General features: G+C 44.2%; 3 protein-coding genes across 4 annotated transcripts; 2 read left to right on the top strand and 1 right to left on the bottom strand.

The window, feature by feature from the left end:
• Positions 1 to 9,885: 9,885 nt before the first annotated feature.
• Positions 9,886 to 42,582, bottom strand: ST13 (ST13 Hsp70 interacting protein). 2 transcript variants are annotated; one of them, XM_073327136.2, is made up of 12 exons: positions 42,255 to 42,582; positions 37,774 to 37,828; positions 36,311 to 36,380; positions 36,115 to 36,185; positions 35,457 to 35,523; positions 33,984 to 34,068; positions 28,607 to 28,717; positions 26,074 to 26,176; positions 17,247 to 17,363; positions 16,289 to 16,340; positions 14,931 to 15,031; positions 9,886 to 11,728 (listed from the first exon to the last, which is right to left on the bottom strand). In XM_073327136.2, the coding sequence occupies exons 1-12, from the start codon at positions 42,362 to 42,364 to the stop codon at positions 11,600 to 11,602; spliced, it is 1,071 nt and encodes a 356-aa protein (XP_073183237.1). In that variant the 5' UTR covers positions 42,365 to 42,582; the 3' UTR covers positions 9,886 to 11,599. The 2 variants fall into 2 exon arrangements, with proteins under 2 accessions (XP_073183237.1, XP_073183238.1); XM_073327137.1 differs by lacking the exons at positions 37,774 to 37,828; positions 42,255 to 42,582 and adding an exon at positions 37,358 to 37,540.
• On the top strand, positions 42,521 to 71,013 carry XPNPEP3 (X-prolyl aminopeptidase 3). Its single transcript, XM_073327135.2, has 10 exons — positions 42,521 to 43,026; positions 46,576 to 46,692; positions 49,908 to 50,315; positions 53,442 to 53,644; positions 54,206 to 54,268; positions 57,170 to 57,283; positions 61,038 to 61,123; positions 61,863 to 62,046; positions 67,084 to 67,204; positions 67,881 to 71,013. Exons 1-10 carry the CDS (start codon positions 42,966 to 42,968, stop codon positions 68,045 to 68,047), a joined length of 1,524 nt encoding a protein of 507 aa, XP_073183236.1. The 5' UTR covers positions 42,521 to 42,965; the 3' UTR covers positions 68,048 to 71,013.
• Positions 71,014 to 102,436: 31,423 nt separating this feature from the next.
• On the top strand, positions 102,437 to 116,337 carry RBX1 (ring-box 1). The gene is made up of 5 exons (XM_073327138.2): positions 102,437 to 102,565; positions 105,266 to 105,344; positions 112,905 to 112,975; positions 114,654 to 114,739; positions 116,159 to 116,337. The coding sequence occupies exons 1-5, from the start codon at positions 102,452 to 102,454 to the stop codon at positions 116,169 to 116,171; spliced, it is 363 nt and encodes a 120-aa protein (XP_073183239.1). The 5' UTR covers positions 102,437 to 102,451; the 3' UTR covers positions 116,172 to 116,337.
• The last annotated feature ends 7,956 nt before the right edge of the window (positions 116,338 to 124,293 follow it).

Here is a 124,293-nt window from a genome sequence, read left to right on the forward strand (position 1 = left end):
GCAAGGGGAGGGACACATCGCCCCCCCCCTCACTGCGATACCCCCCAGCAGGGAAGAGCAGCAGCCATTTTGGGGACCAGCTCGCCTACAGTTGCTATAAATCGCTTGTGCTCAGCTCTTGACTGCCCACCGAGCAAGGCTCCCCCCACTTAGCTCACTCTGACAGGGCTGCTCTCAAGCAGCCAGATACACAAACTATGCTCAAAACAAATGTTCCTACCTTCTGAGCCATGCTGCCCCAGGTAGGGGTGCAACCTGCCCCAGAATTGCACCCCCAAAATGTTACCAACTCTCAATTTTATGATCTGCCACAATATTAAGTGATTCTTAAAAGCCCTGTACTTGGAAGCTCATAGTTAGGTGGTATCTCAAGCTTTCATTTTCATTCTCATGGTGGCAGAGAAGAGCTTGAAAATGTGATCCAGGTGTGCCTTACTAGCTCAAAAAACAGAAGGCAAATAATCCAACATTTTTTATTTAATAATCATAAGGGGGGAGAGAGTAAAGCCTATTCATTTGGGAGAAGGGGTAGACTCATGATTTTTAAGCAGTTGGATTTAGCAATGCTGAAAAACCTGCTTCCCTGCAAGATCTAGAATTAGCTTGACCAGATTTACGTCAAAGAACAGGCCACTTGTTGGAGAGAGAGGAAGGAGCTAGATTATAGGTCCCTGTATAGGAGAGTGTTGTGATATCAGTAAATGGGGAAGAAAGGGGAGGAAAGAATGCCAACTGCAGGTGTTCAAGAATGATGAGTCAGGCCCAAAACATAAGATTAAAAAACAGGAGATGTAGGATGTCTTATTTTGCTTTCTGTTTTTTGAAAATTTAGGATGGATGTAGTTCAGCTTTTCTCTGCAACCAGGAGGACTAGATTTTTTTTTAGATGAAACCTCAGCTTTCATTTAATCACAAGCCTCCAGGAGCTGGAGTTTTAAGAGAAGCAACAAATGAGTTGGCATCACCAACTGGGTGCCTATTCCTCCTTACTTTCAAGCCAGCCAATATTCCTTTTTGCCCATGATCACCTTCCCCCTTTAGAACAAGTTAAGTACAGGGTGTGGTGAGAGAAAATGGCATTTATGCCTCTGTATTTGCTTTTGTGCTTTATCCCAGTCCCAACACCTTTTCCATATTTTCTAGGCTGTATTTGCAAGCCTTTTTTTTTTATTAAGCAAACAAGTATTTCCTGGTTCAAGTCCTACATTATTTCTTACTCTTCTAGTTTTGGCTCTTCCTCTTGTTGCCTTCCTCCTTTATCTGCACTGTCTAGTCTTAAATTCCTCTTTACATCTTTCACACTTCCTTTTGTCTATTCCTCCCCCTTTCTCTCATACTCCCTTTCCCATTCCCTCCTTATCTTGCTCACTCTTGCTGTTGTTTTTCCATCCGAGAGCAATCTCCTTTTTGTCCTCCTTACCTTGCCATTATCCAACACTCACCTTGGCAAGACAAAAAAGAGAAGCTTAGTCACCGGCCCAGGCTGCAACAGACACAAATTACAAACAGAGCATCTGTAGACTTACCATTTGCAACAGCAGCTAGAGACAGAACAAATAATATTTCAAATACATTACTATATTTATTTGGTGAGAGTCAGCTTGCTTGAGGACTTGTGCAGTGCAGGGTTCAAAGGGAGAGCTTGGAGGAGACATGGCAGCAGGACTGCACTATTGAACAGGCAATTTAGGAGGTAGTTCTTGAGGCTTTCATGCCTTTATCTGTTCCACTAGCTAGCAACTTCCTCAGATAAACAGATCCTGTAAGATCGGAGGAGAGGGAATAAAAAAAATAGGACAAAATATTTCTTGAAGATTCAGCTAAGTTGCTTGTACATTTCTATTATCTCATGACCACCAACACTCCTCCAGGTTACATGGTCGCTCACTATTCTGCAATTGACTTGAAGTTTCTCCCTGACAATCAGTCTTTCCCCTCTTCTGCCAAGGAAAGGTCATTAAGGAACTTTAATAAAAGTTCATTACCTTACTTTTGTATGACATTGCTTCTATTTTTATTTCCCCATTTCTTTTTAGTCCGTATTCACTCTTCCCATCTTCCACTTTCATTCTCTCATGTGAATAACTCTCTTCCGCACCCACTCAATTTTCTTTCCATTTTTGTAGTTCTTAGCACTTTAACCAAACCTCCAAAATTCCCCTGGCTTGAGGGCTCATCAGAACGCTGCTGCTATTCCACTTAGAACTGGGTCCTGGGTCATCCTTTAAACAAGAATAGAAAAGAAAACCAAAACACATTCACAAAACAACAACTTCCTGCACCACCCAACTCTCCAGGCTGTATATCCAAAAATAATCTTTACATTATCTTCTGACAAGGTGGTTTAATCAAACAGTCAACCAAGATTTCCTCTGTTGGCAGGGTGATACCATAATCCCAACCCTCCTTTGTCTGGAGGAATAAAGAGAGAGATCCAATCTGTCCACAGCCTATGATTGTTCCTGACTGGAAAGAAGCTCTACTCTTTCTGAGTCCGCTGCACTCCTAAACATTTTATAACCTCCCTGCTCATGAGGTACAGCTGCTGGATGCAGCATCTAGCCATCTAATAGACCACAGGTGTTAGCTCCAATCCCTAAGTCTGACTCCTCAGGCAGTCCCAATAAGAAGGGCTTTTCTTAGCCCAGTAAAGAGGTTTAAATCCTCTTAGGGTTAAGTTATAGAAAGAATGGGCTTCACAAAACGACTTAGACACCATGATGCTCAGCATTACAACACCTAACTTTTAGGAACCTAGAAAAATCACAGGAACAACACTTTGTGTGTATGTAAAAAGATCTTCTACACTTTCCACAGTATGCATCCGATGAAGTGAGCTGTAGCTCACGAAAGCTTATGCTTAAATAAATTGGTTAGTCTCTAAGGTGCCACAAGTACTCCTTTTCTTTTTAGGAACAACACTGTGATCCACAAAACTGAGTTAGGAGCCTAAGCTTCCTATGTGAAAGGGGAGAGATAGGTGCCTAAGAATATGATCCACAAAAGCAAGCACTTTTGGCAGGGAGATGCCTAAACTAGCCAGTGGGAGATGCCAAAGAAAGGGGTATGTGCTAAGCCCCACCACTCTCTCAGAGATAGGAACCTGAGTCCAGGCTGCAGAGAGGAAACATGGCTCTGCTTAGCATTCCACCTACAGTGCCCACCTTAATGTTTTTATCCTAGTGGTTAGAGTACTTGCCTGGGATGTGGGAGACAGAGGTTCAATTCCCCTTTCTCTGCCAGACCTGTCAAAAGGGTATAAACAGGGCCCACCTACCTCTCAGCACGGTGCTTTAACCACTGAGGCTTTGTCTACACGATAAAGTTTTGTCAGCAAAAGCTGCCTTTTGCCGACAAAACAGGGAGGGGGTACAAACTACAAAGCTACTTTTGGTGGCAAAACTCTGCTGTTTTGCTGACAAAATAAAACCACTTCAACGAGAGGCATAAAACTTCTTGTGGCAAAGTTAGTGACAAAGCATCAGTGTAGACACTGCTGTTTGTTTTGTCGACCTCCAATGGATCCAAAAAGGATCCATTCCCAATCCAACCTAGATCTGGTATTTAACTTAATGATTTGAATAAGGAGGTAAACAGTGAAGTAGTAACAGTCACAGAGGGAGGATAGCTCAGTGGTTTGACCATTGGCCTGCTAAACCCAGGGTTGTGAGTTCAATCCTTGAGGGGGCTATTTAGGGATCTGGGGCAAAAATAATTGGGCATGAGTCCTGCTTTGAGCAGGGGATTGGACTAGATGATCTCCTGAGGTGCCTTCCAACTCTGATATTTCATGATTCTAACTGGCTTCTACCAGTATCCCACAATGCCTGTCATGACCACTATGCTCACAGTTTTGATCTCCACTGCCCTGTAGGCTTTCGCCCCTCCCCTTTCAAAGTTCTGAGAAGTACAAGACAGCTGAGAGTGCTGCTCTGCTCCAGGAACAAAGAGCAAATCATTAATCTGGAATGCTCCTTTTCTACTCTGTTCTAGGAACACAGTGGCCTGCTGGGGCAGGACGACAAGACTGCTGTGCTGCTTTGACATTCCTCAGCACAGAGAGCTCACAGAGCTGCTCAGGATGCTGCTCCCCGAACTTGGAAGGAATTGCAGTACCGCAGGCAGAGCAGGCTGATTGGGAAAGACTGCTGTGCTGAGCAGAGCTGGGGGCTGACATGGGGAGGGGGTGTCCCCCTCCCTCTCTTTCAAGATAGGTCGGTCAGCCTACTGTCTCCCCCGCGCCAGACACACCACTCGCCTCTTCCTCCCCCCACATACCTCGGTTGAAAAAGCAGCTGACAATCTACTAGGATGCCCCTGGAATGATGGATTGAGAAACCTGCAACATCAGATGCTGTACCTGCCCCTTGAGAAATTGCAAATCCTTCCCAAAGCACCCTGCGGCCAGTTGCACAGTGAGGCAGCTACCCACAGTGCACTGCTCTGTGTCGATGCAAGAGTTGCTAGTGTGGATGCACTCTGCTGACATAAGGAGCTAGTGTGGACATGCGACAGCGATTTTAATTAAAGTGCTTTTATTAAAGTGGCATAACTTTTGCTGACAAAACTTTGTAGTGTAGTGATTTAAGGGATATTCTGATGTAGGACTCCCTCAATCTCTCCTGTTAAAGCTTATCCACAATTAGGGTTGCCAGGTATCCAGTTTTCGACCAGAACACCCGGTTGAAAGGCGACCCTGGCGACTCCGGTCAGCACTGCTGACTGGACTGTTAAAAGTTCAGATGGCGGCACAGCAGGGCTAAGGCGGGTTGGCTAAGACTGTGAATCACAGACAATGGGAGCTGTGGGGGTGGTGCCAGTGCATGGAGCCCCTGGCCGCTCCTCCGCCTAGGAGCCAGAGAGACATGTCACCACTTCCTGGGAGCTGTCTGAGGTCAGCGCTGCCCAGAGCCCGCACCCCTCACCTCCTCCTGCACCCCAACCCTCTGCCCCAGCCCTGAGCTCCCTCCCACACCCAAACTCCCTCCCAGAGCCTACACCCCAACCCCCTGCCTCGGGTGACCATATTTCCCAAAGGGAAAATGGGTCACCATGTGGGACTAGCCCTCACCCCCCTCATCTTCCCCCCATGCGGGGATGGTCAGAGACGCTTGTCTGAGCTCTCCCTCCCCTCACCCTGCAAGGCTGGGGTCGCTGCTTGCCCAAGCCCAGCATACCCCCCCACGTGCAAGACTGGGGCTGGCATCACTGCTCACTCGAGTTCTGCCTGCCCCCCACCCGAGCTCTGTCTTTGCTCCCTGCATGGGGCTGCCATCGCGGCTCACCCCTTGCACTCGATTTTTTTGACAGAAGTAGGCATTTGTCCCGTTTGTTCTTGCTAACTGATCAAGTTGGCAAGAGCAACCAGGACAAATGCCCACTCTTGCCAAAAAATTCCAGAGGGCCAGAACACTGCTTAAAAAAGGGACTGTCCTCGCCAAAACAGGACATATGGTCACCCTACCCCTGCCCCAGCCTGGAGCCCTCTCCACACCCCAAACTCTTCATTTCTGGCCCCACCCTGGAGCCTGCACCCCCAGCTCAGAGCCCATAGCCCTTCCCACGCCCCAACTCTCTGCCCCAGGTTGGAACCTCCTCCCACACCCCAAGCCCCTTGGCCCCAGCCTGGAGCCTCTTCCTGCACCCCAAGCCCCTCATCCCTGGCCTCACCCCAGAGCCTACACCACCAGCTGGAGCACTCACCCTCCTGCACTCCAACCCCCTGGCCCAGCCCAGTGTAAGTAAGCAAGTGAGGGTGGGTGAGGGACAGCAAGGGACAAAGGGAGGGGGGATGGAGTGAGTGGGGGCAAGGTTTTGGAGAAAGGGCAGGGTGGGGCCTCAGGAAAGGGGTGGGGCAGGGGGCGGGGCAAGGGTGTTCAGTTTTCTGTAATTAGAAAGTTGGCAACCCTACATGAGAAGTTTCCTCTGCTGACACACCTGACAGACTGTTTGGAGCTCCTATACCATGAGAAGTTTTCTTGCATCATAACCCAGAAGTGGAGTAAAATTCAGGCTGGTATAAACAAGATGCTGAACTAGAATGCAGCAGTGTAGCACCTCCCCAGATGTGTCTTTGTAACCCAAATCCCTTCCCCCCATGGCAGCTGGACCTGTATTTCCAGGAGAATTTATAGATATGCTCAGGACTTAATATCACCACAGACCATGCAGTGGACTTGGTTCTAAACCAGTCTAAATGTTGACTGCCTCTAAAAATGCTATCTTGCTTGAGAAAAAGCATGGTTATATGTGACTCCACAACTATGCTTGTCCCATTCCTGCAAGCTCTTGCTTTGAAGTACTGTAATAATCCCTGTTTTGTACACATGCAGCACTATACACCACTATAAGTCACCGCTTGCATGTTTAAAACATTTTCTCCCCTGCTTGGAATCTGTCTTGGACAGCATGTGCATGAGGGGAAGAGCGGAACAGGGCAATTCTTTTGTCCTCAAGTGAAGCAATAATATGCATTGTATAAAAAGCCTAGTCTCCAGCACGCAACATGTCTCACTCCAGAAAGAGATTGGTCCCACAAAGGTAAGGACAGCCCCCTTTTCTCATATTTCCTCACCCATAACACTGATGAGTCACTTCTTTACTCAACAGAGTTGATGCTGATTCCTCTGCTGTATCCTCCCCCATATGTTCTTCTACCTCCTCCCTGAAGAGGGCCTGAGAGGGCTGGATAAGGTTAGACAGGCTATACCTAGAAGTTGTGAGCATCTGCTCCACCCTCAGCTGAGATTAGCTCCAGTTCCTCTGGCTTAGCCCTTGACCACCCATGTACATTGCCCAGGACCCTTGAGATATGAAGGGGTATTCAGGAGCTCTATGTTTGAGGTACTGTTAATCTCCTGGTCCAGCTCCTCATAGAACAGTGATGTTCTAGGGGAGTTACCAGAGCAAGAGTTGTAGTCCTTTGCCCAGTAGTACAGGCTCTTCAGAGGTTTTATCTTTCCCTGGCAGAGGTCTAATGTAGTGGATCCCCTTGTCAGCTAGCTTCCTAGACATATCACTTATTGCTGGCCCCAGACCCAAAATCTTAGGTCTTGGTGGCCTCACGCCACAGGCTCACGAAAACATTGATAGGTTTCAGAGTAACAGCCGTGTTAGTCTGTATTCGCAAAAAGAAAAGGAGTACTTGTGGCACCTTAGAGACTAACCAATTTATTTGAGCATAAGCTTTCGTAAGCTACAGCTCACTTCATCGGATGCATACAGTGGAAAGTGTAGAAGATCTTTTTATACACACAAAGCATGAAAAAATACCTCCCCCCACCCCACTCTCCTGCTGGTAATAGCTTATCTAAAGTGATCACTCTCCTTACAATGTGTATGATAATCAAGGTGGGCCATTTCCAGCACAAATCCAGGGTTTAACAAGAACCTCTGAGGAAGGAGGGGGGGAGTTGGAAAACAAGGGGAAATAGGCTACCTTGCATAATGACTTAGCCACTCCCAGTCTCTATTCAAGCCTACGTTAATTGTATCCAATTTGCAAATGAATTCCAATTCAGCAGTCTCTCGCTGGAGTCTGGATTTGAAGTTTTTCTGTTGTAATATCGCAACTTTCATGTCTGTAATCGTGTGACCAGAGAGATTGAAGTGTTCTCCAACTGGTTTATGAATAATTCTTGACATCTGATTTGTGTCCATTTATTCTTTTATGTAGAGACTGTCCAGTTTGATCAATGTACATGGCAGAGGGGCATTGCTGGCACATGATGGCATATATCACATTGGTGGATGTGCAGGTGAACGAGCCTCTGATAGTGTGGCTGATGTTATTAGGCCCTGTGATGGTGTCCCCTGAATAGATTTGTGCTGGAAATGGCCGACCTTGATTATCATACACATTGTAAGGAGAGTGGTCACTTTAGATAAGCTATTACCAGCAGGAGAGTGGGGTGAGGGGAGGTATTTTTTCATGCTTTGTGTGTATAAAAAGATCTTCTACACTTTCCACAGTATGCATCCGATGAAGTGAGCTGTAGCTCACGAAAGCTTATGCTCAAATAAATTGGTTAGTCTCTAAGGTGCCACAAGTACTCCTTTTCTTTTTGTGAAAACATTGATGTCAGCCTCAGGCCAGCTAGTCACCCAGTGGGAGTATATGCTCCCAGAATAACAGGTAGATTATTTTAACCAAGGTAATTTAAAACACTGATTTTAATCATTATTTAAATCAGCAAACAGGAACCTTGATTTAAATATTTGATTTTAATCTTGTTTTGCATTTGTACTTATTTCCCTTAAGGAAAGTTGATTCTCATGGTATCCATTAAAATGTTGTTTGCAAGTATAGCTTTCACACTAACTTTGGTATTTCTTTTGACTGACCTACACGTACATTGCATATATCTATACATATTTAAGCAATTATATAGTTTAACATGCATTTATCCGGATTTTTAATTTATATTTAGTATGTTAGAAAATGGTGAATGATGCATTTCTTATTTACTAGATTATTTTTTCACTCATGATTTGCATTAAGTTGCATCTGGATGGAAACAGAAATTAAATTAAAATTCACAAAGACAGCATTTTAAAATTGTTTATTATTTAAAACTTATTAAATAAAGGAAGCAACTGTGATTAGCTAGTTCAATTAATTGCTTCTGGTCATCCTATCCTTCAAGATTTTAGAACTAGTAGATCTCATCCGCCTCTATTTTTATTCACAAATTGAGAGAAGAAAACAAGCTTTCCTGGTTTTTCAACTCCCAACTAGTTTCTTAACTTGGAATGCGTTAGTCACTGACTTAAACTAGTTGAATAAAATGAAACGAAGGAAATATTGTGTGTCTGCAGAAGAGGCTACTGCTGTCAAATGTTGTTTTAGCACTTCAACAAGTTCTGGTTCCAGGTGCTTAGCACAGTGACTTCCACTAGTTCAGTAGTTTGACTTTCAAAGAAAGATCAGAAGCTACATGTACTCTTAATATTAACTTAAATATAATACATTCAGGCTCTAACATAGGTTGTCATAATTTCAAAGAGGTTTATCTTAAAAACAAAAGAATATAATTTAAATCAATCAGGTTTAAATAAAAAAAGTTTAAGTGAATTTTTATCCACACTGCCAGATGTACTTGTTCAGATCAGATAGCCATAAGAGTACTATATAAATATTACTAGTACAGAAAACTGCATGCTGAGGTGGGGTCTGAACACTATTTATACTGTCTGGAAGAAACTTCCAGTCCAAAACCAGGGAGTAGGTAGGTAGACAGACAAAGGCCCCGGGGACTTTTGAGAAGATAACTCTGGGGTAGAGGGCAGGAAGGGAGGGAGACTGTACTTAAGTGACAGGTTTCAGAGTAGCAGCCGTGTTAGTCTGTATTCGCAAAAAGAAAAGGAGGACTTGTGGCACCTTAGAGACTAACCAATTTATTTGAGCATAAGCTTTTGTGAGCTACACCTCACTTCATCAGATGCATGCAGTGGAAAATAAGAGTAATTTTTCCACTGCATGCATCTGATGAAGTAAGCTGTAACTCACGAAAGCTTATGCTCAAATAAATTTGTTAGTCTCTAAGGTGCCACAAGTACTCCTTTTCTTTGTACTTAAGTGGACTCTATATGCATTCACACAGCATAGTAGGTTGAGCATCAGCAGCACCCGAGTTCAACCTATACTCCCTAGCTTGATTGATTTAAAGGCACCATCACTCAAGCCAGAAATTTTTGTATATGGACAGGAGTTCGGTTAGGGGCAACACTTGAGCTATAATTTGAGTTAACTTTGCAGAGAAGACAAGCTCTTAGTGAAGCATTTAGTCCAGGCTGTATGCAGTTTAATCGTGAACTGTGTGCTTACGTTAGCGTTCCCACTTAATGAACAAGTTTTCAGTTACAAAGCCAAACCAAGAAACTTAATTTTTCAAAACCATATTTTTATTTTTTTAAAAGGCAACTAGAAGTATTTCAGAACTATATTTCTTAAGCAAAAAAGAATTCACATCTCTTTCCATTTTGCAAGGTTATTAGTATGAGAAATAAAGCATTTGGGGGGTGTGTGTGTGAGTGTGAGATTTTTGCATCTGTTGTTGAGTTCCTAAACAAGTCCAGATTTAATTAAAAACAGTGATATCCATTATGGCTTAAGACACAGAATTACAAGATCACTGGACAGAAAGGCTTTCAGAAGACCCAAAAGTGACCAAAAGCTAGTTATGATAAACTTTCCAACATGAGCAGGAGGCAATGTTTAGTAAAGACAAAAAACAAATGGAAGCAGCAAGAACATACCAGCAAAGACACACTGTTCAAAGGATACCCATGCTGTAAATTTACAAAGTATGTGCCATCTGTGCCAACTAATCCACCTTCTCATATTGATCCCAAATCCCAAGAACCATGAATTGAACTGAAGTGTTGACCACTGGGACAGCATCATATTAAAAAAGAAAGTTAAAGATGGAAGACTGGGGTGTGCGATAGTAGGAAAGGACTCGACTGCTCTGACTGAACTGACAAGAGGACAGAGACAAAAGTTGAAAACTTTGGCCACGAGATTTCATCTGTAAGCATATTAGGACTCAGACTCCCTCAGAACCCAGAGTTGCTCTATTGTGGGATTTATTCTGCCTTTAACTGATAGTAATAGAATTTACACACCATGTTCAGGATAGCTTGCCCACTTAAGGGGACAGAGGTGATGGTAGGGACAAGTTTCCTTCCTTCCAATTTTCAAATGGATGAAGCCTGGCAAGAGTTGCCTCATCAGAAAGAGTACAACTAGTTAAAGACCAGCCAATCAGGGAAGATGCACTCCCTTATCCACCTGGACAGAGATAATACAACAGTATTACAAAAATATGTTGGACGAGAATATAGCAAGTAACTTACCTAACCTCAGTGGTATTTGCAATAAAATGTGTTTCATGCCAGAATGAGCAAAGGATAGCCACAGAGCAGGGGACAATCCTAAGTTTTAAACAGTGTTGGCAGTACTGCCAGAAGTTCCAGTGTATAAGTAGTTAGCATATTGGTGACCCTTATTGGTTTTGCTCTAATCACCATCTAAAGTCAGCCACATGTCAAACTGTAAAGCAAATAAAAGGGTGTGTAACAGAACCTGTGGACACCTCCTTCATCCAGTTAATACTTTAAAATAACTGTCCTCACCATACCCTCTCCTACAATTAGACCAATCTTCCTGTCCCAGATGGATAACACAGGATCCTGGTGTTACAATTCCTGCTTCTTTACTTGCTGGGAAGTGAAAGCCAGGATGACAGTTTGATTTAAAACGGCTTTTTTTGTTAAATCAGACTACCTATAGAAAGATTACAATCTATTATAAGCCTTAATTCAAAGGAAACAGTATTTAATATTTGTAACAAATGGTTGCAACTCTTGGGTAGAGAGGGAGGATTGAAAGTGTATGTTACTGAGTATAATTTGAGTAACTAAACCAATCTTTGCAAAAAGTTTGATGCATGGGGGCAAGAGGCGGACTCTCTTTAGAGCACCCGAGTGCTCTTCATGAGAAGATGAGAGGTACAATGGTTTGTGTTATTGCAACACCTGCATTTGTTAAGTAATCAATTCTTTTTTCCATACATTTGTGATTTTATTAAAAGGGAATTTATGGTTGACTTCCAAATTTGGCTGACAGTTTGCTGATGAGGTTCATGACCTTGGGGTTGTTCTGGTACTTGGACATGTTTGCTGGGTTCTGGGCAACATCTTGGAATGCGACCATAACTTCGGGATCCTGCAACAGCAGAGGAAAGATGTTATTGTAGCTTTACTCTAATACAAAAAGCCATAAAACATTTCAAGTAAATATAGCACTAGACTGACTGCTCTGGAGATAAGGAGTCACACCACCTTTGGCTTTAAAGTCTATCTAGTTGGGTCTTGGATGAGAGACCTCTAAAGAAAAATCCAGGTAATACAGGACGTGAAGCTGGCAATTCTTTAGGTAGAATGTGAGTCAGTACTAAGCTCATCTCACAACAAGGTTCAAGAGGTACCATATTTTGGATGAGATGAAACTGAGTCTGACTTGAAGATATTACAGACACCATGTCACTTGACATGGGTAAGGATGTCAAGTTTGACAGTATTTGAATTTTGGTGACTATGTTCTGACTGAATGTTCCCTCTGCAGTTTTATTTAGGTATACAGAACTTTCACTTTCTTTGCTGAAAAGTTCTTTAAGTATGCTATTAGACAAAATAAAACTCTTAGAAGTGGGAAAAGCAAAACTCTTCCATGCACATTAAGATTACAAATACCATGCTCGAGCTTACGTAAAGTATATACTTTATAAAGGCACTGGTGCAGTACAAGAATCACTCTGGAGGCCTCAATGAAGTCAGCACAGGAGCAGATTTTGGACCTTAACCTTGCATAGGAAGTGAAAGCCATCTATTTTAATGTCCTAAAGACTCAGGTACTCTGGGGTGTAAAACCCAGAGCACAAGGAGTTTGAAATAAATATGCAATCTAATGTCTTCATATTCCAAGGAGTTTGGGGTTAAAACACCCATATGAAGATAGCAAAGTTGGACAAAGTCTGTCTTCTTTCTCAGCCTATTCAAGAGCTGTGCAGACTTTCCCAGGGCACATTCCCCCATCTCTCCCCCAACTTCCACCTGGTAGGGCATCAATGTGGAAGTGTGATTTAAAACTTATGAGAAGTTTCATACTGCAATGATTCGAAACAGAACTTTCATATGCTAAATAGATTTTAGACCAAACAGTTCTATTCTGAGGTCTATTTGCATGCTCAGTTTGACATTTCAAAGTCTGCCTCAGATTTTTCCCTTACAGCTATAGGGATTTCCCTCAGATTTTCACTTTTGGGCTGAGATTGAGCACCGATTGTATCAGCCCAAGAACAAAGAGAAAGTTATGAAAAAGAGAGAGGGAATTTTATTAGAAGGTACTTTGCTATTTTAACTAGTGTGTTTACTGCTGAAAAACAAGATTTTTATCTACACCAATTTTAGCTTCACTGCTTAGCATGGAGTCATAACTAAGATATGTACATTTTTCTGTACTGAGTGCAACACCTTTGACATTTGCACTATTGGTCTAAGTGGCTCTTTTCACATTTAACTCTATGGTGGGCTTCTGAATGATCTTATTGAGCATCTGGGCAGGCACATATTACAGTATGTGGCTATCAGTGCTATGGTTGGAAAGACATTTCCATGATAAACTTCTTATACTTCAGCCATATCTGCACTAGACAACTGAACTGTTCTTAACTGAACTAGTGAGAACACCAGCTTAAATTCAAAAGCAGGAAGTGACAATGCCCAGATAGAGACAGTTAAATACAAGAAAATAGAAATGTGATAGCCACTCAAATATAGCTTCAGAAAAAACAAACATTAGGCAAGCCATTTTCCTCCCTTTCCCTCAACACCCATCTCAGCTGATTCTTTCAGAGACTAAAAGCTCAACAGATGTTGGCTAAATAAAGTTTATTAGAAACAATTTCAACAGGTTGAAACAGTAGATAAAAGGAAGGCTAACGCAGGCCTTGAAAAGATGAACACAGTAACAAGTTTGTGGTTTTGATTTTGTGTGTGTGAGTAAGGCTAATATCACTCATTACAGGACAACTTCAATGGAGACAACCCTAAACAGGACTGGACTTTAGGGGCTATTGAAGTTTATGACTTAACAGGAAACAGCTTCTATAAACATGGAAGACTAAACTCCTATCTAGGTGTCAATATTAAGTATTACCATTTGCTAAATGTATGCAGAGCCAGTCATTCCAGCTACTTTGCAAGTCACCTATACATTAGAGAAAGGCAGCCAAAGGCCTGCCATGTGGTAGTACTCAAAAGCCTAGGAATCTTTTCCCATTAACTTGCAGAGAATGACTTAAAAAATCAGCACGTGAAAGAAGACCATCACCAATAACTAAGGACATCAGGGCAAAGTTTTGACCTAAAAAAATTTCTTCCAGTATTATTCATAGACGTCCTGGAAGCCAATACTGCAGATCACACCTGTTCAGGTAAAGATTTGCTCCCAGGTATTGTGATCATGAAAATTAAAGATGTCTGCATGGGCCAAAGGCATTGTACACATTTCCCAAGCTTAAGGCATTCCAAACAATGATTTCTTGCTATGCTTTTGATTAGCATAGAAGGCTTCAAAAAGCTATGAAAAGCTGTTTCAGTAGGTCAGTGTGCCCAGGGTACTAAGTATTTCACGTCTGAAAGCCATCTGGGACTAATACCCAATTTACTTGTTTAAATAAAAAGATCAATAAGACACCTTTATACCTGCCCATGTCAACTTGTCAGAGTGTCTCAGTTTTGTTTCAGCCCCACCCATAATTTTTCTTCAACAACTGCCAACAGATTTACCCTAGGGCCAGCTAGTGGGATGCTTCTCTGAACTCCAACACCATAACTGGTTTAACAGGTATGGAATATTCTTAGCATGGGAAAAATGGGCTTTCATATATGGTAATATGGAATTTGCCAGATCAGTTCATCCAGCCCAGTGTTCTGCCTTTCAACAAGATTTATCCATACACATTCAAGAGACAACAAGCCTTCTCATTCACAACTGGGTCAGATCTAGTAAAAGTAGTGTAATGAGAGTCCCACAAAACCATGCAAGAGAGGGAGAAAATAGTTCCAAAAAGCTAGAGTGCATGCTGTACTGTACAATTCTAGGTTTGTCTAGAATATCTTGGTGCAATGGAAGGTCAGGAGTATTAACTAACCACAACCAGCTAGACAAATAGCCTACAAAGTCATCCCAGAGTGATGCCACCCACATTTTTAGAGTTTCATTAACTGCTTGTCATTTGTCTTAAGGGGGGAAAAAAAGCTCCCAACTTGGATAAGAAAGATTTTTCCTCTCCCTGTAAGTGAGAAGAGAACATATGTTGTGTCCTCATTGTGCATGTTTATGTTTTATGACTACAAGTCCTCACCTGCATGGCTGCAAGAACCTCTGGGTCGCTGAGAATTTCATTGAGACCAGGCATCCCTGCCATGCCTGGCATACCTCCAGGCATACCTCCCGGAAACCCACCTGCAAATAGAAAAAGACAAGAATACAGAAAGGAAAAAAGTTCAGTCATCTATATATAAGCACATGCACATAGCCCAGGACAGCCCCTGTCTTTTACCAGACCCGGTCAGGAAGGTGAACAAACAGGTCTTCCACAAGGCTACTGTTGTTCCCCCAACTAGAAAGTAGGGGGTTCATCACCTTCTCTTCCTGTGAATATATGCATCTCATTTCATCCACATTTTTGGAATCTAAGGCAATAAGAGGCTCATAACAATGGCTGCAGTTATTTCGGGTTTACTCACCAAACCAGGTATAGCCTATCAGCTCAAATTCAGTAGCATAAAAAGGGTTTAAGTGTCTGAGGCAGAAGTAATATGGGGCAGGAAGTCAGCAGTGAGACACCTCATGAACAAAGCACACTCAGTAGAAATCTTAGGCTGAATGCTTAGTCATATATTAACAAAATAAGCAAAGTGCCATAAGAGATGCCAATTTTGGACACTAAACCAGAATACATCATGTGTGTTGTGCTGAGCATGGGGTGGGGTTCCTGCCTATTCATCAATTTCCTAGCAGAACTGATTCGAAGCCAGCATGCACTTAGTGTACCCCACCTCCAGGAAAGTCTTCTCATGTACTGACACAGAAGTCCCAATTTCTCCCCAATACTCATTGCAAACAAAATATAGTGCCAAGAGCATGCAACTATTATTGAAGGTTTATTATATTCCAATGCTGGGAAAGAGATGGCTTCTCTCTGAATAGTACAGAAATTATGTCTTATTAAATGAATTCTACTACTCAATGAACCACAGCTCTCTCCCAGCACATATTTCCCAGTATTCAGTCTGAATTTCCCTTCACCAAGTCTCCTCATATTACTCTTCAAGAGAGCCCTCCAGGCCACCCTGGACAACTCCTTTCCTTCCTAAAAGTATTTTTACAGAGTTCTATTCCCCACTTCTAGCTGGCTAAGCAATACATTATATTCATATTCTTCTCATACACAACTCTCTTCAACCCAACGATCTTCACTGTTGAGCTCTGAATACTCTCACATTTATTTACTACACACCATGAGTCACTCAGTAGTTCGTAGAAAGAGTACCTCTCTCCTTCATCCCTCCAAAAACTAAAGTCTTCTCAAGTTCCTGATCTCACAGCCTTGTCCTTTCACTGAAGGGTATCGAGAATAAATGAAAGCTTTGGCCCTGCCTCACATGAAGAAGCCAACCTCCTTCTGTGCCCGATTAGGATTCCCCAAAAATGAGGTACCTGGAAAACCACCAAACTGAGCTCCTCCTGCCTGTCGCCGGGTTTCTTCCTCCTGCAAATGAAAGCACATCATTCCAGAAAGAGCAATGAAATGGCAGACAACCTCCTACTACCTAAATGGCCTTTTGTGAAAAAATGTCAGCTAAATTCGAGACACTTAAGAGCTGGGATAGTCAACAGGCAGACCGCAGGCCAAATCCATACTGCCAGATGCTTTTGAACGGACCACAAAATCTTTTATTTACTTATTATTGTAGGGCTTTGTTTTTTCTGTTTTTTAATTATTATTTAAACTTTTCTCTGGAGTCTGGACCCTGACTATACCTTGACCAAGAAATTTTGAACTAGCCAAAAAAATAATTGGACTACCTCTGCTTAAGAGACTAGTGATGAGGGCCCACATACAACAGAACTGAGAGGAAAACCAGATGGCAAGGTGGAGAGGAGGGTACGTGAGAAACTAGGAAAAAAAAAAAGGGGGGGGGGAGAGGGAGTTAAAAATTAGAATCATGTTCAGCAAAAAACCTTTGTGCTGAGATCCTACTTACTGCTGCTCAGCCGTGGATACGGGCAACTCATATGCTTCAGTTACTGTTAAAAGTTGAATTTTTAAGAAAACCCTTGCCCTGCTGCATGGCCAAAAAGGAAAGTGAAAAGTTACACGGTGGTAGAACTGGTAACTCTCATTCCAGATTCAATAGAATCCGAGGATGCACAATCCACCTCTGATTTCATTGTCTCAGCTAGTCAAGTAACCAAGACACAGCACCTAGCACAATTGGGTCCTCGTCCATGATTAAGACTCCTAGGTGTTATCGTACTACAAATACTAAAACTCCATTTTAAAAAAATATTCATGGAAGGGGTTACATACAATAGAATTTCTACCAAAAAGGTTAACCTTGCATCACTCCCAAGATTATGCAACACTTTTTAAAAAAAAAAATCAAAAGCTCACCCTCTGTGCTCTCTCATGTTCCTCTCGGGCCTTCTTTACTCTCTCCAGCCTTTCCTTGATTTCTTTTTCTTCACGCTTTCGTTCATACTTCCTGCGATGTTCAGCAATCTTCTGAGCCTGAGGCAGGAAGAAACAGTGAGTATTCTTGTGCATTTCCAATAGAGCCATCATAATATGGAAGTTTTCCTTTGAGATACAGCATAAATTTAGCCACTGAACTAGTTTCAGTGAGTTTTTAAAACAAGTGTTGACGACTTCATCATGTAGCATTAATTGACTTTAGAGATTACATCTATCACATAGCCCTTACAAATACTGTCAGCAGTACTGGGGCCTAACAACATGGCTAGGCTAGTCAAAATATGCACTTCCCCAACATACTCCCTTTCTACATGAAGCTCTGGGATTTACCAGTCCCCCTATCATATCATCCACATCATAGAGCTCCCCAACCCAATACCCTTTGGCCAGCAAGAACAGGCAGAGAAAAGCCTGGCCTCTTCCACAGACAGTCAATACCAGTTGTTTGCCATACAAACAGGGAGCTTCCACAAGAACAATACGAAGAACATTTTTGTTGCTTCCAAAACCACCACCACTGTGCATGCAAAATTTGATCATTAGGGCAAAAGGTCACTTCCTGATTCTACTTTTGTAAAACGTTGGGCTTTTTGTCTTCTAGAGTGTCTTTATACGTAAAACACTTACATGAAGTTCCTTATTAAACCAGAGCTTCCCTGAACTCAAGCAGGGAAGGAGAGGTGGAAAAGAAGTTGCTTCTCACAAGCGGCTTGTTCTCCAAATATATTGCCTCTACAGAGTCCCACTGCGGAAGACTAGCTAGCAGTGATCTCCTTAAGGAAGGGAGACAAGTGAGGAGCCCTACAAGTGGAAAAGTAATTGAAGCACTGCCCTCCTGAAACCAGGTTCCTGTTTTAAGTCACTGAACTCCACATAACAACCCTGCAGATTTCAGATAATGGCATGTATCTATAATTTGCCTGAGGCGGTCATTCCTCTGGCTAAAAGCTCACACCCTGAGACTCAGGCACAAGAACACTACCTAGTACATACATGACTGCATATACTCTTATCCTTTTATAGAGAGCCCTTGAATTGAGATGGCTTAAACCTTATATTTCTCTCGAGGCCACACATGGTCAGCCTTTCTACACAGCTTAGTCCTATATAGTAAACATTCCCTCAGAATCCAGAGTACACAGCCTTACCTCTCCAGGGGTTTCTGGGGCTTTGACAAATACAGAGGCAGTAATATATTGATGTGGAATATGAGAATAAGTGTTTGCTGTTGAGGTCTGCCATTCCTAGATTCTCCTGCCATGGTAAGGACCATGAAAAACAAGGGGTAAGTTTTCAGCAGAACTTAAGTCTCATTTTCAGAAATGACAGACGCTTCGCCCTGGTCTACACAACGAGTTTAAATAAAATTTAACAGCATTAGATTTAACCCTCACCTGTCCACACAGTGAAGCCATTTTTGTTGACTTGAAGTACTCTTAAAATCGATTTCTGTACTCCTCCCTGACGAGGGGATTAGCGCTGAAATCGACATCCCTGGGTCTAATTTGGGGTAGTGTGGACACAATTCAACAGCATTGGCCTCCGGGAGCTATCCCAGAGTGCTCCATTGGGACTGCTCTGGACAGCACTTTCAACTCAGATGCACTAGCCAGGAACACAGGAAAAGCACTGGGAACTTTTGAATTTCATTTCCTGTTTCACCAGCATGGTGAGGTCATCAGCACAGGTGACCATACACAAAAGAGCTCCAGCATGGACCAAACGGGAGGTACTGGATCTGATCGCTGTATGGGGAGACGAATCCATGCTATCAGAAATCTGTTCCAAAAGATGAAATGCCAAAATATTTGAAAAAAAATCTCCAAGGGTATGAAGGGCAGAGGCTATAACAGGGACCCGTAGCAGTGCTGTGTGAAACTTAAGGAGCTCAGGCAAGCCTACCAAAAATCCAAAGAGGCAAACGGCCGCTCCGAGTCAGACCCCCGGACATGCCACTTCTATGATGAGCTGCATGCAATTCTAGGTTGTGCCCCTACTACTACCCCACCCCTGTACGTGGACTCCTGAAAAGGGGGGGGGGAGGAGGAGGAGAGGTTGTCTCATGCAACAGGGATGAGGATTTTGGGGACGAGGAAGATGAGGAGGAGGATGAAACCGTTCTCCCCGACAACCAGGAACTGTTTATCACCCTGGAGCCAATACCCTCCCAAGGCAGGTTCCTGGATCTTGAAGATGGAGAAGGCACCTCTGGTGAGTGCACCTTTGTAAATATAATACATGATTTAAAAGGAAGCGTGTTTAATGATTAATTTGCCCTGAAGACTTGGGATGCATTCGTGGCTAGTACAGCTACTGGAAAAGTCTTAATGTGTCTGGGGATGGAGCGGAAATCCTCCAGGGACATCTCAGCGAAGCTCTCCTGGAGGTACTCCCAAAGCCTTTGCAAAAGGTTTTGGGGAGGGCAGCCTCATTGCGTCCTCCATTGTAGGGCACTTTACCACGCCAGGCCAGTAGCACGTAGTCTGAAATCCTTGCATAAGAAAGCATGGCAGCGTATGGTCCTGGAGTTTGCTGGCATTCAAGCAACATCCGTTCTTTATCTCTGTGTTATGCTCAGGAGAGTGATATCATTCATGGTCACCTGGTTGAAATAGGGGAATTTTATTAAGGTGACATTCAGAGGTGGCCATTCCCACTGGGCTGTTTGCCTGTGCCTGAAAAGAAATCATCCCCGCTGTTAGCCATGCGGTGGGGGGAGAGGTGAAGCGATCATCCCAGAAAATTGGTGGGGGGAGGAAGAGAAGCGACCTTGTACTGAAAGCACACGTGCTATGTAATGTTAACAGCTTGGTTCACCATGAAAGAGTCTTCCCATTGTTCTCTAAAATGTGTCTTTTTAAATACTACTCTCCTTTTTTCCCCTCCCACAGTTGCAAATGTTTCAACGCTCCCCCACCATCTCTAGCCCAGAGGCTAGTGCAGATAAAGCGGCGAAAAAAACGCACTCGTGATGAAATGTTCTGAGCTCATGCAGTCCTCCCGCACTGAAAGAGCTCAGCAGAATGCATGGAGGCAAACAATGTCAGAGTCCAAGAAAGCACAAAATGAATGCGAGGACAGGAGGGATGCCTGAGAGGAGAGGTGGGGGGGGGATCAAGATGATAGGTGGCGGCAGCGTGATGAGAGGAAGCAGGTTGCAATGCTGAGGCTACTGGAGGATCAAACGGATATGCTCCGGCATATGGCTGAGCTGCAGGAAAGGCAGCAGGAGCACAGACTGCTGCTGCAGCCCCTGTGTAACCAACCACCCTCCTCCCCAAATTTCATGGCCTCCTCACCCAACCACTCCACCCCAGAGGGCTGCCCAAGCAACAGAAGGTTGGCATTCAATAAGTTCTGAAGTGCAGTGTGGCCTTGTCCTTCCCTCCTCCACCACCCCACCCAGGCTACCTTGGCAGTTATCCCCCTATTTGTGTGACGAATTAATAAAGAATGCATGAATTTGAAACAATGACTTTATTGCCTCTGCAAGCAGTGATCGAAGGCGGGAGGTCTGTTGGCTTACAGGGAAGTAGAGTGAACCAAAGGGGTGGGTTTTCATCAAGGAGAAACAAAACAGAACTGTCACACCGTAGCCTGGCCAGTCATGAAACTGGTTTTCAAAGCTTCTCTGGTGCACAGCGCACCCTGTTGTGCTCTTCTAACCACCCTAGTGTCTGGCTGCACGTAATCAGTGGCCAGGCGATTTGCCTCAACCTCCCACGCCGCCATAAACGTCTCCCCCTTACTCTCACAAATACTGTGGAGCACACAGCAAGCAGTAACAACAATGGGAATATTGGTTTCGCTACGGTCTGAGTCAGTAAACTGCGCCAGCGTGCTTTTAAATGTCCAAATGCACATTCTACCACCATTTTGCACTTGCTCAGCCTATAGCTGAACAGCTCCTGACTACTGTCCAGGCTGCCTGTGTACGGCTTCATGAGCCATGGCATTAAGGGGTAGGCTGGGTCCCCAAGGATAACTATAGACATTTCAACATACCCAACAGTTATTTTCTGGTCTGGAAAGTAAGTCCCTTCCTGCAGCTTTTGAAACAGACCAGAGTTCCTGAAGATGCGAGCGTCATGTACCTTTCCCGGCCATCCCACGTTGATGTTGATGAAACGTCCCTTGTAATCCATCAGTGCTTGCAGCACCACTGAAAAGTACCCCTTTTGGTTCATGTACTGGCTGCCAAGGTGGTCCGGTCCCAATATAGGGATATGCGTTCCGTCTATCGCCCCACCACAGTTAGGGAATCTCATTGCAGCAAAGCCATCCACTATGACCTGCACATTTCCCAGAGTCACTACCCTTGATAGCAGCAGTTCAGTGATTGCGTTGGCTACTTGGATCACAGCAGCCCCCCACAGTAGATTTGCCAACTCCAAATTGATTCCTGACTGGTAGCTGTCTGGCATTGCAAGCTTCCAGAGGGCTAAAGCCACTCGCTTGTGAACTGTGAGGGCTGCTCTCATCTTGATATTCCTGCGCTTTAGGGCAGGGGAAAGCAAGTCAAAGTTCCATGAAAGTGCCCTTATGCATACGAAAGTTTTGCAGCCACTGGGAATCGTCCTCTACTTGCAACACTATGCAGTCCCACCAGTCTGTGCTTGTTTCCCGGGCCCAGAATTGGCATTCCACGGCATGAGCCTGCCCCATTGCCACCAGGATGTCCAAATTGCCAGTGCCCGTACTTTGAGAGAGGCATGTGTTTATGTCCTCATCACTCTTGTCACTGCGCTGTCGTCGCCTCCTCGCCTGCTTTTGCAGGTTCTGGTTCTGACCCTGATCATACTACAGGATAATGCGCGAGGTGTTTACAATGCTCATAACTGCTGCGATGATCTGAGCGGGCTCCATGCTTGCCGTGGTATGACGTCTGCAGGAAAGCAGAGTTGCAGCGGAAGCGGGAGCCCATGACAGCCAAACATGGAGAAATTTGCTACTGAGACAATAGCAGCACAGCAGAGTTGCAGCAGAAGTGGTGGATGACGACGGTTAGCACCGTGCATGTTTCCCGAGGAAGAACACACGTACCCGGGAGCCTATGACAGACAACATGGAGAAATTTGCTATCAAGACAAGAGCAGGAGAGCAGAGTTGCAGCGGCAGCAGTGGTTCAATGACAACGGTTAGCAGTCCTACTGCACCATCTGCTGAAAGCAGTATGGCGTCCACACGGAAAAAAGGCGCGAAACGATTGTCTGCCATTGCTTTCACGGAGGGAGGGACGACTGACGACATGTACCCAAAACCACCCGCGACAATGTTTTTGCCTCATCAGGCATTGGAAGCTTAACCCAGAATTCCAATGGGCAGAAGAGACTGTGGGATACCTACCCATAGTACTGTGGCCGTACTCCGGAGACTTAATGTGCTTAGTAGGGACACACAATCAACTGTATAAAATCGCTTCCTAAAAAAAAAAAAAAAAAAAACCTACCTAATTTCGTAGCGTAGACATACCCTTAGAGCCTAAATCTTGCACCTTCAGCCAGAAGTATTACTGAATGCAAGAATCCATGGCTCAAAAGGGCCTTTTCATGAATCTAGCAAATAGAGTCTAAAAAATCAATAGGATTTTAGATGAGAACGTACACATTCGTAAAATGTTTTGAAGTCTCAGGATTGACAGATGTTGTGGTCTCTTTCACAGAGACATAGTAAGCAGATCACCAGCCATGCTGCTGAGTAAAGGAATCTGAGATCCAGAAGCATAACCCTGTTTCTCTGCTGGGTGAAGGAACACTTGACTCATGAGAAGAATGAATGGACAGGCTGGAAGCTCTGAGAAATAGGTTTGCCATGTCCTGAATGACATGATTAAGACTACTTTCTCTCAATATGGTAAATGAGAGAAGACAAAGCAGCTTTCCCTTAACTCCCAGTGTAAAAGAAAGACATTCATTAAGCACTGTGGCTCCTTGCCTGCTCAAGCAAAACTTCAGACACTTATTGTACTGATTTGTAGCAAAGAAATCCATATCTGGATGAGTCCACAAGGCAGATAACAAGATGAGCCACCAAGACTTTGAGTCGCCACTGGTAATGATCAGCATCAGATGTACGCTTAAAAATGTAGCCTATAACCTAATAGGATAGAGCAGACAGGTTCTCTTCATTTTGGATGCTCAATTCCTACAGAAAGGCTGCCTCCTGATGGAGGCAACGACTTCCACTTTCTCAAAGTAATATATCATAACTAAGGCTGCAAGTCTTTCACAGAGGTCACAGATTCTGTGACCTTCTGGTACTTCTGCAGTGGCCAGTGTGGCTGACCCTATGGTTGCCCAAGCAGTTGGGGTGGCCCCAGGCATCTGGTCCCAGGGGCCGCCAGAGCAACAGCAGTCCTGGGTTCTGCCTGGACCAGCAGCAGCAGGACCCTGGGCTGCTGACATCCTCACTCATGGAGTAGCAGTGGCAGGACCCTGCCCCTCCTTCCCAAGCAGCAGCAGCACCCCAAAGCCCCCCAAGATTTAGTCAGGAGTATTTATAGTACAAGTCATGGACAGGTCACAGGCCGTGATTTTTTGTTTATTGTCCATGACCTATCCATGACTTGTATTAAAAATATCTGTGATTCAATCGAAGCCTCAATCATAACCATGTTAACTGTAGGAATCTACATTAATTACCCTTCAATCTGTGGAAGGATAGATTTATGATAGAGTCTGATGGCTCCTAATTCAAGGAAGAGCATGTGAAGTTTTATTCCTGAGGCTTCCACACACCATGATTAAGTTTGAAGAGTGCTTTTAAGATCTCTACTGAGACGAGTCAACCAAGACTATTATCTGATTAATCATCCAATTAAAACCTTGAAGATTGCTGTGGGTAAATACTGCCAAAGAGTGAGTACTGGACTTTCTGAAGTGGAAACACTCACGTCCAACTGTGATTGTTTGGTTTTTACACCAGATTCAGCCACCCTTGCAAGGGTTGTACACCTGAAGCCTTGCAAAGTTGGAGACAAAAGTGCAGTAGACATCAGGCTCACTCAGATAATTTCACTGGGCCTTCTAATCTAGACTTTGCTACCTCCATTCTCTGGATGAATTCTTGGACCATTTCCCTAGGCAGTCAAGCTAGAGCTCACAGAAGGTCCCCTCAGATTCTGCAGGAAGACTAGCCCTTGAGCTGTAGCCAAGACATATTCAGTTTACTGTATAGATAAGAAGCAGCAAGGCACAGCATGGTAACTCTTGCCTTGCAGGAAAGACTGATCTTTTAGCAGACAGTCATCCAGGTATGGATATACCTAAGGCCCCCCCATACAGATTAACTGTGAACACTGCCAAGCATTTGGTGAATACCTTTAGGGGTGCTGCCAGTCCAAAGAGAAGAACCTTATATTAGTTGTTGCCGAAGATACTTCCTGTGCTTTTGCCTTATCAAGGTGTGGAAGGAGAAGTCTTCAGAAGTAGGGTTTCATACCAGTCTTGAAGATTGAGAGGATTATACTCCCCACAAGAGACAGATAGAATTTTGTTTTCCTTAGGTAATTTCTTCAATTTGCAGAGGTCTAGAACAGAGCCTTTCCCAGTATGGTTGCCAAGACCTCCTTTTGCAGCAGTTTCTGAGAAGAATGCTTGCAAAAAATAAATGGAGTTGAGATATGGTATGGCTTGTAACTGGAAGGAATACCCGTTTATGGGATCTAGGACCCACTGATCCTCTTGCATACGCAGATTCTGAAGCAGAGATTTCAGGAACTTTTTGGATAAAGCCTTGTAGATATTCCAGCATTTGGCAGTGTCCCTCTCTGAGGCATTTCACGTCTATCTGAAGCAAGAAACAGCGTGTGCCGAGTCAGAGGAACCTACCCTACAGGCTTCCTAAGTGGCTCCATGACCTTAAGCAAGACCCACGGCAACTAAAATGTAACACTTGATCCTGGTCCATACCTATTAAAACAGCACATGAACTATTTACCACTATGTAAAAATAACAAAGGAGAAAGGGATAGAGTGGTCACAGAACCAACCTAACACGTGAATGAAAAGAAACAGAGGAACCATTAGACAAGATATTTATACCATCAATTTATGCAATGTCTAACTTGGAGAAATATTACACACCTTCCAACTGTTAACTACTGCTCAGAAATGGCTCACTGATCACATGACTCAGCATGGAATGTCTGCAGCGGTATTCTGCAGAGGCAAATTCATAAAGGAGAATGATATCTGCTTTTAAGGAAAACATATGCTGCCCCCCAGTGGTAGAATAGTGGAAGAAATTTACTATAGAAATCATAGGCTGAGAGAACATTGCTGCTGAATATTCACACTAGTGAGAGGAGTCCATGGTGTCTCTGAGCCTTAGGAACTTTCTGGAAAGCAGGATCCACTGCAGCTATCTGAGTGTCCTCCTCTATTCTGAATACTCAGAGCTGGGGTTACAAAGGGATGCAGGACTCCAACTGTCTCAGCTCTTTCTGCTAAACTCAGATAACTCCAAAGAACAAGAGGGAAAGTGACAGGTAATTATGAATATGCAGAAGCACCACACTCAAAGATCCAGTTACCCACAACTGGAAATGGAAAGAAAAATCAAGGCATTTAAACCACAGAGTTGTTTTAGAACCTCATCTCTGAATGTTTGATACTGCAAGAGCACTTATGTAGCCCCAAAGGAAAATGTCTGCAACCTTCAGAAGCTTCCAGAAGTCTAACAAGCAAGAGTAGGCAGAAGCCACCATGAAGAAGCCAATTTATTCCATTATCCCACCCTCACTTACTCTTGGCTGCACCTCCTTCAGCATGGCACTAGCCTCATCATCATAATCCAGTTTACATGCCAACGCAAGGTCATGTGCCGCCTCCTCCCAGTGACCGAGGAGTCTGGAATCGAAGACACCAATATGGGGTTAGTAGTGCTTGCTCATCTCATCCTTCAATTCGCAACAGACAAGGTGGTAGTCAATGTCCCTTTACATGGATCCACATGAACCTTGTATAAGTGGACACACAAATGCACACCTGAATGGTCACAGAAAAGTCAAGACTTGGTGATAATTACTGTAGATCATGGAAAAAGAGCCCCAGGAGCATGAAACACTTAGGGGATACTTCCCTGCTGCTTTATACTCCTACAACACAACTGCCACTTTTGCTTCAAGAGAAGCCAAATGGGTGCTGTGAAGCCAATTAGTGCCATTTCTCTGAACAGCAGAAAAGAAGTTGCTGTTGTGAAAAACAAGGTACTCCCTACCCAAAGTGGCAAGGTATTGTATAGTCAATTAAAATTTTTAAGTAAATAGTATCTATTGTCAAAGAGTTTGTTGCTTCCATAGGCTGAGCTGTACACCCGGCTAGGCCCTTGTCCGCCCACTCTGGTCAGAACACCTTGTTGATTTTGGTGGAAGTCAGAAATCCAGAAAAGCTTGCTTTTCTAGTTTTCACCAAAATCAGTATGGTTCTGATCAAAGCGGGGAGGGAGCCGAACGGGCCTAGCTTGAGGGGCTTTCAGCAACCTGATTTCCACTAAACTCAGGCCCACATAGTGTCCATTTGGTGGTGCAGGCAGAAGCAGCTCCCTAGCACCCTAACCACTATTTTCTAACCCTAAGGTCACTGCCTCACCACTATATCATGAGTAACCAAATGGTTATTTTAGTAGAAGTTAGGCTTTTTCAATTTTCCCCAAAATCAATACGGTTCTGCGCATTGATACACAGAGAATTTCCTACAATTTTGGAATTGTTCAGATGCAGTTTTCAAAAGTTATCACATTACATACTGACAGAAAGAGGACAGAGAAGTGCCATTAGTTTGAGTTCAGAGCCTTGAGCCTCGTTTTGCTTGGCCAATTATATTAAGGATAACACCACCCGACTCTTACACAGCACTTTTTGCCTATAGATCTTAACGTGCTACACAAAGATGGCAAATATCCCCATTTTATGGATCGTGAAAATGGAACTGAGATGCAATAACTTAACCAGCAGGCTAGTGGCACAGCCAGGAACCGAATCAAAGCATGGAAATTCCCCCACTCTATCAGGCCCTCTAACACTACTTCAGGGTGTATTAGAGTCAACCACATCAAGGAAAGTTTTAATATTCTGATATGTTAAGGGGAGAGCCTCCATGGTCTTGTAAGTAGTTCTTAAGTTAAAACATTGCAGAATGTGATCTGACCAGATCTCATAATTTAGCATGATGCTCTTAGTACTGAACCAGTGCCCCAACATGATTCAAGGGAACACTGGAATCATGACGTTGCTAAAGGTGCAATTTTTAGGATGATGAAAAACTCTGGTCCTGATGACCAGAAATCCTTAAAGAGTCTATAATACACTTTCCAAAGAGCAGAGTTCCTGAATATTCATTAAATGAGAATACATAGTAGACATTTTCAAAGTCCTTTAGAAAACTTTGCTAATGTTTCATTACCAGTTCTGCAAATAGGATTGTTAGCCTAGTGATGGTCTGCTACCTTAAGCAGATACCATCCACGATGGACCCTGTTAAGAGATGTATTGTAGAACCGATAAGCTTGCCCAAAAGCAAGCAGCAAAACTTGTGCTTCACTGTTGTTTAAGTAGCTCTTTTAGTAACAGTTTAGTTTGTTCCGCCTTAACTGTTATACACCTCCAAAACAAGTTTAAAAACTTTAGAAGATCATCATTCTTGAGATGTGTGGATGCAGAGAGAATAAGACAGTTAACCAAGACAACACCATAGAAAGTAATTACAGAATTTACTAAACTTTGCTTAAAATGGCCAATTTTCACTACTTGAATAGCAAAACTCATTCTTTATCCTGTTTTTTAAAAAGGTTGTCATAACACCTACCCATTTAATTGTTAATTCCTTAACACATTTAATACTTATATTACAAAAAGTAACTTAATTTACAAAAATTATAGTATTTCATTACAGGTTTTTGGACATTTTAGAGAGGAGCCTTCATTACTAGACCTAAACAAATTTACTTTTACTAGTATAAAGTGTGTTAGGATTCTTTGGCATGAAAGACTAGCAAAATTCAAGTTATACCAGTTCATGATTCCAAATCACACAGATAAAAATCGTATCCCTACAGTTAAGAATGTTCAATGACCAAACAGAAGATTTTGGTGATGGCTAATAAAAGGACATTTAGTACCAGAAACATTTACATTCCCATTAAATCATCTCCTTCCTCCCCACAAAACATCAGATAGATAAACAATTCACAATCTGTAATGGATGAGATTAGAAAAAACAAAAATTGCCTCCCTCACTAATGAGCGAAGGGAGAGGTGAAACATGGCTGCAATTCTTTACCTGTGAGCTTTCCCTCGCCACTTGTAGGTCTGTGCTGAATCTGGGTTTATTTGAATGGCTCTGTCACAGTCTCTAATGGCAGCATTTGGCTTCTGTAGTTTCACAAAGACACTGACAAAAAGGACAAGATTTATTGTACATATTTAAAAACATTTTCCATTGCCAACACTCACAGGCAAGAAAACTAAATGGAATATATTTAAAGAATTCTAAAGACGAAAGATTTTGCACTGGTGAGAATTCTGTCTTGGTTACTGAAGTTTGCCATGTAGCTCCTGGACACGTGAATCATGAGAAAGGGTAGTGCAAGCTTTCATCAGTGTGCCTCAGTCTTGATCAGCAAGAATCACTTGAGGGTGGAAGGAAGACAAAGAAATACAAGGATGCAGAGAGTTAAAGTTCTATGTCCTGTGTTAAAAAGGTTTCCTAGTCCTAAACACACAACTCAGATGCACTGTAAAGTTGGGATCAGCAAGGGAAGAAATTTGTCAATTGGTGGTAGGAACCAGACAGAGATGGTGCGAAGGGCCAGGTCATAAAACAGTGAACTGAGAGGTTAACAGGGATGCTGGGTTTGAGGGTAGACTACATGGAGCACTGCCCAATGACCCAGACTGGACAGAAAGTTGTGCTTGGATGAATGACTTATGGTAAGTCAGTGTCCTTAAACTACTGATGTTTTCTATGTGGTTTTTATTCAGAGAGTAATTTCAGTATTCAAAAACCAATCTGGATTTTGTTTACTCTAATTTTTCTTCTGAAAGGAACCAGACCAAAAAAGCTTTTGGCAGGCCTATCCCAAAGAGGCAGAAAACCATTAGCGACGGAAACAGCGGGTATTTAAGGAATAAAGGCCTAATCCAGGTTGGGTACAAGAAATTAAGACTTTCAAATTGGTTTTAGTATTATGGTCTAGTTTCAGAACATGATAATAATTTATAGCTTGTCGCATCAGTTATAACTAGATGGCTGTGGACAAATGAAGGGCCTTATGACCAGTACTGCATGCGAAAAGATGTTTTTGGCTAAATGGACATACGATGGGACCAAATAGAAACCTTGAAGACCATGTAACATTTTGGGTCTCCAACATGGAAAACTGGGACAGAAACCTTTAGGCCAGAGGTGGGCAAACTACAGCCCACAGGCCCCTCCTGCCCGGCTCCTGAGCTCCTGGCCCAGGAGGCTAGCCCCCAGCTCCTCCCCTGCAGCCTCAGCTCAGTGGGCGGCAAGGCTCTGGCTGTGTGGTGGCATGGCTGCCTGTCCTGGTGCTCTGCACGGCGCAGCTGTAGAGCCGCCAGCCACCAGTGCTCCAGGCAGCGCAGTAAGGGGACAGGGAGCAGGGGGGTTGGATAGAGGGCAGGGGAATTCAGGGTGGTGGTCAGGGTACGGGGGTGTGGATAGGGGGCAGGGTGGTCAGACGGTGTGGAATAAGGGGGTTGAATGGAGGCAGGGTTCCCGGGAGCGGTCAGGGGACAGGGAGAAGGGGTGGTTGGATGGGGCAGGAGTCCCGGGGGGCTGGGCCACACCTGGCTGTTGCCTCCCCAAACCAGCCCTCCATACAATTTCAGAAACCTGATGTGGCCCTCAGGCCAAAAAGTTTGCCTGCCCCTGCTTTAGGTTATAAGTACATAGGATATTTTCAGCTATACCCCATAGGTAACATTTTGGTATTCTATAAACTTTAGCTTTGGGACTGCTTAGCAAAGCTTTTTGTAATATTCATCTAAGAGAGCACGTTTTATTTCACAATTTTTTCTGTTTCAATAGTTGCAATTTTGTCCTGGACACTGCTGCATAAGGACTATGACTGGAAGGTACCTTGGACTAAAAATGACCTTGGGGAAGGCAGAATCAAGAACATGCCAATGGCTACAAAATCCTTTCTTAGTGTCATAAGGAGGCTGTCAAGAACTAGTGCAGAAATGGGGAGAGCCAACCGTGAAAAGTAAGAAGTTCTCAACTGCGGTTGTTAACAGAAAAGTCATTTTCAAAAGCAGCAGCTTCTCCCTGTAGTCCATGCATCGTATAAAGCTTTAACCTTTATACTGCAGCCAGCTCCTATCCCTCCTCATAATCTACCATCAAGAAATTCACCAACTCCTGATAGTCTACTGCTACACCATGTAAATAACCACGCATTTTATAAAGTTTAAGTTTTATCAAATTAATTAGTGATTAATTAGCAAGGAAATAAGTTATGTGGTGTGACAGGGTTAGGCAAGAATGCTACAAGAAAGTAGGAGAAGGTAGATATATATTAGCCCCAGATTAAGCAGGTCCCTTTCCCCTGAGTAAGATAATGGCTGTTCCAGAACAATCAGGAAGTTGATGGAACCAATTAAGGCAGGCTAATCAGGGCACCTGGTTTTAAAAAGGACCTCACTTCAGTTGGTGAGGCACGTGCAAGGAGCTGGGAGCAAGACGCTGAGAGTGAGTAGGCATACTGCTGGAGGACTGAGAAGTACAAGTGCTATCGGACATCACAAGGAAGGTCTGGTGGTTAGGACAAAGATGGTGCTGGGAGGAGGCCATAGGGAAGTAGCCCAGGGAGTTGTAGCTGTCATGCAGCTGTTACAGGAGAGACACTATACACAGCTGCAATCCACAGGGCCCTGGGCTAGAACCCGGAGTAGAGGGTGGGCCTGGGTTCCCCCCATTCCCCTATTTGATATAAGAGGAGTTGATCTGGACTGTGGGGAAGGTCTCTGGCCTGTTCCCCAACCCATTAGGTGGGGCAGCAGAGACTGTGGGGGAGTGTTCTACTTTTCCCCATGCTGGCCAGTGATGAGGTTAGCCAAGTGAACAGCAGGTTTGTGCCACTAACAAAGGAGCCAAACTGAGGACTGCTGTAAACGTCTGAGGTGAACAAATCCGTCAGAAAGCGCAGAACCCACCAAGGCAGAGGAGGAACTTTGTCACAGTACTTATGAGCCACTTAAAATTTCCACCTCTCACACCATTTTATCAAAAGTGTTGCAGGAAGATTTTTAAAAATGTTGAAGAATTAAGAGTGTGTTTGAAGCTATACAATTCTGTGTGATACTGTAAGAGTCCCACATTTTCATAAGCTAGGCTGGAAATACAGTGCAAGCCAGATAGAAAAGGGGAGTTGCATTTGCCCGATCAAGATCTGGTCTCAAGCAATGAATTATGGACATACCTGGTAACCACTCCAGAGTTAATGACTGTATTCTAAAACAGGGTATAAATCCGTTTATTTCTCCAGAAGTAGGCAACCAAGTGATGTTAAGTTTCATACAGTTTTATATTTTCTGTGCAGTCTTTTTGTCTCATTTCTCTCCATAAATTTATAATATGAATCTGGGCCTTGGTCGAAATTTTTCCTTGTTTCTTACTTTTCATTGTTGACCAATCCAGACAAAGCTTGATAGAGGTGGATCCTGAGGATATTTAATGCAGCTAGTAGCTTTAAAAAACCCCAAATGCTGTATCTGGGGACATCTTTAGCAGCTACTCATGTTATAATTGGAAGTTTGTGGGCTACACACACAGACTTGATTGATACAGAGGTGTACAAAAGTGATTTTCTGAGGTAGAGGAGACTGGGTGCACAGAAGCCTGATCAATAAGGCTACGTCGATGTAAAACCTTCGGTCAGGAGGTACATTTTTCTGTCAGGTTTTACCTTACAGCAGGAGAGTTCACATGCAACTTCTGACACAATGGTTAATACACAGCTTTTGACAGACAGTATTCTTCATCTACTACCCACCACAAGTCCACCCCACACTTTGTAGAACCCCACCTACAACATTAAAAAAATATACAAGAACTTCATTGAGTAGTTAGGGTCGATACATCCACCATACCAGACAAAACCACCAGGGTTGTGCGTTGTGTGGTCTATAACATATTATAATGGCAAGACATGCTTATTGATGGATAAATGGAGAGTATATACTGTTAAGTTATTTAACTTCTAATTTATTTGGTTTTCTATAGCAATCTCAATGATTTCACAATGATGGGCCACACATACAGCTGTACACATGCACACAGAACAATGCTCAATTGGTCAGAACAGAAAGTGACTGTTAGCTGGACCGGATGACCCAGGAAGTAATTTTCATATCTAAGTGAGAAAAAAAAATCTAAACAAAGTTAATTGCAGATGGTCTTCTTGTTAACTATAACACAAGAATCTTTAGATTTTCCTTAGAAGTAAGGCCCTACCAAATTCACAGTCCACTTGTCAATTTCACAGTCATAGGATTTTAAAAACAGTAAATTTCATGATTTCAGCTATTTAAATCTGAAATTTCAGGGTGTTGAAATTGTAGGGATCGTGACCCAAAAAGGAGGGGGGCAGGAATAGAAGGGGTCACAAGGTTATTGGGAAGTGGGGGGTTGAATTACTGCCACCCGTACTTATTTCTACGCTGCTGCTGGTGGCAGTGCTGCTTTCAGAGCTGGGCAGCTGGAGAGTGGTGGCTGCTGGCAGGGAGCCCAGCTCTGAAGGCAGAGCCATTGCCAGCAGCAGCACAAAAGTAAGGATGGCATGGTATAGTAATGCCACCTTTACTTCTTTGCTGTTGCCTGCAGAACTGGCCCCTTCATCAGCAGCCGTCACCCTCCAGCCACCCAGCTCTGAAGACAGCAGCGCAGAAGGAAGGGTGGAATGGTATGGTGTTGCTACCCTTATTTCTGTGCTGCCGCTGGCAGGGTGCTGCCTTCAGGGCTGGGTATCTGGCCAGTAACTGTAACTCTCCAGCAGCCCAGCTCTGAAGGCAGCACAGAACTAAGTGGCAATACAGCAACCCCCCTAAAATAACCTTGTGATCCCCAGCAACTCTTTTGTGCCAGGACCCCCAATTTGAGAAACGCTGGTCTCCCCTGTAAATCTGTATAGTATAGCCTAAAAGCACACAAAAGACCAGATTTCACAGTCCGTGATGAGTTACTTATAAGAGTTTGTTATCCTGCATCTTTCAAACTGGAAGTCCCAAAGAAGGCATATATTATCATGTTTCACAGAGCAGACAAGCCATTTCAGCTATTCCAGAAACCCTTCATATGGCTGCTCTTGCAACTACAAATAATGCATTTCCTCTTATGATTCATCCATAACCTTCCAACCACGTGAGGAATGGAAAAAATAGTGACTGAACAATGTAATAGGAGACAGTCTATCACATCTGGCTTGCAGTCCAATAACTCCCACGAATGATGTGAAACTAAAAGCTATTTTGCTCCCCCCCACAATCTTTACACAGATTCATAATGTCCTTTCCTCCTTAAGCCTCCCTTCAAATTATAAACAAGCTGGAATCTCAGCTTTCCAGTCCATCATGACCCCTTTAAAAAGACCAGGTTATATAGAGGAAAACAAATCCCTGGTCTATATAGCACTCACCTGGCTCGCTTAGCATACAAGATGGCTAAATGAGGATTCAACTTGATTGCTTCAGTGAACAAGTCAATGGCTTTCTGAAGTTCACCTGAAAGGCAAGTACCAGTAAAGCTTCAATAACCCCAGAGTGAGATAAAAAACCAGATTTCCGTCATCTACTGGGTGTTGTGTACCATCAACATAAGAAGAAAGTCACATTTGTCTTAAAGTTTACTGGTATTGCTGAAAACCAAAACAACCCAAAATTACAATGAAAGAGATTATCTCAATGTACTTTGCACATCTGACTTTGACTAGTCATTTATTCAGTTTCCCCTTTTATTTATGTGGGTCTTCCACACAGCAACAGGGGAAAGAAAAACACTTAAAAATTGGAAGTGCAATGGTAAAACAAAAACACGCATGGGAACTCATGGATGGATGTAGTACACAAAACCAACTTGAAATTTAGTCAATTTTAAAATAAAAGTTAAATATATCCATTTAACAATTCCCTATGGAAAATCTAACGTCAGATGTTTTGGACAAAAATTAATAATCCCTAGAAAGACAGCCCAAATTTACTTTTAACCACTATTAAAATGGAGAATTTTAAATTTAATGTGTTTTTAGTAAGAAAGAAATACCTCCTAAAATACTCTTAAATTCAAAGGATCCCTTTAAATAAGACTATTTGCATGTAAGGCAACTTTGAGATTAGCAACAAAAACATTCCAAAACAGTGGAAGGCAGCAGAGCAAGGAAATCATGAAGACATCAAGATTCAGAGCTAAAGCATATGGACTGCCAAGGACACAACACATGCTGCTGTTAAAACAGACTTGGGCAAGATGGACACATGTTTTTTAAAATGGACATTCCATAGAACCACATCAGGATCCCCAACAGAACACAACCAGGCTGCAGAAATAGAGTACTCTCTTCATCAGTTTGACCAGTAGCAATTTTACCAGTGTGGATTTAAGAGCTTTGTTCTCTGCTGGTTTCCCCCCCCATCCACCCCACCTTCTCTTCTTTTCCTGGGCTAATCCTTCATTTGTTTATATAACTAAGGTGTTTCAGAATACAATTTATACAGAATCTTATATACAAAATGAAGTTGTGTTGTGCCAGGATACCAATGAGGGAGTGGAGAGTGTAAAACAAGAAGTTCTGGCAGGCAAGAAGAGTGGTATCCACAACCAAAAAGCAGGGTGTGCAAACCAGGGCTCCCCCATTGAACTTCAGTATTACCATGCTTCTAGGCATCTCTCATTAAGACAACAAATTATATCTGGAACTCAATACAAGGAATGAATTCCACCAGCAGAAGCTTTTAAACAATCCACTACCTAGCCCCACTCCTTCCTGCAGACTGGAAGGATTCCAGGATGCTTTAAGTCAGATTTTCCAGACTTGTCAGTGAAAGCAAGTGAAAACAGCAGACGATAACAGCTACACCCTCCAAGGTATGTGCTAAGGTACAGAACCCCTCACCTTCACCTAGGGCATGAATGCCCTCCATCTTCTTCTCATTGGCCTCGTCCATCATCTCTTCAGTTACCTATGAAACAAAGGAAATAAAGTCAAGACCAAAAGCAGCAAACTTAGATGGGGGTCAGGAAAGGGAACTAATGTTCTCTAACTCTAGGGTCTTCTGCCTAATTTGGGCTAAATACTCACAGTTAAGCAAGCAGAGACTCCCAAGTATATTTAATTCAATTTCAAAAAGGAAGGGAGGAGAGCAACACTGCTCATACGGAATAGGAGGACACTCAAATATTATTTTTCATTTGTTAGTGTGGGATTTCTATATTTAGTTTTCAAATCAGACATTTTAAAAATGTTTAGTGGCTCATTTTTATGTCCAGCGATGATTCTCAAAGATAATGGGAGTTTTGCTAATGTCTCTGATGGAAGCAGGCTTTTAATTAGGAGAGACCTTAACTTTCAATGGATGAGTTTCCTGTTCAGGAGAAGGGAAGAGGGAGAACTGAAGGCATTAAAAGCAATGACTGGCTGTCTAACTAATGTAGGTTTCCTATGAGTTTGATTTTCACTCAACTCCTCCCTCCCCCCAAAAAACACAAAACCAAAAATCATACAGAAGCAGCAACTCCTCCAATGCAATGGAAGTTGAAGATGTTGTGTTTACCTCCACATTTTCATCTCCCATTTCTTGGGGATCATCCTTGTCTGGTTCAATCACTCCCTCGTTATCAATTTCTGCAGAGAGAAAAGTAGTGTTCAAATCCTTAAATGTGGAAAATTAAATTCTTCCACCTACAAATACGATAGTGCTACATTCATGTTCAAATTGATGAATAGTTGCAGTACAGTTACTTCCTCACCCACGTCACTCTCTTCACTCTCAGGCTCTGGTGGCTTAACTGGCTCCTCTGGCTGCTTCTCCGTTTTGTCCTAATAAATGGAGGACAGAAATCTGTAAGTACATGTTATCTATGGTCAAGTACTCCTTTTCCAGGCGAACAATCCCAAGGCATCAGAAAACTCCACTACAAAGTCTTCAGCAGCTAAAGGATATCCCATGTATGGCTAAGGAGTTTTATTTGTAGTTTTAAAAGTATGACATAAAACCCTTCTCCTCACTTTCCTGCACTAATGCCAACTTCTGACCTGTAAATTGCTGTTTGTCAGACTTTCCTTCAGAGTTTATGTTTTAATAACTTTGAAGTAAGTTGGCCCACATAGTATCATCCACATCACTAGAGCCAACATTGCAATGAACACTAATTTGCCCCTTACTTCCAGTCTCAGCAGAACCAAGGTTTGAATGAACCACAGAAACTGGATTTCTCTTGCCCACAGATGTGCTGATTTGTGGTCAGAGATCCTCTTTCCATACTATCTAAAACAGCTTTTCCTATCCATCCGTACAGCTAAAACTCAGCTTGTGTCTCAATTACTGCAGCATCCTTTTCTATGTCTTTGACAGTGTAATCATGCTCCACTCATATCCATTCAGAATGCTGATGCAGAGATCATTTTCTTAGTCTGTTGCTCAGGCCATAACATCTTTTTTAGCATCCCTCCACGAGCTTCCCCCACTGCTTATGCATCAAACATAAGTTCCTTGGCTTCACTTTCAAGGCCCTTCATGGCCCATTCTCCACCTTATCTTTTTGTACACTGTCCAGATGTTGATTCCAGGCTCCACTGTGTACTGGTTACATTTTCCAACAAGCACCTTTGTGCTTTCTCCCACGCTGCCACTCATATTTGGGAAAAGCTCCTAATAAAAATCTAAAGCTACCTCATCATCATCCGCCAGCTCTCCTTTGCCATGATGCCTACAAAAACTTGATGATATGTAAGTCACTGGTGCACCGATACCACTATCTATCAAGCTGACCAACACTGTCTCATTGTGTCCTTACATTCCTGTATGTACTCATCTGTGGTCTCTTCTCTTATACTTAGATTGTAAGCTCTTTGGGGCAGGGACCATCTTTTTGTTTGTACTGCAGCTGGCACACTGGGGTCCTGGACCATGACTAGAACACCTAGGTACTGTGGTAATACAAATAATAAATAAGAGGTCAGGTACATTAGACAGAATGGGGTGTGGCAAGTCTGAAGGTACTTTTAACAAAAGGCACATAATAGCACCCTTCAACCTCTGAAATTGTCACAAGCCAGCACCAAATATACAAAATTCCTTGATGTTTCCAGTTACCTTCTTTGGAAGTTTTAAACAAACGCACTTGTCCCATTCTTCACGCAAATTCTGACAGCAAGTTTTTTTTTTTTGGGTGGGTGGGGGGGGCACAGAGTCCTTATGTTTATCTCTTACCTTCATTGTTTCTGCAGGGGCATCGTCCGGAGCAGGTGGTATCGTCCCTCCCATGCTTTTTTTTAAAAAAGGAGGGAAACAAAAGTTATTGAAGTGCAGCCTTTTCAGCAGGGTTTTAGTGAAAGAGAAAGGACTGTCCCAAGAAAAGCTGAAATGGAACCAACCCACCACTTAACATCTGTCAAAGGGAAAGCACCAAACAGCAAAAAGAAGATGCACACCAGCCCTTGTATCTACCTTAATGCAGCAAGTTAGTTTTGACTCAGTTAACCCCTGCATTTTAAGCTCTATTTAAGACACTCATTTTTAAAAAGAAATGCTGCTTTTTTTTAAAAAAAAAAAGGCAGAAGTGGGTCATGCTGCTCTCTGACCTATAGATAAGTTTTGGAGAAAGTTGGATATAATTTTGTTAGATCCTTTTTGATCTTTAGATAATGCAGCATTTAAAAAAATGCTAGCAGTTTTCACCCATTAAAAACACAGACCTCCTGATGGAAGGAACCAGGTAATGAAAAACTAGCCATTTGAAAAGGGTACACTAAACCCATTCATGCTTTGCTATATAAAAAACCCTCAACCAAACAAAAAATCGTATGTGAGATGTCCATACAAATAAAAGAAACTAACAACAGAAATATTGCCATACACAAAATACTATCAAATGCAAATGAAACACTGGATACATATCTGCTAGAGTCCTCAAGTGTTTCTTTAACACTAGATTAGTAGTATTTACGTAGCATAAACACGCTGCATAAGACTTTGGATGAGCAACAGAGAAGGAGAACCAGTGTTTGAATGATCTAGCTCAGTGTTTCTCAACCTTTTTGTGCTGGCAACCCCTTTGGACTTAAAAAAAAAACCTGTGACCCCCCACCTCCCTGAAAAAACTGCAACCCCCTACCTTAAGCTCAAGGTGAAGGGCTTCTGCCCTGCTCAGGGGTCCAGGCTTCAGCTGAGAGCAGGGTTGAAACATGTAAATTAGCTATGCAAGTTCCTCTGTGACATGGGGATCTAGGCAATTGCCCTGCTTCCTACTCCCTAATGCTGGCCCTGCTTGTGACACCCCCCACGACCACCCTTGGGATCGCAACCCCCAGTTTGAGAAACACCGCTTTAGCTCAATAAGTAGTAATAGGGCACGTAAGTACATTATATAACAAACAGTACTGTATACAGTACTGGGGACAGGTATTAGTGCCTGGTGGTATGGGCCCCCGGTGAGGGCCTGAAACACAAATTGCACCTTCTTCAACAAGGAGGAGGAACAGCTCAGTGGTTTGAGCATTGGCCTGCTAAACCCAGGGTTGTGAGTTCAATCTCTGAGGGGGCCATTTAGGGATCTGGGGCAAAAATTGGGGATTGGTCCTTCTTTGAGCAGGGGGTTGGACTAGATGACCTCTGAGGTCCCTTCCAATCCTGATAGTCTATGATTCAGGGCCACCCTTAGGGAAAATGGCACCCTGGGTGAACTTGTATTTTGGTGCCCCTGGGGGTGTGGTGCCCCCCCATTACCCCAGCCCCACAAGGCTCCCGAGGCTGCCCTCCCTTCGCCCCAAAGGCTCGCTCTCCCCCCATCCCCCAACTCCCTTCATTCTTAACTCCTGCATCCCCCTCCTGCACCCACAAGGGGAAACTGACTTAGATGCATGAAGCAGCTGGCATTGCTGCTTGCCCCCCTGGACTGCTACTCCTCTGCCCCACACACCCCTACAGGGCTCTGAGGGGGGAGGAGCGAGGAGCAACACCAGGGCTCCCTGCATCCAGGTCACTTTCCCTGCCTGGGCTGCATAAGGAGAAGGCACAAGAGAAGCAGCTCCTGATACTCACAGCACAGCCCGCGTGGCGAAAGTGACCTGGATGCAGGGAGCCCTGGTGTGTATGTTGGGTCAGGAGAGACTGTGTGTGTGCGCGCACGCGCGTGCGGGAGAGGGAGGGAGTGCGTGTAAAAACAACTAACAAAAGCCAAAGCCGGCCAAAACACCAGCCATGTGCTGCTCCCACTAAAAGGGAAATATCACACTATTTCTCATATGAACTACCAGGGCTTGAATTAAATGTTTGTATGAAACTGGGGTGAATTTAAAAACTGTTTAAAATGTTTTAAAAATAAAAAATATGAAAAACTTAAATACATTTTATTTACAGTGTCATTATTCATACTAGTCTTGCTAGTCCTTTCCCACCCCTGCAGGCCGAGAGGCACACAGAGACAAGGATCAGAGCCAGCTGGGCCCCCAAAAGACCACGCTGACCCTCCAAATCCCTCCCCAGACCAAACTGAACAGGACCCGACCCACATCCCTCCCTAGACCAGGGGCACTGGTGGAGGGGAATGGGGCAGGGAGAACTGGTGGAGATCCAAACACCCCCAGGGGAACTGGTGGGAGGATGGGGCAGGGGGCACTGGGTCTCCCTTAAGGGTGCTGGAGAGAAGGGACTCCAGTTGCTTCATGGGGCCCAGGCAGAAGGGGCTCACCTGGAGAAGCAGCACCCACTGGTTGGGTTATCTGTCCATTGGGTGCCGGTGCTGCCTCCTACCCAGCATGATTTGGAACCCCCACACTCCCCAGCCTCCGCATTCGAATAATGGCAAGGATGGGACAGACGCACAGGGTGGGGAGAGCTGCATGCACAGCACCCTCCCACCAGTGCTGCCCCAGGGCTAGCAGGGGCCTGACAACCCAGGGAGGAGGCAGGAACTGCGCCATTTGGCGAGCCCAGCTGTCTGCAGCGCACAGCAGCCAGAAACCCCCGGGGCCTGCTGCTGAGCCCCTCCCCACCAAGTGGTACAAGCCTCTGGGGGAGAAGCTGGGGCTGGAGCAGGGCAGCAGCGGCTAAGGGCTCCCCTTCCCTGGTCACTGGCAGAAGCCCTCAGCTCATGGCCAGAGGAGCCAGGGGGAGAGGGGGCAGGGAGAAGGCAGCCCTTGGCCCACCAGCTGAGAGGAGCAGGCGGGGAGGGGCTGGGCGGAGAGGAACCAGCACTGCGGCCACTTGGCAACGGCCAAGTGGAGCGCCAGGGTGGGCCAGTACACAGCACCCTCTTTGTGCATATACCCTTGGGTGCAACTACTTTGCTCATTTTATGTTGAGGTGGGAATGCAGTGCATATGGCAACAGTACCTTCTAACCGGCTTTCAGACTTCAGGTTCAACTTCTCTTCTAAGCATTTCTTTAAGCACAACCCAGAGAGATTTCACCATAACTCCCTTAACAGCCAACAGTTCAGCAAATGTGAGCAACACTAATGACTAGTTGAGGCTACACTGCATGTGCCTACAGCCCACAGGGACGCTTGCTTGCTCTTCTGCACAATCCGTGAAACAAAGCCATTAGTTGAGTTCTAAATAGCTCGAATAATTACAGCACCAACATGGACCACACCAAAAAATTAAGATCCACGTGCATCCATCTAATGCTTTTTACAACATTTTAATGCCACTACAATGCTTAATGAAAAAAGGAAATGTGTTAGAAACATTTTCAAAGACTGGTTAATTTGCTCAAAATATGTGAAATGCTGTAAAATGTAAGTAGTATACTAAAAAAATGTTTTTCATTTAGTCTTCTACATGTTATCTTAGATGTTACCTGTAAAAATAGTGGGCAAAATATTATCAGAAAAGAGTGTGCTTTTTAAAACTGTGTCTTTTTTACTTACTGACAGATTTCAAATCAATAATTCTTTCTTCCCTCTCTGAGGAAAATATCAGCAATGACTTATTTTCTTCTTCCCAAGTTCTTCTGTAGCATCAAGAGGGAACTAGCTGTTGGAACCAAATGGGTGCGTTCCATAGATAGATTTCTTTGTATGGCAAAAGTCACTAGACTTTGGTAGACCTTATATTTCTTGTCTTCTGTTTCCAAACAATCAGCACTTGTATTTTCATTGTGAGATGCACCTGTCTCAGATCCATTTTATTTCCAGCCAGATCTACAGTGCACACATACTGCACGTACCTTACTATGTGGAACCTAGATTGATGGTTGCAAAGGAATAAATCTGCCTCTTGCAAGGGGTACTGGGAGCACTTTGTATTGTAAACCACCACACACACTTTTGGGACTGTAAAGTCGGACCACTTGGGCTTTCTGAACCAGGAAGTGGACCGGTTTGGATGGTGGAGGACAGGTAAAGTTCTGGCCGTAGGAGCTGGGGTTTGAAGGAGTTTTAACATGTGCTATACGGTGGATGCCCCTTGCTGCTAGTTACTCTTGTAGCGCTGAACTAGCCAGTTACACCGTGGGCAGATTTTTTGAGCCAGACGGACAACTGCTGCAGCTACGCGGGGCAAGGCATGGGTCATCCCACAGCCCGGGTTAGACCCTAAGCCGAGCGCCCCGTGGCTGGAGGGAGGGGGGGGGGGCCAGACACGGCCAGGGCTGCTCGCCTTCCCGCCACGCGCCGCGCCCCGTTACAGCGCGGAAGAGGCCGCGCCCTGGCCCCGCGGCGCCCCGCCCGGCACGCGGCGCCGACTCACCTCTCCACCCACTCGCGCAGGAAGCGCAGCTCCTCGCTGTGCAGCAGGCCCGGGCTCTCCTTGCAGAGCTTCACAAAGGCCCGCAGCTCGCTCACCTTCCGCGGATCCATGGCCGGCCGGGCCCACGCAGCGCCGCGCTGGAACTGCCCAGCCCCGGCTCCCCGCGCAGCTCCGCCTCCCGGCCCCTGCTACTGCGTCCCGCGGCTCCGCCTCCAGGGTCCGCGGCCCCCCGCCCCCGCCGAAGCCCCGCCTCTCGGCCCCTCCGCGACGCGGCTGCCGGAACCTTCTAGAAGGCGAACGTGTGACTGTCCGTTACATGCCCTGCCTCCACGCGCCCGTCCGACAACCCCCCCTTCCCCCTCTGTTACGTCATCAGCCGCCTCCTCGATTCACGCAAGACCCTGCTCGGTGTTGGCCGGGTAGCCGCTAGCAATCGCCTGAGGCACCTTCTTTATAGACCGGCGGCGGTTTGTGTGGCCACCTAAGGCTTGGAACACGCAGGGGAATGGGCGCTTGTAGATGATGTAATCATCCAGGGTCGTCGGCTCAGAAGGCCCCGCAATGTGTGAGCGGTCTATCCGAGGCGGCTGGGAGCGCTGCCACGTGTGGGGGTGGGGATGGCAGCCGCAGTAGCGCAGAAGATGTGGGGCGCTGGTTTCCGTACAGAACCAGGCATCCTGCAGTAGCGCGGTCCCGGCGCGGGGCGCAGCCATGCCGTGGCTCCCAGTTCAGAGGCTTATCCCGGCCGTGAGGGGCTTGTGCAGCTTATCAGGTCAGAGACTTTAATTCCTCCTAATGGCGAATCTCTCCCCCCTCCTGGGGGCCTGGCACTCACTGCTGCGAGGTGCCCGCTTCGTCGCTCGATAGCCCGTGTCTGTCTTCCCACTGCCGCCACCTTTTTTCCTCCATGCATTTAAGGACCCAGAGACTGTTTGGCCTTTCCACTGTATCTTTAATAACCCAGTTCAACTAATTTGATTGTCATGGTAAAGTGTAAAATAGACCGCGGGGGGGGGGGAATTAGAAATAATAATCACCAGATGCATTTACCAGATGTTCAAGATGTCATTAACGCACATGTTAATTCCCTTTTTGTTACTAATAATGTGAGTCAAATATTTGTTTTCTTTTTATTGGTAAAATTGATGTTAAGGAAAATACAGGTACCTCACTTCTGCTTTCAAAGTTGAAAATTTCAAGGTTTGTAAAGGTAGGATATCCACTGCAATACAAAACAAAGTGTGGCTGAAAGCTGTTTAAAAATGTATTTTACTTCCCATTTTAGAAGACGGTTAAAACCAAGTATCAGTTTTTGGCATACTCCTGCAGTTGCACATAGCTCCTTGAAGGATCCAGGCCTTACTTATACAGCACACGCATAAAAGGGTCAAAGCACTTTACAAGCACTAACAGGTTGCTGGCAGACCAAGAATCATATTTTTGAAAAATGTATAGATAAGGAAATGATAAATGTATAGATAAGGAAAGAATCTTAAATTAGTAAAACTGAAAGATTTTAAAAGTCAAATTTTTGTGTCCCCCCTTTATACTTTATATTTATGTACATATAGGTCCAGATCCTCAAAGGTACTTAGAGGCCTAACTCCCATTGAAACCTTTGAGGATCTGGGCCTTTGTTCTTAGCTTGGAGAATGAAGAAAGACTAGTTAGCTTTGCTTCCTGATACTCCCACTTGCACCATGAAGCAGTATTTAGTTTCCAAAGACTGGAGGAATTAGTCCAATCGAAAAAACAAAAGCTTTTCTTCCGGGGCGCAGCACAGTGTCAGAACAGGTAGGGACTAGCCTGCCTTAGTCAGGCAGCACCGCTGACGGGACTCTTAATGGCCCAGTCACCGGTACTGACCAGAGCCACCGCAACCCAGCGCCTTATATTCCGCGACTCAGTACTGCTCTAGGGGGCTATTCCAGCATAGCTATGTTGACGTAGAATCTGTAGTGTAGATATAGACCACATCTATACTGTGGGGTGTATAGTGGCGTAGCTACAATAGCATAACCCTATGGTGTAGACACAGCCTACAGTGAGGGAAGGTGTTAATTCACTGCTGTAGGAAACACATGTCCCCCACCCCACCCCCCCCGCAAGCAGTAGTAGCTAGGTTGATGGAAGCATTCTTCTGTTGACTTAGCTGCATCTACATGAGGGATTCGGTCAGCATAGCTATGGTGCTTGGTCTGGATTTTTCAGACCCTTGAGCGCCGTAGTTTTGTGAACCTAAATTTTAAGTGTAGACCAGGCCATAACCAGGATTCTTTATACTACCCTAGCAGTATAAAAGGACCTTATAATGGGCACTGCATGAGGGCATGTCTACACTAGAAACTTACATCCACCTATGTTAAATCAACTTACAACCACAAGTCATTACCTCAGTGGGGGAGGTTTAGATTGGATATTAGGAAAAACTTTTTCACTAAGAGGGTGGTGAAACACTGGAATGCGTTACCTAGGGAGGTGGTAGAATCTCCTTCCTTAGAGGTTTTTAAGGTCAGGCTTGACAAAGCCCTGGCTGGGATGATTTAACTGGGAATTGGTCCTGCTTTGAGCAGGGGGTTGGACTAGATGACCTTCTGGGGTCCCTTCCAACCCTGATATTCTATGATTCTATGATTACTGCAGTGGTTCATGTCCACACTACCTTCCTTCTCTCAGTAGTGTGCATCCCCACCAGAAGTACTTCCCTGACTTAAGAGGGGTAGTGTGGGGGGCTGAGAGCCTGGGCTCTCAGCTCCTCAGGCAGCTCCCTGCTAGGAGCCTCCCCGCCCCAGCTCTCAGCTCCTGCTCACCCTGGGCCCTCAGCTCCCTGCTGCCAGGATTCTGGCTGCTCCTGGCTGGGAGCTCTGCACCTGGAGTCCAGGTGGCTCCCAGGCTCTCTACAGGGAGCCACTGGGCGGGCCATCAGAAGCAGGGTGGATGCAATCTGGCAGTGAGTGGGGAGACTGGGCGGCAACTGGCCTCTAGCTGGAGCTCCCACATACCCCATGGTGACAGCCCAGCTTTCTTGTCAATTTCACTGTTCCATGGAGTGGTAAAATTGACAATAATGACAGCTAACAGTCGATATAAGTAACCTGCAGTGTCTGTGTAGACACTAACTAAGCCCTACGTCTCTTGTGGAGGTGGAGTTATGATGTCTGTGTAGTAGGGCACTTGTGTCAGCAGGAGCAAGGGTGTAGTGTAGACACTGACATAATTAGGTCGACGTAAAATGCCTTGCTTCGACTCTGTGGTGTAGCTCAAGCCTGAGTGATGTAAAGGAGAATTAAGGTCAGAGGGTCTAGTTGCTGGGTGCAGGAGGTGGCTGTGACTGGGGAACTCAATTATTTAGTTAAGTCCCAACTAGCATTTGGCAGTCCTGTAGCCAGGCACCACAGCAGTTATCCAGTAGTGAAGGACTGTGATACAGACTTGCTAAAATAATAATTAAAAATCCAAATCTAGAAAGTTGTTTTGAGGATAAATAGATAAGGGATATTCAGTGATATTAAAATTATCATGTTCTTGTTTCTCTCTTCCTATGCAGTTCCCCAACCTCTCTACACACTGCTAGTTCTTATTGTAATTGTCTGGGCTCTTGGGATTGGGATAGGCTATGGAGACTTTCACTTCTGAATGACTAGTTCCAATTCAGTTTAGGATGATAGTAAATAACTTAGTTAAGTACTAAGAGGAGACTCTGAGGCAGCCTCCATATGAATACGTCTATCACAACAAATGTCACAATGACACTCGCTGCCCTTTCGTTGGCAGTCTTCGTACAAAGATTGATTGCAAAGGCCATAAAAACTAACTACCCTTTTCCCCCATAAGGTGGGCCTTTGAGTACATGATCAAAGTATATTGGGAGGATGGTGGGGGTGGGGGAGGTTGGTTGACCGTGTTGGCGCTAGTGCAATCTTTTTTTGTGGGTAAATTAAACATTTCATTTTCCCTACATGGCATTGTACACAGATAGAGGAGATTAATCACACACAAACCAGCACAACTCTCCTCTTTCAAGCATGCAGTCACTGGTTTGTCAATGCCAATGTACCTTAACTTTATGTAATTTATTCATCTTAGTCCATGGTTATAACTGCTATATTTATTTCATCTGCAAATCATTATTTGAGTTTGTATTTTAATAGTTTTATAGTCAACTATGCAAGCAACAAGTTGAAAAGTTAAGGAGAGTTATCATTGCAAGAAAAGTGGGATGAACGGTGCTAAGAGTCAGATCTTTAGAGGGTATGTAAATTTGCTGTATGATACTTGGAAAGGTCTTTCATCTTCAAACTGTGCAATTCTTTTGCTTTAGGATGCAAGTCCTGTTTCTTTCGGAGATTATCCATCCAGCCTGCCCAGCAGAGGAAGATTCCAAACAGGTACCTGGGACAGCCCAGCTCCTTCACACATCCACACCTTCTCAAACCAGGTAAGGGCTCCTGAGCCGTTGGTAGTTAACCAGTGGCACCCCTCGTATGTTTCTCTGAGAAAGTACCTTAGTTGCCCACATCATATAAAAGGGTCTGTAGCTTGGCACTATCATTTATATTTACTTTATTCCAGTAATTTTATTCCTTGTGGAATTCTCTGTTCTGAGACAGCATCTGATTCCAAAGAGAGGCTATACCCTAATCACTAGATTCACAAATTCCAGATTTATTTTCCTTCCTGATGCAATCTTCCTCTTGCCACAGACAAAGTACTATAGACCATTTCTGTCAGTGGCACTTCCTTAGCTGGCTACCCTGCCAATATAATCTAATTCATTTTTAGAGTCCTTTGCACACTCTGTATCACAAAAATGTTTCATAGACAATACTCTGTGAATCGGAGAGAAAAAGAAGGTTTTAAGAAGTGAGATTTAAAGAGGGGATATGTCTCAGTAGAAGGGGTTGGGAAGCAGAATTCCAGATTAAACAGAGCAGCACACATTTAAAGAGCACTTCCCTCCTCTTCCCTCAATTATGGAGGGGTGTGTAGAAGGAAGAAAGGAAGACACCGGCATAGGTGACTCTAAAATTAGAGAGGTACAGTAGGGAACAGGAGAGCAGATTAAGTTAGTGCACCATTGTGAGATCAGAAAGGTGGGCTGGAAATCAGTGAAAGTGAGTAAGTCAAAGAAGTAAGGCATTAAGCAGATTTATAAGAGTAAAAATATATTTTTAATTTATTACATACAGTCTAGAAAAGAGATTATGAATAAAGCTAAGAATTCTGTTATTGGTTAACAGTTCCACATAATCAAGGCTGGTATTGGGGAAAAATAAATTTATCGAATAGTTAAGAATTCATAAAACTTATTAAAACAGCTAGGATTGTAAATGGGTATTGATTTATTTAAAATAATAAATGAAAATTTGCAGTCATTCTGAAAGCCTAAAAATGAATAGTTAAGGCTAAAAGAGTTTACAAACTCCGTTGGCACAGCCATAATGCTAGTGGAACTCCCAAATTACACCAGCCACTACAAACAACTTTTAAATGTCACCAGACCTGCAGTGACATATATGAAGCCCACTGGAATGAGATGGAGCATTCAGAATTTCAAAATTCCATAGTGGATAACTCCAGAATTCAGTATCTGACCATAAAAGAAATAGATTTGTGCCCTTTGCCTCTTCTAGGGCTATAGAATAAAACTAATATGAAGTTTCTTAGACCAAACAGGTTTTAAGATATGTTTTTATTTTTTTTTAAAGTTAGAATTTAATGAAAGTGAAACACTAATTTTTCAAAGTCCCTTTCCTCAGAAAAATAAGTTCCCCCAAATTCTTAGAAACCACAAATACAAATTTTTTTTAGAAAGCCGTTGTTGAAGGAGGCTGAGGAGTGAGCTTATACCTCAAAATGAGTTGCAGTTTTAATCATTGAGTCATTATAATATAGATCAGTATAGTATAGCAAATAGGAAAAGAATTATAAAAATAGACATTAGAATATGAAAAATATATATATCTCAAAATAGGAAGGACATTAACCAAAATACCCTTTAAGACCTGAATAATTTTAGTTTAAATCAGGGGCGGGTAAACTTTTTGGCCTGAGGGCCACATCGGGTTTCCAAAATTGTATGGAGGGCCAGTTAAGAGAGGCTATGTCTCCCCAACAGCTAGGCATGGCCCGGCCCCCAGCTCCTATCTGACCCCCCCCCACTTCTCGCCCCCTGCTGGCTCCCCAGGGACTCCTGCCCTATCCACCCCCCTGCTCCCTGTCCCCTGACCACCTCCGGACCCCCCCACCCCTGACTGCCCCCTGCCACCCAATCCAACCCCCCCCCGACTGCTCCCCTGGGACCCCTGCCTTATCCAACTCCCCTGTTCCCCGCCTTCTGACTGCCCCGACTGCTATCCACACCCCTGCCCCCTGATTACCCCCTCCACCCACCTCCAACTTCTCTGTTCTCTATCCATCCCTCCCTGCCCCCTTACCGCGCTGCCTGGAGTATCGGTAGCTGGCAGCGCTATGGCTGCACCACCCAGAGCACCGGGTCAGGCCGTGGCTCTGCAACTGTGCTGCCCGGCTGCCCAGAGCATTGCGTCGGCAACGAGCTGAGGCTGCGGAGGAGGGGGAACAGCAGGGGAGGGGCCTGGGGTGAGCCTACCAGGCCAGGAGCTCAGGGGCTGGGCAGGAGAGTCCCGTGGGCTAGATGTGGCCTGCAGGCTGTAGTTTGCCCACCTTTGGTTTAAATCATAGTTAAACTAGTCTCCAGTATTTTTAAAATACTTAGGCTGTTCTTGTGTCCTCCCTCTGGTTTCAGTGACAATCTCTTGTTCTCTGTACTTCTTATTCTTTGCTAGTGAAGGTTGGTAAAATGTGAGGTCCCGAGAGCGAATTTGTATCCTTGGTATCATTGGAAGTGTAGCTCCTTTTTCATGTTCAAAAGATCCCACCTTATTAATCATTGGGAGAAATTAGGTCTTTTATGGAGGAGTTTTCTTTGCTCAATCAAATAGTCTGACATCATCCTGGAAGGTTTGGCTTGTTTCTAAATTGAGCCCCTTGATTGGTTAAATATTCAAGGACAATCTCTCAGTCTCTGATCTCATGTGGTACCTGTAAAACTGACTTTGCCTTTTACACTTTAGAATTAACTCATATATGACTTGACATGGCACCAGAATGTCTGTCCAAATACAACCTTATCTGCTGAAATTAACACTAGACTTAGCACCACAGTCTTCTGTTCAATGTCCAGATGCCATAAAAGCTGATGGTTTCCAGCAGAGTTAAAGTTTAGTTTGCTTTGCCACCACTTTTCCCCCTCCCCCGCCCAGTAGTTGTTGTCTGGCTTTAGTTTGCTCCCAGAATGCTTTGGGTTTTTGTCTAAGGCTGCTTGATCAAAATCTTTGCCCAGAAGTTTAAAGCAGAAAAGTTAATTGGTTTAAAAAAGAGTCTTTTTCCCTGCACAGTGTAGGAACAGAGTGAACCAAGGATGTGGATATCCGAGGTCAAAGAGGCAGGATGGAGAGCAGAGGAAAGTGGATTCTGAGCTCTGAAAGATCAGGGGAGTGGGAGAGCCGTGGAATGGGGGGATATGAGGTTAGCGAGCTAGCATGGAGTTTTAAGGAGAGCCCTGAGTAGGATGGGGAGAAAGTGATTATGAGATGAGAATGTTACTTCATCCATTTTGTTTTTCATTCATAGGGGAGGTAACACCGGGATTGTCACAGGTGGAATATGCTCTACGCCGACACAAGCTGATGACTTTGATCAAGAAAGAGGCGCAAGAGTGGGGTGGGGTGGACCACACAGTGATTCTGCTATCCAACCCCACCTACTACATGAGCAACGACATCCCATACACCTTCCACCAGGACACCAACTTCCTGTACCTGTGTGGGTTCCAGGAACCTGACAGCATCCTGGTGCTGCAGAGTTTGCCTGGCAAGACACTGCCATCCCACAAGGCCATGCTCTTTGTACCACGGCGAGATCCAAGCCGAGAGCTGTGGGATGGGCCACGGTCAGGCACAGATGGGGCAGTAGCTTTGACAGGAGTGGATGAAGCTTACCCCATAGAGGAGATTAGACACCTTGTAACCAAACTGAAAGGTAATGGAAACGAGATGAGATGGAACCCAGGTTAAAGGGACTGGATGACCCAAGATTGGGAAGCGTTCTCTGTCACTGGTTCCAACCAGACCCTGTATTGGGAGGCACATAACACTGGGAATGGAAAGAGATTTTTCACATCTAAGCTATGGATTGTAATCTGTCCCCAGTTTGGTCGTGATAGAAAAAAACCTGTCTGTGGCTCTTTAATGGCTTGTGGATTAGAGGTCTGTATCCAGATACTACTGAATTGATATCACTGAACACACAAGTGGTACTAATTGGTCCTTTGTTGTCAGTGTCAAGAGAAATTAAGTATTCATTGGGCCACAGAGACTGACCTTCCTCCTCTCCCCTAAATGTGGCCCTTCCATGTTACCGGGGCAGTACAGTACCACAGATATTGCCTGTGGGAAGCTTGCGCTGCTGCTGCCCATACTGTATTGATCTTTTACTAGAGGACTCCAATGTCTAATGGCTCTCAGCCCAGCATCTTCACCTGCATTAAATTCACTTTAAAAACCATATGTGGTGATACACAAACCCATCTTCACAATTCTTCATTTCTTGGATTGTGTGGTATATTTGCTGCGTTATACCAGATTCTGTTACACAGTGAAGCTTATAAAAAAGATCACTCTTGTTAGACAACCTCCTGTCTTAACCTCCCCAAAATGTGCCCAAATATATTAAGTACTTTTGCTCCACCTTTGTTAGAGCATCTGTTTTCAACTGGGATTCTGCGGTCCCCTGGCAGACTGTGAGCCCTTTCAGGGGGACCACAGGGCCCCATGGCTGAAACCCAGTGCCCCCGATCCCCGCCTCTCTCCCGCCCGGGGCCTGAAGCCAGGAATGGTGGGGCTGAAGCTGGGAGTCCCACCCCGGGGCTGAAGCCCCAAGCTCCCCCTCCCCACCCCAGCTGAAGTTGGGAGCAGCGGGGCTGAAGCCCTGTGTCCATGAGAAGAGTTGGGACAGCACAAGGTTGTTGCCCTCCCAAACTGCAATGCCTTACCCAGAGTGGGGCAGTCCTGGGGGCAGCTCCCCCCCACACACTTCCTCTACCCCAGCCCTCCTCAGGCCCTGCCCTCTGACCAGGTAGTAGGCAGGAAGCCAGAGCCAGGCAGTGTGGGACAGCTGCTTCTGTGACTGGTGATGGTATGGAATGGTCAGCTGTGGCATTTCCCCATCTGCTGCTGGTTCCTGGGGTTGCAGCTTCTCCTCAGCTCCCAGCCCCCTTTGACTGCTCATGCAGCTGGTAAGAGCCGCCCAACTAGCCTCTGCCTGCACCCTGAGCTACCCCCTGCCTGCACACAGTCCCTAGCTACTCCTCTCCCTGCAACCTGAGCTACCCCCTGCCCGCACACAGCCCCTGGCTGCCCCTGCCTGGACTCTGAGCTGCCCCCTGCCTGCAAATAGACCCTAGCTACCACCTGCCTGAACCCTGAGTGGTTTTCAAACTTTGAACTGAGTTCCCCATTTGAGTTATATTTTTTTGGTTGCATCCCCTCTACGTCCGAGACAGGTGGGTGGCCTGGTGAGGTGAGTCAGGGAGTGGAGGTGGCACTTTCTCCCTGAACCCTGCTATGCGGAGATGGCCCAAGCCCCACCGGCTCTTGCCCCTTGAAGTCAAATTATGTCTACACCCAAGGGTCCTACCCCTTGCCTGGAGCCCCAAATCCTCCCTGGTGGGCCCTGGAGTTTTTATAGCATGTTGAGGGGGGCCGCAGAGATGACTATCTCTGTTAAGCAAATGGTTTTTGTTAGTGTCTTCTGGGGTCTCTACAGAAATGTTCTGATGAAGGTAAGGGGTGTTCCACCCCATCTTAACCTCTCCTCTTTTTTTTTCTCTGTATATAACATGTTTAAAAAAACCTGAAAAAAACAAGAGAAGAAAAATGGAACCCAGGAGGCAGACTAGTTGTCCATCTGGTCCATTGACAGTGGCCAATACCAGATGCTGCAAAGGGAGGTGCAATATGCCCGATAGTGGATTATCATAGAATAAACTGCACAGAGGGAAAATTTGTTGTAGGCCTCCCTTGTGCCCCAAAGCACAAGAGTTTATCTCTCTTGTATTTTTTTTATCCTGTCTAGTGTAACTGGATGGTTTCATTATCCATAATTGCTAGCTCTATTAAGGATGAACTTTTAAAAACTATTTATTATTCTACATTATTAACAGAAAACATACTTTAAAGTGACAAGTACTTTTTTGGAATTAATCATAGAATATCATAGAATATCAGGGTTGGAAGGGACCTCAGGAGGTCATCTAGTCCAACCCCCTGCTCAAAGCAGGACCAATCCCCAATTTTTGCCACAGATCCCTAAGTGGCCCCCTCAAGGATTGAACTCACAACCCTGGATTTAGCAGGCCAAAGGGGGTTGCTGAATTGTTGGACATGCAGAGATGAAAATGTGAGGTCCGGACTTCTCACTGTCATTTAAAAAAATCCCATTTCAAGAATGGAGTGCTGCTGATCCCAATATTCTAGGCAGATTTCAATGTGGATAATTACATTCTTCCTGAAGAACTTCACTTCAGCTGAAGGCCAGAGACACGGCATTTCCAAACAATCCACCCCAAAACATAATTGCTATTGACCCCTGCCCCAGGTGGTCATGAACAAGAGGTGGTTTTGTCTTATGGGTTCTTTGGGATCAAACAGGGCATCTAAGCTCAGGAATCTAAATTCTCATTATGCAATCTTGCAAGGTTATGTTTTTGTCATGAAACATTTTCCCCCACTTTACTTTATCCGACTAGTGCAGCTTTCGCTCTGAAGAGGAAATGTATGTGGGGAAAATAACAAATATTTATAGAAATGGATATTTACTTACTGAGTATTCTTTTAATTTCATAAACTATTATTAAATTTACAAAAACCAGATAGACTTGTTTACTTGCATATTACTAACCTGCTAAGATATAAGGAGATCATTAATATCATGTTACACTGAGGTCACATGTCAGGTATGAGGCCATATTACAAATCTAGGGGAAATTACCTTTCAGATGACATGTCACATCTTCAACTTTTTCTAGTCTAGGCGGAGTTCACTAATACAGTGATCACAAAACATCTTTAATCTTAGTCTGTGTCTGTTTTGTTTTGTGTGTCTCAGGTGAATCGAACATGGTTTGGTATGATTCTGCAAAGCCAGTGCACACACAGCTCCACTCTGACTACCTGCAGCCTCTGGCCGAGATCAAAGCTGGGAGCAAAAACCGCATCCGATCTATTCATCATCTAGTGCAACAACTCCGGCTGATCAAATCCCTTGCAGAGATCGAGAGGATGAAAGTTGCCGGAAGGGTGACATCAGAGGTATGGGATGTGAACCCATCAAGGAAACAAAGGCAGTCATTTCTTGAGTGTGGGGTAGCATGGACTGGTACACTCATATAAAAGGAAACTGGGTTGAATTCAGCTAGGCTGGAGTGGTAACTTTAGTCTTGCCTGATCTCCCTTCATGGAGGCACAATTTCTTGACCTCTCTCAGTTAACCATACTCTACTTCCCTCCCCCATATCACAAAGAGTATGAGGCCTGCTGCTTGAACTGCTAGAGTGCTCAACCTTGACATAATTTCAGTCAAGACAACCAAGGAGTTGTTACATATCTGATGTCCTTTTAAAAAAAAAAAAAAAAGGATTTTTTTTGTGCTCCCGCCCTCTCCCCTGCTTCCTCATGCCATTCTTTCCCCTTCTTTTGCTACTTTTCTCTGGTTCTTGTATTACAGACCAGGGTGAGAAAGAGGGATGGTGCAGTTTCCTTCACATCCTTCACAACCTTGAATATTTTTGTCAAGGAAAGTGAAGTCAAAGGAGACTCTTCCCTCAGCTTCAAATCCCATGCTAATGAAAGGTCTATATTGTTGTTTGACAGGCTTTTATAGAGACAATGTTTGCCAGCAAATCCCCAGTGGATGAAGCATTTCTGTACGCTAAGGTCAGTATCTTGTTGGACTGTGGATGGTTCTGCGGAGGTAGAGAGGGCTGTGTATTGTTTATTTCTCCAGGAAGAGTAAAAGGATCTGAGAGCTGCCTATGGCTGATAAGGGGACAGAGCTGTGAGTGGAACCCAAGCCCCTTCTCACCCAACTTTTCTGGTTCCTTTGACATGCCTAAGACCTTCCCCAACAGCTGCAGCTCTGTCAAGCCTACACTTGAATTATGGCAGCAGAACATTTTGAAGTGTAGCATGGGCCATCAGCAGGCTTTCAACCCAGGACCTTTGATACTAAAAGCTGGATTTTTTTTACCCATTGAGCTAAAGGAGTAACTCCCTAAGCTGATAGCTGTAGTAAACTCTTAACCTCTTATGTGGACTAACCACTAGACAGCGACTGACACTGCCAGTGTGGGTTACACATCTGTCTCAGAAGGCTCTCTGTGTCAGTGTCTTTGCTTCAGAAGAGCAAGATGAATGGGGCTGCAGCTTCTGGAAAGCTTACTGCAAATCTAAAGGGTGCTTTAAAAAAAATACTTCTGTAAGGAAGCGCCGCACATTCTATAAACTGGATCATGCATTTTTCAGAACCTCTCATACGTTTAATAAAAATTGTCGTTGAAGCTACAGCAGCCTATCCCATTCCTTTAAAAGTGTAATAAGTATCGTAGCAGAGCAGAGAATATTCCTGGGTGTGACTTTCCCACCTGGGGGGTTGGGGTGAGATGCTAGTCAGTGTGGTAGTGAGGGAAGCAGCAATAAGGGGAGAAAAGGACAAAAAGATGCAATGAATAAAGAAATAGAAACAAGTAAAGGAGACAGAAAAGACAGAGAGAAAGAGAGAAGAAAATAAAAAAGAAACAAAACAAAATAAAAAATGGGGGCTGAATCCAGAGCCTGTGGTGTGTGCTGTAGAGAAGAGAACTCACAGTACAGGTGGGTATAGGTGAATTGGGAGTGTGCATGACAAGGAGAATGTCCTAATACACTTCATCTAAGTAATGTGCGACTGGAGGAAAGTCAGCATAAGTGGAAAATTGTTGGGGTGATGAATAAGGAATTCTGGGATTGTGTCTGAGGCTTTAGTGAAGATCCACAGGCTCTTCCATTCTCTCTTTCTTGTGCAAGGTATGAAAAGCAAGTGATAGATCACCGCCACCTGACTTTTGTCAATTATGTGGAACTACTAATGGGGTTAGTATAGTATAGTACAGAGACGAGGCATTAGTGTTCTTTGAAGTATTGTTAACTATTAATGTCAGATGTAGTCTGCATCCTAATAATTGTAATATAGGGTGTCACTAAGGGGGAAAGGTCAGAGAAGAGCCAGAAATGTGTGGGAGAAGGAGGGAGAGAGCAGTGAGTTTTCCAGTGAGGAATAAGGCTTTCCCATTTAGGATTTCATTGCTCTCCACACTGATGTACTTCCTATTGTTGTTTTGGCTAAGAACTAAATTTCTATGCCTGTACAGCTCTCTTTGCGTGTCTGGAGAGATTAATATTGGATGTATTCTACCCAGCAGTGCCAAGATCCAACCTCCACAAACTTCTGCTTTTACTCTAGATTCAGTCCTGGGGGATTCTGAATATTTACCTTCCCCCTACCCATTGCAAGATGTAGTGAATATCCAGTTTGTCCACTGGTCATGCCTTTTCTCTAGCATTTGAACCCAGAATATACCCAAATAACAAGTGATGTGATCTTAAATCTTTTTACAGTTTAGTTTATTAGCCCTCCCACATATGTACAAAATTCATCCCAAAATAATTACAATTACAAACTGCCTGCCACAGTTCTATGCAGAATTACAGTATCTTCTCTGAAATAACCCTCTAACATACATACAAAAAAATTAGACCTTTCCATGAAACAAATGCTTCCCAGAAGCATTTTCAGAAATACCTATAAAATACAAATTGAGGACTGAATCCTGCTTACTTTTCTCATCCAAATAGTTTTAGGGATTTTAGCAGGATTGCCTCTTTCAGCAAGACAAGCAGGATGTGGCCTTTGATGTCTGAGTTGAGTGGGGTCTGTCTGTCTGCTGATCAGTAGTGCAGACTTCTAGAGAAGCTGATTTAATTTAAGATGCAATTTAAAAAAACACCCTCCACCCAGAACTGTACTATACAATTCACTACCCAAAGCATTTAGATTGTGGGTACTGTGGGGCATTTTGTCCCACACAACTTGGCAAATTTTAAAAGATGTTTGGTAATGGTACTTTGTACTTGTTTAGCTCTTATGTCTGAGGACATTAACTAAATTCATCCTCACTCTATTATCTACTTCAGCATTGGAGGAAAGTGAGGAGTTGGGATTTCTTTCATGACTGTGGCACAAATAGTTGGGCATAACCTGTCTGAATCTGCTGATGTCTTCTGCTCTGACGTAAGATAGGGCACTCTTTTAATCAGGCAGTGAGACAGGGTCACAAAAATAGATATTGATCATAAAAGTTAGCAAAATCTAAAAATTTTGGTATTTCGGAATTAAAACACTCCTAAAGCTTGATAAAGAAGAACTTCAAAAATTTGCTAAGTTGTATGGGAAGTGAGAACAATGCTTTAAAAATGCACAAATCCCCACAAAAATGTATTAAAACATCATTAGTGTAGCATTTAGGAACTCGGACAGAGATAGATCTTCTATGAGACCAAACACTGGGTTCCAGACACTTCTGTGAAAAGTGATCATTCTGCGTCATCTTCTGCTGTTCTGTAGAACTCTTGGGCTGTTTTCATTCAGGAAATGCTGTTTTCGGTTTCATTTTCTTCTGGGTTACTGCCTTCTGCACAGACAGAGAGAATGGCAGTAGGGGCAGGAGCTATGGTTGCCCAGCACAGTTGCTTACTGTTCCAGAACTAATGGGCTTCTTCTCTCTGAATTGATTGTTCCAGTTTGAATTTGAATGCCGGGCACGAGGGGCTGACATCTTGGCTTACCCACCTGTGGTTGCTGGTGGCAACAGGTCGAACACCTTGCACTATATAAAAAACAACCAGCTTATCAAGGTAAATCAAATGTCTTCCATGTGTTTAAACTCCAGTGTACTGATACTGTGTCCATTTACCAGCCCCTGACCCCTGGTTACACCAGGCCTACCTGTACCCTCGTTGTCTCTGTAGTGGCAAGAAGTGCTGAAACGAATGGGGTGGAATGATTATTTACACAGCAATGGGAGATGGGAACATAATATAGTTGTTGGCAATAAGGCCAACTTCAAATCCATCCTTACCTTTTCACTGTCTGTCTTTTAATGCACCCATTTCCATATTTTCTAAAGGATGCTGAGCTAATTTGTTAGTCTCTAAGGTGCCACAAGGACTCCTCGTTGTTTCTGCTGATACAGACTAACATGGCTACCACTCTGAAACCTCTCATCGGATTGCAAATCTGCTCCTGTATCATGCATTTCTGTAGTGCTTGTGCAGGAGTCTAGAATGCTGGGTGGGTTTCTGACATTGTAAAAGTGAGAGAATAGCACCAGTCACACTGAAGACAAAGTTGTGGTAACAGGGATGCTAGGGCCCCTCCTCTCTCACCTGAATTCTTCAGCCTTGCTTTACTTTGGTGCACAGTAAGCTGCAGCAGCAAATTTATGCTCTTTTTATGACAGAAAAGTCCAATTAAATCCATTTAGCGTGGTTGAGAAGGGAGGGCAAAATTATTTGGGGTCTCTTTGACTTGCTGTTGGTGAATCTGTCTGCCTTGTTTTCTGGACTTCGAACCATTGAGTCCTTCTCCAGCAATTCTGACAAAACAATCTTAGCTTCGTGCAAGTCTCTGGAGGAGGTTACTACGTTACTATACTATATCTAGGACTCACATTTCAGTAGAACCTATTATCTTGCCTCCTCATTTATGTAGGAGTGAGCTTCCTTCCTGGCTTAATCTTTTGTTGAAGAGAGAGTGCTAGTTGGGTCCTTGAAATATTCTTCTCATACGCATGCATCCATGATAAGACCAGTCACTGTGTTTAAAAAAGGCTGCCATTGTTACACTGCTGGTCAAGGTCAGGCTTGCGAGCATAACTCGGATGGTTTCTGATAAAGCCAGTTCAAAGCATTTTTATTAGTTTTATGAGGAACTGATTATCATGAGGATACAATCATTAGCAAAACATTTGTCCTGCTTTTCCTCTGAGATGTACCTTTTTGCCAGCTGACATGATATTGTGTCTAGCTTGGAAGACATCCCCCAGGAAAATCCTAACTCGTCGTGACACTTCCTTCTAGAGGACTTTCCTTTCCTGTGCGGAAATGTGATTGAGTCACTCTAGAATTAAATCCCCCATTTCACCTAAATTTTTGGAGAAGGGTCCCCCTTACAATGGAGGAAGAAGGAGGTGGCAGTGTCAGGTAGCACGGTTAACACCTTGGCAACCACCCGTACAAAGCATGCCATTCCCACCAATTCAGATTAACTCAAAAATTGCCACTGATAATGTTAAAGTGTGGGTGGCTGCTCCCAAGTTAGACTCCACAATGACCTCTTGTTCCAGAGAAACTTCCCTTCCCATAGAATGAAAATTGTGCCCATTAAAAGATCCTATCATCTCAGACTGTTAGGTTCTCTTCATAGTGTCTTGGTGTTACTTCACAGAATAATTAAGTAGTGTCGTCACTGTCTCAGTCTGTAGAATACAAAGACAGGATGTTGACATAGTGAGACTGTCAGACAGTGGCCCTGCCTGGAGCATCCTCCAGCAGCCAAACAGGTGCATCTGCCTCAGTTTCCCCTCCTTCAGAATCCCCAATAACTCTGCCATGAATCTCTCACCCCATACTCCTCCTCCTTGGGGCTGGCTTGTTACAAAAACAGTGCAAATAGTCCAAAACAAAAGTCCCAAGACATCCCTTTCTCACAGTATATCATCCTTCAAATCCCAAGCTCTTTAATCCTCCCCTGTCCTTTTGCCAGGACAGTCACCCACTCTTTCCAGCGGGAATCCTCACACCCTCTCTGCTAGGAGTTCATCCTCACCAGGGGAACATCCCTGACTCCCCCTAGTTCCAGCTGTTCACTGTGGAGACATCTGTTGGTGAGCACACCAGTGCTCCCAGCCTTCAGTTGTCTCTGGCCCTCTCCTTCTCTCCAGGTTAGAAGTCATCAGACAACTCCCTCCGCTGCTTTCCAGCCTTCAGCCCTGTGACCCTGAATCTCTAGCTTGCGGAGGTCAGCCAGCAAACCCTTCTTGCTGCTCCCCTGCCTCCAGTCTTCCCCCAGGAGCCTCCTGCAGTTTCCTCCAGGGACCTCTTGATCTCTGGCTGTTCTCACCTATCAAGCTCTCACTCCCAGGCAGCTCTTGCCTGCCTTTTTTCTTGACTGACTCTTCCACCCTCTCAGTTTCTCCCTACTGATATGGCCAAGGTGCCTTCTCTTAATCCCCACTGGGAAGCAGCAGATGAGTCACTGGTGCACTGGCCTCTTCCTTCTTAAAGGGCCAGTGTCACCCTTTGATAGTGACATTTATAAGATAGTCAAACCCTGATCTTGAGTGTCTTCAGCAAAAAATTCTCCAGCATTTACTCAGTTTATTTTATTATTCCCAAGAAAACAAGCAGGGGATCATCCCACATTGAACTGAAATAATTAAGCCAGTTTCTTACAAGAGGTTTAAAATGGAGTCCAAATGGAAAGTCAGACTAGCAGTGAATCCAAACTACTTATGTAAATGTTCATAATATTTGTCAACCTATACTGATAGATGTTCCTGGTGTTTAGCTGCTAAGATTCTGCTTCATGGATTTCCCCCTAGTGCACAGAGAACTACACCCTCCCATTGACTCTGAGATCAATGGTCAGGAGGCCACGTTCTGTGCTGGCTGCCATGCCAATGCCCATGCCATGCCATGCCAATGGGATGACACTTAGTGTAAGTCAATACAGAATTTGGCCCAAAGGTTTTACAGAACTGTTTGCTCGGTTGGCAGCCTGTTTAAGGAAGTAGCGCATGGCAGTTTCTCCATGCTTGTACCCTGGGCTTGCACATGGTTGCTTTCTGTGGGAGACACAGAGCTATTTGATGGGCACTGGAACCATACGGCTGAATTGGACTAAAGTGAATAGAAGGTAAAGTGGATGTGAATGTGTCCTAAAGTCTCGGCTTCCCATGACCTGATGCATCTCAGAATCTATCTCTGCACTGCTGTGGGCAGTCCCAGTCCCAGGAGAGAGCAGTGAAGATAACAGAAATTGTTTTAAAGTTTCAGTCCCACAATGCTGCTCTGTCCGAGGGGGAGTATGCTTGTTCAGTCTCCTGATATCTTGTAACAAGGATGGTTCCCTGGGCTAGAACTCGTCAACTGTCCCTTTTCCTCTCTGGAGCCCATGCACAAGAGGCACTGGACTTTCTCATCTCCTTCTCTGTAAAACCCTTTCAATCCTGATTATTATCACAGAATTCCTGTTAAAAGAGATCTCTCTATTGGAGACTGACTGGTATAAAGTGATGATCACAGACGCCAGCCCGTTTGAATAAAGATGGCTCCTTTGGGTGCAGAATAGTTCAGGGGAATAGAGCTCAGGCTTTCTAAGTATTGGCACCATTCAAGACTACCTAGCAGGGTAACTGAACAATTCAGCCATAGTTGCTTTTCTGAACATGTGGAACTGGAATACTATTCTGTGAGAGGAGTCCAGTCTCCACTCCATCTTTGCAGAAAAGAATCCCCTTGTCCCAGGGGTCAGCCTCTCAGAGGAAGCCCCTTTCACAGAGGAAGATTAGCAGCTGCCCTGAGCCATGGTATATTTCTTCTTCTCCAGGATGGAGAAATGGTCTTACTGGATGGTGGGTGTGAGTCTTCCTGCTACGTAAGTGACATCACTCGTACCTGGCCCATCAATGGCAGGTAAGATGCCCACATATGGAAATGTGCTATGCGTTACCTCTGAGAGAGTGTGAGGATTGTGGTTGAGTGTGGGCATAGATGCATTAATCTGTGATTAGCCATAAGCTTGTGTGTGTGTGCGCGTGATGTCTGTCTATGTAAGTATTTCAGTGCATGCATCACTAGAGTATCTCAGAGTAACCAAAATTACATAAAACAAACATTCAGGGTGAGGACCTGTATGCCTCAGCCTTTCCTTATCAGTCACTGTAAGAATGTACATGGTTAGTACTATTTTTTGATTTCCCCCCTCTTAGTGTATCTACCAAGACAAATCTAAGATTACAGAGATGGGTCTTGCCTTTCCTTGTGCAGGGGCTGACTCTGGGCCTGTGAGTGAGATGTAAGGGAACTGGTGTTTAGTCCATGTGTGAGTGGCTGCCTGTCTCAGGTCAGGAAGGTTCCGTTAAGTGTGCCTGTGATGGTTGGGTTGGTTCCAGTGTCTCTTTGCTCGCATACTTCCCTTCAAACTGCAGCTTTGCCTTGCTTGGCTTCAGGCCAAGGATTCCAACCAAGGGTCCACTCTCCACAGCAGGGAAGGAGGTGACCTCATTAGTACCTTGTGTGTCCTTTCATATTGACAGCCACTATGTTCTCTTCTCAGTGCTTCAGCACTGAGCTGTGCCTGACTCAGAACTGCGCCTGACCTGGGAACTTCCCATTTGAGATGTGACCACCTTCACTTTCCCCTGGCTTTCAGGTTCACTGATCCCCAAGCAGAGCTGTACCAGGCTGTCCTGGAGATCCAGAAGTCCTGCCTGAGCCTCTGCTCTCCTGGTGTGAGCCTGGAGAATATCTACAGCCTCATGCTGAGCCTTATGGGACAGAAGCTGAAAGAGCTGGGGATCCTAAAGAAAAGCACCACTGAGAACCACCTCTTCAAGGTACTTTAATTCTCTTCACCCTGGCATAGAATCATAGAATATCAGGGTTGGAAGGGACCCCAGAAGGTCATCTAGTCCAACCCCCTGCTCGAAGCAGGACCAATTCCCAGTTAAATCATCCCAGCCAGGGCTTTGTCAAGCCTGACCTTAAAAACCTCTAAGGAAGGAGATTCTACCACCTCCCTAGGTAACGCATTCCAGTGTTTCACCACCCTCTTAGTGAAAAAGTTTTTCCTAATATCCAATCTAAACCTCCCCCACTGCAACTTGAGACCATTACTCCTCGTTCTGTCATCTGCTACCACTGAGAACAGTCTAGAGCCATCCTCTTTGGAACCCCCTTTCAGGTAGTTGAAAGCAGCTATCAAATCCCCCCTCATTCTTCTCTTCTTCAGGCTAAACAATCCCAGCTCCCTCAGCCTCTCCTCATAACTCATGTGTTCCAGACCCCTAATCATTTTTGTTGCCCTTCGCTGGACTCTCTCCAATTTATCCACATCCTTCTTGTAGTGTGGGGCCCAAAACTGGACACAGTACTCCAGATGAGGCCTCACCAATGTCGAATAGAGGGGAACGATCACATCCCTCTATCTGCTCGCTATGCCCCTACTTATACATCCCAAAATGCCATTGGCCTTCTTGGCAACAAGGGCACACTGCTGACTCATATCCAGCTTCTCGTCCACTGTCACCCCTAGGTTCTTTTCCGCAGAACTGCTGCCTAGCCATTCGGTCCCTAGTCTGAAGCTGTGCATTGGGTTCTTCCATCCTAAGTGCAGGACCCTGCACTTGTCCTTATTGAACCTCATCAGATTTCTTTTGGCCCAATCCTCCAATTTGTCTAGGTCCTTCTGTATCCTATCCCTCCCCTCCAGCGTATCTACCACTCCTCCCAAACCATCCCCAGACCAGATCTGGTCCTTATCTCCTTGCAGGAAAGACAATCTGTATGGCAATCCATGCACAAGCCCTGGCGACCTGGGTTCAGGGCTCACTTCAGTATATGACTATCTCATGTTGCTACAGCCCTGACAGGAACATGTCCAATAAAAATGTGAAGCAAGGGGAGGCAATGCCTGTTTCTCTCAGCAGGTGGCAGCACAGCCAGATCAGATTGCATCAGCAGTTCTCAAGAAATGTAAAGGGGATGGGGTGGGGAACAGGAGGTGGGATTAGATGTTTTCCTTCCTTCTTACAATGAGATCCTTAGGTGGGGGAGGAGATTAGGGTGGTGCAGTGGAAGGGTGACCAGATGTCCTGTTTTTGAAGGGACAGTCCCGTATTTAAGTCTTCCTGCAGGTGTCCTGATTTTCCTTAAAAATGGGCAAATCGTCCCGTATTTTCTGTCTTTCTTCCCCCTACCCCCCAGAGTACTGGTGGGTCCTGCTGCTGGCCAGATCTCTGCCCACCCATCAGCGGTGAGTGTGGGGTGATCTAGTGGCTGTTGATGGGGGTGGGTGTGCAAAGCTGGTGGCAAGGTGAAGATGCAGCATGTGGGGCAGGCCACTCCCCCTGTTGGTCCATCAGCGCAACCACCGCTGCATGCCAGCTCTCAGCCAGCAGGGCCGTGGCCCGTTTCCAGCCAACACTGGCTGCGCACTGCGACGACTGGTTTGTGCGGGCAGGTGCCAGGCGGCGGCCGGTTACATGTCACCTCTTCTGATCACCCATCAGCCCTTTAAGTGCTCCCCCTCTTGCTGTTCTCTCCCTGCTTTGCCCCTCTGCCCAACCCCCCCATGACCTGCTGCTCCTCCATATCCCCACTGGTGGGACGCATCCTGCTGCTCCCAATGCTGTGCAGACAACCAGCCCCTGGTCAGAGTACTCAGCTCACCAACACCAGGCTTCTTCTCCTCAGCCCGGGGTGCTGGGCAGGAGGAGCTGAGCCCTGCATGTGCCAAAGCCCTGCACAGTGTTGGCATGGGAAGCGCCTCTGCCCCTCAGCTAAGCTCTGGAATGGGGGGGCGGGGGAGAAATGATTGCCAGCCTGTTCATGCCCTGAACCTGCAGGCTCCGCAGCAGCCCCTTGGGCAGGGGCATAGCACCCTCTGCACTCACCTCCTCCCACACCACCCTGGCTCCTGACCCCAGGGAGCATGGGGCTGCTCCGTCCCCATGGCACCCTCCTCTGCTGAGCCACCTCTCTGGCCAGGTTTGCTGAACCCCCTGCAGTCAAGTTCCCAGGGCCCTGGTGCACAAGGCATGCTTAGGGCTCAACCACTTCCTGCCTGCGCCATAGCCGGGGTTGGGAGGACAGGAGGCAGCTGGGTCATGTCGGTGCTGGTGGCCAGCAGCAGCCTGGAGGTGTTAACTGCCTTTCTGCACTGTATGGGCAGGAAGGAACAAGCTGCTTCCAGACACAGACAGGTTGGGGGAAGAGTTGAGCTCTGCAAAGGCACAGACCGGATCATCCTCTGCGGCTGGGAGCAGCTCCTGTCCCTTCCCTTCCGCAGAGTGCCGAAAGGCTGCTGCTGGCCATGTTCTGCTGTGAGCCTTGGCAGAAATCTAGGGAAGGCAGTGTATGTGACCCTGTGTGCCCCCTCACTTGTTGCCTCGGGAAGATGTGGTGCCGGGTACCGGGAGAGGCAGGTCAGTCCCAGGGGCCCAGCCAGACATGGAGGGTGGGGTTGGTCGGTCACCCCCCACATGAGGAAGTTATGTGGGAGTGGGGGGTGGGTGGGGGAAGAGTGTCACCCCTCCCTGTGTGAACCCTAAAACCTTAAAGATAAGAAGGTAAATAAAAAGAATCCAATTACGCAGAATTTTTTTTAACGGGGGCTCAGTCAGCTTGATGTTAATTTGAACATTTGTACTGCATAGTTCTGAATGATAGCCATTGAACTTGCTTGAATATGAGTAATTTTACCAGGTGTCCGGTATTCAGCATAGGTAAATATGGTCACCCAATGCAGTGGGGTTAAGCATTGTAGGGAGGGATGAAGTGAAACCTGTACAGCATTCTAAGCCTAGTCCTTCGAGAACATTTTATCCACATCACAAAATCACTGCACGGTTTGCTGCAAATTGCTGGCCCTGTTGATGAGTGGTCCAGGCCTGGAGTATTCAAGGGATGCAGGTCAGAGCGGAACTATATTGGCAGAGCTGTTTGAGGGGGCCTAAGACTGAAGTATGTGGTGTGTGCAGGCCAGGAGTGAAGAGATTTGGCTACTCTATTGAATCCAGCCGGGAAGCTGTCTGCTCTAGGCTTGGCTCAAGCCAGCGATCATCATTTGTTCCCATGAGCACCCAGTTCCCCCGCAGGCTAACATGAAATGGAGGAAAGCCCCCAGTGATCCTTTGGGGATGAGACTGATGAGCACAGTCCTTATGACAAGCACAAATCATCCTGTTCCTATACATCCCACCCTTCCTCTCTTTTCTTCGTAATAAGTCTTCAAGTATGTAAAAGGTTGTTACAAAGAGGAGGGTGATAAATTCTTCTTTAACCACTGAGGAGAGGACAGGACAGAAAGACCTTAAATTGAAGCAGGGGAGATTCAGGTTAGACATAAAAAAACCTTTCTATCTGTAAGGATATATAAGCACTGGAACAAATTACGAAGGGAAGTTGTGAAATCTCTGTCACTGGAGATTTTTAAGAACAGGTTAGACCAGGGGTCAGCAACCTATGGCATGCATGCCAATTTTTAATGGCACGCTGCTGTCTGCCGGACCCCAGCAGACAGCAGCGTGCCATTAAAAGCCCGGCTCGGGCCGCTCTTCTCCGCCCCCCCCCCCCCCCATGCACCACTCTCTCCTTGCAGGGCAGGCAAGCTTCCCCCTCCCCCTGCCTCTTCCCCCAGCATGCTGGGTTCCTGCCCCTCCTCCTCTCCCTCCCTGCGGCGGCCCTTGCTACAGAGGGGGAGAGGGAAAAGCGGAGTCCAGGGAACTTGCGGAAGGGGGTGGAATTGGCATATCTCCTCCAGCCCCCTGTCGTGAGCCGCTCAGGGTGGGGGGCTGGGAGTACCCCAACAACCCCAGCCCACACCCCCTGCCCTGAACCCTCCTCACACACCGCAGCCCCCTGCCCTGACTCCTGCACCCCACACATATACCCAGCCCCCCCACACGCCATGCCCTGACTCTTGCACCCCCCACATCCCCACCCGCACCCTGAGCACCAAATGGGAGCTCCTGCACACCTCCCCACACACACACACACTTTTCCACCTGCACCCCTCGCACCAAATGGGAGCTGCCCAGGTAAGCACTCCACATCCAAACCTCCTGCCCCAACCCTGAGCCCCCTCCCTCATTCTAGCTCCTGGCCAGACCCTACACCCCTACCACCAGCCTGATCCTTCACCTCCAGCCCTGTTCTCAGCACACTCCCACCCTCAGCTCAGTGCAGAGAGAGGAAGAGAACGGCTAGAACCAGGGAGAAGGTAGGTACCCACTCCATGTGGACAGGGCCGGGACCCCAGACTGGCAGCGGGCTGAGCGGGGCTGGCAGCCGGGACCCTGGCCAGCAGGAGCCAGCAGATGGAACCCCAGACCGACAGTGGGCTGAGTGGCAGCAGGCTGAGCCGCTCAGCCCACTGCCGGTCTGGGGTTCTGGCTGCCGGCCCCGCTCAGCCCACTGCCGGCCTAGGTGAATGGAACCCCAGGCCGGCAGCGGGCTGAGCGGGCCGGCGGTGTAAGATCAGCATTTTAATTTAATTTTAAATGAAGCTTCTTAAACGTTTTGAAAACCTTGTTTACATACGACAATAGCTTAGTTATATAATATATAGACTTAGAGAGAGAGACCTTCTAAAAACGTTAAAATGTATTTTTGGCATGCAAAACCTTAAATTAAAGTGAATAAATGAAGACTCGGCACACCACTTCTGAAAGGTTGCCAACCCCTGGGTTAGACAAACACCTGTCAGGGATGGCCTATAATAGAAAATACTTAGTCCTGCTTCAGTGCAGGGGACTGGACTAGATGACCTATTGAGGTCCCTTCCAGTCCTACATTTCTATGATTCTGTGTTGGGATGGAGGATCAGGGGCCAGGTTCAGTGGCTGTAGTAACAGTGTTTTCCTTCTTGCTAGGTTGTTCGGAAGTACTGCCCACATCATGTGGGCCATTACCTGGGTATGGATGTTCATGACACACCAGACATGTCCCGATCACTCCCACTCCAGCCAGGCATGGTGATAACCATTGAGCCAGGTAAAAGGACACACTTTCAACCCTGATTCACTCTGATGATGATATGATATAATTTGACATAGCTCCCTGGACATTCAAACCAAAATGCTTGAGGTGCTTTACAATGGAGTTAAAAACACATACTGTACTAGGAAAGCACAGTGAATTATTACCCTCCCAGCATATAACGAGAACTAGTTAGTTGCAAGGGTGAGCTCTTAAAGCGTATTCCTTAATCTTTACAAAGTAAGCATTCTGCTGTGACGCTTTCCTTCAGATCGTTACAGTCGGGCTTAAAGCCCTCAGATAAAAACTGGGCTCTGACGCGGACTTTCTTTTCTCTGCCCTTCTCCCCCATTGCCCAGAGCACTGTCAATGTCCTTTTTCATATAGGCAGCACTGACATCAAGAAATGCAGAAAGGCTGAATGGAAGCATGAGGGTTTATATTCACATACAGGGGGTCTGTACGTAGCAGGGAAGTGCTGTCTTCTCTCCCCATCCTCTAGAAGCTGCCCCAAACAGTGGGGAATGAGAGAAACTTTCCTTGACAAAGCTCTTCCGGTTTGACCCCCTCCAGTATCGCTCAGTGCACAGTCCTGCCCTCATCACCATGTGAGCCAGTGAAGGAGGGGAGCATTCTGTAGTGTCTTCTCATCCTGCTCTTCTGAGGGGTTTTATTCCCTCCTTTCCCTCAGGCATCTACATCCCCCAGGATGACATGGCCGCCCCAGAGAGGTTACGTGGCCTCGGTGTGCGCATTGAGGATGACGTTGTGGTAACGGAGGACGCGCCCCTGATCCTGTCTGCAGACTGCCCCAAGGAGATCTATCATGTCGAGCAGATCTGTGGCCGCAGCCTGTGATCGCTCTCCTCTGCCTTATACACCCTCCGTGGGTTCCTCAGGAAATGTGCTCCCTCATAGGCATGCAGTGATATATATTTCTGTGAATGGACCTGGTTGTAGGGCAGTGAGGGTGGGAGGTTGGGATGGAAGTTGTTGCTGTGTGGACTCTGTAGTTAGGACAGGGAATTGGATTGTTAATGGCTCAGGTAACATGACTGTTAGAAAGCGAAGAAACCATTTATTTACGTAGTTAACATCTGTTCTAGTTAGTGCTGATTTAAAGATCTAGAATGCAGGAGGCGGATCTCTCCACTCCTGTTCTCGTGCACATGATCTGTTTCAGTTCTGTCAGCAGGACAGTAGCGCGCCTTTCCCCCTCTGCGCCACCCCCCCCTTTCTTCCTTGCGGGTCCTTGAACCGGATGCAGTGGCTGAGGGCCAGGTGCCACACGTTGCTCTTTGTTGGCCGTTTCACACCAGCCCAGTCAGACACCGATGGAAGTGAAAACGTTAAAAAGTTTGTCTGGGAGAGGGGGCAAGTGGGTTGTTTTGGGCTTCTGTGGAGCAATGATAAGAGGAGTTTTGGGAGACAGAAAGATGGGGTTGGGTTGTGGGTAGTTTGTATTGGTGCAGAAGGATTTTAGCATCTAGGGAAGAGAATACGTTAGGCTCTCTTTCTAGGAGGTTTGAGAAAGATTGGCAATAGGAAGGAGGGGTCATCTGAAGGCATACAGCAGTATGGGTTCGGAGTTGGGAGAGGGGACTGACTGGGTTCAGTGCACTTGGTGCATGTTTGGATTGCCCATTCATCCAGCCTTCTGGTCTCTTCTCCCCCCCCACCCTCCCCAGATTCTCAGCTCCAGACTTCCACTCTACCTCCCCCACACCCTACCCCCAGTTCTTCTACCTGAGATCAACTTGATTGCACTGGTTCTCACTGATGAGCTGCTGTCTCTCTAGTTCAAATGTGTACATTAGTGTACAGCTGTGTCTGGGACAGTCCAAATCCCATCCAGTGCTTGAATGGCAGGTGCAGGCAACCACACCAATGCCCCTCAAGCAGCCCAGAATGTATTTTGTAACTTGTTAAGAGAGAAGAATAACCTCGAGTAGGGGGTTCCAGTAGTCTCCCCTTTGAAAGTTTTTTTGAACATATAGGTCACCTGCCTTTTGGTGATTTCCAAGTTTTGGTTTTTAAAAAATATTTTATTATTATTTTTTTTAAAAGGTCTTTGACGTTATCTATGAGCCAGGTATAAATGTGACCCCTTGCCTTCAAGGGTAGATGAATGAATTTTCAGGCTCTAGAGAAGAGGATGAATCTTAATTCTCCATTCCCTTCCAACATTCAATCCATTTCAAACAATGGTAAATGTATCTATAATACATATATACTGTGTTTGGTTATTTATTGGTCATATTTTGGCAATTAGCTTTCTATTTAATACATTGTGAAAAATATCACTTACTACAATGTATATCCCTTGTTTTATTTACACATTATTTTGCTTCACTCCATTTTTTTCCCCCTCTTCTAAGGTAGATCTCTCTGTATTTTCTCCTCTGTTGTTTCCAGTGTAGTTTTTTTTTATTTAGTTCTCTCCTTTCCCTGTGCTTGCTTTCTATCTTTCTTTCTTCCAAAATTTAACTTCCTAATCCCTGTGCTTCTCTTTTCTAATCGATCCCTCAATCTCTCCACCAACTCAGCCGCATGACTCTAGCAATTAACATATAGGACTGGGAGTCAGGACATCTGAATTCTCTTCCTAGCTCTCTGCTGATTTTGTGTGACTTTTGGCAAAACCTTCTGTACCCCTCTGTGCTTCGTTTTCCTCTTCTGCAAAACCTACCTACTTCTTTCAGGTGGGTGTTGCAAGACTTGCTTAATTAGGGCCAAATTGTGAACCCTAGTGGATGTGTGCATCTCCCATTGCCTTCAAGGGGAGATAGGTACATGCATCCAAGGGATTAATTTGACCCTTTAAAGGCTTCTAACTTACCTGACCTGTTTTTTTTTGTTTGTTTGTTTGTTTTTTTAAATAAGCAAGGGGAAAAAAGTGACGCTTTTAGTGAGTTTTACAGATCAATCTATACCTATTTAAAAGAATCTACTATATTTTGATTGTAATAATTTTGTTAAATCACAGATACTACAGTGACAAGTACAATATAAATTGTTAGAAAAAAGGCTCACTAAAGATATATGGAGATGCTTTGTATTGCTGCTAATGTGCTAACTGATAATCATTTAGCCTGTACTCTAAATCTGTTACACATAACGTTATTCCAGACATGCCTTTAGTGCTGTGCCAACCAATAGCTACAGGTAGTAACTTTGGACTTCGAATTTACATGACTAGCTGTGAATAACATTCACCTGTAAAGTTTTATATTTTCCCATGTACCTGTAACTGCAGAGTTGATGATTGTGTATCTATTTGTAAATAAAACTTTGAAATACAAAGTTATTTTTGAAAAAAGGATAATTTGTATTAAGTCATTTCTCTGACCATAAAGTTACATAAGAGCTAAGAACTTCCAATAAGAACTTTCTTTTTCAGAGAGATATAAGCCACCTGTAAATTAACTCAGAATGAATTAACATGTTGTTGTTTTTTCTTGGACCAGGACCCCATTGTGCTACTAGCTATACAAACACAGTACAAAAAGATGGATTTATAATCTAAGTATAAGACAAGAGACAACAGATGGATACCGACAGACAAGGGAATACAAGTAAACAATAACACAGCATTAGTCAGCATGATAAGCAGTGGTCTTTTAGTGAATATTTTTGAATGCAGGCACATAGTAAATAGTTATCCAAGAAAATGGTGTGTGATTTTCCTTACAGAGGTGGTTCCTGGGAATGTTGGAGCTTAAATTTGTGATTTAGTACAGAATATAAATTGTTTGTTCATAGTTCTATTGAGTGAAGAGTAATGGATCTCCTAGAGCAAGGGTGGGCAAACTTTTTGGCCCAAGAGGCACATCTGGATATGGAAATTGTATGGCGGGCCATGAATGCTCACAAAATTAGGGGTTGGGGTGCGGGAGCAGGTGAGGACTCCAGCTGGGGGTGCAGGCTCTGGGGTGGGGTTGGGGATGAGGGGTTTGGGGGAACATGAAGGTATTCCGGGCTGGGATTGAGGGGTTTGGAGGGCGGGAGGGGGATCAGGGTTGGGGCAAGGGGTTGGGGTGCAGGAGGGGGTCAGGGGTGCAGGCTCTGGGTGGCGCTTACCTCAAGCAGCTCCCAGAAGCAGCAGCATGTCTCCCCTCCAGCTCCTATGTGTAGGCGCGGTCAGGAGGATCTGCTGCGTGCTGCCCCATCCGCAGGCGCTGCCCCTGCAACTCCCATTAGCCACGGTTCCCAGCCAATGGGAGCTGTGGGGGCCATGATTGGGGTGGGAGCAGCGTGCGGAGCCCCCTGGCTGTCCCCATGTGTAGGAGCCGGACAGGGGACACATGCTGCCGCTTCTGGGAGCCAAGTGGGGCAAGCCCCCAACCCCACTCCTCTGTGGGAATTCAAGGGCCGGATTAAAATGTCTGGAGGGCCAGATGTGGTCCGAGGGCCGTAGTTTGCGCCCCGCCCCCGGTCCTAGGGCCTGTGTGTCCTTCAGACAGTTGTAAGATTGTCAGATTCAAGTTGAGATTTGTTCTGGATTCTATATTTCTTCCATTTTGTTTAGCCATTTCTTCAGTATAGGAATTTCTTTAGGAGCCATAGCCCAGTAGTGCATTTGTATGTTGCTGCAATTAGTTTTTTGAACAAATGTTGCTCATTGTTGTTCTGAGTGATTAAGGAGGGTGTATCCCCCAGAACAGTGGTTCTCAACCAGGGGTACTTGTACCCCTGGTTGTACACAGAGGTCTTCCAGGGGGTACATCAACTCAGCTAGATAGTTGCCTAGTTTTACAACAGGCTACATAAAAAGCACTAGTGAAATCAGTACAAACTAAAATTTCATACAGACAGTGACTTGTTTATATTGCTCTATATACTATACACGGAAATGTAAGTACAAGATTTATATTCAGATTGATTTATTTTATAATTATAGGGTAAAAAGAGAAAGTAAGCAATTCTTTCAGTAATAGTGTGCTGTGACACTTCTTGTATTCTTACATCTGATTTTGTAAGCAAGTTGTTTTAAGTGGGGTGAAACTTGGGATACACAAGTTGAATCAGACTCCTGCAAGGGGTACAGTACCCTGGAAAGGTTGAGAGTCACTGCCGCAGAACATAGTAAATTTGGTTCTTATCAAACTGAATGTTGAAGGCTTTTTCTAAGTTATTGTGTATAAATAACCAGAAAGCATGATCTGAGGCTTAAATATAATTGATAAAGTCCTTTAAAATGGTGAGTCTTAATGCATTTATTAAAGGCTCCTAGTCATTTGAGACGAGGCAGCAGGGGGATTTAAAAAACCCATTGTCATTTTAAATTGCTGTCATCCATGGAACACTACAGACTCCCACCTCCATTAGCGTCATGACCTGGCCAATGGTGGGTAAAAAACACTTAATCAGCAGTCTTATACACCTGGGTTTACCATCTACGTGTGGTGTTGAAGACAGGGGCCTGGCAATACATTTTGTGAACAGAAATAGGTTTGAGCTTCCATATAACTATTTTCCATAAGCCCTTGGAATCTCCAGTTAGCAAAGCAACATGGTGTCCACTTGCTTGGCAGCGTTAACTGGGGAGAGGTTACTTTTGCCAATTACTTTGTCCACTGCCCTGGCTTCCAGATGCAATTGAAGGTGTTGACTTTGATCTATAAAGCCCAATATTTTTTGTTTCAGTTTTCACCAGAAAGGTTAGCAGTGATTGGATGACTAGCACAGTGAACATCAGAGTAAATGGGGTAGAATCTGAGGCTATAGTCGAGAAAGAACAATTTAAGAATTACTTAGACAAGTTAGATGTCTTCAAGTCTGCAGGGCCTGATGAAATACATCTTAGAATACTAAGAAACTGACTGAAGAAATCTCTGAGCCATTAGTGATTATCTTTGAGAACGTGGGGTGGACTGGAGAGATTCTACAGGCCTGGGAAAAGGCAAATATAGTCGCACCCTGTGATTAAAAATAGGGAATTATAGTCCAGTCAGCTTAATTTTTGTACCTGGAAAGATAACGGAGCAAATAATTACACAATCAATTTGCCCACCCCTGTTCTAGGTGATTACAAACTTTTTGGCCCAAGAGCCACATCTGGGTATGGAAATAGTATGGCGGGCCATGAATACTCACAAAATTGGGGTTGGGGTGCAGGAGGGGGGGGAGAGCTCTGGTTGGGGCCAGAAATGAGGAGTTCAGGGTGTGGGAGGGGAGTGGGGTCCGGGGGAGGGGGAGGGCTTGGGGGGGGGAATGAGGTGTTTGGGGTATAGGAGGGTGTTCTGGGCTGGGATTGAGAGGTTCAGAGGACGGGACGGGGATCGGGGTTGGGGAGAGGCTCATGAGTGCAGGCTTTGGGCGGCGCTTACCTCAAACGGCTCCCAGAAGCAGCGGCATGTCCCTTCTCTGTTGGAGTGCTAGAGGGGGCCATTGGAGCGTGTAGGAACCGGAGGGGGGTCATGCCGCTGCTTCCAGGAGCCACGTGGAGCGGCCCCTGACCCTGCTCCCTGGCTGGAGTGGAGCCATGCAGCTGCTTCCGCGTGGAGCGACCCCCAACCCTGCTTCCCAGCTGGAGTGCTGAAGCGCTGGAGCGGGGCAAGACCCAGACCCAGCTCCCCAGCGGGAGCTTGAGGGCCAGCTTAAAACGGCTGGTGGGCTGCAGTTTGCCCACCCCAACCTAGAAGATAATAAAGTGATAAGTAACAGTTAACATGGATTTGTCAAGAACAAATCATGTCAAAGCAACCCAATATATGTCTTTGACAAGGTAACAAGCCTTGTGGATAGGGGAGAAGCAGTAAATGTGATATCTGGACTTTAATACAGCTTTTGGTATTGTCTCACGTGCCCTTCTCATAAGCAAACTAGGTAAATACAGCCTAGAACAGGGGTCTCAAACACGCAGCCTGCTGGACTATTTCCTGCGGCCCGCCAAGCTCCACGTGCCCCCCGCCTCACCTACCTCTGGACCAATGGTGGGCAAACTACAGCCTGCAGGCTGAGATTGCCCCCCGGGTGTCACGAGCCCCGCGCTGCTCCCGGCACGGTCCCTGGTGGGGGCAGGGTGCAGAGGTCTCTGTGAGTTGCTTCCAGGCACTGCCCTCCGCAGCTCCCATTGGCTGGGAAGGGGTGGGCAGGGGCGGGACCTAATGGAATGGGTGGAGTGGGGGCAGGGCCGGGGCAGCGAGGAGGGGGTGTCAGTGATGCAGCCCTCGGGCCAATGCACTAGTCCTCATGTGGCCCTTGTGGTCATTTGAGTTTGAGACCTCTGGCCTAGACGAACCCACTATACAGTGCGTGCACAACTGATTGCAAAACCATACTCAGAGAGAGTAATTATCAGTGGTTCACAGCCAAGTTGGAAAGGCGTATTGAGTGGGGTCCCACAGGGATCTGTCTTGAGTCTGGTTCCGTTCAACGTCTTTATCAATAATTTGAATAATGGCACAGAGAGCACACTTATAAAGTTTGCAGACAATACCAAGCTGGGAGGGGTTGCAAGTGCTTTGGAGGACAGGATTAGAATTCAAAATGATCTGGACAAACGAGAAATGATCTGAAGTAAATAGGATGAAATTCAATAAGGATAAGTGTGAAGTACTCCACTTCAGAAGCAATAATCCACTGCACAAATACAATATGGAAAATGAGTGCCTAGGGAGGAATACTGCAGAAAAGGATCTGGGGGTTATAGTGGATCACAAACTAAATAAAAGCCAACAATGTAATACCAAAAAAACCAAAACATCATTCTGGGATTTGCAAAAAAACCAAACATCATTCTGGGATTTATTAGGAGGAGTGTTAGAAGCAAGATGTGAGAAGTAATTCTTCCACTCTACTCAGCACTGGAGTACTTTGTCCAGTCTGGGCACCACACTTTGGAAAAGATGTGGACAAATTGGGGAAAGACTAGTGGAGAGCAACAAAAATGATTAAAAGGTCTAGAGGAAATACAGGAAAAATTGGGTTTGTTTAGTCTGAAGAGGAGAAGACTGAGGGAGGACATAACAGACTTCAAGTACATAAAAGGAGGTTATAAAGAGGAGGGTGATAAAGTGTTCTTATCCACTGAAGACAGGACAAGAAGTATTGGGTTTAAGCTGTAGCAAGGGAGATTTAGGTTAGACATAAGGTAAAGCTTCTTAACTGTCAGGGTGGCTAAGCACTGGAACAAATTACCTAGGGAGGTTGTTGAATCGCCATCATTGCAGGTTTTTAAGTGCAGGTTAGACAAACACCTGTCAGTGATGATCTAGATCGGGGTTCTCAGACTTCTGTACTGGTGATGCCTTTCAGCAAGCCTCTGAGTGCGACCCCCCCCCTTATACATTAAAAACACTTTTTTTAAAAATTTAACACCATTATAAATGCTGGAGGCAAAGCAGGCTTTGGTATGGAGGCTGACAGCTCGCGACCCCCCATGTAATAACCTCGCAACCCCATGAGGGGTCCCGACCCCCAGTTTGAGAACCCCTGATCTAGATAATACTTAGTTCTTCCATGAGTTCAGGGGCCTAGACTAACTTTCCAGTCCTGTATTTCTATGATTCTATTATTGGGGTTCTGGCTATATGAAAGATGCCTCTCACCAAGCCTTACTGTAGCCGCTGAGATCTGCTGAAGCACTCAAGCTAACAGTCCTGAAATGTAAACATCAGGGAATTCTGATGATCCTCAGAGAGTCATTAACTGTAGAATTCACTTCTGTTGATCTGTAGGAGCCTGAGTTTGATGACCCCTAACTTTAAGGATTTTTGCTCAGGATTTTGGTTGAGGGAGGACTAGGGAACAGGTGCAAGCGTATGTGGAAGAGAGCTTTTTGTTGAAATAATGGAACAAGTCTTAAAAGGAGCCAAGGTATAGATAAAGATTCTCAAACCCATGCAGACAATCACAGAGAAGCTTTCTGCATTCCATAGTCCTGAAAAAGGCTTATCTTCACATTCCCATTCTACCATCCCACAGAGCAGTCCTCTGATTGGCAAATGGATGGCAGCTATTTCAAATCTAATAGTTACCATACAGCCTGGCCTGTGCTCCCAGCCTCTTTTCCAGGATTGTGTTAGTATTATGGAGGCGCACTGGTCACAGTTCCATTGTTAAGGTTGAGGTGAATTTTGCACTTATCCATGAAAAATACAGCATATCTTCCCCAAAATTACAGCATGTATTTTGAGAAGAATGTAGGGGGTGCAAATGGGAGTTGCAAATCGAGGGAGAGACAAATTGTGATCTGTGCATGCAAGGGAGAGCAGAGAACAGGAGAAGTGGAAATTGTGGTGTATTTGTGCAGGGGAATGTGGAGGCCAGCTGTGTTCTCTGGCTGCTCTGTGGTGTTCTGGTGACGCAAAGCAGCTTATAACCTGGTCTAATTGGCCAATACACTCTGGCTTCTTTGTGTTGCTTCAGAGTGGCAAAAAGCAACGATAGTGTACCAATGAATCTGGTCCTAAAAGTTAAAATTCAAAAAAAATTATTTAAGGCTGATATTATTAATCTTCCAGTCATTAGAGATATCCTGGTACAATTCTCTGTAGTTCTTGTTCAGTATGTTCATGTATGACATTTTTAATTAAAAAAAAGTATATTCCCAGACAAAACCTACATTAGGGTGGAGATAAGGTTGAGAGTATCTATCGGTAATCTGGGTAAAATACATTTTAGGGATCATAGAAGTGTAGGATTGGAAGGGACCTCAATAGGTCATCTAGTCCAGTCCTCTACACTCAAGAAAGTACTAAATAATAACTTGACCATTTCTGACAGGTGTTTGTCTAACCTGTTCTTAAAAACCTCCAGTGATGGCAGTTCCACAACTTCTCTAATGTGGATGTTGTAATTATATCAGAAACTAGCATTATAAAGCCAGCAGATAAAAAGTGAAGGTTACACTTAGAAGAAATCCAAATATGTTAAGGTATAGAAATGTTATGTGTGTGTGTGTATGTGTATATATATATATATATATATATATATATATATATATATATATATATATATATAATACTCTCTCTCTCTCTCTCAATCTTACATCCACAAAGACTCAAATGCTTTAATGGTAATCTGATATTGCACAGTGTCACTACGGGTCAGAGTTAAGGTTGTTTGGCTGCTGTAACTGTCCATTTGCATACCTTAAAATATTTGGATTTATTTTAAACTGTGATTTTATTGTATTATGGTTATGTGTCTAGAACCTTATATAGGTATCTTATTGTTATGGCTATCTAAATGAAATTAACTTGAGTTTATAATGTTTGTTTTTGAAATAATTACATCATCTATGTAATGTATTTTACCTAAGTTACTGATCTGACTTCCAGCCTTAACTCAGTCTTAATATTGTTTTGTTTGGGAATTAATAATAGCTTTCAGCAAGAAGGGAATTCATTCCTATCTGGATAATTCTGCTAACCAGAGCTTTGTGCAGCGAGAAAGCTGAAGTAAGCAGGCACTAAGATACAGTTTTTTGACCTTCCCAGATTCATGATAAACACAGAAGCCATACAGAGCCAGGGAAGACGATCAGAGACCAGGGGTGTGTGTGGTGGGGTGTGACACTTCCTGGGGATATCTAGGGTTGTGAAGCACCTCACTACCACCTGATCTTAGCGTGAGGAAGCCTTGTCCGGCTGCCACGAGTTAGCTTCCCTACTCCACCAGCCAAGGGCAACACAAGCACTTCCATTTGAGCCTGCGTAGGCTTTTTTGTCTCTCTACAGGTTAGTGAAAGGCACACTCCAAACCCTGAGCTCTCTGAGAGTCCCACTGGAGTGTCCAGCCCCTGGTCCACTGGATGTTCACAGTACTCACAGATCTGCTGCTTCCAAGTAAGAAACAATACAGCCCCAACTTGCCAGTTACACCTCAAATCACTGCTCCCCTTAACACAGGGTGCTTAGATATGTTTATAGTGAAATCAGGAATAGGTTTAATAAAATACAGCAATTCAAAGTCATAGCAAGTAGAAGTATTGGAAATAAATGGTTATGTATAAAATTATAACACATTCTAGAGCCTAGACTTAATTAACAAGAGACTCTCTTGTCTAATAAAGTAGTGCTCACCAAAGCTTTACAGCCAGGCTGGCTGTGACCCCTCTTTCATGAGACATAACATGCTGTCAGCTTGCCTTCTCAGTAAAGGGTCCAGGGTGTTAATTGGCACCACTAGGTATATCAGAACAATCCTTTATCCTTATTCATAAACAGGACCTCACCTCCACTGATTGTTTCTTCCTGTGGCTTTCCTCTCTTGTGGATTTCTCAATCTCTCAAATGGCGTCGGGGTCAGTATGCAGATAGGTGTACACTGTGAGGCAGACAAGGCACATATCGGACTAGGAGAGAAGCATCTGTTACGACCTGCCTGAAAAGAACATTCCTGAGCTATGTCCCCTCCTGGTGATCTGCCTTAATCCCAAGTCTTTAAGAACATACTTTTCAGTATAAATACATCACTTCTTAATAATTATCTGTACAGGCATTTCCCAATGATGATGACCAGACTGCTACTGGCTCACAGTGGAGTCCTTATATGCCACCCTTTGGTGAACTAATGTGCATATAAACCCTGTGCACCTCGTGTGCTCTCCGCCAATTGGCTCCAAGGGGCCCTGGGTCACATGGAGGTGATAAGGTTACTATCAGGTACAAAGTGTTCTTTTCACAGGAACGTTAACGAAAGATGAAGATTGGTACCTTCTTGTTCTTTTTATGACACAGAAATAAGATCCAGTCTCTATTGGAGCCTATTAGGAATGTTGATCTTATGCACAGATCTGCTCGAATGGACCATAGCTCATGGGACTTTGACTACTGCCAATCGTCTGTTCTGCAGGCCCTCCATACTGTGGAGAATCAGACTCGTGCCTATGATAGCACGCCTGCTGCAGTTTGGATAAATAAAGCAGGGCAAATATGAACAACCCTACACCAGAGAGAGGCTTAGAGCAGAGCAAGGTTCCCTTTCTGTGTTCTGCACATCAAGGAGGAGATGAACCCCAAAATTTACTGGTTTACAGGCAGAAGTTAGATTAAGCAGAGTAGACCCAGCAAGTAAGTGCAGTGAGTTTGGGGAGGATATGCTGCATTCTTCATATATAATACAAAATGTTGAATCCCAGCTTTAAGTGCAAGGCTCAGCGCCACCATATCTATTGAGCTATGACCAGCACCTCCATAATTAGTAGGGTTACATCCTAATCTTTGATGTGCGCACGTTACTGCATATACTCAGAGAAACCACAACTGTAAACATTTGTGGACTCACAGGGGCAGGTTTTTGAGCCATGGTCAGTGTATGCCAGATTCAAGACTCAGTTTATAAAAACAGAGATTTTTGAAAAGTGTAACACTTTTTTATCTCTTCCTGATGAAGTCTGGCCATTTAGCAGCCTTGGTTTAATTCTCAGACTTAAGTCATTGATTTACACTGTGCCACACAGTTACCCTGATGTGCTATCATGCTCCTGGTTGACCTCGTTGCTGAATATTTATATATTGTTGCCCATGGGCTTGACAGTGGTTGATTCTAGGGCCTTGCAAGAGGTGGAAAGAAACTAATATAATGGAGTCAGTTCTGGCGTAACCTGTTTATTTATACCATATGCTTATTGACACAATGCATGGGAGCCCTCTTACTCTTGATCTGAGAGAGACCCAGCTACACATAGGCAGCTCCAGAATTCTCAGCTCAGTCACCCTGAGCTGCCACCAGAAACAGCTGCCTCCGTCACGGAGTCTTCAGGTCTCCAACCATCCTCCCAACTACCCCAGACCTTCCCCACATGGCTGCTCTGTAGCCTCCCAAGCAGGATCCAGAATAGCAGAAGCAGGTTCATCCTTGGCAGATTCATCACTGATCTATTCTTGGCTGGAAGATTCATTATAATATCAGTGAGGCTCCTATCGTGCTGCTCTCTGGTATGTATATTGCTTTGTATTTTTTTTAAACCCAGGAGATGTCCTGGGGGTTTTGTATGTGGGTTGTTGTTTTTTGTGGGGGTGGGTGTGTGGGTGTTCATGGTTGTATGAGTGTGACCATGGTGAGTATAGCCATGCAAAAAACATGTAATTACCATTGAGGTATTTTAAAGTTTGTGGACCAACATTAGATTAAACTGATTTTTAAAGGCACTCCTCCCTGCCCCTTCTCCCTCTGTCCCTCCCCAACCTCCTATGGTGTCACTACAGGGCCGAGTTAAGGTTTTTGCTAAGGATAAATTTTTAGTTATGAAGACTAATAATGGGGAAATTTATCATTAATCTTAAAAACTATGTATTCAAAGATTGCCTATGCAATGAGTTTCAATTATTAGGAAATTCTGAAAAGTCTCTGACAGGGCAGAGTTAAGGTTGCTTGGGTGTCCTGTGTGCATTTTTATACCCTATCATCTTTGGATTTTTCTTAAGTTTAACCTTAACTCTGAATTTCCTGGATTTATAATGCTTAGTTTTTGGATAATTACAACATCCCTGTATTTACCCTAAATTACTGCTAAGTATTCTCAACTTTAACTCCATCTTAAGGTAAATTGTTTTCAAAGAATCTTACTAAATAATGCATGTACATTTTGAGGAGTCTGCTTGCTGTGATTTTTAACCAAAAGGGTGCCCCCAAAAAGGTGAGACAAGCTGTCTGAAAAGATGTGGATTAAAAAAAAAATGTTGTAGTTTAAAAACTATGTAACTTTTGAACCCAAAAGTATTTTTGAAAATACAAGCCTGCTAAGATTTATATTTCCAAATGTTTTTCAAAAATGATTGAAGACTGAACAGCTAGAAAAGATTACAAAAGTCCAATTAAAAGGAAAACTATGGGGCAACCTTAATTATGAACTTACACTGATGTCTCCAAAATAATCATAGCAGTGAGATACAATTACTAATTTTCTTCCAGTGTAACCTGTGCCCAAGATTTTAATGAGTTTTAATTACGTGGTAACTTGGAAAACTGTTTGTTTTATTCCATCATTAATTTTAGGACAAGAAATGGCCTGGCACCAAATGCAAAATTTCTTAAAGCACCCATTTTGAATGAATGTGAATTCTTAAACTAATAAAGAATTACTTGTAAATTCTCAGACAATTCATTCTATACTCTATTCATAGTTTTCATAGAGTGCATGGCTGGAAGAGACCATTAGATCATATATCACAGACCATTAAATTTCACCCAGTTACCCCAATAACTTGTGTTTGACTAAAGCATATTTTCCAAAAAGACATCCAGTCTTGAAGACATCAAGAGATCGAGAATCCACCACTGACCTTGGTAGTTTGTTCCAATTGCTAATCACCCTCACTGTTTAAAAAAAAAAAAAATTATGCCTGATTTCTCTTTTGTCCTTAAATTCTAATTAAAGGAAACTTCTCTAATTTTGGGGAGGATACATTGTATTCTTCCTACATAAAAAAGAGGTTGCCTTATGTGCAAAACTCATGACTGGCATCTCCATAAAAAAGTGTAATATACTGAATTTAATCTCTGGCCCCAGTCACTTATGTTACTCCAGTGTTGATACCATGTCAAATGACAAGGCTAAATATCTTTTTAAAAAAATGCAAATAAAACATTTTCAACCAAAACCAATAACTAACTAGTCTAGCTGGCTATTAAAATACACAGATTGAGATGTCTAGGATGGAGGCCAGGGTAGATGACCTGAACCTGTTTGTCAGATGAGAGGATTATTTTGACCCTTATTGGACATTGGTCAGGAACTACTACCTCTGAACTTTGCTGACTTTTTGATCACACAACTACTTCCTTTTCACAAAACATTTTTTACTGCAGAGGACTGTCCAGATGCTGAGGTGGGTGAGCCACCTTGAGCCTTTGTAGTTTTTCATGATCAGTAACTGGGTGGGCATGACACCTACTGTGATGCCATCAATTGTGGTCACTGTGGCTGGCACAAAGGTCCTTAGTAGGCTATGGATGTTTGATGATGGTGAGCATGTGTTCCTTCTGTCAGTGTAAAAGCACTGTCTGTTGCACTCTGGATGCCACTAAGAGAGGACTAGTATCCTCCTTTGTTCTGTTCCACCTATAGGACTGACCCTCACCTCAGGGTGGTTATAATGTAACCTTTCAAAGGGTCCACTGTTTCAAGATGATGCCTCACCTGGGTTTTCTCTGAACTTTGTGGATCATGCCTAATTGAGATTGGGGGTGGGGCCAGAAGAGGCTGTTGAACAGCCATTCTGAGAAATTATTTCAGACTCAATCCAGGGGGCTGAGGGAATGGCACTATGATGGCTGTTTCAGGACAGTAGCCCACTGTATGTGGAACTGAATGTATACGGGGTGCTGGAACTTGGGCTGCTGGGGGTGCAGGAGCACCCCCTGGTGTGAAGTAGTAATAACCAAATACTTGGTTTCTACTTTCAGCACCCCCACTATAAAAATTGTTCCAGCACCCCTGATTGTATATAACTTTGTTTACATTCATATTGGTGTGCATGAGATGCCATTTTCCCCTGAACGGTTTTTATTGCACATATGACAAGAATATGTATATAGCTAATGTTTGCCTTCTCTTTTCTTTCCAGGGATAAATCTGCACAGAGGTGGTGATATAGCTGTATAATAATATGCAATGGACACAGAACCATACAGTTGGGGTAAGTCTCTAGTGTTTATTTTGCTATAATCAACTGTAGTTTCCCGCTCCCTTTGAATTGGTCTGAGTTCTGTGTTACTCTTGCTAGTGCTTGCTCCTTTATGAGCTTTACTCTGATCAGGGCCAGGTATTCAGCCTGTGGTGGCCCTGTTGCGATGCATCCCTGTTGCCAGGATTGCATATCTGGCCAGGGTTAAGCTAAGCACTCATATCCATCTAATAACATTGCAAATTGTTAGCAAAGCCAAAGATACGCCATTGCGTAGGAACAACAATTTACAGCGCCTCCTTTATTGTGTGTATTACTTCTGGCCAAAAGGTTTGTGTTGGTGGACATGACCATATGGCATGAAAATAGAAGGAACCTTGTAATTTACACTTATTGCAAATGCTCTTTGGGCATATTGTCTCGTAGTTTAGGAGAAATAAAGCTCCTAAGGCCTATAAAGATCCTGGGAGGAGGCTGAAGTTGATTCCTTTGTCCCCCTTCCTTATTAAAAGGCACGCTTTTTTTAAAAAAAACAAAACAGTACAAGTGTACATCTTTAGAAATTTCACCAAAATAGTGAGATTGACTTGTATAACAATATATATTCATAGGTTTCAGAGGAACAGCCGTGTTAGTCTGTATTCGCAAAAAGAAAAGGAGGACTTGTGGCACCTTAGAGACTAACCAATTTATTTGAGCATGAGCTTTCGTGAGCTACAGCTCACTTCATCAGATGTTTACCGTGGAAACTGCAGCAGACTTTATATACACACAGAAATCATGAAACAATACCTCCTCCCACCCCACTGTCCTGCTGGTAATAGCTTATCTAAGGTAATAGCTTATCTGCTGGTAATAGCTTATCCAGTGGGGTGGGAGGAGGTATTGTTTCATGATTTCTGTGTGTATATAAAGTCTGCTGCAGTTTCCACGGTAAACATCTGATGAAGTGAGCTGTAGCTCACGAAAGCTCATGCTCAAATAAATTGGTTAGTCTCTAAGGTGCCACAAGTCCTCCTTTTCTTTTTGCGAATATATATTCATGTTATTAAGAATATACTTTTCTGAGATGACCCCAAACCTCTGTAGCATAATTGCCTCTTAATCTGAATAACTATTTGAGATTTATCAGAAAGGTATGATAGTCTGGATCTGTAAAAGGGGCAAAGAGTCCTGTGGCACCTTGTAGACTAACAGACGTATTGGAGCATAAGCTTTCGTGGGTGAATACTCACTTCGTCATGACATGCATGCGACAAGGTGGGTATTCACCCACGAAAGCTTATGATCCAATACATCTGTTAGTCTATAAAGTGCCACAGGACTCATTGCCGCTTTTATTTGAGATTTGAAGATGTGTAAATGACAAAATCCTTCTCGGGTCTTCCCAAGTGACTGACTCTGTGACTGTTAGACTGTTCTGAAGTCGCTGGCACAAGCCACTCCCTGCCCCCAAAGTGTTATTTCTGCACAGTATAGTGCCACATGTCACACCTCAACTCCACCATCATAGAAACACCAGTGGTCCGTGTTACCAGGCTTATGGAAACGTGAGTTATCCCAGCAACTTTATAACTAATGACAGGACCTTTACTTAATTAAATTCTTCTTTTTTATGCAAACAATTCTGAGGTCCTCTATTAAACTAATCAATATTTGAAACATTTATTTTAAATATTGTTACATTCTAGTTACATGGAAAAGAACTTCTGGCACTCCTGTGCCCATCCCTTCACTAGTTCCTTTCCTCCCGGTGAATGTTTTGTGTAGTAGTTGGTTGTGTCAGGAAAACAGATCATACAACCTTCCTTATGGACAGGTAGACAACACCAAGTTATGCAGGAATTCTAGACCATGATGAAATTTCCGTTCTGTGCAAAGCACAGTCTTCTGATGTAAATTCTTAGGAATGTGTCAGGAACAGTCAGCACTAACAACAAAACGAACAAGTCCTCAATTAATATTCTGTCTTATATTACTAAATAAGTGCATCTTATTTTACAGTTCCAGCATCAAAGCAAACAAGTGCAATGGTTTGTCAGTTGAGTAAACATCATTTAATTCATGGTGAATCAGGCATCTTTCACATTATATTTGAAGTTGAGTCTGGTCCCAGAAAAACTGAATGATTTTTATTTGGACTTTGGCTATTTCCCCTGGAGACTTCTGTGCATGATAAAGAGGTAAACTGAAGGAAAACAAGATGCAATTTGTTTATTCTGTCAAAGTACTGGATTGCATCTTTTCAAATACCGTTCGGAGAATGAAATGCCCAACCCCAGAAAAAACTGTCATCTGCTTTCTTTGTTCTTTTCCATGTCATTTGAATGTAGCATTAATATTTAAAATAAATTAATAAATAGTCATATATAATAATAGAAGTATTTACTTGTATACTTGGCCAGTCTAAGACAGATTCTTGTTCAAAAGAGAATTTGCAGAATGGAAGATGGGATGGAGAGTGTCATGTGGCACCATATTGTGTAAATATAAAGCTTTGGGTTTAGGAGTGGCATGTGCCAGCCATTTCAAAACAGTCTAATAGTCACAGGGACATGTCACTTGGGGTGACCTGAAAAAGATTTTGTCCTTTATAAATATAATCAAATCTCAGTTACTGATTCAAAGAAAGAGGCAATTTACACGTGTGGGACAGGGGTCTTGCTTTCATCTCAGAAAGGCCTGTCTTTAAAAACACGCATATTGCTATAAAATTCAGTCTTATTTATTTTCATGAAATTTCTAAAAATTAAAATTTAAAATTTTTTTTATTGTGTACCTTTGAATAAGGAACTGGGAAACAGGAATGAATAACCAATTTAAGCCTTGCAGATCTGGGTTTGCATAAGTGTTTTATTTCTGGAAATACAGTATGTGTTCTATATAGCTTCCAACCATGGCTTCTGGTTAAATTTGGTGTTTAAATCTTTATTCTGAAGGATGATTCCAAAGTATCATTGTGATAGGTTAATTTGTACATTATAAGCTGCTGATATAAACCTTCATGGGTTGTATTAAAAAGCTGATATTACAACACTTGTTCCTGTAGGCCTTTGTTAGTATTGAAATGTTTTAAAATGTGGCTTCTGAGCTGTAGATAGTGTTGCTTGTGCTTATTTAAAATCCCATGTTGTTGTATATATGGGCATTCTACTATTTGTGCTTTTTATTTTATTCCATAGTGCAATACCGTCTACGGTCTAGAGTTCCAAATTTGTCCATGTTTGGAATGCAGGATCAATTTGTCTTTGTGAGAAACCCAGATCTCCTAATACTGACAGCACCCATGAAGTTTTATATCTTATTCAGAGGCCTTTCTCATCTTGTTCCACATCTTGATTGTACCTTGTATATAGGGATGGTTCACAGCTGGAACATACAAATAATCACTCTTACAAAATCCAGTCTTTATTAAAGCAGCTGGGGGAGGTGTAAGTTATTTTATTCCCAGTCAAGTGCTATCCATTGGCTCTTAAGTCTAATGTGCAATGTATTCTAGAAGGATCGCCTAAAAGTACTTTTTGAAATCAGCCCAATATCACCCTTCTCTTTTGGGCAACTGAATTTATTTATAAAACAACAACAAGGCATCCTTGTGGTACCTTAGAGACTAACAAATTTATTTGGGCATAAGCTTTTGTGGTCTATAACCCACTTCAATAGATGCAGGACTCCTCATTGTTTTTGCTGATACAGACTAACATGGCTACCCCTCTGAAACCTGAATTTATTTAAAGCAACATGTGATTTCTTACCCCTCCATAAGAAATCAGTGACAATTCTATAAAAGTTAACAAAAAGATTGTTTTTTAAATTAAAAGGATACATCTGGATGGGATATAATATCTTGGGCAGGATATTACAACTATTCTACCCAATAATGATAGAGGGAGTTTTCCCCATATAATAAGGTATTAACATCAATAATTATTCTGTGTAATTTTATATGAAAAATTGGCACTATCAAAACCTTCTGTATAGCCTATTTGGTAATGTAAAGCTTGGGCTTACATGAGTTTTATGAAGAAAGTGTATTCTATTTTGTGCACTATTATGTCACATCTGAATTCCTGAGAAGTTATTCAACTATCTATAGTAAATGGTTGACCATACCAATATAATGATTCCTCAGCTATTAAGTCATTCAAAAAGCTCCTGATTAAAATGTACATGTTAAATATATTGTGAATATCTGTAGCTGTTAAACATTGAAATAAACTCTCTGTAGCCTGGTACAACCAATATTTTCATACTTTTATATATCTGACCAAAAATTAATTTCCACCTGTCCAGCTATTCTAAACAATACCATGATGCAAGAAAAGGCCTGAAGTCAAATTTGGAACTTCCCCATGCTGAGTGAGAAAAATGGATATGATTTTGAACTAAAACAATTCCCTGTGGAAAGATTAAATGTCAGGGAAGGAAGTGAAATATATGAAAGCTACTGAATTTAAATATTTGCTTTCTAAGTAATGCTAAAAATCAACCACTGGGTCTGACAAGAGGAGAATTCTTCCACCCCATCTCCCTCTTTTACTAGAGAATGGACCTACTGATTTTGAGTCAGAAATGTATCTCCCCTTTACAGTCCATATAATACTGCTTATGTCTAAATATGCTTTAAAAGTTCTCTGTAAACTTTTTTTTAATTATACACAAAGCCAGTTGAAACTTCATTAATCCAGAACAAAGAGAAAAGATTAGCACAAAACTTTTAAACATGATTCCAGTTAAACCAACTAGAATGGAAAGGTAGATTTTTAAAGATCTTGTTCACTGTCTGATGGCCAGACCTTAATTTTTCTGGAAGCTCAAACTACAATGAACAAGAAAACTGGGCTCCAGAGGAAAGACATACTAACTAGATGAATGGCAGGGGGAGGAAGACAGAGTTGGGGCATCCCCAAAGTTCTCCTTTGGCTAAGACTATCTAAAAGTGAGTTTTGTGGAACTGGGCACCAGAACTGTTTTGTGGACTTGGACTGGAAGTGAATGTGTGCTGAAGTCTCAGCTGCCCATGACCTGGTTGCACCTCAGAATCCATTTCAGCGCTGCTGAGGGCAGCGTCTCAATCACAGGAGAGAGCAGTGAACAGAAAAAATAGAAGTTGCTTTAAGGTTTCAGTCCCAACAATGCTGCCCTGTCAGAAAGGGAGAACGCCCGTTGGGTTTTCTGATGTCCTGAAAACAAGGATGGTCCCCTGGGCTAGAGCTCTTTAGCTGTCCCCTTTCCTCTCTGGAGCCCACCAGAAGCACTGGACAAATCCCTTCCCATTTTCCTCTCTGTAAAACCCTTTCTGACCTGGTAATTTTCAGAGTCCCTCATTAAAAGGGATCTCTCTATTGGAGCCTGACTGATGTAGAGTGATGATCACAGATGCCAACCTGTTTGGATGGGGCTGGCTCTTTCAGGGTGCACAAAAGTTTAGAAGAAATGATGTCTCTGCTCCTGTCACTATTGGGAGGAGATTATCAGGGCACTTAGTAAGTGGGCAACCGTTAACTGCTATTTTTTTAAAAGGAATGTGCCAGTTATAAGAGCCCCAGGTAGACACATTGCTCTCACCTGGAGACACTTTGGTCCATTCACCAATCTTCCTTTGATCCTCTGAGCTCCATCTTAATGTGACTGTCAATACATAGATTTTACCTTGGTTGCCATAGTTTCCATGAGGAGGGCTCGGGAGGTGGCTGTTGTATCTATATAATTTTTTCACCCATGACCTTGGTGTCTGGGCCTAGCATCTCGTCACTTCCTTGGTGTTTCACCAAGGCAGAGTGGTTTTAAGAATGATTCCTTCCTGTGATGGGGTGCTTGATGCACCTCAAGGATGGCACCTCCTCCTGGTCACTCTGGGAATAGCTTGTGATGTTGACACCCCTTGCATGCTGTCTCTCCTCCTCTCTCTCTGGGTCTGCAGCCCCTCTTTCGCTCCATGAGTTGCAGCCTCCTCTTCGTGACTCAGCCCCCCAGGCAGCTCACTATCCATTTCCTCCTTCTGGAGTATCAAAATCTTCCTTCAGCAATCCTGGGCAGTAGTCTTTCCTAACCAGGAGTCTCAGGCAGTCTTCCCAGTCACTGCTGCATAGTGCCACTCCCTCAGTGGCTGGCAGGTGAACCCAGGCCTGCACTCTACTATGGGTTCCAGCTCAGGGACCCTCTAACCAACAGGCCAGACCTGTTCCCCCTTGGAGCTTACTACCTTTCCCTGAGCCCTTTCCTTACCATCTGGCTCCCCTGCCCCGGTTTGCTAGCTTCATCACTCCCTCCTCCCCAGCCATGCCTTCCAGGGGAAGAGAAAATCCCATCCTCCCCAGCCCAGCTGGGACTAGCAGCTGAGCCCAGTGCAGGGTAGAAGCCACCAGCTGGGGCATCTCCAGCTCTGCCCCCCACTGCCAGGATTTACTTCTCTGGTAGCAACTCCAGGCACCAGAAACAACACGCCCGAACTTCTGGGGAGGAGTGCATGATCACTCTTGCAGCTTTCCTTTTCTTCCCCGTCAGAAGTCATTTTTCTGTGGGGAAGCAAAGAAATCTGTGGGGAACATGAATTCTGCGCACATGCAGTGGTGCAGAATTCCCCCAGGAGTAACTGCAAAACGACGGGGTGTGGACCTAAATCACAGTGGGACTCTGGCTCTGACCCACCCTCCTAGAAAGGTACTAGGATCCGAGTCCTGAGTGCTTGCTGACCCAAGTCTGACTAACTTGTGTGTGGACAGGATCAGGGCTTGGGCTCAAACCTGAGTCAGAGCCCGAGCTCAGTGAGCAATGTAGATATACCCTCTGAGTATAGTGCTGAGAATAGTCTCTCTTCACTAATTTCCAACCCCTGTTCTCTCAATGTGAGACTGCTGGAGAGAGTGCTGCGTTCCAGACCAGCATATAGGAGTTGTAGGTATTAGAATATCTCTAAACAGTGTTTTAGTATCTCCCACGCACCAGTCTGGAATGGCCTCCCCTTGTGTTACTGAACAGACATGGACTTCTGGAATCAGTAGGAGTTCATTGATTTTAGTATGCAGAAGCATTTGTGTTACTACTTCGGTAGCTTCTACAATTTTTACAGTCAACCTATTCGCAGATTATCCATTTGTCATTCAGGGACCAGAGTACAATACATGCTTTTTACTAATTTAACTGAATCTTTTTAACACTCTTCCTATTAACCTTCTTCTTTATGAGGGCCATGAAAACTTCTAAGCCTTATGGGAGGCACATGTTGGGAACTAGAGTCCTTGGCACCAAAATATTCCTTCAGTGTGATTAGTGATGCTGTGTCTTAGTCCTGTGATGTCACAAGACTCCTCATCGTTCCCTACTCTTGTATTGGAGATGCAGAAATACTGTTTTCAGGTAAAAATTCTAACTTCCCAGATTTCTGTCTTCCTGTTGTTCTCGACTCCAGACCCCTTCTATCCAAACTAAAATTCCAGCCTGTCTCTCTGACATTTCTTGGATGTCTAGCCATCCGCTCAAGCTCAATATGGCTAAAACAAAGCTCATAATTTCACTCCCAATGTCCTTTCTTGATCACAACACTACCTTCCTGTCTGTCATTCAGGCCCATAACCTGGCACCATCTTCTACTCAGACCTCCTTCTCTGTCCTCAGATTCAGACTATATCTAAATATCACAGATTCTTTAAGAAAAACATTTTCCTATCCACCTAAGCAGCTAAAACTCTCATCCAGGCTCTCATCATCTCACTGCAACATCCTTCTCTCTGACCTTGACAAATGCAATCCAACCCTGCTTCTGTCCATTCAGAATGATGCTGCAAAGATCGTTCTCCTAGCCTGTCACTTTGACCAAGTCACCCTTCTCTTTGCATCCCTCCACTAGCTCCCCCTTTTCTATTGCACCAAATGTAAGATACTTGTATTCACTTTCAAGCCCCCTCATGGCCTTTCCCCACACTACCTGTCACCTCTCATTCACTGCTGAGCTGTCAATTTCTGCCTCCTATCAGCTGCTTGTTACATTTTCTTCCATGCTGCCCCTCATACTTGAGGGGAGCTTCCTGTAAATAGCCACAAAACTAATGCTCTATCCTCCTTCAAATACCTCTTTAAAACTCCCCTTTGCCATGATGACTACAAAAAAAATTGACACCATTTAAGTCACTTCTGCACTGTCTGTCATGTTGGTTAATATTGTCTCATTGTTTCCAGGTACTCCCCATCTAGCTGCCTGTGTCCGATTGTTGTCTCTTGGCTTATACTCACGTGTAAGTGCTTTGCGGCAGGGACTTTTTCTTCTGTATCTGTACAGCACCTGGCACAGTGGGATCTTCGTTCATGACTGGAGTTTCTAGGGGCTTATTGTAATAAAAATAATAAATATTACTGAGGGATATTTGCGTAATGACACAACCGCTTGTGCTCTGGCTGCTTATTTCCCTACATGATGTCACATGTCGCTTGTGACATGGCACGTGGTTGCTGTAGAGGTGTGTGTTTGTCTTCTAAATGGAAGACTGAAGTATCATGACTTGGTATTCAAATTGGGCAGTCAAGGTTTAATGACCCTGGCAGACAATCAGACCACTGACCCCTCCACTCCTGAACACACACTAAATTGGCCCTGTGAGTAAAAAATGAAACAGTAGGATTTGGAGAGCAGTACACAAAAGTACCTTCAGCCTGGTTAAAAGAGGCATGGAAAGACTGTCATCATGACCTTGTTGTAACATAACTGCTCTGTTGCACATTATGGGGCCTATGTTTGAATCCCACTGTGGTTTTCTTCTCTAGCACCATCCCCGAGACCCATAATGGCAGAACGCCATAGCACTGGCATTCATGGTGGTCCAAATTATACAAGGGAAGGAAGGAGGAAATGTGCGCTTGCAGTATGTTGACCCCCTATTAATTTGTGGAAGGGGTCTGAAATACTGGGACCATATTTGGGAGGTCTGGGTCCCCTCCTTGGCTAGGGGAGATTGGCAGAGCATGAAGAGGGTTTGATGGGAGTCAGCCTCCAACAGGAGCTAATAAGCAATGACAACACATCCTGAGGAAAAGTTACTTTAGACACAGTTTTACTTGCTGTCCCTATATGTGCGTGTGAGATTCTGTGCGCACACACACTATCTCACGTACACACACACACACGTAGACACACACACACACACACCCACTATCTCACAAATATCATGCTGGAAAAGAGGTGGGGAGGAGAGAATCCCTGACCCTTCTGCTTTTGGTTATGGAGAAATTATTGGATGGTGAAGATGAGCGTGCTCATCTTCTACTTGAGTGAAATCACCTGCATCTGGTCCAGCAGAGGCAGGCAGGATGCCCATAGTTAGTAATACACCACACACCAGCTTGCAGAGAAGGTGAGGAATGTGTACGTGTGTGTTCATTTCTGATTAAGCTGTGTGTGCACATGCAGACTTACTGTCTAGGTAGTTTTAACGTACGTAGATAGACTTTAATGTATATAGATAGATTTTAAGGTTTCTGTGGTTATTGTTTTTTGATTTCTCCCCTTAGTGCAACTGTTGGGGGTAAATCTGAAGTTACAGAGATGGGCCTTCTAATGGGTCAATTAATCAGGAAAAAGATCTTGGAGTCATTGTGGATAGTTCTCTGAAGACGTCCATGCAGCGTGCAGTGGCAGTAAAAAAAGCAAACAGGATGTTAGCAATCAATCATTAAAAAAGGGATAGAGAATAAGATGGAGAATATCTTATTGCCCTTATATAAATCCATGGTACGCCCACATCTTGAATACTGCATACAGATGTGGTCCCCTCATCTCAAAAAAGATATACTGGCATTAGAAAAGGTTCAGAAAAGGGCAACTAAAATTATTAGGGGTTTGGAGCGGGTTCCATATGAGGAGAGATTAAAGAGGCTAGGACTTTTCAGCTGGGAAAAGAGGAGACTCAAGGGGGATGTGATAGAGGTATATAAAATCATGAGTGGTGTGGAGAAAGTGAATAAGGAAAAGTTATTTACTTGTTCCCATAATATAAGAACTAGGGGTCACCAAATGAAATTAATGGGTAGCAGGTTTTAAACAAATAAAAGGAAGTTCTTCACTCAGCGCACAGTCAACCTATGGAACTCCTTGCCTGAGGAGGTTGTGAAGGCTAGGACTATAACAGGGTTTAAAAGCAAACTGGATAAATTCATGGAGGTTAAGTCCATTCATGGCTATTAGCCATGGTGGGTAAGGAATGTTTGTCAGAGGGTGGAGATGGATGGCAGGAGAGAGATCACTAGATCATTACCTGTTAAGTTTACTCCCTCTGGGGCACCTGGCGTTGGCCATTGTCAGTAGACAGGATACTTGGCTGGATGGACCTTTGGTCTGACCCAGTATAGCCATTCTTATGTTCTTATGTCTTGCTTTTCCTTGTGCAGGTGTTGACTCTGGACATGTGCGTCAGGTATAGGGGAACAGGTGTTTCGTCCATGTGTGAGTGGCTGACAGTCTCAGGTCAGGAAGTTTCCAGTAAAGTGTCCCTGCGATGGTTGGGTTGGTTTCAGTGTCTCTTTGCTCACGCCCTTCCCTTCAAACTGCAGCTTTGCCCTGTTCGGCTTCAGGCCAAGGAGTCTGACCAAGGGTCCCCTCTCCACAGCAGTGAAGGAGATGACTTAAATAGTATCTTGTGTGCCCTTTCATATTGACAGTTGTGTTCTCTTCTTGGTTCTTCAGCACTGAGCTGTGCCTGACTCAGAACTGCACCTGACCTGGGAACTTCCCATTTGAGATGTGACCTCCTTCACTTTCCCCTGGCTTTCAGGTTTGCTGATCCCCAAGCAGAGCTGTACCAGGCTGTCCTGGAGATCCAGAAGTCCTGCCTGAGCCTCTGCTCTCCAAGTGTCAGCCTGGAGAACATCTGTCCCAAAAGGCTCAGCATGAGGCTGTAGAAGTTGATCCTAAAGAAAAGGCACCACTGAGAACCACCTCTTCAAGGTACTTTAATTCTCTTCACCCTGGCATCCCCAAACCAGATCTGGTCCTTATCTCCTTGCAGGAAAGACAATCTGTATGGCAATCCATGCACAAGCCCTGGCGACCTGGGTTCAGGGCTCACTTCAGTATATGACTATCTCATGTTGCTACAGCCCTGACAGGAACATGTCCAATAAAAATGTGAAGCAAGGGGAGACAATGCCTGTTTCTCTCAGCAGGTGGCAGCACAGCCAGATCAGATTGCATCAGCTGTTCTCAAGAAATGTAAAGGGGATGGGGTGGGGAACAGGAGGTGGGATTAGATATTTTCATTCCTTCTTACAATGAGATCCTTAGGTGGGGGAGGAGATTAGGGTGGTGCAGTGGGGTTAAGCACTGTAGTGCGGGATGAAGTGAAACCTGTTCAGCATTTTAAGCCTAGTTCTTAGAGAACATTTTATCCACATCACAAAATCACTGCACAGTTTGCTGCAAATTGGCAGGCCCTGTTGATGAAAATGGTCCAGGCCTGGAATACCCAAGGGATGCTGAAGGTCAGAGCAGAACTATATTGGCAGAGCTGTTTGGGGGTCTGAGACTGAAGTATGTGGTGCGTGCAGGCCAGAAGTGAAGAGACTTGGCTACTCTATTGAGAACAGTAGGGAAGCTGCCTAGTTGCCCCACAATTTATCATGAAATGGAGGAAAGCCCCCAGTGATCCTTTAGGCATGAGACTGACCGTCACTCCTTTACAGACAGACATAGCAATTAATGCTGGTGTAATATTGGCTCAAATCAGCAACAAGGCAGAGCAGCCTTACCTGGGACACTACAGAAGAGGGGTGACAATGATCAGTAATGATCCCTAGAATGGTGCAGCCTGCTCCCCTCTCTGTGTCCCCCCCCCCCCCTGCTTTTGTGGCTGTTGTGGTTGAGGGGAAAAAAAGGCCCCATCTTTCTTCACCTTTTTGTGATGGATTTCAATCCCAGCGGCATTAGGAGGAATAGCAAACATGCCCATCTGCTGCATAACATGCATGATGGGAAGAAGAAAGGATGTTTGCAGAGACTGAGGTACAGTGTGGCCTATAACCTACTGAGCAACATAATCCATAGAATCTATGTCTACCTCTTTAGTCCTGTGGTTAGAACTCTGCCTTCCAATGCAAGAGACATTGAGTGTATGGCTCATTCCCTGGGGTGGTGGAAGGCTGGGAGTGCTTCAGGCAAGGCCCTTTGGCTTATTGCTTAAAAACACAGCAGTTTTGTGGATGCAAATAACTGCTGACACAATTTTGACCCCATTATTATTTGTGGGATTAATGTGCAGTGCTTCGGCATCGAAATAGCAGATTGTACCTGCAAATCAGGTACTAGTACTGTAACTCCTCACTTAATGTTGTAGTTATGTTCCTGAAAAATGCAACTTTAAGTGAAACAATGTTAAACAAATCCAATTTTCCCATAAGATTTAATGTAAATGCGGGGGGTGAGGTTCCAAGGAAATTTTTTTGGGGCAGACAAAAGGCATTATATACTGTACAGTACCGTACTGTGGTTGGGAGGTGCCCCGGCTTACCCCACACAGGCACAGCCCACTGCAGGCAAGGACACTAGGGAGCACCTTGTACAACAGCAGCGGCAGCTTCCCCTCAGAAGAACAGGCGCCAACTTTGCCGGGGGATGCTCCAGGCCCACCTCTTCCCGTCCTCACTCCACTACAGGCCCACCTCTTCCCACCCCCACTCCACCTCCTCTCCAGAGCATGCTGTGTGCTTGCTCCTCCTCCGCCCTCCCAGAAAGCCCTAAGCACCGCCAAACAGCTGTTTGGCGGCTGGGGAAGCGCTGGGAGGGAGAGGAGGCGGAGAAGAGGAGCTTGTGCAATGCTCCCTAGTAAAGTAGCTGCTCTTCCACAGAATCTTACAAGCAGTGGACAGAGCAGGCCACCAAACGACGTTATAAGGGAGCATTGCACAGCTTTAAATGAGCACGTTCCCTAAGGGAGCAGTCACGTAACTTTGAAACAATATTAAGTGGGAGATTGTTAAGTGAGGAGTTACTGTATCTTTAGCTGGCCTCAGCTGCACCAACAGATTATGTATGCAATTTGGAGCGGGAATCCTCCAAAATGTTACACTTAATGTTTACAAATTAAACATGTTCCTTAAACCGTGACACTTTCCTTCTGATTGTTACAGCTGGGTTTGCACCCATCAAGTGAAAACTGGTCTCCAACACTGGCATCTTTCCAACTTTCACTCCCCAGAGCACCATCAAAGTCATTCCTCAAGCCTAGTCACCAGCAGCAAGACAGCCAGCTGGAATAGTGAGGGTTTATATACAGCAGGGAAGTGCTCTCTTCCCTCCCCTTCCTTTATAAGCTGCCCCAAACAGTGGGGAATAAGATAAACTTTCCTGGACAAAGTTCTTCCGGTTTGACCTCCTCCAGTATTGCTCAGCGCACAGCCCTGTCCTCATCACCATGTGAGCCAGTGAAGGGGGAGAGCATTCTGCAGTGTCTTCTCATCCTGCTCTTCTGAGGGGCTTTATTCCCTCCTTTCCCTCAGGTATCCATGTCCCCCAGGATGAGATGCCATCCCAGAGAGGTTTTTCAGTCTCAGTGCATTGAGGATGATATGGTGGTGATGAAGGATGTGTCACTGATCCTGTTTGCAGACTGCCCCAAAGAGATCTGTCATATCGAGCAGATCTGTGGCTGCAGCCTGTGATTTCTCTCCTCTGCCTTATACACCCTCCTTGGGTTCCTCAGGAAACGTGCTCCCCCATAGGCATGCAGTGATATATGTTTCTGTGAATGGACCTGGTTGTAGGGCAGCGAGGGTGGGGGTTGGGATGGAAGTTGTGGCTGGTGTGGGGACTCTGTAGTTAGGACAGGGAATTGGATAGTTACTGGCTCAGGTAACATGACTGTTAGAAAGCAAAGAAACCATTTATTTACATAGTTGACATCTCTTCTAGGTAGCGCTGATTTAAAGATCTAAAATCCAGGAAGTGGATCCCTCCTACCACACAGATCCCTCCACTTCTGCTCTCATGCCCACGGTGTAACGCTCTTGTTCAGTTCTGTCCTCAGGATATTAGCCTCCTGCCTTGTTCTTCCTTGCGGGTCCTTGAACAGGATGCAGCGGCTGAGGGCCAGGTGCCACACGTTGCCCTTTGTTAACCAGCCTAGTCAGGTGCTCATTTTCAAAGTGAAAAAAGTACATTTTTTCAGGGTAGTTGCGCAAAGGTGCAATCATTTTGCCAGCAGCAGAGGAGGGGGTCAGGCTGGAAGGAACTTATCTTTATTGGGTGTTGAGACGGTTTTAGCATTTGGGGCTAGTGTGTTGGGGTCTTGTTTTAGAAGGCATGGGAGGGTTCAGCAATTGCGGGGGAGATCAACTTGTATTGAGGCGTGGCAGAGGTTAGCAATTGGGTGTGGGGACTAATTTGGTTCAGGGCACTTACCATGGGGTTTGGATTGCTCAGTATTTCTGCGTCCCCATCTCCTCAGCTTTGCAGTCTCCTTTCCTTTTCCTCCTCATTTCCCTGGTGATTTGAAAAATGATCCAATCTTAAAAGCATCAGTGGTACTTTCGACTAACAATGTTTTATTTCTTCTTGGACTGATGCTTCATGAAGCAATGGCCTGTCTACTTTGTGCAGCAGCCAGTGCCACCTTCCTCCCTCTTCTGATAAAATAATAAACAACCTTAAAGAGGGGACTGGGCTTCTTCATAGAAGGAAGGAAATTAGATGGGGCACCAAAATGAACTGAAAGTAAAGTTGAATCATTTTTAAGTAGATCAAGACAGATCTACTACTCTCTCAGCGTTTTACAAAGTGAAGGATGGTTAGAAAAAACCCACCAATTACACTTTGTCTGTCTGTAAAGCACTTTGGGATCTTTAAATGAAAGGTGCTATCCTGGGTCTGTCTATGTATATATGTAGATATACAGATTATATATCACACATTCCATTCAGCACTGAAAGAAATGATGCACATCTCTATTTAGTATCTCAATATTGCAATGCCTTTTAATAAAGAGATCTTTTTAAAAATTACCTTTTTAGTACAGCAGGATTCAGTTAAAGATTTTTATTGCCACATCTTTTCCTTCACTGCCAGACACTGGATCATAAACCCAGACATACAAGACTGTTGATTGCATGACTTTTACCCATCAGCGGCCACCTCCCTATAATGACATCAGCTGAGATTGGAAGATTATAGTTTTCCATGGTAATAGTAATTTTAAATGAATTTAAAAATTCCTCCAATGCATGCACCCTAATGTATGTTTTCATGTCTCAGATGTGCAGGAGTGTCATTTAATATTACTGAGACTCGTTATTTTAAAGGGACATTTGTCAACTAGATTTAGGATTGAATTCAGGTTGAGTAAAACGAAGGGATTTGGCAAACTTAATATGATAGAGCTGTTTTCATGCATGGAAAATACATTCTCAAAACTTTTCCCCCTTTTCTCTGAATGATTCCCTTGTGATGCCTAACACAAAACAGCATTAGGCTAGTGGTATGAGAACAAAGTGAAAGTGAGTATCTAGTTTCACTGTTCACACTAAATGTTGTGCACATAAATGAATAGCATCAACGTGGAAAAGCAAATTAGACAGTAAATATTTTCCAAGTGGATAATCTGAGGTATTAGTGTTAATAACGCAGATAAGGCTTTTAATTTATTACGACTTTTTTCTTGACTGCCTTCTTGTAACCTGTAGACTTAGGCCCTGATCCTGCAAACACTTATGCATGTGCCTAACTGTAGACATATGACAAGTTCTCTTGCTTTTCAACCCTTGTTCCAATGAAAGCAGTGGTAAAACTCCAATCTGTTCAATAGGACCATGATCTTGCCTTTAACTGGAAGTTTATGTATACCTGACTAAACGCTTCCAAACATCCTGTCCCAGCAAGCACTGAGTCTCAGTTAAAACTTGACATGAATGCTGGAGGGAATGGGGGAGGATATATTCCTAATTTTGGTTGTTCCACAGTCCTGGTCAGAAAATTTTAGAGGGGATATTTTCCAGGACACTACATGTGTGTATATGAGGAAAAGCTTCCTCTATTCTTGTGCACCCTCACTGTGCCCTACTCCTTCCTGCATCCAGGCAGAAACCCACAGTAGAGTCCCTGAAGGGTTCTGGGCCTTTGGTGTCATGGTGGATATGAGATGGCAATGTCGCCTAGTGGGTAGAGCATTGGTCTGGGATTCCAAAGACCTGGGTTCTATGCTCAGCTCTATATCTGGGTCACGTCACATCACCGTTCTATGCCTCAGTTTCCCCAACTGTAAAATGTAGATAATGGTGCTGACCCTCTTGGTAAGATGCCTGGAGATCTATGGATGAAAAGTGTTACATAAGAACAAGGTGGTGGTGTTTTCAGTGCTGGCCCTTATGCCTGCCGTTCTCATATTTTTGACTGAAAGAGGGGAAAGAGTTTGTGCAATGCTGGCAACTTAAAATCAATGCTGGTTCTAACTGTTGTGTTAATATTATGATATTGTATATTCAAGACTAACACACTGTGAGGTCCTGTCCACTAATTAAATTATTACAATTAGAAAAAAGTTTTAACTGCCAATAAAGGATTACATTGCAAAAATAATGTGTACAAGCCTGAGCTTGTCTGAAGGGAGGTGGGGGGAGGGTGATAAGAAGAGGTTATGATTAAGGAGTTAGCTCCCCCAGATTCTGCCCTTGGATCTGCACAGGCAGACTTCAGTGGGGCTCACGCAGGCCTGAGGATTCACCTGTTCAGAGCAACTTGCAGGAACAGGATCTCATTTGGTAGATTTCAGAGTAGCAGCCCTGTTAGTCTGTATCCGCAAAAAGAAAAGGAGGACTTGTGGCACCTTAGAGACTAACGAAGCTTATGCTCAAATAAATTTGTTAGTCTCTAGGGTGCCACAAGTATTCCTTTAATTTGGTAGAGATTCCATAGCTGAGGATCCTAACTTTCCAATAAAAACATGAGTTCCTTTGGCTCTGCTATGTCCTACATTTAGTCTCTGGGCAGAAGTGAACCTTATCTACAATTAAATGATTGATTGATTAAAAAGAAGGAAATTCCTACAACAACGAAAAGTCCAAGGTTAAGGCTGAGAATTTTAAACACAAAAAGGTCAGAACAGTCTCAGTTAATATTTCAACACCGCACTTAAGGCTGCCACTTTCTACAGCTGCCCACCTCTCCTGGCATGGACCAGTGCCCCCTCCCCATTACATTGCTATCCAGCCTCCAGGTATAGACTTGAGATCCCTTCATACCACCACTCACACTTCAACTATAAGCTGAAGAATCCTACGTACTGGCATTCAGCCTGCGTCTGTAGGTCACAGCATCATTCCCATTGCCATCCACTGTATACCCTCTCAATATCCCATAATCCCCCTCTTCTCTTTTGATAACTTCCACCTCTTTCTCAATTCTTATAAATATTAATGAAATCCCATCTGCTCTCCCTCTATGAAGTGAGTGATTGAGTTTTCTTATGTAATAAAAACAGTAGCTGTGCATAAATGTAAGACAACTAAGGCTTGTGTGGTAATAGTGTGTAGGATATGGTCCGGCCTTGGCCTATATGCAGACTTAGGTTAAGGTTAGCCTGCTTTGGGAAGATGAGCCTCTGGTTCTTATTGGGAAAACAGGTTGCAAGAATTCAGGGGAGAGATGGGAGATGAGTCAAAATTGGCACTGAAATCTTAATTGAATAATTTAGAAATTTTGTTTAAAATTTTCAGCCTTTACTTTGTAATAAGATTGGCTTTGCTCCTTTTCTGTATTTGCTACCACCCTAATTTTATTATTTATACACCGTTTTCTTACCATCATAATGGGAGCTTCCTTCCCCTACAGTCAACAGTTGGAGATAAGGTAGATTGGTCATGGAATGGCTGCAGAATCTGAGTTCATGTTGGCAAGTAACTGATGGCAAACAGTACAGAGGACTAAGATTACCCTATCCAGAGGCAATTATTTAAATCACCAAGGGTGACCCTCTTTTTTGCATCCTACTTCCCTAACTCATCCTTCACTATCTCTTCCCACAAGACCACTGTGACTGAAATCCATACACTTGCTACATAAGCACATCCCTCAGCTGTCAGCACAAGGAGAGGAAGGATGCTATGTTGCATTTATTCCCCTCCCTTTACCTGTATACATCCAAAGGCATTCTCTGCATTCCTGACATAGTCCTGATGTTTCCCCACTGCCAGGTACCACAACAGTCCCTGGTCTTCAAGGTTTGCCAGCCACTGCTGATTCTTTATGGATGTGTGCCAGTAGCCTTAGCTTCTTAAAGGATCATCCAATTTATTTCAAGAACCACAATGCTACAGCATATATGATTACAATATACTGGAACAGCAGGATAGCATTTGTGCTTTCAGATCATAACAGTGAGTGGGGACACAGCATTGTGATGTGATTTTTGTCCTACAGGATAAATACAAACTACTGGCAGCTCTTTAGCTTCTATCTTCCCAGCTAAAGAGAAGTGGCTGGGGTGTCATTCAAACACTGCTCCTTAATCAGTAGGAGAAGTCATTGCTGAGCTACATGAGGGGCAATGCATCAGTTCCTGGTGGATTTAAACAGTTTGCCTCCCTCAGCATTCCCAGCACTCGCTTAGCCAGGGAACAGGAACTGAACAGTTTTCCTGGCCCTGGGGAGAGTGGGCAATAGCCTCAGGTCACCCATGTGGGATTTTCCTGTTGAAAAACATGCTTTGCAAATGCTTGTTATGGACAGAATGAGCCTTGGGGCAGGTCAACACTTAACGGGTGGAGGCATCACAACTGAAAATGAGTCCGACGAGACTGGTTTCAGAGTAACAGCCGTGTTAGTCTGTATTCGCAAAAAGAAAAGGAGGACTTGTGGCACCCTAGAGACTAGCCAATTTATTTGAGCGTAAGCTTTGGTGACCCACAGCTCACTTCACCGGATACATACTGTTTGACAAGACTCAATCTAGTCTCAAGCATGGTGGCTCTGAGCGCCAGCCACCCCGCACTATCCCCTGCTGCCCTGACAACTAACACCTTGAAAGGCCGGTGCATTTGTTTGGAAGGAGACACTTAGTTTGAATTTCTTTACAGGGAGGCAGGGGGCCAAGTCCAGCCTGTGGCTGCCTCAGTGCAATGTCCTGTCGGCCCCTGGGGGCCACCGCCATGGAGCAGAGAGCAGCAAACAGCCTCGCGTGTGCGGCCGGCCTGGCCCGGGCTTTACCCGACTCTAGCGGCACCGGCCGGAACGGGGCAGCCGCGCGGGGCTCGGCTCCGCCGCACGAAGCCCAGGCCGGTTCCAGCCCGAGCCTCTGGGTCGAGCGAGGCCTGCAGCGCGCCCGGGCTTCGCGCACCCCGCGGCCTCGGGCCCGGGCTGCGGACGAGGCGCCGCGGGGCCGGACAGGGGCCGCGCAGACTGACTGACGGGCGGGGCGGGGCGGGCCCCCAGCAGCACTCCGGCGCTCGGGAGGGAAGTCTTGCCTCTCCCTTTAAATGCTGCTGCTGGGCCCGGCCCAGCCCCCCCCGCGGGTTGCGCAACTCTGTCATGAGGGCGGGGGAGGCTGACTCTGGGCTCCGCCCTGGCCGGCGCCTTTAAGAGACCAGTGTCGTGTGACGCTTCCTTGCTTTCATCCCCCTCCCCCCCCACCCCGACACACCTGTTTGCGTGCGGGGCGGGGCGGGGGGAAGGGAAAAAGGAGGCTGTCGCGAGTCTGCGTCCCCTGTCCCGCGCATGCGCAATAAGGGGACCTGGAATCGTGTATTCAAAATGGCGGCGGCGATGGATGTGGACACCCCGAGCGGCACCAACAGTAGCGCCAGTAAGAAGCGCTTCGAAGTGAAGAAGGTGTGGTCTCTGGGGGGCGTCACCCTGACAGCTGCGGGGCGAGATAGGGGCGAACGGGCCGGTCGCTCCGGGGCGAGGACGGGGCCGGTCTTGTTCTCCTTAGGGGCCGGGTCTCCGGTTCCGCGCTATTCAGGAGAGGGCGGGGCTCTGGGTTTCTGGCGGAGTTCGGGGCCAATAGCTGCGGCGGGGCCGCTGTACGTGGGGGATGGAGGGGCCAATCAGCCGCGCTGTTGTTGCCGGGTGACAGCGGCGTGCGGGGAGGGGCGAAGGGGTGGGGCTGTGTCAGGGAGGCGCCTGCTCTCTCACGGGGGCCTGGGTGGTGGCAGGCGGGGAGGGATGGGGGCGGGGCGACGCCTCGGCTCAGCCAACTTTGTCAGGACGATGCTGCGCGGCCTGGCCGGGGTGGGGGTGTGGGGGGACGCGCGGGGGGCGAGGTAACGCACCGGGGACACGGCTGTATGCCGGCTGCCTGGGGTCTCTGGTGTGGCCCTGCCCCAACACGGAGCCACCCGTGACGGGGCCTCGCTGCCACTTAATTTGGTGATGTCAGGACGTGGGAGCCCTCTCCTGTGGGGGGGGGGTCTGCTGACAGGCGGAAGGCTCCTTCTTCCTGACCCTGATCTAGTCTTTAGGGTGGTGCAGGGGACCCGCGGACAGTGCTGCTGCGCCTTTGCAAGTGGCCTCAGCTCCTCGTCCCCACCCCTTGGATTCTGTCCCGAAGCTGGCTGGGGCCCATCCAGGAGGAAGGACATCTTGTCTCATTTCCTTCTTTCATTCAACCCCCAAAACGAAGGGTCAGGGAGCCAGAGGTGCGCTGGCAGCCCAGGAGCGGGCCCTGCATGATGAAGATTCTCTTGTCAACCCAGCGAGAAGTTTGCCCATGGAGACATCCACTGGGCAAAAGTGAAAAGGGTGCTCAGGACCTCTCATAACCTTCCTCAGACACCTGAGTGACAGAAGTAGTGGCCGCCGCACTCCAGGAGTGTGTGTGAATGTGAATTTGATTGTGGGTAAGACTGGCTCATGCTGAGTGAAGCTTGTCCTACATGACCTCCCCGGCAACACATGATGTCAGAGATCTCGTGACTCCAGTCAGAGCTTCTAGTCACAGGCCAGTTGGTTACTCCAGCCTTGCCCAGTGGGCATGAATACAACATCACCAGAAATGAAGACTCTAACTGTAGCGTAGTTGATTGGATCATCTTCTGACTTCCCCTGTAGCTATATTGGCTTTACTGATCTGACAGAAGTAAAATAAGTAATAAAATCCTGATTTTTATCTCTAAATTTAATAGCTGTGACTTGGATACATCAGGTCTCCTGAGTAAGAAGGCTTTTACAAATTTACATTGTTACTTCTCAGTTTAGAAAAACACTTTAATGGTAGCAGTGGTCAGAAATCTGGACCTGCAGTTTATGCAGCATGAAAACACTGAGAGGGGAGGAAAAGTAATTTGTACAAAGAGCTATAATGAGCAAGTAAGGAGACATTTAAGACAAGTATCAGGAAACGCTTACTAATGGTGACATCTGTTGGTAGGTGGACTCTGAGAAGACGTGATGGAAACATCACTTGATATGCTTGTATACAGGAAAATATATACTGTGGAGAACAATCACTTACTGGAAAGGGAGTTAGACAATAATCTCTAACTTATATTGCTGTGACATAATCGGTCTAGAGTTATATTTGCCACCCACAATGTCAGGCAACCAAGTTCTGGTATCCTGTGTAATTATGAAGTGTCTTCTAATTGAATCTTTTTGGGGGGCAGAGAAGGGGATGGGATGCACTCTGTTACAATTCTGTATCATTTGGCTAGGAGTTCCAATCCTGTGTTAATTTTTTTTTCTTTCAAATATTGTCCCCTTAAATGCATAGTAGACCCTCTTCTTATAGGCTTTTGTGATCATGGAAGTCAGTCCCTTTTTTTGGGGGGATGACACCTCAAATCTCACCTTTTAAGCGATTTTTTTAGCTCCCCACCCCAAAAAAACCCAACAACCATTTATTCAGTTACCCATATTGGATCCTCAGATGTGCCCTGCAGTTCTTTGTGCTATCTCCTATTGTGTTTGAAAAAAGGGACTTCAGTGCAGGGAGGCATATAAACTGTCTCAAGTAATTGGTTCCCATTTTTCTGCAGTGGTGACTTATTGGTAGGGCTGCTGCTAATGGTGGTAGTTTCTGTTTTGTCAAGGATATCTGGATTGGACTTCCAATAAGGTGCACGCTTTCCATCCATTCCATCAGTGCTAAGGATGTGGCTTGGGGAGCAAAAGACCCACCTGGATATGGGATTCAGATCTCTTGAATAGAAATATGAATGGTTGCATTTGTTTGAGTAAAAATAAGGGACTTATATTTAAGAGTGACTGGCTTATGTAGGTAAATGAGCCTCTTTCCTAACTAGGAGTCTGTTTTATATTTATATTTCTTGTGTAATAAATAATTTCTGCTGTTTCCTGGGTTGGCAGGAAATGCTTGAGTCTTGGGGTGGATTCAGGAGTGTCTCATTACTCCCAAGCAATTCTAACTTTTCCAAAGAGTGGTGGTGGTAGGTTTTCAAGGAAATCTCCCTATCCTGTGCTCTGAAGAGCTGGGATCTCAGGAATAGTGCAACGGGGGGTGGGGGGGAAGGAATCCTCTGACAGATATTGTAATTTCAATAGAAAATGTGTTCTTCTTTCTCTTTGTAGTGGAATGCAGTAGCTCTCTGGGCCTGGGACATTGTGGTTGATAACTGTGCCATTTGCAGGAACCATATCATGGATCTGTGTAAGTAAATGGAGTGGGGGGAAATTACAGGCACTGTGGCTATTCAGACATGGCAGTTCCCTCACAGATGTAATGTACAGCCAAAATCACCTCTAGGAGTGAGGTTTTTTTCAAAGCCCAAAATTGCAAGCTTGTGTTTTGGTAATGTTTAAAGGCCAGGATCTAATCTCCTTCACCACCACATTTCCCTTTTTTCCCCACTTTAAAAGAGGGACAAATTGAAGAATTAAATTGGTATCACACTGCTACACAGGAGGCAGTGTTGGCTGGGCAGGGGTTTGGAAAGAAGTGCCAGGAGGTGGAGTAATGATGAGGGGCCAAAGGTGAGATGAGATTATTTAGGGGTGGGAATCATGTATAAATTGAACTAATTAGAAAACCCAAATTGATTATTGACTCTTGCATTAAACCAGTGAAGATTATGACACACAATACTTATACAATTACTGACAGACCAAGAGTCCAGTCAAACCACTAACCTCAATTTGTATCATTCCACAGAAGATAGCATTAGCTACCTCATGCTGGGTATTATAATCTGGAATTGTGTGGTGGCTATCCAGAGGCATATGGATTGTTTTGTTATAGAATAGACAAACTAAACAATCAAAAATACTTGAACAATACAAACATTACCCTTAAATGTCTGTTCTGCTTTATCTGGGAACACTGTACAATAAGCTTAATTTTACAAATAAACATCAAAACACTTACTCCATATGAAGAGTATTAAACTGGAGTTCAGTTTAAAAAATTTCTAACATGAAGTGTACACGTGCACACAGATCAGTCACTCGTATCAGTTCTGCAAAGAGTTACAAAATGGGTACAAAAACAGATTCTCAGAATTGAGTGTTAGCAGAGGCACAAAATCTAACTGCCTACCCTTGCCTTAGTATAGATGGACAAAAAATATTTGGCATACTCTAGGTGAACCCTGTGAGAACAGTTTTCCAAGGCTGGTCTTGCTTTGTTCATTATCTTTAGTCTTGTAAAATAAAAAGTACACCTGTGGGGCATTTAAACATTTGAGGCCCTAGTTAGAATATAGGCATGAGCAAATCTTGGTCCTCAGAGAATCCCATAGGTTAACATAATTTTTAATAATTCATGGAATAAATTCTGTTTATATAAACCAGTGGAACTTGGTGTGACTTAAGTCAACTGACCTACCCCCAAACTATTTATGGTCTTCCATACCAAGACCTAACATGCAGTATTTGGTCAGGTCTGACATTTATTTTGAGAAATCATGGAGAACTGGGAAAGAGTGGAGAAATTTTTGCGGGGGAGGGAATGGAAAGAATGATCCTGGCTGTTACTATCTTGGTAAGTCTCATGTCAGCCTTAATAAAATAACGGACCAAATACTAAGAGGAAAAAATTACATCTAGAAGATAAGCAGCAACAGGTTTAGAAAAACTCACACCACAGTGGATTGGTTTTGGGGGGAGGCAAGTGAGGGATTGTGCAAGTAGAATGACAAACAGTGGTTGAATGGAACCTGATGTAATAACTTGATTTTGGGGAAGCACTTAATTATGTTTAACAAATTTTTTACTTGCTAAATTAATTCATATTGGCTTGGATAGGGGCACTCTCACATGAAAATAGGCTGAGCTACAAACAAACAGTGATACTTGTACAGAGTTGGGGAAGTGTCTAACTGGGTGCTGTAAGGATTAGTGTTGGTTCTGGACTTATTTAACATAATTAATCTGGAAGAAAGTAAACAGCATTTTAATTTTTCATATAGTAAACTGAGAGGTCAGAAATCATTCAGAAACTGAAATTAATATCTGCAGGACCACCAAAATGAGACTTCTAAAAAATGCAAGGTAATATACTTGGGATTAGGGTATGTGAAACAGAGATTTAATGGCAAGGGAAAACCTGGAAAGCAGGAATGTTGAAAGAGAGCTATGAGTAATAGGAAGCAGAATATTAAAATATTATACACACAAACTACATTAAAAGAACATTTTGGCTTGCAAAGTCAAGCACTAAAAAATTAGGAAATGCCAGAAGTCTATCCTGTGCACTGAATGAGGCAGGAGTCCTCTGGGGTGGAAAAAAGTACATGATCATGTAATTAAAAGCTGTATCAGAGGGCTGAATTAAAGGTTGCACAGATAGGAAAAGCCAGAATGAAGGCTAACTTTTGAATGTTTAGCTCTGCAACCTTAGTGTTTTAACAATTTTGTGTGTCACTTTCTAAATGTTTTAATATGACAAAAATGTATTTTTCCTCTAGCCTTGTTCTCAAACAGCTGAACCATTTTGGCTAAAATTGGGGGGGGGGGGGGGGGGGAGCACCCTGAGGTAGACACCTGCCATGTAAAATTTCAGCTCAAATAGGTAAGGTTTGGCAAAGTTTAGAGGCAACTTGAAATATAAGACATGTCTGGCAATCTGAATGATATGCAGTATTACCAGCCTCCTCCTGTAATGAATTTGCAATGTAACATACTAACAAAAAAGACTAGTGCAGTCTTGGGCTGCATACATTGAGCTATTAAAGAAGCCGCTGTCTGGTCAACTCTGGTGACGCTGCACCTGCAATACTGTATTGGTTTTGGCCATCTCATAATCACAAAAATATATACGAAAAGGATCGAGTCCAGAGAAGAGACACACAATGCTTAAGGGATTGAAGGGATTAATTTGAGAAGACTAAAAAGTAATTGTGAATAGCTTGACTATGTGATGACTAAGCCTGGAACATAACTGTCTACAAATATTTGACGGTGTAAACACTAATGGAGGAAAGAAATATGGTACAGGGGATTATAACTAGAAGTGACCATATGACCTTGAGCAGAAGAATGAAACTAAATATTGAGACAATCCAATAGAAATATATAGTATTGTAAATATAAAGTACTGGAATAGTCTTCCAAAGAGCATAGTGGAATCCCCTCCTGTGCCAAATTTTAAAAACTGGACTGGGGAAGCCCTAGAAAACTTTGTAGGAAACAGATCTGCACTAGCGGTAAGGTGATTAGTTGACTTGATTGTTTCTTCCATCTCTGACTTCTGATGCAGTACAGTACTTGAAGCCATGAATAATTCTAGAAGGCAACTTTGCAGGGAGAAAGAGAACACCATGTAGTGTGTATTTTCACAATACTGTTGCTCAAAAAGGAGCCACTCAAAATAATAAAAGGAGGGGGGGGGAAAAAAAGAAGAGTCTCCTGGGTAGCCACACCTTAACAAGTATTAATTTGGAGGTCCATTAATATAGCTGCAAATAAAGGAGAACCATGCCTTATTTTCTGTCAGCAATTATTAGAGAGAAAATTGAATCTTAGGTTGCTTCTCTTTCCATATTAACATACCGAAGGCTGCCAAAGTAGTGGAGGAAACAAAAGGGGTCTCTTACTGGAGAAATGCTGAAATACATATTTACTGTGGGATCCTGACCACTCTCCTACTGCAAGACATTTGGGTGGCACTTCTTTCAAATACTACAGATAGCTCATGCTTGTCAACAAGACTCCAGGTCTCTGCCACACCCCTTCTGCCTTCACTTCAGATTCTCTGCCACTAGCAAAGAGAAGTAGTAAAGCACTCCCATGTTATCTACTACAATCTCTGCTTTTATAGTTTAATTTGGGGCAGCAGCCAGCACATCTCCCCTGCTTGGGGGGATGGGGAGAGGCAGAGGCAGAATTTTCAGGATTTGCTCCCTGAATGAGGCCACCAATGGAGCTCCTTCTCTCCCTTTGTTAACCCCTTGTCTGTCATGGTGGAGCTGGAAACGTGGAGAAGCAGAAGGTCAAGAGGTGATCCATCTGCAAGGATGCTGCCTTGGGAGCTAAAGAATGGGCGTATGTCTATGATTGCCTCCAACCTGCCAAGACTTGCCCTATCAGGGAAGGAGTTCAGTCTGGATGGCTCATTTGGGGGCCTTTGCATCCACCAACACCATCCCAGGGCTCCCCCATAGATGTCTCTGCAAACGGTCTGACCTCTTAAGTGTTTGGGACTCTGCAGTATGGACCATACTTGCTGATGAACAGCTCTTCAGGAATAAGTCCAAAACTCCTTTTACACACTCAAATACATACACACACTCTAAAGTGAAAAGTCTCCCCCTGAAGAGAGAAGCTCCAGGGTCCTACTTCAGGTTTTTTAAGTGAGTAATTTTATTTGCCAAGGAATCTGGTGTCCTTTCTGACTCATCTTATTCCCAAGAGGAAGATCTGGACACTCAGGGAAGCTTTCCCCTACGCTTCCTAGTCAATTCTAATATTGAATGATGCGGACCACCAGAGCTCAAAACCTACACATCCCTACAAATTAACCTGAGCCAGAACACCAGCTGAGACAGAACTTTGTAGATAACCATGATCATCTCAAAATGGCAAAAGTGTTCTAGATCCTAATCACCTTCCACAAGTTCTGACTTCTCCTCAGGAGCAAACAATCATAACCCCAAGCCAGAGAACTAGGATAGATTCTTTCCTCTGTAAATATTTGGAATGGCAAAGAGGAAGGAAGAGGATGTCAAGATCAAGCGAGCAAAACAAGACAAACAGGCTAAAACCAAGGATAAATATCTCCTATCCAATGCTAAGGAGGAGTTTGCCACAAACTACAACAAATCAAATGAATTTTTATACTGTGTTTGTGTTGATGGAACCCTGGACTGGGGCGGGGGAGAGGGGTAGACATGGGGAGGGACACAGAGAGCTATGACAGCTAATTTAGTGGGCAGGTGTCAACTTTGGTTTAAGCCCTGGACAGTGGATAACTATTCAAAGTAAATTCTTTGTGCCTTAGAATTATCAGGTGGAATATGTTGAGAGAGAAGCTTGATGTGTTGTACCCAATACTATGGACATACCAAAGCATTTTCTCCTCGCTTTTCAAAGTCTGGGAAGGAGCAGAAGTTCTTTTAATCCTTACCCATCGCAAAGGTAGCAGGGAAGGGATGACTCATCCCTGTTCTGGGTCTAGGTATTACCTCTGAAATGTCTGAGGGAAGCTAGTACAGCCCAAACAGTAAGTATGACAAGAGCCATCTTACCTCCATGCGGAAATAGGATTAGGGCAAGATATCCTACTTCTCAGAGTCCCATTTGATTTTGAAGAGAGGTATGGGTGATTGTGCAGTTCAGAGCATCAGGCTCTTCCACATACCTTCACTTAATTTTTCAGTCTCCGGAAGTCAGCATACAATCATCCTTTGAAGGTAATTTCTCACCTCCTATAACTATGGGTGATTGAGCTCTTCCTCTCGAGATGAAAAATGCTCTGAGATCTACTCAGTATCCATAGTAAGAAAAATCTTATGGAATCTCAGCCATCTTAGACCTTGAGAGACTAAACAGTTCCACTAAGAAGATAAAATTCAGGATGGATTCTGCCAGATTCCCCAACATAAGGGGTTCTTATGGAGACACTGCATCAACAGACTATCTGGAATGGTCCCCAACCCCCAAGAAGTAGACTAACTGATATCCAAGCAACTACATTATCCCTTGCTTGACTTATTAGTATCAAGCAGGAATGCAAAGGCAAGACTCTTCTGCACGAGGGAAGCAGGTCAAAGATTAATAGGAACAGACACTGGCTCATAGATGACTGAATAAAGTCTGTGGTTCCCCCTTCTGCTCCTAGGAAGAATGACTGATTACAATGTTTTTTTAAATTTGCCACCCCAAATTGGCCAAAGAAAAGTTGTTGCAGCTGTCTGTTCCTGTCCCAGGATGTGCTCCTGCTTCCCAATCCTAACTATGTAAGACTGAGTCTGGGCATTGAAATGATGAATTCCAAACCAATGGGCAATTCTCCAAAGTAACAAAGCTCTGTCAGCCTCCTGAATACCTTCCACCTTCTTGAGTAACTAAAGAATTTGGACACAGTTCCATTGGTGTCAAGATTGAAAGCAACAAGAACCCAGGTGTTCAGCTATTCTGAATTTCTTATGCGATTGCCTAGATTTTGAACCCAAGACTTTCGTGAAAAGATGTGACTCTGGAAAGTGTGTGACAAATGAAATCTTACCTAAATCTGTAGTAGATTACCTGGTGGTATTGAAAATCCCTAGGTATAACTTGGTATGGATAGTTGCTCACAACCAAGGTTAACTCACCTTTTCATACCTCATGAGAAAACTGTTCTTCTTCTTGTTTGTCTAATGCCTGAACACCTGAAAGAAAATGTATGATAAATCTGAGAAGAGCAATTAAAACAGACTTCAGTAGAATAGATCAATGCAGTAAAACTTCATCTTTCTTAGTTTCCACAATAAATGCCTAGGCTTGAAAGCATCCAAATCCTCCATGGTTTGGTGGGTCAAATTCTATATCCCTGAAGTGTATTCAGACACAAACTAACTTCAGAAAGTACTGTAGCGTATTCAACTTCTTCCTTGGTAGGAAAAAGATCTGTCCCCTGGTTACCTATCAAAATTGTTAATAACAATGTGGGCTTGACTTCTACTGCTTTGTCAGGGGAGTGCTTTAAGCATTGGCATCAAAACCGTATAATATTGATTTTAGGGAAGGGGCGGTACTTACCTTTATCTCGTCCTTACTGCTTATTTTATTTCAGATTACACTCTAATTGGAGGTTCCAGAGTAGCAGTCGTGTTTAGTCTGTATTCGCAAAAAGAAAAGGGGTACTTGTGGCACCTTAGAGACTAACCAATTTATTTGAGCATAAGCTTTCATGAGCTACAGCTCACTTCATCGGATGCATTCATCCGATGAAGTGAGCTGTAGCTCATGAAAGCTTATGCTCAAATAAATTTTAGTCTCTAAGGTGCCACAAGTACTCTAATTGGAGAGGTCCAACTCTAGAACGGAAAATCTGGGGCTGACCTCTTCCTTCTTTTTCCCCTCCCTTCTCCTTTAATGCCACCTGAGAAGTTCTTTGGGCATTTTTACGACGGTCTTTGCAGGTTCCCTCTCAATATAACACCTGAATAAGAGATTACTGTTAAGTAATATTTAACATGCACTGTACCATGTAGCTTTGGAAGTGCTTATCTGGTACAAGGCTACAAAGATGTGGCCAAGGTCCATGCTACATGAATAAATTTGCACAAGCACTGATTGTTACAAACCAAATATCTTGAATGAGGGCAGTCCCAGATAGAGAATCTTGTATAGCAAATCTTCCTCTTAACTAAATCTTTCCTCACAATTTTGATGCAATAATCCGTAACAATAATAACTATAATAAAAACCCTTCAAAGGCCAAACAGACTTTGGTATGACCAAATTAGAAATATTTATCTTTACAATTTGGCAAGCAGACACATTTCAGTGACACATGATGGTACTCCTACACAATTCCCCCCTCATACCCCCAAAATAATCTAAGAAAGTGAACAAAAAAATCTGTCTTCATTAATAACTAATTAGTTCCTCCCTCCCCAATTTGAAAAAAATCTTACTTAAACCCAGTGATTTCCAACACTGCTTGCTTGTAATAAGTCCAACAAAACAAAGAGCTTGGGTATTTTTCCTCATTTACTGTAGTAAAGAGGATTGTTTGTTACAAGTAGAAAGGGTCCCACTTCTGAATGTGTTTAATCTTTCTCTACAGGTATAGAATGTCAAGCTAACCAGGCATCGGCTACCTCTGAAGAGTGTACTGTCGCATGGGGTGTCTGCAATGTAAGGCAAACTGCTTTCACTAACCAGCTATTATGAAAAAATTAGGTCCCCTCTTTTCTATTACTCAAAATCAGAATAGAGAAAGTCAGCTAATCCATTAAGATGGTCTCATAATTCTTTACTAGGAAAGAATTTTCAAACCCTGGATGCTTACTGTGACGTAGAGAGATGACGAGAAGAAGGGAAGAAGAAAATGGAAAAATGAGGGTTGAGAATATGTAGAACAAGACAGGTTGGGAGAAAGAGAATACAGAAAAGGAAGGGGTAAAGGATAGAAATACCTCTGTACCTTGTTGCTTGGCAATATTGTAGGAATTTAATTTTGAAATGTGAATATCTCTGAATATTCAAGGGACAGGCTCATAGCTGGGAGTTATCCCATCCTCAGAAAACAGTGTTATTGTATGCCAACACATCGATTTCTCGATGTGCAAGCCTATGTGAAGGGTCAATTTTTTGACTAGAGGGTTTGTTTCTGTATTTAAAAATTGTTCCAGTTAATTTCAGATTTTCCCATTTTGCTGAGGCATCGCTGCCCTTCAGACAGGGTACCAGCCATGTCTCTAGACTCAAGCATGCAAATCAGCATTTCCCCACCACCTCATGTACCGGCAAGGGCATACTGTGTGTGTATGTATGTATGCATGCATTGCATGCCCGAGGACTGGTTTTACCTGCAGAATAGTTCTGGGCAGCCCCTGAACATGCATGAAGGATTCATTTATTTTTTTTTTTTTTTAGAACTAAATGGCATCCTGCACACAGTGTGATCACATGTACACTGTATGTGTTAGGTCACAACACATGCAGGATGCCATTTTGCCTGGAGGTTTGGCATTGTTTGCTTGACTAAGTGTCATGGCATGCCACTGTGTCCAGGGTAACAGTTAAAGGGTTGCATAAAGAAACTACTCTTGCCAGACTTGGACCTGGCTACATTACAAAAACTACTATGTGGTGGAGCCATGTTACAACAAGATAATGCCTCAACAAGGCTAAAAACAAAGTTGTATCTGTCTACAGAGGCAAGATAAAATCATGGCTTTTAGTGTTTTACTTAAGTGTTTGGAACTGGGATTCCCAACATAAGCCTTTAATGGGACTGATAAGTGGGACCCTAATTTTTAAGGAGCTAAGGGAGGACAGCATCTGCAGCAAATATGTAATAGAGCTTTCTATCTGGCCTCCCAAAGTCACTTGTATTCAAACATCATTTGGTTCAGAGTACTTGCAGAATGCTTCCTTCAGCCTCTACCTTCATCTCCATCATTCCTGCCCTTCAGGACGTTCTCTGGTTCTTCAAATATTTGTCCACTATGAAATGCCTCTTCTTGGCTTCATAGACATATCTCTATTGGCCTCTACTCTGCTAGTACTAACAGCTGCTGAATCCTGCTCTCCCTCCTTTGTCAAATCTGTGGTTTGCCTTAGCATCAGCTGTGAAACAGCCTCTTCGCTGCTACTTCATTGATATTTCCCTTCCTTTTCTTAACAGATCAAAACCATCCTCTTCCTTGCCATTTATCATTGAGCTCAGTCAGCTCTCCACATCTCCTTGTTTACAAACGCTCAGTGTACCCTTTTTTATAGTGACACTTTCATTGCTTTAATTTCTCTGTATTAAGAGATTCATGAACAGCACCTTATGAAACTATGTAACTTGTACCTTCTCTTTCAGCATGCTTTCCACTTCCACTGCATCTCTCGTTGGCTTAAGACTCGCCAGGTGTGTCCACTGGACAACAGAGAATGGGAGTTCCAAAAGTAGGTATCCTGTGCCTTTTCCAACATGGAACATGCTATTGCCCATCCATTGGCTCTTGTGATGAGTGCTAGGCAATGTTAATCTCTGCTAGATCTTGCTGATAGAGCACCCAGGTATCTTTCTCATTTCGGGGTTTGGCCGCATACTCTGTTCCTACTAGGAGGAGTTTTCTGTGTCACTGTACAGTGATCTTTGCTAACAGAGTTTATGGGCTCTGAAGGGTGTCCAGATAGTCCTGGTGTAAGTGAGAGCAGTTATAAACTGGAGCTCTACATCGACATTTTCCTCTAGAGAGCATAGAGAAGCGAAATTCACTGATAGCAGAGCCCCACATGAGTGACTTGGGTTCAGAAACTAACCTGGGTTAAATCCATTGCTCCAAAATCTGGGTATTGTGTTTATGTCAAGATGCCAAAAATTGTATCAGGTCACTCTGACCTTGCATTGTTGAGATTTGTTTTAAAACCCTATTAAGGTTACAGATGACTAAAACTAACTTGGCTGGTGGATGTTTGCTTGCAGTGCAGAACCACTAGGCAAATTAGCCAGACTGATGGCCTTGCATAAAGACCCATCATTAGAATAGCTAGAGAAGCTGCTGATTAGTATTGAGGGGCACTGACCTATTTATATGGGGGTACAGAAGTGTGATACTAGGGAGTATTGAAGGTTGGGTTTGAGATGCAGTAAGCTGAAAATGGTATCAGGAAGCTTACCTAGCACCCGCCCCACTCTGTGCCTGGTTTAACGGAATCATTTATCTATTAACCACTTACTTTGCTAGGTACAGATTCACCCAGATTTTTTTAAAAGAGCATTCTCTTTAAACTGTCCTGACTTCTAAAGCAGGAGTGTTAAAATTTCTCAGTCCCATATTTGGGCATTAATTGGCACTCAGTTGTATAATGGCTGCTTCTGTGACAACTTCAGCACTGAAGTGCAGGATTTGAACATCTTAAGGCAGCCATAATTGAAAACTGGACTCATGGGGCAGCTATTCTGTTTGGCTAGTGACTAAGATGTTTAGGTACCAGTATGAGACATGAACTGGCTTACATTTTACACATGCTTAGTAGTGTGTAAGGGGTAATGATATACTCCAGCCTCTCTATACCAAGGACAGACTTGAGAAGTGGAGTTCAGGCAGGAGATTGTGACAATAGGGTCACAAGTCCATGAAATGATAAGCTAGTTAGTCTCCCCCAATTAATCACTAATGTCTGGGAGAATTAAGGAAAAAGTTAAATAGGTACCTTTGTTTTTTGGTATTTCTACTGAGGTTGAAATACATATTTGTATGTTGCATGTTAATTGGATTAAATATTATCATGAGAGTAAAGCTGGTGCCAAAAAATCAACATTGGTATTCAGTATAAAAATAACAAGCACGGTAACATAACAAATATTTGTATTTTCAGGTATGGGCACTAAGGAAAGATGGTCGCCAAGTTTACCCTTCTGTCACCACCATAATTGGCTCCTCTTGTTAGTGGGTCTGTTTTAGGAATTATGTAAATCAGTTATGTCTTGTTTTTTGCTTTAATCTTAATGCTGCCATATTGTATACTCTTAAATAAAATATTGTTGGAACATCCCATCTAACTTTGTTTTGTATTCATGAATGAAATGATTGTGAACAGGGTGGTATCCTCTTCAAAGGGAATCCAACTGGGCTTTTATTAGTCAATTTAGTGTTAGTGACAGTTCTGGGGACTACAATCCTGTGTTCCACAAGACAGAACTTCCCATACAACCTGCCTTGTCAATATGCCTGACGTCTCACCAAGCAATTTAAAACTACATCTTTGCACTTACTAAATTCTGTGAGAGGTCAATGGGAGGAGGACCTGGCCCTTAATTCTGGGCCAGCAGAGGGGTTTTAGTTGTGCTGACAGTATTTTTAAGATGGACACTTTTCTGCTAGAAGGCAGACCGTGATATCAGTTGATCATTTCATACAAATTCCCTATTGTCATCAGATGGAAATTACTTTCCATTGCTTCTGATATGAAACTCAAGTAGAACAGATGATTTACAAGGAGAAAACCTCGTTAACAATTCCCAGTTCGTTGAACCCATTCAGCTTGGTGGTGTTGAGCTGAGTGCAGGTTCTCAAATGTTGCTACTCCTAAAACACTTCTAAATAAAAGGTACAAATAAGGTCCCTGCCTCAAGTAGCTCACATTCAAAATTGTTTTCAAAGCCACAAATGGGGCAGTGAATGAGCAAATTAGAAGTGAAGGTCATCCAGTTTTAGATTCCCAGTTCAAATCAAGCCTGGGGTTATATGACCCAAAGTCATTACCATCTGATCACTACGTAGTGGTCTATATTAAACTTGGTCGGTCTGGTTCCCAGTTGACAACCATCCATATAATAAAATCATCCTAATGTGGCATCTGTATTCACAGTCTCAGCAGAAAGGCCAAGGACTCTCATGACCATAAAGATAAAATCTTACCACAAAATATGGTCCTACCTCATTAGCATTAAGGCATGTTGTGGTAATTTTGGAAAATTAACATTGCTGTTGCTTGCTATACTAAATCTATAAATGAATGACTTTGGTTTCTAGGGCTGTCAGTTTCATACCTTTCCCAAAGTACTAAATTCCCACTAAATCTCTTATTTTAAATTGAAATATTTTTAGTGTCTCAATGCTGCTTTAAAAAAAAAAATCCACTGCAGATCATTGGCTTCTTTCTGATTACTTATTCTAGTGTAGTAAAATTAAACTATTGAGTCTCCGTTAACAAGTAGCTTTGGCATGAGGTGTTAGTTTAATCATTGGTTTCAGAGTAACAGCCGTGTTAGTCTGTATTCACAAAAAGAAAAGGAGTACTTGTGGCACCTTAGAGACTAACCAATTTATCTGAGCATGAGCTTTCGTGAGCTACAGCTCACTTCATCGGATGCATACCATGGAAACTGCAGCAGACTTTATATACACACAGAGAATATGAAACAATACCTCCTCCCACCCCACTGTCCTGCTGGTAATAGCTTATCTAAAGTGATCATCAAGTTGGGCCATTTCTAGGTTTCCACAAATCCAGGTTTTCTCACCCTCCACCCCCCCCCCCCCCCACACACACAAATTCACTCTCCTGCTGGTGATAGCCCATCCAAAGTGACAACTCTCCACACAATGTGCATGACAATCAAGTTGGGCCATTTCCTGCACAAATCCAGGTTCTCTCACCCCCCCCACCCCCCTCCCAAAAACCACACACACAAACTCACTATCTCGCTGGCAATAGCTCATCCAAAGTGACCACTCTCCCCACAATGCGCATGATAATCAAGGTGGGCCACCCCCAGCACAAATCCAGGCCTTCTCACTTTTCCAGCAGGAAAGTGAGTTTGTGTGTGTATGGAGGTGGGGGTGGGGGTGAGAAGGCCTGGATTTGTGCTGGGGGTGGCCCACCTTGATTATCATGCGCATTGTGGGGAGAGTGGTCACTTTGGATGGGCTATCACCAGCAGGGGAGTGAATTTGTGTGGGGGGGTGGAGGGCGAGAAAACCTGGATTTGTGGAAACCTGGAAATGGCCCAACTTGATGATCACTTTAGATAAGCTATTACCAGCAGGACAGTGGGGTGGGAGGAGGTAGGGAATCATAGAATCATAGAATATCAGAGTTGGAAGGGACCTCAGGAGATCATCTAGTCCAACCCCCTGCTCAAAGCAGGCACAATCCCCAATTTTTTTTTTTTTTGCCCCAGATCCCTAAACGGCCCCCTCAAGGATTGAACTCACAACCGTGGGTTTAGCAGGCCAATGCTCAAACCACTGAGCTATCCCCTCTCCTTATTGTTTCATATTCTCTGTGTGTGTATATAAAGTCTGCTGCAGTTTCCACTGAATGCATCCAATGAAGTGAGCTGTAGCTCACGAAAGCTCATGCTGAAATAAATTGGTTAGTCTCTAAGGTGCCACAAGTACTCCTTTTCTTTTTAGTTTAGTCATTGGAAGTAACCATGTGTACAGTAGATCTATTCTAGTTGAGCTACCTTGGGATCTCTACAAATGCTCTCTGGCCAGTTGTTGAGGGTGGTTAAGCTTAGTAACTAATGTGCTGCTGAGTGCTAAAGCACTGGTTCTCAACTAGGGGTACATCAACTCATCTAGATATTTGCTTAGTTTTACAACAGGCTACATAAAAAGCACTTGTGAAGTTCATACAAACTAAAATTTCATACAGACAATGACTTGTTTATATTGCTCTATAGAATATACACTGAAATGTAAGTACAATATTTATATTCCAATTGATTTATAATTATATGGTAAAAATGAGTCAGCAATTTTTCAGTAAGTGTGCTGTGACACTTTTTTGTATTTTTGTTTGATTTTATAAGCAAGTTGTTTTTAAGTGAGGTGAAACTTGGGGTATACAAGACAAATCAGACTCCTGAAAGGGGTACAGTAGTTTGGAAAGATTGAGAGCCCCTGCACTAGAGCCTTGTAGTGCTAACGAGCAGAAGGTTGCAAAGAAGTGACGCGTTTTTCAGTGTCTAAGGACTTTTTTGAATCAGAGCTGAGTGCAGATGTGTAACAGAGTGGCAGAATTGTTTGTCAGCAGGTGATACCTTTCAAAGGAAGAGGTTACTTACTCCTGACCTACTGGGGCAGGTATGGACACTAGATTGATTCCACCCTGGAGGAAAGGAAGAGAGCGGGAGTTAAGGTCTGAGATAGAGGGTCCAAGGCTCCTAAGAGAAGCCACATCACAGAATTCATATACTGTTTTGGAAATCTTTTTTTTTTTCCTCTTAATGGGATTGCGGTCTTTGACTTTGAGAGGGTAGATTTGTGTTTGCTCCTGTGTAATGACTCATTTGAGAGCAGTTATTCTCATCAACACCGTACCCCACCTCCCCAGATAGAGCAATGATCTAGGGCCAGTTCAAACTACTAGCACCAGGAAACAGACAGGGAGCTTTCACACCAGGGACATTGTGGTAGGATAGCAGAAATCGCATTATGGGCCCTACCATTGCAAAGTAAGTCTTCATGATCCCTGTGGATTAGTTCTCTGGTCCCTCTGTTATACTATTCTTCACTTGCAACTTAGGGAGTAAGAAGTTTCTTCCCCCATCTCCCCTTCAAGGTTGATTAATTTTAACCTTGAGGAGAAGAGAATGAGTCTCACATTTCAGTAGGTGAAAGAAGGCTAGCTATCATTGTTCTTGGATTAACAGATAATTGTTGTTGACCAACCCATATTGGGCAAGCCTGCCAATTCCAGCAGTTGCTGCTAAAATAGCTGCATTTCCTCCTAAAAAGGCGTATTTTGCCACCTTGACCCTGAGAGTGTGTGTGTTGTGAGGAATCCTTCACTGGTTGAGGTTGCTAGGAGCCTCCTGCCTTGAAATAATTAAACAATTGTTAATTATGTAATTGAACGCATACATGGCTCTTTACTAACCATTAACTAACCAGTCTCTTCTCCCTGCACTACCCATGAGTCCCCATGTTGTTCCCACATTACAGATGGTGAAATTGAGGCATTGTTGACTGTCAGAAGAATTGAGTTTGTGGGATTTCAGGAGGTGGATTTGTGAAGGATCCTGACCAGGTGGAGAAGCTCTGTTTTGTTTTAAAAGCCAGAGAATGGAAAACTTGAAAGCAATTTTACAGACAGATTGAAGTTAATAGACTTCTTTAAAAACAAAAAAAAACCTTTGAAGCACATAAGTTACAGTCAAAGCCCATTTGTGGAGTAAATGACTTAAGGTGAATACAACGTGGGATTGGGGCTGGATGCTGGCATGAAGATATAAAGGGAAAACAGGAAGGACCTTGGGACCAGGAGAGGAACCAAATATATGAAGTACATGGCTGTTCTTAACAGGCTGGCTTATCAGAGGGCCATGGCTCCCAGTTACCTGGGAGCCTGGCTGAAAGGCATTCCTTAAGAGACAATGGTGAGTATCTAAGCTTCCTTGCTGGTACTGCACTAATTGGGGGAAGCATTTAGTGGTGGTCACTATCAAGGTCCTGACATGTAGACACTTTTGTATAGAAGACTACACAAGGTGAATGGAGTTTCCAGGGCCCAGAGTCACTAAGGTATTTAGACTCCTAACTTTGAAATTGGTGACAGCTAGGAGCCTAAATACCTTTGTGGATCTGGGCCTAAGTGAATATCTCCTTTAATTCTTTGGACATAGTTTGAGCACTTCAGCAGGCACCTTGGAAACTCTACATTCCACCCCATCAGCCTTAGTCACCAGCATTTTTCTGATCTAGGTGGAGCAGGTGGCTGTCCATCTCATGATTCTTCCTCCTATGTCCCCTTCCAATATCTGCTGTTCTGCCTGCTAGTCAGCCAGTGGGAAGAAGGGTTGCCTCAGACATCCATAAATCATGTTCCTCCCACAGGTGCTCCCACAAGAGACCAACAAAGGAGGATGACAGCACTGACAGGCTTGTCTGTGAGCATGGGGATCCTCCAGTAGCCTCCTTATGACCTAAAAATCTCCCTGCAGCGATTGATACCAAGGGTGGTCCAGAATTGTTCTCCTATCAGGTTTCTCAATTCTGTTGTTTCTTGCAAGGTGATGGGGATGGAATAAAAGGAGATGCCCCTCCACCTAGGTGAGGATGCTGATGCACCAAATCACCCCTCCACTTTAGACACATGGGAATAGGGTTGAAAAGACTTTGTAGAGGCAATTTACCAATACAAAGGTAGAATTATTAACATCCATGGGAACATTCAAGAGTCTGTAGCTTCCCTGCAGGAGGACTAAACAGATCAAAGTAAACATGAACCAATCAGTCAACTGAACTATAAGGCACTTGTTGGCTTTGCTTCAGGAGGTTTCATCTTCCATGCTTACTTCGGTATTGGCTCCCATTTTGCAGATAGCTACCAACAGGGGATGTCATGCAATAGCCTCCTTATCCCCTTTCAGTCTTGATTCCACCATCCTGAGACTGAAGATCCAGAGATGCAAATGTATCCTATGTGTACACTTGATCTACTCCCCCATGACACCCTTCTCTTCTTCCAGGAGCATCCTTTAAGCATCTCTGCCCTTGGCTCCTACTCTTTCCACTGACTGGGCAGTGTTGAAACCTCAAGTGGAATGGATACTTGAGGAAGATACTACAAGTCCTCAGACAATGGCATTATTGTAGCATCTCATAAACAACAGCAAAAATGTTTTGTTGTGACCTCTTTTTCAGCCTTTACTCTTTCTCAGTTGTGTAGCTGATGATGTATTTTTGTGTTTGTATGTATAACTGACCGTGCTGTTGGCAGCCTTTTGTGTCCCTGGGGTTGGGCCCATTGGTTGATGACTCTTCTCCCCCAAAGGATGAAAACCACCTGCTGGGAACTTGAACACACTCCCTCTGTCTCTCCCCTCAGTAGCTCTATCTCCTTGTGCAGCTCTGAAAAATTGTAATGCGTTTGGTTGTCTTTTAATAAGTGTGTTATGGTGTCTTTTTCTGAGTGCTGCATCTTTGTGAGAGGTGTTTAGTTCTTCCTGAAGCACAGATAGAGCAGAAGTCCCTATTTGTGTGTGATCACTGTTAGAGCTTTTGAAAATTCCACATGAGTGCCCATGTGGGAGTGAGGAACAAAACGGAAGGACAGAGGTGTGGGAAAGGGCATGGACACTCGGGGACCCTGGTGGTCACTTTCTGAAAATGCTACATGTACCCAGAAGAGTTGTCAATCCTTTTTATACACCCAAACAATCATTTTCATCTGCACAGTCTTTTGAAAATGTTATCCTTCGCTTCTGTCTCAGCTGTCTCATTTATACAAGGGAGAAAATAATATATATAATCTCATGGGGGTGCTGTTAGAATTAGCCAATATTTTTATAGTGCTTTGAAGATGAAAAGTTCAATATAAATATTTATGGGTAAATGTAAGTGCTTTTTGTAAGTTTTGTTTTCTAAAAATCAGTGCCTAATGAAAATGGCTTAAGAAGATGAGACCGCTGAACTGTGAAGTTCCTGTGGTGAGTCATAAAGAGATCAAACATAATCTTTCTATAACTTCCTGTCCTCCAGATGTCCATCCTGTCCAGACACTTCCTGTCCCACTGACCTGATTCAAAGCCCTGTGTGGCAACATTCAGCATCTTCAGGGCAGATTGCATGTGATTTCACCCGCTCTCTAGAAGTCAGGAAGATTTTTTTTTAACATATGTATTCATTTTTTTGGTGAATCATGCAATACAAGAGAGATTTATGCCGTATCTAAACTTTATGCTCTTCCATGAACAATTTGTACCTTTTGAGATTTAAAATGAATCTCTACAAGAAAAACAAAATGCAGGTAGCCACCATGTCACATTTGCTGCCCTATACTCTGTCTCATACAATGTTAGAAACAAATTACAGGAATATTTGGCACCACTGAAAATAGCTAAAATATCTATGATCTGTACAAATCAATGCTACATGGTATAACTGGAATTTTGTTTAATGTTTTCTGGGATTATCCATTCATAGTAATTCTGCCTAAAGATATTAGTGATGCAAAATATTATGTGTATTGCTGTTCTGTTCATTCCATATTGGGCAGGTATGGCTACCATTTGCAAAAATATTTTGTGGTCTCAATCCACCACTGTTCTTGGATTCTTAGGCAGCAGTGGGGTCCTAAAGTGTTTTCCAGCTATGGTTCATTTAAGAAATTGCAATCTTTCTTCCTTACAGTTGGATTAAGGCATAGGCATTATAGGGCAGTGCCAAGGCCCCAGCTCTTGGAATCATCTGATGAACTCAGAATCTTAATTCCTTTTTTTTTTTTAAAGAAATTAAAATGTCAGTCCTTATGGTTGTGAAGAAAAGCTTGAAAACACAATCCAAGAGTAAGTAAAGTAGAGATGTCTGCATGAGCCTGCAGCTAGCCTGAAACAATAGCTAGGAGAGGTATGAGCTGTTCCATGTATCTCAAAGGAGACTGAGTGTTAACTACAAGATCCAGTGCTCTACAGGCCTCCTGCAAACACTGTGCCAGCAGAGGACCCCATGTGGCAGGAGGAGCACAGTAAGGAAACCTGTCTTGCCCATCGAGCAGATAACGCCTAGCTGTTGGGGTAAGAATACAAGCAGATGTTCTGCTCCCCCTGTTCCTTCATACAGACCTTGACACAATTATCAAAATCTTTGTCATCTCCAGTCTGGTCTACTGCAAAGCACATTATGTAAGACTTCCCTTGAAGACCATCTGGAAGCTATAGCTAAATCCAGAATGCAACTCTCTGCCTGCTTAAGGGGGTAAGTCCCAGGAAGCATATAACAAAAGGGCTGGATTCTGAGTGCAAGTTCACGAGAACATAAATCTTGAGGTTGCCCCAAAAACTCACGAGAAGTGTCAGGTGGTTGGTTTTTTTTTTTTTTTTAAAACCTGTTCATGTTTTGTAGTTATCTTCTAACTCCCCTCTGTCAATGTGTGTGTGGTAATTTCACGGTGATAAGTCGATCTTTAATGCACACCTCTCCCTGTCTGCTCAGGTGGAGACTCCACTTACCCTCTCCTCGCCCCTAAGACTGGGAAACTGCCATCTATTTCTTATTGCT

Source organism: Lepidochelys kempii, chromosome 1, assembly GCF_965140285.1.
Source record: "Lepidochelys kempii isolate rLepKem1 chromosome 1, rLepKem1.hap1, whole genome shotgun sequence".
Lineage (NCBI taxonomy): Eukaryota > Metazoa > Chordata > Testudines > Cheloniidae > Lepidochelys > Lepidochelys kempii.

Excerpts from the sequence above, each read along its gene's own strand:
- ST13 (XM_073327136.2), bottom strand. The coding sequence starts at position 42,364 with ATGGATCCGCGGAAGGTGAGCGAGCTGCGGGCCTTTGTGAAGCTCTGC. Across the intron at positions 37,829-42,254 it reads CTGCGCGAGTGGGTGGAGAG|CATGGGAGGGACGATACCAC; the intron begins GTGAGTCGGCGC and ends TTTAAAAAAAAG. Across the intron at positions 36,381-37,773 it reads CCCCTGCAGAAACAATGAAG|GACAAAACGGAGAAGCAGCC; the intron begins GTAAGAGATAAA and ends TCCATTTATTAG.
- XPNPEP3 (XM_073327135.2), top strand. The coding sequence starts at position 42,966 with ATGCCGTGGCTCCCAGTTCAGAGGCTTATCCCGGCCGTGAGGGGCTTG. Across the intron at positions 53,645-54,205 it reads CCGGAAGGGTGACATCAGAG|GCTTTTATAGAGACAATGTT; the intron begins GTATGGGATGTG and ends GTTGTTTGACAG. Across the intron at positions 62,047-67,083 it reads CTGAGAACCACCTCTTCAAG|GTTGTTCGGAAGTACTGCCC; the intron begins GTACTTTAATTC and ends CCTTCTTGCTAG.
- RBX1 (XM_073327138.2), top strand. The coding sequence starts at position 102,452 with ATGCGCAATAAGGGGACCTGGAATCGTGTATTCAAAATGGCGGCGGCG. Across the intron at positions 105,345-112,904 it reads GAACCATATCATGGATCTGT|GTATAGAATGTCAAGCTAAC; the intron begins GTAAGTAAATGG and ends CTTTCTCTACAG. Across the intron at positions 112,976-114,653 it reads TCGCATGGGGTGTCTGCAAT|CATGCTTTCCACTTCCACTG; the intron begins GTAAGGCAAACT and ends CTTCTCTTTCAG.